At 39.3% G+C, this 121896-nt stretch overlaps 2 long non-coding RNA genes across 3 annotated transcripts; one reads left to right on the top strand and one right to left on the bottom strand.

Moving 5' to 3' along the window:
* Positions 1–1736: 1736 nt before the first annotated feature.
* Positions 1737–118233, bottom strand: LOC126272101 (uncharacterized). Of its 2 annotated transcripts, XR_007549179.1 has the most exons (6): positions 118114–118233; positions 99168–99302; positions 17275–17549; positions 15358–15475; positions 13821–13974; positions 1737–13172 (listed from the first exon to the last, which is right to left on the bottom strand). It is a non-coding gene; the product is annotated as an uncharacterized LOC126272101 (long non-coding RNA). The 2 variants fall into 2 exon arrangements; XR_007549180.1 differs by lacking the exon at positions 17275–17549.
* Positions 62245–62546, top strand: LOC126272102 (uncharacterized). Its single transcript, XR_007549181.1, has 2 exons — positions 62245–62349; positions 62445–62546. It is a non-coding gene; the product is annotated as an uncharacterized LOC126272102 (long non-coding RNA).
* Positions 118234–121896: the final 3663 nt, after the last annotated feature.

Genomic DNA, 121896 nt, shown 5'->3' on the forward strand with positions numbered 1-121896 from the left:
GAGCAACTATCTATTAGATGCTAATTATCAATTCTAGTGAGAAGTTTGAAACTGATCTTAAATAACAGGAGTTACATAGCACAAATGGCTCTGAGCACTATGCGACTTAACTTCTGAAGTCATCAGTCACCTAGAACTAATTAAACCTAACTAACCTAAGGACATCACACACATCCATGCCCAAGGCAGGATTCGAACCTGCAACCGTAGCAGTCGCTCGGCTCCAGACTGCAGCGTCTAGAACCGCACGGCCACTCCGGCCGGCAATTACATAGCATTCCTCATTATCTTATTTTGTTATTTGCCGCCTCCACATAGGAAGTACCTCCTTGTATGTACATGCTGCTCCTGTTTTACGCATACATAGTTTATAGTTGTGAACTTCATTTGCACTGCAAGTTATTCATATTGTTATGTTCCTGTAGCAACTTACTTCTAATTTGTAATCCTCTACACTGGCAAACTGTATTCAGATATTAATATTGTGTTTGGACAGCCATATGTGATATGATTTTATAGATCTTAGGTAATATACAAAGTTAAGAAGATTGTTCCTATTGTTTATCCCATATAAAGTTTATATTTGCTGTGTCCTGACAAAAATTGGTGTACAAATTAAATTGTGCCATCAGACCTTCACACTATGCTACAATGAATTCAGAACAATGTTCTTATACTGTATTTTATCCTAACAAATTATTTTCAAAGCATCTGGCTGCATTATTTATATCCAGCACTATCCAACCACAGTCAACATCACAATAACTTCGAGTGAGAAGAAATATCAGCTTTAGTATTTGTCTGTGAACATCTACATATTTGCCTGTACAAACACATTATTGGTAGCTGCACCTCCATCGAATCTGGCAGAAAATTGTTTGCCTATAGTGGGCTAATTTAAATGATGCCTGCACCAGGTCTGCAGTCCAGATCACTTCAACTGCACTTTGATATTAAATAACCAACTGTTTATGGCTCTTATTACTGTGTCAGTGAAATTCAGTGTTTAATATTCATATACATGATCACAACTTACTTCACATCACTCTTATTGTAAACGAATGTTGGGGGGATAGTTCTCATAAAATGTAAAATGGGTTAAAGGACCACTCACTGAAAGGCAGAAGTGTTCAGTTGTCAACAGGCAGAGTTAAAAAGAATGTAAACTTGCTAGCTTTCCAAATTACCCTTCGTAGACCTAGAGTACAATACATACATGCCTATACCCCTGTAGCAGTATGGACGGCCGGTCTCCCTCTCGCGCGCACGCTCTCTCTCTCTCTCTCTCTCTCTCACACACACACACACACACACACACACACACACACACAGAGAGAGAGAGAGAGAGAGAGAGAGAGAGAGAGAGAGAGAGAGAGAGAGTCTAGCTCACAAAAGGATAACTCTGCTACCAAGTTTTCTTTTGTGTATGCCTTTCAGCAACTCAGGGCTTCTGATTTTCAGTTCTTGTAAACTAAGAAACACTGACATGAGAGCTTGAAGCTAAACTAACTGTGAGAGGAAGGAATAAATGAAGTACACTTAAGAAAACTGGATCTATCATCACTAGAGAGGGAGTAATGCATTAAATGTTCTCTCACTATGTTCCTTTGACACAGTATTTGAGTGTGTATGTATGTATGGCTCTTTCAACTATGTGATAAGGTAATGGTGCTAAAACTACAGTATTACAGCTTGTTTGTGCCTTTTATTTGTGGGTTAGTAATTAAAACAAACAGTTGTAAATCTTTTATAGTATTTTATTTCATTATTATCTTGACCCATGCTTCTTGGATAACATGGTATTTTACAGCTTTCTTCAAAATAAACAAGTTTAATAGATCCCAAAAAGACACACAGATTAAAGTAAATAATGACTACATAAACAATTAGATTACAGTATCTTACTAATAAATAGTGATTATTGAGAGCACTAGTCCTCAACTTTGAGCCTTGAACATAGGTACTGCAAAAACAAATACAATACCAGAAACTGACATTAAGTACAATTGTAAAAGTAAAATAGAAGCATATTAGACATACAAGAAATCAGTCCACAAAAAATATAAATAACCTCTAGATCCTTTACTAATTACACAGTAATCAAAGCAATGGCTAACAAATGGATTATGTAACAATCCACAATAGAGCAAAAGATGAGATCCCCAGTGGTGAATATACACTTAAAAATTACTGATAACTGTGAGCCTTTCCAACAAACTCTTGAGGGCATGTAAATTAAACAACTTTCAGTGAGTCCTTTCAACAACCATTCAGGTTCTGTACAAGCTTTTGCAGTAGCAAAAAAACAGTCATGTAACATGAAGTCTTGTTTTGTTGGTCAGTGTTTCCATAAAACAATGTGGGATTCTGGGTCCACCTTGACGCAAACACTTTTTGTTTCATTTAATTCCACAGATATGTTTAACATAAAACATTTGCAATTTATAAATGATCTACAATTATTTTAGATTACTTTTTATGAACTAATGTACAACTTAAGTTAGAATAAAGAAAATAATTGCTTCACTTCTTCCTCGTTTGTGCTTTGGTTAATGAATAATAGCTTTTAATTAACAAAATAAAAAGCAGGTCTGTTGCTTTGCAGACTTTAAAAATCTTTAATTATACGTTTTAAACTAGAAAATGTTGAATTATGAAGAAGTGTTGCAAAAACATACAAAACATTTAGCATAGAATAATTGATGTATCTTCTTTCTAACAATCTAAAAGCTTATACAACATATATTTCATTTAACATATTGAACAGACTGTAGTTGTAGCTGTGTCAACACAGAATTTATTCATAAAATCTATTTATTGGTATAAACATAAATAAACACACAATCAGTGTGTTGGAAGTATTAATGGCATCAATTCTCCTCTACAGAAAAAAAAACCTGTTTGCACCGCATATTAGGTACAAACATAAAATATTCTTTTCAGTAAATATACATACAAAGTATACAGAAAATACTCAGTGGGGTCACAAATATGTCTAACTTCAAATTAGCCAAGTGAGAACATACAAAAATACTTGAAGATAATATTTAATTTCACTCTTCTGTCTACCAAATTTGCAGTTCACTGTGGGGAAATTTTGGATTTCACGTTGGCTGCAACCTCATTATTAGATCACATACGCGAGCACAAGACACAGATAAATGTCAATTCATGTTGGTTCAACACACAGTCATCAGCCTTCCAAGGTAAAACTGGCCAACAAGGCAGATGGTAACACATCCTTGTATGTACTTATTTGATACAGTGTTGAAGAAGACTGCAGACTATCTATCCCACACTCACCGTACACTGTCAGCATCCTCTTTCTTATGTACATCTGTGTACACATGAATTGCTTGCAGAAAAGGTCAAACAGAAATGTCGATTAGTGAAATAGCCAGACACTGATGTCAATCAAGTGTGAAACTACATGTGTTGTTTTTCCTTTGAGGCAAATGACATGGTAATCAAGCATAAATATTTAATACAAGGTGTGAATTCAACAAGTTAATTTTATTTCTTCCAAGCTGAATGCACCCACAGACAAAAAAAGAATGGTTCACATGTGATCACAGCTGATGATGAATGGGTCAAACCAGTAACTCAGTGAGAAACCACAATACCATGAAGTGGTACAAGATGGTGGAATACCAAACAAACAAAGGCAGGCACTTGCAAAGCACTGCTGTAACTTTGCTCCTTCTTCTTCTACTTTTAGAATGGTTGTTATGTGTTGGTTGTTGAAAGTTGCCAATACTGCATCTCTCAGGTTGTTCCACATTAGTAATGCCATAACTTGGTGCTGCTAAATGATGTTTGCATCTTAATTCTGATGTTGCTTGTGGGTGGAGGGTGACTCCACTTAAGACAATCACTGCAAGTGTAGATGATGGAATGATCACTACATGTGCTCAAACCATTAGTGCATTCCAGAAGGCAGGAATAGTCTTCACTACTGTTACCGTATTAAAAGTTAGTGACAGTATGACAGTCAGTGGTGAAAGCCAGCCTTAGATTAGTGGTCTGACATGCTGTATCTTCCCTGGTTTCAATAATTTCTGCAGATAGCAAAATCCGGCAAACTTATCATGGTGTCAAAAACATATCTTCCACTATTTAGAGGTGAGAAGTGTAAGCTGACTTCCGTCACCAGTATACACTCTGCTCCAGTTGCACTTTGTGGTAATTCTGTTCTAACACTTGCTGCTCGGAAGTAGTCAAATTTGTCGCAGTGGGGCATGTGTGTGCTGGATGGTCCAGTAAAATTGGTTCTTGTAAATATGTTACCTGTTTACAATATCCAAACTAATAGTTTGGAAATGATGGGTTATTCAGATGGAGGATTTGGAGCAGCTTCTGAACACACATTATGCAGCAAGCATCAGGACATTTTTTTCATGCCCAAGGCCTGTGAGCCTCTGCTTTGTCCAGCCTACTTCAGATCTGATGTTCACTGTTGATGGTTGTGGTTGTATTGGTGATAGCACCAAGAAACAGATTCACCATAAATGAACATACATACTCAAAATACTGTCCATGTGAGATCTTAATTGGGGTTGTTTGTCTGCCTGAGAACTGAAAAAGCAATCACCGACCAAACCATCTCCTGTGGAGTGATATGTAACAGTCTCCATCGTTTTTGTCAAATATGCAGCTCACAGCATTGTGAGCATGTCCAAAACTTGGCTTTTTATGGAATGACATAACAAAATCAGTTTACAGAATGAACAAAATAAAATGTAAATGACACAAGTTACATTAAAATTGGTATGGCTGATGTGGCTGTACATTCTACAGAGTTATTAAAAAAAAAAAAACAACATTAAGTACTTAGAAAGCAAATGACCAATTTAAAGATCGGCTGTATTTTTCTTGACTTTAATGAAATTCTGTAGCAAACCCTTAAACACACAGGGTAGAAACTATTTACAAACTTTTTCTCTGTTATCAAACCAACATTTCCCAATTTCCTGCTTCTGTTACATTTCCTCTGGCTGAATGAACAACAATTATTCCAAGAAGCATAATATTTCATCTGGTAATAACGTTAACAAACAAAGCAAGACACTATTTTATACTTAGAAAAGGTCATCACTAGCACAGCATTGCTAGTTTATGAGAAATGGTTGGTTGGTTGATTTGGTGGAGTGGCCCAAATAGTGAGGTCATCAGTCCCATCAGAGCAAGGAAGGATGGGGAAGGAGGTCAGCCGTGTCCTTTCAAAGGGACCATCCCGGAATGTGATACAGGGAAATCACGGAAAACAAATCAGGATGGACAGAAAAACTAAACAAAGGGGATGCTGTAATGTGCAACTGCTCCGTTTCTTGTAAAAGCAATGAGAAATTGGTTGGGAGAGAAAGAAGAACAATTTGAGTGTGTGTATATCATCTCTTGCAGCTCAAACAGCATATATACAAGCAGCCCCTTCACCACTATACCTCTAATGAATGACAATGGTTCAAGAACCGTCTATATTCATTTCAGTGGTAAAATGTATTTTACAGTAGCCTGCATTCAGGTTACCTAAACATGGTGCTGTAAAAAATCTGTCAGTACCTTCTGAAGTAACAGAAGACAAACAGATACAAGTAACTATCTAGTATTCACTTGCCAATAAAAATAATGATTTGCACCAATGACAATGTTACATTCTCAATATATGCATTCCACACATTTTCATTAAACACTGCCACATTAACTCTATGCAATAACTTAACCTATGCTACATAGTAACTTACAACTGCTGGTATTACCAGTGGTGTTCATGTTTTTAGTTTTAACATTATGTCTACAAATACACTGCCTGGAAAAAAAATGTCAAGCATCCAGAAGAGGATGAGGAACCAGACAAATTTCATGAGCAGATGTGATATTTCTGTGATTACAAAATAGTCATATCCCATTAAACCAGCAGAATGACATTTCAGTCCACTAGGCTAATCAGCTAATCTGATTGGGAAGGGTGTCATAGATCTGTTTATTCTCCCCTGAGGCAATCTGGTCCTCAGTTGTCGTAATTGGTCCTCGATACCCTGAATAATTGTACTGGTGTGGAGCTGACATCCGAACTGGTCTCACACATGTTCAACTGGGGATGGATTTCGTGACCTTGCTAGCCACATAAGTACCTCAGTGTCCCACTGTCATTTCATATATGCACATTCAATGTGTAGACGAGCACTGTTCTGTTGAAAAATGGCATCACAATAATGTCACACGAGAGTTAACACACGAAGATGAAGTAGGTCCGTGACGTACTGTTGTACCCTGAGAGTTCCTTGCATCACTACCAGCCATGACCTCAAGCCATAACCGATGGGTCCCCGCACCACGACTGGCGAAATGTCACTGCGGATCACCAAAACATTAAGAGGATGGGACTGCTCCCCAAGTCACCTCTGTACGCACCGACGACAGTCATATGGGATAGTGCAGGAGCACAATTCATCTCTGAGCACAATGTGACACTATTCACCAGCAGTCCGTGCTTCTCGGTCAAGGCAACACTCCAATAGCAACCATTTGTGTTGTTGTGTTAATGGCACCCTACGCACAGGTTGGTAATTCCATAGTCCAATTGCCACTACTCTCCAACAAATGGTGCAGGACGGCGCACAATGCTGCACAGAGTCCATCACTTATTCTCTGATGGCACGCACAGCCGCAAAGGCGTCGCTGCAAAACATGGTGATCCTCCCTTGCGGTCATAAGATGTGGTCGCCCAGAAGCTTGGCGATGAGTTATTTCTGCTCTCACATTTCCATATTGTCCTATATCAGGCCAATGTCACATTTAATGCCCCACAAATCTGGATATGCACGATTCAACCAGCCTGCCAAATGGAATCCCTGAATGATGCCTCTTTCAAATAGTTAGGTGCTATTAATATTGTCTCACATGTCATGTCAGTGGCCTTTGGAGTCATCACTCAAAATCTGACACACTTCATGCCCCCTTATATATCTTAACAGGCCTGCTAACAACACTAAACATTAACAACAGTAATGAACCCTGTTAGCTGTCCTAACTTTTTCACAGAACTGTAACTCTAATCGTCTATATACTTGCCACTGGTGTGTAGATGTACAAAGTTACATTCACATCTGACCATGTCTCGCGGTTGCTTCACTTTTTTTTTGTCAGGCAGTGTAAAAAAAAAGTGATCCACCATTGTGAGCTATACATATATCAGTGTCTTGATGCTTACACTGTACCAATAAGACAGAGCAAGCAAGATTACAGGAAAGGTGCACTGATAATTATATTACATAGGTAACTTTTGATGAATTCACATCTTCTTTGTTAAATGGATACTTACTGGCAAATTATGTGCCTTTTTAATGGACACTACTCAGCAATATGCACTCTCAAAATAGTTACAACAAATGGAAGTGAATAAAGTAAAATTATCAAGTATCACATCTGTAATTCCTGTCTACAGACAAAAATTACACCTATATGATGGATAACAATTCTGATTGTTCAAAACCACATCTCACTTAATAACTAAACTTTTCTGTTAAAATCAGCTATATGTGTCACTTATTAAATTCTGGGAAAAGATTGAAATATACATATACATTCTAATGCTACAGTTGTAGAGTTACAGTACCCACTGGTGATCCTCCTCTGTTCTGCTATTTGTATTCTGGTCAAAGAATTTAATTTTAAAAATTTTAGACAAAAGGAAAAAATAAATGCAGTTACATATAGCACAGGAAGTATAAAATCATCTTCCATAAACAATCCAGAGCTGATACACTCTCACTGTTTTGAAATATACTATGAACTGTATTATATAGTGTATGAAGAATTTTATATCACTATTTACACTGAAATAGGCAATAACCAAAACCCTTTACATGCCTAGTACTTTTTAGTCAATATAAATAGTGTAATTTGTTATACAATATTATGAAAATCATGAACTGCTACTCACCATGTAGAGGGGATGCTGCATCACAGGCAGGCACAATAAAAAGACTGCCTCAAACATGAGTTTTCAGGTAAAAGGCCTTCTTCTGAAGTATACGTACGTACGTACGTACGTGTGTGTGTGTGTGTGTGTGTGTGTGTGTGTGTGTGTGTGTACACTTTAGTAGAGGGCCTATTGGCTGAAAGGTCATGTTTAGCAGTCTATTTGTTGCGCCTGCTGTTCCTCAGTATCTACTCTATATGGCGAATAGCACTATCCTTTTTCTTAATTCCACTATTCCATTCTGGTTTTTCTATTGTTTGATACTTTATCATACTGATTTTGTACAGCTGAAATGTTAGATACAATGTAATTTCAGTACAAGTTACTGATGTGACAAGTCTGCACAATGAAATGCCTAATGATTGAAAATATTTTGCACAAAATGCATTATTTAACAACTTACAGAACTTTACAGAAACAACAATTTCAGTCAGAGCACTTCGGCTATTTCTCAAACTTTTTCATTCCATTACATACATCTTAGGAACAGTACTCTTGCAGAAACAATCATAAATTACATATTTGAACACTTCTAGAAGTAATTTAGTATTTCAGTTTTCAAACTTCCACGCTCTGCTTAATAAACTGAGATTTCACATATCTGTTTCCAAATTCTTGTACGTACTTCATTTTGTTCCAGAGATTATAATCTATGAAGAGCAGAAGAATGTTTTCATACTCTAATGTAACAAGAATCACTCATTAATACAGCATTCATACTTTAGCTGTTTGTGGACAGTAATCTTCAACAAAACAAAATAAAAAACTGGAAAAGATCTGTCATATTAATTATTGTGTAGATACAGTATCGTCATATATTCTTCTTCGCCTGGTTCTCATTATTCATTTTTCACACTTTTACAGTAACAGAAAGAAACTGATTTTAATAAGCATGTTTCAGTCCAGCTATGTGGTGCTAAAGGATCTCCACATAGTCGAGGTAGGGCACTTCATAATATCCCGAAGCTCACAAGCTTGGAGAAATGAAGTCTCGGAGCAGACTCAGGTGCTAAAATTATCCATCGGAAATCATTTCAGGATCTGTCCCCCATATGATCTGCATCAGTTTTCAAAAGACCATGTAGGAAGACAAGAGCCAGCAATGGTAGAAACCTTTCATTTTCAATATTTTTGCCAATTGGTCAGCAAGAGACTGTCAAGCTGGCCACTGGGCTTATTAAATGTATTTTTAAATGTTGTAGAAAAGTTGTGGCAGGATGTAAATACTTTTGGATTACAGGCGACTACTCACAAAAAAGAAGAAGCTTAAGTCATCCATTGGCATACACACAGAAAATAAGAAAACTTGCTAGCTTTCGGAGTAATCCTTTACCTTCACCTTTACCACCACCACCACCACCACCACCACCACCTAAGGCTGATTATGCCTTTCAGCGTTCAGTCTGGAGCATAGTCCCCCTTATAAAATTCCTCCATGATCCCCTATTCAGTGCTAACATTGGCGCCTCTTCTGAAGTTAAGCCTATAACTTCAAAATCATTCTTAACCGAATCCAGGTACCTTCTCCTTGGTCTGCCCCGACTCCTCACACCCTCTATACTGCTGAACTCACGAGTCTCTTGGGTAACCTTGCTTCTCCCATGCGTTTAACATGACCCCACCATCTAAGCCTGTTCGCCCTGACTGCTACATGTATGGAGTTCATTCCCAGTTTTTCTTTGATTTCCTCATTGTGGACACCCTCCTGCCATTGTTCCCATCTACTAGCACCTGCAATCATCCTAGCTACTTTCATATCCGTAACCTCAACCTTATTGATAAGGTAACCTGAATCCACCCAGCTTTCACTCCCATACAACAAAGTAGGTTGAAAGATTGAACAGTACACAGATAACTTAGTCTTGGTACTGACTTCCTTCTTGCAGAAGAGAGTAGATCATAGCTGAGCACTCACTGCATTAGCTTTGCTACACCTCGCTTCCAGTTCTTTCACTATGTTGCCATCCTGCGAGAATATGCATCCTAAGTACTTGAAACCGTCCACCTGTTCTAACTTTGTTCCTCCTATTTAGCACTCAATCCGTTCATCTCTCTTTCCCACTGACATTACTTTCGTTTTGGGGATGCTAACCTTTGTACCATAGTCCTTACATTTCTGATCTAGCTCTGAAATATTACTTTGCAAACTTTCAATCAAATCTGCCATCACAACGAAGTCATCCGCGTATGCAAGACTGCTTATTTTGTGTTCACATATCTTAATCTCGCCCAGGCAGTCTATTGTTTTCAACATATGATCCATAAATAATATTAACAACAGTGGAGACAGGTTGCAGCCTTGTCTTACCCCTGAAACTACTCCGAACCATGAACTCAATTTACCGTCTAACTGCTGCCTGACTATCCATGTAAAGACCTTTAATTGCTTGCAAAAGTTTTCCTCCTATTACATAATCTCGTAGAACAGACAATAACTTCCTCCTAGGAACCCGGTCATATGCCTTTTCTAGATCTATAAAGCATAGATACAATTCCCTGTTCCACTCATAACACTTCTCCATTATTTGCTGTAAGCTAAAGATCTGGTCCTGACAACCTCTAAGAGGCCTAAACCCACAGTAATTTTCATCCAATTGGTCCTCAGCTGATACTAGCACTTTCCTTTCGACAATACCTGAGAAGATTTTACCCACAACGCTGATTAAAGAGATACCTCTGTAGTTGTTACAATCTTTTCTGTTTCCATGTTCAAAGATTGGTGTGATTACTGCTTTTTTCCAGTCTGATGGAACCTGTCCCGACTCCCAGGCCATTTCAATTATCCTGTGTAGCCATTTAAGACCTGACATTCCACCTCAGCTGCTTTACTGCCCTGCAATCTACTGACTATTTTCTCCACTTCCTCAAATGTGATCCTATTTCCATCATCATTCCTATCCCATTGTACATCGAAATCTGACATATTACTGATCATATTTTCATCTACATTGAGCAACTCTTCAAAAGATTCCCTCCATCTGCCCAAGGAATCCACAGGATTCACCAGCAGTTTTACTGACCTGTCCAAAATACTTGACATTTCCTTCTTACCTCCCTTTCGAAGACTGCTAATTACACTCCAGAATGGTTTTCCAGTAGCTTGACCTAAAATCTCCAACCTGTTCCCAAAGACTTCCCAAGATTTATTCTTGGATGCTGCAATTATCTGTTTGGCTTTGTTTCTTTCTTCAACATAACTTTCTCTGTCTACCTGATTTTTAGTATGTAGCCATTTTTGATACGCCTTCTTTTTCGTTTTACAGGCTGCCTTGACTGAGTCATTCCACCAAGCTGTTTGCTTCATACTACCTTTACACACTACTGTTCCAAGACATTCTTTAGCTACTTGTAGTACTGTGTCCCTGTACCTTGTCCATTCCTTTTCCAATGACTATAATTGACTACATTCAACTAACTGGTACCTTTCTGAGATCACTTTTATGTACTTGTGCCTGATTTCCTTATCCTGAAGTTTCTCCAGTCTTATCCTCCTACATATTGACCTGACCTCCTGCACCTTCGGCCCTACAATCCCAATTTCGCTGCAGATTAAATAATGATCAGTGTCATCAAAGAATCCCCGGAATACATGTGTGTCCCTCACAGCCTTCCTGAATTCCTGATCTGTTATTATATAGTCAATGACAGATCTGGTTCCCCTGCCTTCCCAAGTATACCTGTGAATGTTCTTATGTTTAAAAAAGGAGTTTGTGATTACTAAGCCCATACTGGCACAGAAATCTAAGAGTTGTTTATCGTTCTGGTTGGCGCCCATATCCTCTCCAAATTTACCCATAACCTTTTCGTACCCTTCTGTTTGATTTCCAATCCTGGCATTAAAATCACCCATGAGCAGAACACTGTCCTTGTCCTTTACGCTAACAACTACATCACTGAGTGCATCATAAAAACTATCCATCTTATCTTGATCTGTCCCTTCACAACGCGAATATAATGACACAATCCTAATTTTCTTGCTAGACACTGTCAAATCTATCCACATCAGTCATTTGTTGCACCTTATTGCAACTACACTGGGTTCCATTTCTTTCCTGATGTAAAGCCCTACACCCCATTGTGCTATTCCTGCTTTGACTCCTGACAGGTAGACCTTGTATTCTCCCACTTCCTCTTCTTTCTCACCCCTTACCCGAATGTCACTAATAGCTAAAACGTCTAACTCCATCTTACTTGCAGCCTCTGCCAGCTCTACCTTCTTTCCAGAGTAGTTGATGTTAATAGCACCCCATCTCATTACCATTTGTTTGCCAAGTTGTATCTTATGAGTTCCTGGTTTGTCAGCTAGAAGTGGGACTCCGTCACCTTCAAAGGTCCGAGTCATTTTGCTCTGATTGTTGCCAGCATCATATTTAAAATACCAGGGAAACAGGTTGCTAGCCTTACTTGCCCCTAGTACCATTGAGTTTTACCCCTTTACCGAGGCAGAAAAAGGCCAGCCAGTGGCTGCTGCTTCTGGCAGAAGGGTTCAAGGGGAAGGGAGAGTAGTGAATATAAAAGGACTGGTGAAGTTTAGGAAAAGTGGCAGAGTTCAGCAACGACACTCGCTCAGTCTTTCCCTCTTATCCCGTTTGATAAGTCTCCTCTGACCCAGGGTTCTTTGAAACTTTTCCGAACTCTACTCCTTTTTCTAAACCTCGCCAGTCCTATTTCTTCACCTCTCCTCCTTCCCCTTCAACCCCTCTGCTGCAAGGAGGAGCCACTGGCTCCAAAAGCTTACAACCTGTGATATCTGATAGATGTGTGTTCCTCTGCTCTCATTTGATGTTTTATCTATAGAATTACATTAAATTTTCCAAAAAAAAGATGTTATTTTCCTTGATGTACAAAGGAACCAAAGGCCAATTTTAAATATTTTTAATGGAAAAAATGAGGGAGCAAACGAGTGGACTTGCAAGCACAGGCAAAAAATAAGTCCAAGTCATCAGCTTTTGTTGCACTTCTTTTGGTGCTCTGTTATTCTTGCAAATAATTAATTAATTTGTCCATATGTTTGTGGTGATGGTAACGGGATTCAACTGGTGTTGACACATTAGTAGAGGGAAGGGGACTAGTCTCTTCATTCTCCCCTGTATCAGTAATGCTTTCATCTACTGGAGTGAGAGGACTGTCCCAGTCAGGGACTGTTCCCCCAACAACAATTTGGTCCATTGGAGGGATATTAGTGTCACACCTGCAACACACAAGAACAAAGACGTAGTACAACGGTGATATCACATGCAGAAACATATTTAATATCAATAATTAAAAGGAGAGCTAAATTTTAAAACTTAATGTGTATACATTTAACTATTAATTGCAATGTATGTAATAATTTATGTCTTGCAACTCTTATTTATAGGGTGGTAAATATATATACAAGACAATTGTGTTTGATCAATCCCATTGGTCATCATCAGGCCTAAGAATGGCAGAAATAAAACGACGTCATTGCTTAAATACTATTGGCTACCAGAAGTTCCGGATACAAATTATGATAGGTGCCACAGGGGTCAATTCTGTTATTTCTTGTTGTTAGTATTTAATCAGTATTGCCATACTGATTCAGCCATTCATGTGCCTCATGATGACCGATATGACTGGTTGAAATCGAATGCCTTTTATGTATGTTTACCATCTTGTATGTATGTGCAGAATAACTGTAAATATATTTTAATTGCTGTAAGACGTAAAGTTTGCATACGTTGTAACATCAACAACACTTCTCATGTTACTGAAACACTGTCACTTAGAAATGACAGCCACAGTCTTCCCTCATCCTCATCACTTTTAGATTGAAAAATATTTGCATATATACTTGACAATGTATAAAGGTCTTTACTTCCTATGTTCCACTGTTGTAACAAGGAACTCCATTTGTTGTTCGTATCTCCATGGCTTGCATTTTGTAGCTGATTGGCCTGACTTAGTCTTCCGGAAGAGAGCTTGGCGGTGGCGGTCACGTAATTTCCTCCATTCCTCTTTCAAATTTGCCTCTGTAAAAATAAAGACACTTAAAGTGTTGGCTATGTTTTTTCAGATTCTTGTCTACAGGACATATATTTACAACAATCAGCTTCAGCTACAGAATTGGTGTTAGTACCGTGTCAAAAATAATTTAAGAGGTGTGTCATGCTTTATGGAAGAACCTACAACCTCTATACATGCCAACTCCAGACGAAAACACGTGGCAAAACATTGCAGAGGGCTTCCGTTCCAGATGGGATTTCCCCCGGGAACCATTGATGGTAAACATGTACATGTACAAGCCCCCCTGAACTCTGGATCAAACTTTTTTAATTACAGAAAATACTACTATACTGTCCTTTTGGGACTGGTTGATTCAGAATACAAGTTCATCGCTATAGATTGTGGTGCCTATGGAAAATAATCTGACAGTACTATTTTTGTTGAGAGGGAATTGGGGAAAAGACTAAGCAACTATGCTATTGCAGTACCTTGTGATGAAGCATTATTTGAGGAAAACTTCAATGTTCCTTATGTGATTGTGAATGATTAAGGTTTTCCCCTTAAATATCTCTTGCTTTGTCCATTCCCAAAGAACTGATATCTTAATGATGAAAGAAGAATTTTGAACTAGAGTCTTTGTAGATGTAGAAGAGCGGTTGAAAATCTTTTGGCATTCTTGTACAAAAATGACGTATCTATTTCAGACCCTTAGACTGTAAGCTGCACATAGTAAACAAGATAGTCAAAGCAACAGCTGTCCTCCACAATTATCTTTGCTCAAAGGGATCATTATCTCCAGCAATAATGCCTGATGAAATTTTAGAAGCTTATCACAAAGCATGGAGACTTATTCCTCATTATGGTGCTCAAGCATCTAAAGAAGCTACCGAGGTATGAAATCACTTTGTTAAATACTCCATGTCCAAAGAAGGAAGTATGCCATGGCAGTGGAACTACATTTAATGATAACCAAAACAACATTTGTCCTAACAATTTGTATGTATTCTGCTGTTGTGTATGATTAATATTAACCAAAAAAAATTATTATGCTTACAGTTTGTGATGTGTAGTAAGAATGTTTATTCTACTGCCTGTATATGAACATTATTTGATATGTAATTTTTTGTTGATTCATTTTTATATAAACATAACGCCAATTTGTATTTAATATGCACGAGTTTCTTTTTGGTAAGTCGTGCTTTGTTACCCTTGCGAGATTTTGTACTAAATTCACTTTGGGCTGTTCATTAAAGAGTATAAATAATACAAATTTATGCTAATATTAAAGCCAGTGTAATAAATGTTAACACAACACATTTATGTTGTTAATATTATTAGACTATACCCAATTATGAATGGTTATTTTGAAAGGTTTTAAGCTTGAACTAATACAATTAAGAACTACTTACTATTTTGTCCCAGTTGCTCTGCTATTTCACCCCATGCTGTCTCCTTTAAATTGCTGTCTCTACACTCCTCCAAATCTGTATTCCACAGCAGTCGACGCGTTCTGATGGTTTCAGTTACCTGTTCCATAACAAATAACAAAAATAGCAATACAGCTTCTTGTAACGAGTTCAGCACGAAACTGCATGACAGATGTGGTCATGTGCGTGGCAGTGTACTACACACCACTGCGCATGCGCGAGGCCACAGACGTCGACAGATGGTTTGAAAAGATCACTCTTGGAGTGATCTCGCAGATTCATCTGTGGCGTCTGTGAGGCTATGCGAGGTAAGTGTGAATTGCACCATTCAAAGCTATTGAAAAATCTGTTAAATTACGTAATGTGACACAGTGTGACTGCGGTGTTAAACGGCCTTAATAAAAGCACTAATCTGAACTGATTTATTTTTTCAAGATCTGGCAGAGTTAAATTGATACTTATTGACAGCTCTCGCGAGCTGATATAAATTCCAGCTTATGATGAGCAAAGAGTCTGACAAAAAAGGTGGAGATAAAGAATGCCTGTGCTACTTGTGTGTTTTTAAAGTAATTAACTGCAAATATTTGTCAATATGATTTAGAATCAAGAACTGCATTACGATGCTGCAAGGAAAGACTCAGGAGTGAAAGACGATAACTGATGTCTTCCAAAAGTACAGAGATGCACTACGAATGAGAATCAATGACTTATTGCAAAAACTAAGTAGACACATACTCATAGAAAAGTGGAGTACAATGAGAAGTGCATTTAACACAGGTAAATTAATACTGCAATCAAAGACACACTCATGTTCTCATTGTATGTTCTAAGTGGCAACGCTATCCAGGAAAAAATCTACAGAATAAGTAAGTGTACTTACAAACAAAGAAACTGTTCTGATGCCAGCCAGCAAAAAGCCAGTGCAACACAAAGATATTGCTTATCAACCAACAAAAATAAAATAGCACAAGTAACTTTGTTCAAAGATACCAGAAGCATGTCACAATAAAAATCATCTAATCACGTTAAAAATGTTACAGGTCAAAAAATGTTATAGAAATACAAAGTGAGAGAGAGAGGCAAGGCAGATGCTGTAGTGACATCTGGAGAAAAAAATCAAATCATGAGATTCAGAGCTTTACTACGCAAAATGCTCCATACCATGAAGTTATTAGCACTATGTGTGGATAAAAAGTAGTGACAACACTCCCTTAACATGAAGGATGTGTGTCCAGTGGCATGCGTGCTATATGTAGCTGACAGCAGAAGGTCAGCTGAAGTGGTTCAGAGAGCAGTGATAGTTGTGTTTGAATGAGTTGCAGTGTGTATTGTCCAAAAGTGCGTGAGACCACCTCAAGTACCCTAACAAGAAATGTGAAAAATGTGTGTGGATTCAGATTACAGTGGCATTCGGTCTGTGTGTCCAAAAATGTTTTCAGGGACTCTGTGAGGCGTGTGGTGATGTAACATTGCCACATCATACAGCAATGGGATGGGTGACAGTATTTTGTGATGGCATGAATGTCCTCCAAGACTGATGTATTGACTGCAAATTCCCTGATTTTCCTTGCCTACAAGATATCTGCCGTGAACCAGTTGGTACCAAAGTGATAGTTATTGTGGGTTATGATATTCGTAGGTTAATCCTGCATCACACTGTACCGCTGGGGCAGACTGTCACTGCACCCTACTATTGTAATTTGTTTTACATCACCTTCATCCTGCACAGAGAAGAAAGCAATGGAATCTTCTGATATAGTGTTGAATCTGGCATAGTTATCAAATATGGAATGTCTAGAACACCTGCTTTCTTGGATCACTAGACAACAATTCAAGCACATCATATTAATGAGTTTTGTTACAAAAGCAAATGATTACAATACTTAACTTTATACTTACACAGATGTGTCGCAAGCAAGACAATAAGCAAGTTCTTCAGTATATAAAAAGCCTAATATGAATGAAGTAATATAGTTGACACTTCTAGTCGGCTTGCTGCTCTTGAGGCTTCTGTAGAAATGAGCTGTGGCTCTTATGGTATCTTTGCATAGAGGCCGCTGCGGTCGCATTGTTGTCCTGGAGAAGGGTCAGTCAGCATGCAACTGGCCGACGTCTTTTTCACAGCCCTCTCTGCTTGCTTGTTCCCGACTGGCAAGTCGGCACTTGACTTTACACTGCAACATATGGCATCCCACCATCTTTTATGACATGGCGAACCCTGTGCAGGAGTTCATGGATATGTCGGGATAGGAGGTACCAGAACATCACCGTATTCAACAGATATGAGTCCATGCGATTATGACTTCTTCACCAAAATGAAAGAACATTTTCATGGCACATACTAGAAGAGAAGATGTTGTTCGTGGCCTAGTGCAGTCCTTAACATCGCAAGAGACTGTTTTGCTTTGTTTTGTTTTGTTTTAGTGAGCAAAAACAACTAAGGTCATATGCACCCATATCAGAATTGTGGAACACGATGGTGAAAATGGAGTTAAAAGTGACTACACATTAAGCCTAATTGACACAAGGAGAGAAAAGTCCACAAAATATGCCACAGAGACAATGGGCAACATGAACTAAAGATCAAATGTCCTTTGTCATGTTGGTACAATGTATAAAAAGTAAAATTCAGTCGACAGCCCATGCATCATTCGATAAAATGGCTGATAATAACAGATGGTAAACATATATGAGAATGTACGTGGTTAAAAAAAAGGGCATACAATCAGGAAAAGGCAAACCATCAAAGGTTGATGACAATGGGCACTGTAGCATCTCCTGGCCAGCCGTCATAAAAAGCGCGTGACAGAATTTTTTCCGTGTGTGTAAGACCAGTTAACATGTATCGATATAGTGCCACGCACACGGCGAAAGAGAAATAATTTAAACACAAATAAACATGACCAAGTGAAGCAATAAAGCGAGACTGTGTAAACATTTCCTAAATTTATTATATGTGTATGCAGAACATTCATAATTATTTGGCGTTTTATGCATTTTTTAACTTTGAATCCATGACATATTATCATCTATGGAAATCGTATTCTTGTTAAATCAATTAGTGATTATGATCCGTGCCTCAGATAAAAAGGACAATTCAGTACATGTATAAATAGTAAAAAGTATTGTAATAATTTCTCTGTTCTCTTTGGGTTTCGTTACGCGTAACACTTGCATGTTAAGCAAATGTATATGCTGGCTGTGAGTCTTGTGTTCATGAAGCTTGAGAGTTGTTGTAAAAAGGTGTGTAAAAATAATGCATTTTTGTTTGAATATGTAGAGTTTGAGCAAATATGTTTTTAAAATAATTTGTAACATTGCCAGTTATTTGTTCCGTAAATAATTTAGACATTTTCAGCATTTAATTTAGCGGAAGCTGCTGTACCAATCTGTGAGGGTAACCTCCGCAGATGCGGCAAATTTAAAAAATATTTATTTCAGGAATCGCAGTCTTCTCGATGGTAAAGTGAGGTAACATAATAATATCTAACATTTTCTTACAGCTTCCAGCAGTGCCGGCAGACCATATTATATTATTCAGTGCACTTCTCAGTTTGATTTGGAAGGTACCGTGCGACATGGCCTATGCGATCACAAAAATATAACGAATAACTGTGTTATGACTATCATTTTCACATTTTGTGGCAAGGTCTGTTCTGTGAAACTAAAGCAATATTTTACATTTTTTCCCTGAGATTAAGAGAACGCGGGCTAGCTGCGTACCTGTTCTAATTAACAGTATTCAAAAATCCACTGCATAACGTAACCAACATTCAGTGCTGTGACGATCATTTGAATTTCATTACTGACTTTTCCGAATACGATGCAAGGTAGTGAGTTCAGATAAAGTTTTCTTTCTTTCTTGATTACGTTACAGTAGCAAGTGAATGTTTCCTACATGATTATCCAGAGCAGATGTGGAAAAGCAATAATTTGATCCACAGTGTGCCACATTTATGATAAAAGTGTTTATTCCCTCTCCCACTCCATTTCTGAACTTAACATGTGTGTGCTAGTTTGACTCATACAGCCAAAGTGAAGTATTTACTCAAAGTTACTAGCTTTTATGAAGAAAGAATTACCAAGTAAAGACAGTGTAATAACATTGAATCAAAACCATAGAAACTTGTTACAAATAATTTTGTGTACTGCCATCAGCTCTCAGTTTCAGTTTTATATCAGTCTGAACATTGCAAATCCAAACTTTAATATTGTAAAGCAAAGTTACTAGTTACCATGTACCAACTTACTTGCTGCTACACATACAGAATCATATCTATATAAATAAAACCACAAGCCGAATAAAATTAACTCCAGTAGTAAAAAAGTGAGAGGAGGAGTAAGGGAGACGAAATAGCACCAAGTTATGGGGGATCACCACTTAACAAATGGCAATAACTAAAATGACAGTGCCCTATATGCAACCTAGCTAAAATGATGATCTTGTGGCAAGAGCAGATCAGTCAAACCTCTGTAAAAGATTTAAGGCGGATAAGACCTGCGACCTAGTCCTGCCTTCAGAGCTTCTGTTCATCTCTATTCTCGGCGAGAATACCAGAGAAAGGTACGGCAGACAGCTTTCCTGGAGCAAGTTCCCATGAAGGGAAGACCAGTGGTGGTGACAAAAGGGCACCACCTGCTGACATACAGCAATACAGAGATCATCAGAGGGAACGGAAGAACTAACAGGCCAAGGTAAGAGGACTGCATCCTTGGTTGCAGTGTCAGCAGCCCTGTTTCCCAATAGACTGATGTGACCAGAGACCCACATAAACATCACAGTGGTCCCATCAAGAGTGAGCAAGTGGAAGTTTTCCTGGACCCGTTGCACAAAGGGATGGATTGTGTGCAGCACACACAGGTTCTGAAGGGCACAGAGTATCTGAGCAAATGACAACTGAAAAGCCCATGTTGTCAAGTGAGCTGCGTGGTCTGATATAGCGCGAAAAGCTCTTCTGTAAATACTGAGCAGTATTCCGGAAGCCAATACTGAAAATCGTTGGTGCCAATGACGAAAGCACACCTGACACCATGTCAGTCCGAGAGCCTTCGGTGTATGCAAAAATACTATCGTGAAGTTCTGCACAAAGGTCAAGAAAGTTATGGTGAGAGAGGAGAACATCACATTGGTATGACAGCAGGAGCTTAGCAGTTTCTGAATACAGACTCTCAACTGGGGTAGTTAAGATGTGCCAATGGCCAAACAAAAGCCACGATGGTGGATCGTATAGAGACGCTGTATGATGGACAGACATATGGATGCATTAACGAAGCACCCAAACTCTATTTTCGAACAGACAAGGGTTAGGTACAAATCGAGTAGGGTCGTCCGATCCACTCCCCAGGAAGAACCGCTGAGGACACACAGGACATTGATGGACCACGTATAGTGAGCAGCCAGATGAGACTCATTGTAAGACCTAGAAAGTTTCGTATCAAGAATGAGCTTCACGGATTTCGTAGTTTGCGCAAACAGAAGAGCAACAGGTCCAAGGTGTAAAGATGGTGGAAGAAGCCCACTCTGCTGCCACTGTCATACAAACAGTTTTGTCAGTGGAAAAGCGAAAGCCATTGTCTATGCTCCACAAGCAAGGATGATTGAGACATCTCTGAAGACACTGCTCAAGGAAAGAAGTCCATGGAGAACTAAAATAGATCACAAAATCATCAAAAGGGTGCTAGATATGCATGGAAGGAGACAGGCCATAATAGGGTTAATGGCAATAGCCAAGAGGACAACACTCAAGATGGAAGCCTGAGGCACACCGTTTTCCTGCATAAAGCTGTCCAACAACGCAGAATCCACACATACCTTGAAAACTCATCTTTTAAAAATTGAGGAGTTTGGCGCAAGGAGGAGGCAGCTCCACTTTTTGTCTCTATTGAGTTCAACATTCTCAAAAAATGTGCTTTGACTACCAACAATATATACCTCTCCCCTAAGTTCCTTCTGGGGATGCATTTTATAAATGCCAGTTGTGGCTCTACAACGTTGTGATTTTGTCTGGTAAGACTGGAAAACATTTTTATCTCTGATGAAACCATCAGAAAAAAGACGCCCAGTGAGCCAATAAGTTTTACACATGTGATTACGTAGGCTTTCCCGGCGTAATAAGTCTTGAAAGTCTCTTCGGGTTTGCTGCCGGATCCTAAAATCAACTTGACTCGATAGTTCGGTGATCCAACTGTTCGCCATCTTCAGGAAATGCTACTTCTGCTGATGAGTCCCACTGAGAACTGTCTCCCAGAATAGTAAAAAGAACAGCATATGAAAGATACATTGAAGGGGCTCCTAATAAGTGCAAAGCTGCATGGAATTTTGTTGCACAAGAGCACTGCAGGAATGGTGAACATGGCATAGCTCTTGACCCGGATAAAGTTAATTGTTGTTTTTTTTTTTTTTTTTTTTTCATGGACTCTGTAAGTGATATTAGGAACAAAATTGAAACAACAAACACTAACGCAAGTGATCTACTTAAGCAACAACAACCTGCAAACAATACCTTTAAATGGAGGACAATCGCACCCACTGAGATTACAAAGGTAGTGGTAAAGTTCTCAAACTCCAAGAGCATGGACTACGGTACTCTTGGTCGTCCAATTACATAACTTAAAAAAACAGTGCATATAATTAGTGAAACATTGGCCTTTCTGTTTAATAGGTGTCTAGAGTTTGGAGTCTATCCCACAATTCTAAAAATATCGAAAGTTATCCCAGTGTATAAAAAAGGGGACAAACATGATCTCAGAAATTACCGACCAGTTTCAATAGTTCCCATTTTCTCGAAAATATTTGGATCTCTTATTTATAACCAACTAAACTACTACTTTGAGTCGCATAACTTAGTCAATTTGGTTATCGCAAGGGAAGAAATGCCACCACTGCTGTTCTTTCAATTGTGAATGAAGCAATAGCAGCCTTCGAGAATAAAAATAAAGCCTCACTTCCTTTATGTGATTTAAATAAGGCATTTGACTGCATTTCTCATAATATCTTACTTGTTAAACTCAAATTCTATGGTGTAAAAGACTCTGCATTGGCAGTAATTGAATCATACCTAAACAATAGGAAGCAGTTCGCCTCTGTCAGAAACAAAGACTCACAATTTCTAGAAGTTAAGACAGGGGTCCCACAAGGTTCTGTCCTTTTTTATAATTGCAGTCAATGATTTACCCCATTTTATCCCCAATACTGTTATTTGTCATGCTGATGACACAACTTTGCTTGCTCAGCATGAGAACATATCAGTTCTGCAAGATATGATGCAAGATGGCCTCGAAGCAGCACTAAATTGGTTCTCATCAAATACACTGCTTTGCAATCCCGATAAAAACCAACAGATTATACTAGGATTGTCAAAAGAGGCAGAGGTGTAAGCAGTTAAAATTCTAGGAATTCATGTAGACTAAGTTAACGTGGGAAACACACATCAACCATGCCTGCACAAAATTGTCTTGAGTTACGTGTTTAATGAGGAAACTGAGAAGCCTGGTGATAAAAGAATATTTAAGAGTTATTTATTTTGGACTTTCAGTCACATACAGCGTATGGACTGCTGATATGGGGACACACTCTTCACATCACTGAAGTTCTAAAAAAAATCAGAAGAAAGTGATATGGGCAATGAGCAATTCTGGTAGATCAGAGCACTGCTGGTCACTGTTCATTTGGTTGAAAATGTTAACAGTTATTAATCTTTATATATACACCTCAGCATTGTATGCAAAAAACAATATAGCAGATCTTGATATGAGGGAAAACTTACACCGCCATAATACCAGAGGCAAAACAAAATTAGACATACCTAGGCACAGGCTGACAAGAACAGGGAACTCCCATATAATCAATAGTCTAAAAATATTTGATAAACTTCCATTTTCTTCTCGCTCGGCTCACATAAGTAGCTTCAGGAGCAAGCTGCTAAACTGGTTACTAATCAATCCTTTTTACAATATAACAGACTCTACGAATAAATTCACATTAATTTTTAAGGATTTCATTATGTGATGTCACTGAATGTATTTATCGTATCTTAGGTGTATGTTATCATCTATGGGCACTATTTGCAATGCTCATTTAGCTTTAAGGTACTATTCAAGGAAAATGTTATACAAGGGCTATCCACAAAGTACATTACGTTTTCGTTTGTGTCCGTTAGGGGCGGGGCTATTGCGGCCATCTTTGTGTCATGGCATTCCATCGCTCAGTCGGCATCCTGCCGTGCTAATGAGAGGTTCGTGCTGTACTCCGTTGAATTACTGTGACAGTTTGAAATGTCAGCGTTAATTGAAAATGCCGCAAAGTGTGAAGTGCGTGCTGTAACAAGGTTTCTGACTACAAAAAACTGTACACCGATAGAAATCTATCGGCAGCTTTGTGAAGTGTATGGTGTCAATGTAATCACTGAAGGTGGAGTGCGGCAATGGGTCATAAAATTTAAAAATGGCCGAACTAATGTTCATGACGAAGAGCGAAGTGGAAGACCCAGCATAGTGACTGCCAAACTTGTCAAAAAAGTCGATGCTGCGGTCTGTGAAAACTGTAATTTCACAATAACGGAACTCTCTATGAGTTTGCTGCATAAAATCATTAACGAAAAGCTTGGTTACCACAAGTTTTGTGCAAGATGGATACCAAAAATTTTGACAGAGATTCACAAAAATCAGCGAATGGCTGCCACGTTAACGTTTTTGGACACTTACGAGAAGGATGGCGACTCATTATTCGATCACATCTTTACTGGTGACGAAACACGGGTTAAGCATGTGAACAGAGACAAAATTGCAGTCAATGCAGTGGGGGCACACAAATTCCCCCCAGAAACCCAAGAAATGTATGTAGACAATGTTGGCAAGGAAGGTGATGGCGATTGTCTTTTGGTCCCAAAAAGGTGTTATTTTTGTGGATTTCCTGGAAAGAGGAACTAAATAAACTCTCAAAGGTATTGCCAAACTCTGCAGAACCTCAGAAGAACAATACAAAACAAGCGCAGGGGAATGTTGGGCTCAGAGATCTTGCTGATTCACGACAATGCCCGAGCCCACACGGCAAATGCCACTCGTGAAGTTCTCGAATCTTTTAAGTGGGAGTTGTTTCCTCATCCGCCATACAGTCCCGACCTGGCACCGAGCAACTTCCACTTATTCCCAGCAATGAAGAAGTGGTTGGCTATGCAGCGTTTTGATGACGAAGCACAGCTTCAAGAAGAGGTAACCACGTGGTTGAAGGTGCAGGCGGCCGAATTTTACGACGAAGGAATTTCCAAGCTCGTCCATCGCTACGATAAGTGCCTTAATTTAAATGGCAACGTCTCATACAGCAGCCAGTCAGTAGCATAAGTGAGATCTGAGTGAATGCAACAACTTTGCTACACACATTTCTCGTATTCACACTTGATGTGAGCAAATATCCTTGCACCTTGTGAGAGAGTTATTTCGTTGGAATGGCTGGTTCTGTTGCGTGTTATGTATGTGATAGAGAATATTCAGCAAGAAAGCATTTGAATGCTCATTTGAGAAATGTGCGTAGAATACAGCCAGGTGAAGAAGATACGATTAAGTGCTCAAAAAGTTGCTGCAGCTTTAAATGTAATTTTTTGGCTAAGTTGCGACTACATGTGGAGCAGGAGCATACTTGCCTGACCCGTGGCCATTAGCTCTTGTTTTTGTAGGTCAATAGTACATGTGCTTATTTGAAAGCCTGAAAAGACGCATTTCGCATAAACTGTAAACTTACTGTATGCTACATTAAGTATAGGTTAAATTGTTGCAAATTTAAATGATTAAAATCACACCAGTAACCGTATGGTGTCAGTAACTCTTGAGTGTATCTAACAGTGAAGAGGTTTTTTTTTTGTTTTTACTCCTGCTGTGTACTTTGCACTTATTGAATCTGAATGTAATTGTTTTTCATCTATGCTTTTGTTTTAGACTTTCTGAAGTGGAAGCCTCAGGAGGAGAGAAAAACAAAAAAATAGTTTTGTCTCTCGTTATGGCACTAAGCATTTAAAGGATGGCACTGCAAAAACCACTTTTGTGTGCCATAGAAACGGCACATTTTCTTCGAAGTCAGGTGGCAAAAGGTTGTGCAAGTCCCAGGGCACTTGCAAGATGGGGAACCACTGTGTTGTTGCCATAGAGCTTCACCAAGAAGAAAGTGGAATTTGTAGTGTCATCTACTACAGAACACATTTTGGCCACGACCAGAACATTGCTTTTCTGCATCTCAGTAGTTCTGATAGAGAAGCCATCGCTGGTGAGTATTACCTTAATTGTAGAATTTTGCTGCCTTTCAATGATCCCAAAGTAAATATGGCATGGGCACGAAAGTTTCAGAATCCATTGTCAGACTTGCTTTTAGTTATATGTATTTGACTTTTACTTTTTTGCAGTGAAGGAACGCTGCTTTTTACTGCTGAGAAATTAATATTGTTATAGATATGTGACCTGGACTAAAAAGTGTGAATATATCGACTGGCAGTTCATATGAATACAATTTGTATTTTGTTACATACTATCTGACATAATGTAATCAGCACATTACGTGCACTCTTGTTCCAATGCTTCTGACAGCTGTTGTCACTGTAAATTACAAGCATTCAATACTAGATGAAGCGATCCAAGGTGCCGACTTGCTATCAACAACGGCGCGTGTGCCTGTCAGTCTGATGCTGCTTACAGTGCCGGCCGCACACGCGACCCTTAGCGGCGCGACTTACTCAAGTTGTGCATTCCTAGAAAATTTTTAATTTTATAATGTAAAAATATATTTTTATCTTTAACGTGAGCACTGTTACTCTAATCATTTCATAACTATTTACTCTATGTAAGTATGCTTTCTTTGTCTACTGTACCGTAGCAGTTAGCTATAATGTAATTTTATTATATATGTTTAATTCAATAATTTTTATATTATTCCAAAACTCTGTTAAAGGTAATGTAAAATTTTTTTACTTCTGATGAAGGCTGCCTTAGAGCAGCTGAAACCTAGGTAAAGTTGAAAATTTTTTACCTGTGCAACTGAAGAGCTGTATTTTCAAGTAATATTATAAATTTTGTCTACGGTTGCTGCATTATCGGCCATGTTCAAAATTGTAATACAATTTGTGATGGTAGCGTGAATGCAGTTGTAAAAGACCAGATGTTGTGATCCATATTGACCACAATATTGGTGACTGTAATGCCATGTACTTGGATGTGTGAGAGCAGGTGTAATGCATTACAGTAATGCAAGTGTGGAAATAAGTTCTGAAAAACTTATGTATTGCCCTGTGTTATTGCTTGTCTCATAGTCATCTATTTAAGAATAGATCATTAATGCATCTGGGTAGACTAAAAGCAATACATTTATTGTTTCTTGTCCAGCATGTTAAACATGGTGGATCAGGGCATCTGCAACTACAATAATGGATTTGAGACTAGACAAAAACACCAGTTACAATGCTCTGACAAGTATTTGTAGACCCAGTAACCATTCGAAAATAGCCTTGGTAGCTGAAACTAGGAAATATCACATCGCAACAGGTGCTGTAATCAGGTCTCTGTTTATTCTCCCATCCCCAGTGTGTTAATAGCATTTTCAGTACTGTTGGAAGGGTACGCTGAATGTACTGTTAAGCCATTTGTTAAACTATCCAGTTTATAAGTATTTAGCAACCATTATATTGCATGAATTTATTTTATTGGGGGTGGTTAACTATAGTGTCCTTTCTGCATAGTGTTTTCATGTATATACTCAGAATTGGCCTCTTTGTAGGTCGAGTAATTTTAAAATGTTGCAGGTAAAATTGCTGAGGGGGTCACTTTCCAGAGAATTCTGGATGATGTGCGGGACTCAATTTATTCCAGCGGAGTGGAGAGGCTGCATCTCCTGACTCGACATGACCTTCATAACATTAAGAGAGACTTCGACATTGGTGATGATCGGCAGCATAACACTGGTGAAGTCAGTATTAGTACGTGGTTGGAGAAAATGAGAGACTGTGTTCTCCTCTATAAGAAAGAAGGTGAGGCCAGGGAAGATTTTGATAGCACTGACTCGGTGATAGTGGTAATGACTGACTACCAGAAGCAGTTATTACAGAGATTTGGACAAAATATTGTATGTGTAGACTTCACACATTGTACAAATGTTTATCAGCTGTTGTGACCACATTGTTAGTGGTAGACGATTTTGGTTCAAATTGGAAGACTACTTCCATGACGACTCATTTCTTTAATGCTGTGAAAGAGAGAGCTGACATCATAAAAACGTCTGTATTCATGTCCGACGACACTAATACTTTCTATAGTGCGTGGTCACGAGTCATGGGACCTGCAGAAAATAATCTACTGTGTGCTTGGCACATAGACCGCAGCTGGCAGAATAATTTGAAGAAAGTCCATGGCAATGAAGAAAAGAAAGCACTTGTGTACAAAGCTCTTCATAGATTGCTTGAAGAAGCAGACATAGACCATTTTAATGAGCTGCTGGAATCGTTCGTCAGGCAGCTTCAAGAAGATAAAGGTACAAGAGACCTCTGTGTATATTTCTTTTGAAATTACTTATTCCGGCCTCAGCAGTGAGCATACTGTCACCATCGCAATATGGGTATAAATACAAATATGCACCTCGAAGCAATGCATAGAGTTCTAAAATATTGTTATCTAGAGGGAAAAACAAACAATAGAGTTGACAAACTACTTGTTGTGTTGATGAAATTAGTGTGTGACAAACTGTGTGCTTGAATGGTTGAACTGTATAAGGGTGGCCATTGATATAGAATCAATGTTATTGAGGGGGTATAAAAGTAGATTGCCTCCAAATGGTACACCGCGGGCAAAGCCGAAAGATAGCTAAAAGTCTACTACTATCATGGTGAACTCATCTCGCAGCTTAAAAGCGCAAATGGAAGCAAACAATAAAATGAATGGATCTGACAAGATACTTCGGCACATTAGTCCGAGTACTGCAAATTAACATAGAAGGTATAAGTAAGACTAAATGTGATATCCTCTCAAGACTAGCACGGGATAATAATATACATGTCATACTGGTCCAAGAAACACATGTAAACCACGAGGCAGATCTCATGAAACACATGTAAACCACGAGGCAGATCTCATGAAAAGAGGTCTCATAAGTGGATGCGCTGTTGCTGGAGCTATTCACAATGAAAACTATGGATCTGCTACATACATGCATGATGACATTGATAACTGGGCTCCAATAAAAATAAGTTCTTCGGATAACATATTTTAATAGAAACACTAGTAAGTAACCTCACAATAGTCAATGTATACAGGCTGTTACAAAAAGGTATGGGCAAACTTCCAGGAAACATTCCTCACACACAAATAAAGAAAAGATGTTATGTGGACATGTGTAAGGAAACACTTACTTTCCATGTTAGAGCTCATTTTAGTTTCGTCAGTATGTACTGTACTTCCTCGATTCACCACCAGCTGGCCCAATTGAAGGAAGGTAATGCTGACTTCGGTGCTTGTGTTGACATGCGACTCATTGCTCTACAGTACTAGCATCAAGCACATCAGTACGTAGCATTAACAGGTTACTGTTCATCATGAACGTGGCTTTGCAGTCAGTGCAATGTTTACAAATGTGGAGTTGGCAGATGCCCGTTTGATATATGGATTAGCACGGGGCAATAGCTGTGGCGCAGTACGTTTGTATCGAGACAAATTTCTAGAACGAAGGTGTCCCGACAGGAAAACGTTTGAAGCAATTGATCGGCGTATTAGGGACCACGGAACATTTCAGCCTATGACTCGCGACTGGGGAAGACCTAGAACGACAAGGACACCTGCAAGGGACAAGGCAATTCTTTGTGCAGTTGACGATAACCATAATGTCAGCTTCATGGAAGTTGCTGCTGTACAAGGTAACGTTGACCACGTCACTATATGGAGAGTGCTACGGGAGAACCAGTTGTTTCTGTACCATGTACAGCGTATGAAGGCACTATCAGCAGTTGATTGGCCTCCACAGGTACACTTCTGCGAATGGTTCATCCAACAATGTGTCAATCCTCATTTCAGTGCAAATGTTCTCTATACGGATAAGGCTTCATTCCAATGTGATCAAATTGTAAATTTTCACAATCAACATGTGTGGGCTGACGAGAATCCGCACGCAATTGTGCAATCACGTCATTAACACAGATTTTCTGTGAACGTTTGGGCAGGCATTGTTGGTGAGGTCTTGATTGGGCCCCATGTTCTTCCACCTTCGCTCAATGGAGCACGTTATCACGATTTCATACGGGATACTCTACCTGTGCTGCTAGAACACGTGCCTTTACAAGTACGACACAACATGTGGTTCATGCACGATGGAGCTCCTGCACATTTCAGTCGAAGTGCTCGTACGCTTCTCAACAACAGATTCGGTGACGGATGGATTGGTAGAGGCGGACCAATACCATGGCCTCCACGCTCTCCTGACCTCAACCCTCTTGACTTTCATTTATGGGGGCATTTGAAAGCTCTTGTCTACGCAACTACGGCACCAAATGGAGAGACTCTTCATGCTCATATTGAGGACGGCTGTAATAATTATATGCCATTCTCCAGGGCTGCATCGATGCATCAGGGATTCCATGCGATGGAGGGTGGATGCATCTATCCTCACTAACGGAGGACATTTTGAACATTTCCTGTAACAAAGTGTTTGAAGAGAAGTAATAAAATAAGCTCTAACATGGAAAGTAAGCATTTCCGGACACATGTCTACGTGACATATTTTCTTTCTTTGTGTGTGAGGAATGTGTCCTGAAAGCTTGGCCGTACCTTTTTGTAACACCCTGTATAAGCTCAAATGGCTCTGAGCACCCTGTATAAGCCTCCTAAAATCCAAAGGCCAAAAGAAGCACTCCCTGAAACAAAATACCCTACCATCTTAATGGGCAATTTCAATAGCCACCACAGTTTATGGGGCTATAGTAAAAATGATGATAATGGTCATGCCCTACTTGAGTGGGCAGATATTGAAGACCTGCAACTAATATATGACGCTAAAGAGAGACACACCTTCTGGTCAGCTAGATGGCAACGCAGTTTCAACCCAGACCTATGCTTTGTTAGTAGAGACCACAAGGGTAAAGGTTACCCATCAAGCAGGAAAGTATTAAGTAACTTCCCACACAGCCAGATCTGTCATTGTCCACATTGGAATACAAGTCCCTCTTATAAAATCAGCTCCAAAACCAAGATGGAATTTTGAAAAGGCTGATTGGGAGTCATATGCAAAACGTGCTGATGCCACTGTACGGTGGATAAAGCCAATCATTAACAACTATGAACAATTTAGTAAAGCTCTTATTGCATCAGCTAAGAAAACTACACCACACGGTTTCAGGAAAGAATATAGACCTGCCTGGAATGAAATGACTGATCACCTCTATAACGAGTTCAAAGAATCTGGAGACAGGGAAGTGGCAGAGGAACTTATCGAGTCACTTGACAGCGCCCGAAGATAAAAGTGGAAAAAAAACGTGGAAGGTATAGACTTTAGCAAGTCCAGTCGAAAAGCGTGGGCCCTACTCAGGAAACTAGGATCTGGTGCATACCATCCCTGTGAAAGAGCAAACACCACCCCCAATGCAATTGCAGGCCATGTAGCCAATATGTCTGGGGCACCTCTTGACAAAGAAACCACCAGAAACATTAAGAAACTAATTAAAACACAGTGGAGACAAGCTACTGAAAGATCACATCCTACAGCACCTTTCACAGTGGCAGAACTGAAAACGGCTATCTCAAACATCAAAACTAGGAAGGCAGCTGAGCCAGATGAGTTATACCCAGAATTTATTAAGTATAGTGGGAAAAATGTTATCAACTGGCTCGTGAACTTCTATAACAACATCCTTGAAGAAGGCCGAGTGCCTATGATTTTCAAGAGATCTAAAGTATTGCCAATATTAAAACCTGGGAAAACGCCAGACAAGCCTGAACGTCTTAGACCTTAGCACCTGCTTCAAACTCTTGGAGAGACTCTTGTATAATCGTATTGGGATGACTTTGAATGAAAGAATCCCCATCAAGCAGGCGCCAAAGTTGTGTTACGCAGATGACATGGCCCTGGCTATGGAACTTGAAAGTTTTGAACAGTGTGAAAACTCCCTTAACCAAGACCTCGGAGTAATGGGTAAATATTTCAGATCTTGGATATTAATTCCTAACTCAATAAAGTCATAAGTTACAGTGTTTCATTTAAACAACCAACAGGCAACCCGATCTCTTGACGTTACCTTTGCTGGTAGGAAGTTAAAGCATAACCCAAACCCAAAATATCTTGGCATTAAATTGGATAGATCGCTTACATTCAAACCACACCTAATAGATACTCTTGTTAAGATACGTACAAGAAATAATATTATTCAAAAGCTCGCCAATACTAGCTGGGGAGCTGATGTACATACTCTGAAGATTTCTTCTGTAGCACTGGTATACTCTGTTGCGGAATATTGCAGCCCTGCTCGGCTTAACAGCAGCCACACGTCTAAAGTGGATACTCAACTAAACAATACCATGAGAACCGTAACTGGGACCACTAAATCCAGCCCACTACCTTGGCTTCCTGTTCTCTGCAGTGTAGCTCCACCACATTTTAAGCAACAAACCGCCTTAGTTAATGAATGGCGTAAAATTTCCTCCAATACCAACCTTCCAATCCATCAGGACATCGGCCCAAATCTTTGCCGACTAGGATCTAGAACATGACCATGGAGAACAGCTCAAAACCTTATGGCTACGTCACGATGCTATGGATTCATGGAAAAATGAATGGTCTCAGACTGGACTATCCAAGAACTTATAACAATACAGCCCGACCCGTGGGTTAACTGAAATGACTGATACCAACTGTTTTTTGATATGTAACTGTGTAGTTATTGGACAATTCAGTGCCCTAGGGATTTGTATGTGTACCTATGTGTATTTATATATTAGTCTGTCGCATTTACTAGTAATATTCTGTATTCGTTGTGAAAAGACTTTTATTGTCGTCATTGTTGTCATTAACGGAATTACATAATAAATGCCAAATTAAATGATTCATCAGCAGGGTGAGCTAAGAAATGTAAAGTAACGGATAATAAGATACTGTAGAAGTATTGGTATAAGTGGTCAGAGCCACTAATTACGATCATTTGGAACAAGAAATGTATTAGTATAGAAAAAGCTTCATTATCTTGAGAAACAGCTTTTTAAGTGATTACCAAGCAATGTATTCGTACTTGTTATTCATTTTATATCCTATTTTGAAATTAATGTACTTTGTAAACACATTTTGATTAACTCTCCAATTGTTTGCATCACACAATGTTCAGATTTTTCGTATTTCATGGCGTATTTGTAACTTCCTTGTATACAGTCTGATAGAAAGCAGAATTTGTGATGTCATTAAATGTTAGTATCTGAAACCGAACTGTAATTAATTAAATAACTCAAAATTCACAAAAGACATTATTGTAATTAGAACCATATCGATTTTTAATATTTAAACCTAGTGATGACACTACAAAAATTACGTCAATTAATATTGTTAATTTTTCCTTATTCGGATGTAATGTCTGTTCGCAAACATTTTGTACATTTTAATTGTAACTTTGAAATTCTTCAGAATTAATAATGCAATATTTTGTGAGTGATTGTTAAAATTCTATATAAGCAGAGATGATGCGAGGTCAGAGTCAGTCAGTTGTTTGTGATGATTTCGGCTGGAGAGTCTGTACAAGTGACGCCTGTAAATAAATAATGTGAAGTGTGAAGAATTCTCCGATTTCTTCATCTAAAAATGAACCCCCAAAAGTTAAGTTTATAAATATAAAGCTGCTCGACGAACAAGTAGCTTTATAAACTGCAATGAAATATCACCTGGTGGAAACCTACCTGGTACAGACCTGCCAAGGAGAACTTGGGTTATACTCAATAGACTCAGAACTGGTCATAGCAGAAGTGGCGAGATGCTCTGTAGATGGCGCATACAAGATTCGCCACAGTGCAATTGTGGACATCCAGAGCAAACGATCCAACATCATTCAGGAATGCCCTAAACATGTGTTTAAAGGATCCATTCTAGAATTTAATGCAGCCTCCCCTGCAGCCATCGAGTGGATGGAAAACCTAGACATAGAACTTGAAAGAGACTTTATAGATTCCATATACGTGATTGCTGAATGACCTAATAGCAACAATTTCTATATGATAATTTTATCTTATCTATGACAACATACCTTATTGTAACAACCTGTGTATGCCTACTTTATCCTTAATTGAATGTCCATAAGACGAGACATTGTGTGTTATAATGTACATTGATTTTACCTTTATCTGTTTGTATGTATTTAAACATGGAACCATTTATACTTGAAAATCACATACGCTAAATAAATAAATAATGTTATTGAGGCTCGTCATAAGGCTTCATGTAGTGTTAAGGAGAATGACATTACAGCCAATACTGATGGCACGAAGTTTCATGTGAAATCCCAAACACATTGTGGCGTAACACATACTGTGATTTTAAATAACATTGAATGTAAATTGGTGTGCAAGTTGAAGTGTTCCAAATGTAATATATGTATACATGCTTTCAGTTGTTCCTGTGCGGACAGTTTAATTCATTTGAACATATGCAAACACATTCATGCAGTGTCAATGACGTATGCATTACATTCAAGTGCCACATTTACACCAAGTGACGCAACGGTAACAGAAGAGGCTACTGCCATTTTGTGTTCACTGCAAACAAATACTAATGAACACGAGAACACATCTCTGGCCCAAGAACTAGTGACCACATACCAAATTTTGATTAACTGTGTCAGTTCAGGAAAAGTGTCCACAGAAATTCTGAAGTCACTACAGAAAGATGCACCTCATTCGCTGTCACTTTTTCAGTCAGACTGCAGGGAAGCTCCTCGACACCTCAGCAACCAGAGGGTAAAAGTGCAACGAAGACCTGGTAAATGTAATAAACAGCCAAAGGGCAGTTTGAAGAAACCAACCCTTGCTGAAAAAGCAAATACTGTTTCGGCAATGAGGCAGCCTGAAAGTCAAATATTAAATGTTCACATTGATTCTGACCATAATTACTGTCAGTACTAAGTTTTAGATGTGTATGTGCTTCTGTACATTCCATGGTTTGTAGGTCTACTGGGGAAACTCGCCGTGTACAACAAAGAGTAACGCATTGTGCTTGGTACCCCTGTTGGTGATGTGGAAACCCAAGCGATATTAATAAAGAACATAAGAACTTTTTTGCATTGTCATCTTTCAATTGATACCTTTACCCTTTTATTTACCTGTGAAATTAAAACCTATATTTGTAATTCCACTTGATTACATTCAAATGAATTGCAGTAACTAGTGGAGAAAATTGACGCCTGCACAGCAGTGTGTGTGATACTAAAATGTAGACTTTCACGGCTGGAAATGTAATGTCCATTATAATTATCCAGACTGTTATGCCATGGTCGGTTGATGAATTCTGTCAATTCCCCATGTTTCGTCCCCGTAAGCGGAGGGCACCTTCAAGGGGGTCTGTAGCTTGATGGAAGGTCCAACACACCCACTGGCTCACTACTGACTGCCACTAAATTCCATGTCCATGCGCTCCCGCACTGAGGCGTGACGTCACGTGTTTTGAAAACGTCAGTGGAATTGGCCGTTATCCGCTGCCGTTGAACGCCGTTGCCATCACCCACTAGCGGTATCCTCTTCAACACAGCATCCATATACCGTTTAATTTCACGCCCTCCTCCTTTCAATTGAAATTTTAGGGTGTTTGGTGATTTCGATTGCCTCCCTGTAGAGCCTTTCGTAATATCCGCTTGTGGTAGCTAGTACTTGCCTCTCCTCGAAACGAATTTGGTGGTTACCTGGCTGGAAAGCATGCTCCACAACAGCTGATCGTTCCGTTTCTCCTCTTCTGCAATTGCCCTTGTGCTCTTCCAAACATTTTGAAACAGTTCTTTTAGTTGTACAACATAAACATATCAACAGTTGCATGGGATCCAAAACACTCCAGCATTTTACAATGGTTTGCGAGTGTCCTTGGCAGGCTTAAGGTATTCCTGTATCTTCCTGTTGGGCATGTAAATTATGGTAATATTCCACTTTATCAAGATCCTCCCTATTCTTTCCGTTACATTTTTAACAAACGGAAGGAAAACCTTAGATTTTGCAGTAGCCTGTATGTCACTGATTTCTGCATGGCTGTCTCAATGCATGTTTTATTTGGGCGGACAAATATCAGTTCTTCATTAGTGCATTGTGGAGATGTTCCATCTCAGCGTCAAGCAACCCAGGTTCACAAATATTTCTAGCTGTGTCCACTAATGTCTTGATAACACCCCGCTTCTGTGGTGGGTGGTGGTTTGAATCCCTGTGCAAATAACGGTCCCTTATCACATGATGGACTGAAGTCTGTTGTAACAATATATTACAAACTAAAAATTGCTTGCATAACAATTACAAGGTATTTTTCACTTTTGAATCACATTTCAATTTGGTTCATTACTAAGAGTTCAACAGAATAAAATTCAGTGAACTTAAGCTAAGTATCTGATGCTCCCTTATATTTATTTAAAGGCTCTGAATGTAGCAACTTCCTGAAAATTTTTGTACGTGTATTTCTACAGTAATAATTGACGAAGGAAATTTGTGGTAAAGAATTTCACACAGTGTTCAGTCTGAGGACACAAGGTTTCTACATCATCCAAGGTGCAATTACTGAGCAGGGTGGTGCAGTGAGTATGACTTACAGAATACTGAGAATTGTAAAGACAAGTGGGACACAATTTTCTTTACTGCAATTAATCATTTCCTTTTCAGTATCATTCCAAGCTGCCTTAAAAATTATTTTTAGACTTTACAGTCTCATGTGCTTTACATCTAGCAATTATATTTTTAGATTTATATACATTTCCTTGTCTTCAGTAGATTTTGAGATTCATCATTCAGAATAGGAGTTTTTATGTAGATTGATACTGTGCAATGCTTGGTTGGCAGAATTTACCAACCAGTAGATAGCAAAGAGGAAATCTGTAAACAAAAGTAAAGGGAAAAATAATGTTAGTATATTTCATCAAAATATTGGGGGATTGAAAAACAAAACTGATGAGCTTTTGCTTTCTTTAGAAGATATAGAAACTGAGAATGTAGTAGATGTACTATGCCTGTCTGAGCATCACATTGTCACTGATATGCAAAAGGTTAGCATCAATGGGTACAAATTAGCTGCACAAGTAAGTAGAGATAATATGTCAAAAGCTTCCAAAGTGTAAAAAAATTTGTGTAGAGCAACATATGGAAGCATGTGTCACTGAACTTAAACTAAATGATGGCACTTTCATAATTGTAACAGTGTATAGGTCTCCATCAGGGAATTTCCATCTATTTCTAGAAAACTTGGATGCTTTGTTGTGCTATCTGTCAGACAGGGGGAAGCAAATTATCATTTGTGGGGATTTCAATGTTGATTCCCTGAAAGAGTGTAACAGGAAGAATGACCTTATAGTATTACTCAGTTTTTTTCAATTTGAGCTATGTCATTGATTTTCCTACTTGGATAACAAAGAACAGCAGTACATTGATAGATAACTTTTTTATAGATCAAGATAAGTTTAAGGACATAAATGCTTATCCTGTTGAGAATGGTCTTTCAGATCATGGTACACAGCTAGTTACAGTACATGACATAGCACCATGCAGTATATCAAATCAGACTTTCAAAGCAGTGCGTTCAATTAACAATATAAACATTGCAAACTTTAGGAAAAGCCTACAGCAGCTAGACTGGGACGAAGTGTATAAGGAACCCGATGCAAACTTGAAATATAACCTATTTCACGATATGTTTTTAAGGGTATTTGAAAATTGTTTTCCTAAGAAAATAGTTAAACATAATTCCAAGAAAACATCTTGGCTAACTAAAGGAATAAGAATATCTTGCAACCGTAAAAGAGAGCTGTATCTAACAGCAAGAGGGAGTACTGCCCCCGAAATTGTTCAATATTATAAAAACTATTGTGCGGTACTAAGAAAAGTTATTAAAAAGACCAGAAGCACGTGTATCATGTCTGAGATCAGTAACTCTGATAATAAAATTAAAGCAATTTGGAATATTATTGAAAAGGAAACAGGGAAACCAAGAGCACAGGAAGACTTTAGTGCCATAAAACTGAATGACAAGTGTACTAACAAACAATCAGAAATTTAAAATATTTGCAATAATCATTTTTTAAATGTTGTGGAGAAAATAGGATCTAGATCTTCACCAGAAGAGGCAAGGCTACTAATAGAAGAGGCCATATCTGTGCAGTTTGAAACAACTGTAATTCCACCAACCTCTCCCTCTGAAATCAGTAAAATAATAAAGTCACTGAAAAGTAAAGGCTCTTATGGAATTGATGGCATTTCCAGCAAGGTACTTAAAGCTTGTTCCCCACAGATAAGTAGGATTCTCAGCCACGTATGTAATAGCTCTTTGGAGCAGGGTGTTTTCCCCGATAGACTGAAATATGCCTTTGTAAAACCATTGCATAAAAAGGTGGATACGTCGGATGTCAACTACCAGCCAATCTCTCTTCTGACAGCTCTATAAAAATTTTTTGAGAAAGTAATATATTCAAGAGTAGCCTCCCATATTTGTAAAAACAAAGTACTAACAAAATGTCAGTTTGGTTTCCAGAAAGGCTTTTCAACAGAAAGTGCTATATACGCTTTCACTGATCAAATATTAAATGCTCTGAATAACCGGACATCACACATTGGTATTTTTTGTGCTCTCAAAGGCCTTTGATTGTGTAAGTCATGAAATTCTTTTAGATAAGCTAAATCATTATGGTTTGAGGGGGGCACTGCACAAATCGTTTAACTCATACTTAACTGGAAGAATGCAGAAAGTTGAAATAAGTGGTTCATGTAATGTTAAAACAACAGCTGATTCCTCAAACTGGGGAGGCTATCAAGTACGGGGTCCCACAGGGTTCGGTCTTAGGTCCTTTACCGTTCTTGATATACATTAATGACTTACCATTCCACATTGATGAAGATGCAAAGTTAGTTCTTTTTGCTGATGATACTAGTATAGTAATAACATCCAAAAACCAAGAACTAAGTGATGTAATCATAAATGATGTTTTTCACAAAATTATTAAGTGGTTCTCAGATACAAATATTTTTGCTCAATACGATTAAAGCGTAAAAATGCTGATAACTGGTCGTTACCACGAGACCACTACCAGTCACAGCCAACCTGTTACTACACAGAACTTGGCCCCTAGTTCTCTGTGGTTGAAGCAACTAAAATAAAATTTCTGAGGTATGTTTGAACTATGTTGTTAGTATATTGCCCAGCGTGATCTAAAATGTTCACACTGAGGAATGTGGGAATACATTTTATGAAACCCTTCAGAATCAAACAAGGCAACTGTATTGATACACAAGCAAACCCATTTGAGTGGCACACTAGGTTATGCACTCATTGGCTGTAGGTAAAGAATATTCAGAGAACTCTTTGTACAAATTTTATTGCAAAGCATACTATAATTAAGGAAAAGATGCAGTGCATAGATGAGATAAACTTGGGCATGCCAGAATGGTTTTGCTCAAATACTTGGAAACTGAACTGTGGAATTATATTTGCATATTTGGTGCAGTTTACTGTGTTCCCAACACGTCTGTGGTACGAATTTCTGGGAGAGGAGAGCTTACATTGAACCTGTCATGTGTATGGTGTACTTTTTGTTCCACTGCTGGCATGGTGAGCTTGTCTAGTTTTCAAAATTAGGGACCTAGGAATGTAAATCTTATTAGTTTTAATATTTCAAAAAGAACATACCTGAAAAGGAAGTTGAATTAGGATTTCCCAATAAGTAACATTTTTTAAAAATAATAATTTTTTTCCACAGTTCACAGCAGGCGACTCTTGAAAGCACAGGGTTGGTGGTTTGTGTTGACCACAGTGAACTTGGTGAAGATTTTAAAGTAACAAAGTGGTTGTTGACATTCTGATATTAATGGATAACAGTAGGAACCATTACAATGAAATAATGCAAATTACTTAAAACAGGAATTAAATTTACATAGTTTCAAACAGTCATTACAGACACTTCCTAGCCACTGTTTATTTGTGTGCTATAACTAATACACCAACCTTTTCTTTTCCCTATCTGTGATGTATAACACATGCCATGTCTTACTTGTTTTGTTAAATCAACTCTAGGTTTACAAGATCCAAATTTCAGAATTCTGGTAATTGGTAGTTGTACCTCATATGGAAAGTGCAGGTTGATAGCTGTCTCTTCAGATATGGTCTGATCAACTGACATTATAGGGACTTTAAGCAAAAATGAGACTCAATTTTTTGTCAATGATGAATATATCACTGATGTATTTACCACAAAGATATTCAGGACGGTATAGAACTGTGAGAGGCCATCTTTTGGAATGCCTGCTGGTAGAATAAATTGTGCACTTCACACCCAGTGCATCAATTTCCTTTTAGGTAATATCACAGTACTGTTATCTCAGGCTTGTTTGTTGCTATGATCAACGAAGCAGAGTTATACCTTGAAGACACAAAACTAACAGCATTCATAAATATTACTTAAAATCTCCTAAAACAATAGTTTTACACTCAGCTGCCAGGAACTGCTTTGAAATGCCATTATTATTATCATTATTATTATTATCATCATCTTTTTACATGTGTGGCCTCTTACCAGTTTGACAAGTATATCTGCTTTGCTTAATGAGGATACTTATGGCTTCAAACAAAGAAAAGAAAAAGGTAGTGACAATGCAGCCTGTAAACTTAGGTAATATACAGTCCGGAGTTAAATCTGCAGATATGATCCACAAATCCAAGTAGTTTCAAGATTATCAACCAAAATTTTACAAGCCTTGGAAGTATGCACAATGATTAGGACATCACAACATATGTTAATGAGATGTTTCAGTTATTACTGAGCACTGGTATACCAAAGAAGAACCTTATTATGCATCCATTAACAAAGAATCTCTCCTCATCTTTCAGAAGGAAGCTCAGGCCTTATGATGGTGTATCAATATTTGCAAAAAGTTGGAATAATTGCTGCCCCATACTGTAAGTTCTTTACCTGTTGAATATGTCATTTCTGTGATGAACTATAGATGGAAAAGGAAACACACAATTGTGGGTACAGACAGTCCTCAATCTGCAAAGATACACATTTTTCTAACTAATCTCCATCACATGCTTGTAGAGAGAGATGGTAAATACTCTGGGAAAATGTCTGGGTAAATAGGCTGATAATTGTTCATGGTAATGGTCTCATACAATCTTATCTAACAGGAATCAATTTTTACTGTTAAGAATGATGAGTGACACACACACACACACACACACACACACACACACACACACACACACACCCCTAACATTACTGAGATGTAATACAGGGTAGCCAGGGCTATGTACTGGGATGTCTTCTTTTCTTGATTTAGGTAAATGAAATAAAATACTGCTCCACAAATTCAAAGATTAGTTCCGTATGCAGGTGCTACATCTATTGTGCACAAGCATAGAGATCATGAGCAGCTACAAATACTGTGGAACTGTATTACAAATGAAGTAATTCATAACTTCAGCAAAAGAAGATAACTGCAGTAACGGATTTTAACCCCACAACACAGATTCTGAAATTCAGTTGTGCACTGGAACTGATATTGTCATCAAGGAAAAGTATCAGCTGGTTACAATTACACTTTCTATATTTAACATGTTATAACATGGAAACTGATTACCATACAAGAACATAACTTGGCAGCATTAATGCCAAGGACATGGGAAAGAGAAATAATGCAGAATCAATTCAATTGAAACACTTTTAATGTGCTGCTACAGTACATCATACCATTACTGGTTATGGTGATGGAGGCTGTTATGAAAATCTTAGGATTTTATACAAATTTGATGTGTCAAGTTAACAGAACTTTTTATCCGTGTGAGTAAAATTATTGCGTAAAATCAATAGCTCAGCCTCTTACAGAAGTCTCTTCAGGGCAGTTTTACAGCAGGCCTCATCATTTTGGAACTGTGTTCTGAAGGAGGCGATTGATAACTACTGTTATAATCTCTATTTTTTTTCCTTTAACATTAATACTGTATAACACGTTATATGTCCTTAATGTTCTGTAGAAACTGTAACTCATTCAATCTGAGTATGCCTGGTTAGGTGTAAGAGAGGGCCTGAAGGCTCTAATCTTGCCAGGTAAAATAAATGCATAAATAAATAAATACGTGTAGCTAATGGGCTGATCAACAGAGACGCCAGGTTCAATCTCAGCAAAGCCTGGGACTCAGCACTGACCCAAAGTGACTTCTGTGATGACAGAGGCCACAGGACATCTGATGGTCCACAGTTCAGTCACCGCTCCACACAGCGCCGCATACGGCAAGAGGCAGGGGAAGGGGTGGGGAGCGATCAGGGTATAAAGGGGAGGAGATTCAGCGAAGATGCTTAAGACCCTGAGCCGCGACGCCGACCTGCTCGGACGCACATGCACTAACGAACGCTGCTGACGTTCCTGCCTTTGTTAAGACTGCGGTCTAGAACGAAGACGGAGAGCTTTCACCATTGTATTTAGGTGTTTTGTTGTGCGCTCTTTTACGAGCGTGGAACAAAAGCAAAACTTGTCTGTGTTCATGAGGTTGTTCAAGATGCTAGCACTTGGCTAGCTCACAAAGTTGTCATGTTGTTCCTGTCCCAAGAATAGGGATTACTCCAAGCCAGGGCCCGTGGTGCTGACCGGTGTCCCGCACTTGTGTAGGCTACAATCAGCACTGCACTGGCTACCTTGCGGTGTTAACGAAGGTGTAATTGACATACCCCGCGTGGAGGCTGGTTGACCTTCCCAAGGCCAAACTTCTGAGCTTACCGCCTTTGGGCAGGACACTAACCCACACCACTGTGGCAGCCCTTTAGGCTACCACAGCCAGGACAAGTCGACAAAACAGAGAAACCCATGAAAACAGATGTGAAAACTAAACAAGCCAGGTTAAACATCAGGCCATAGAGGACCTAACAGCAGCTGCTGAAACCCCCCTACCTCAAGATGTGAGGACCTGAACATGGAGGTTAATATACCTACTGCCAACTGATTAGAGACTCTTACTCATGATGCGGAAGACGCTCCCTGCCCCACCACCTCAAAACCGCAGGAAAAGAAATACAAAGTACCCCCCCCCCCCCCCCCCCCCATCATCTGCTACATGACGAGTGGGTACTTAGTCCTAGTATCAGAACTAAAGCCAGGACTAAAAAGCGAAATCCTGTGTTCATACAGGAAGGACAATATCAGAATCCAGCTAGATAACGTAGACGACTACCAATATGTCGAAAAATGTCTCAACATAAGAAACATCCAGCATCATACCTACAACCTGGATCCAAAACAGTTCGTAAAAGTAATTGTAAGAGATATCCCAATTGAAGCAGAAAAAGTTCAAGTCAAAGATGTGATACAGAACTTAAATTACAAAGTCCACAACACTGTCGCATACAAAAAGGAAGAGGATGCGATGGGACACAGCAGACTGGAAAAATGCCCATCTTCTGCGTCACCATTTCCATGAGGCCAAACAGATTCCATATACAAAGTCAAATGCTTCCTAGACTTTAAGTATAGGATCGAATCCTACAGAAAATCAGACAGCCCTACCCAGTGCTTCAGATGCCAGAGATTTAATCATGGTTTGAGAAATTGTCATGCAAGCCCCTGCTGCGTTAAGTGCGCCAGAGATCACTTTAGCAACCTATGCACAAAACCACGTACGACACTGGCAAAGTGCGTCCACTGCCAGGGGCTGCACCCAGCCAACTATAGGAAATGCACAGCATGGGTAACCATGACGCAACAAATGAGAGCAAATACCACACACAAAGTCGAAACTGTACCACCTAAGCCTACCCCTGCTCTCACACCTAACCAATTCCCTGCTCTACATCAAAACCATCGACAGCAGACACAACTGTACAATTCCGTGTACGTATCAGTACAAAAAGGAAACTAACCGCTGGCAGGCCTATCGTGATCCGATCGATCAGCGAATAATGTACAACTTAGCTGAAGAGCTCAGAATCAAACTAGCGGAGTGCAGGAGTACCTGCTGGGAAAACATGCTATGAGATACGAAAGACAACCCCCAGAAGTTCTGGTGGATTGTTACATCCGGACGTGAGAAACCAAGGAGTATGCAACCACTCCACGGAGAAAATGGCCTAGTATACGACCCACAAGATAAGGCAGAGGCCATGGCAAACTCAGTGGAGCTCCAGTTCCAGAAACACATCGTCGACGATGAAGAGGCGGACAACCAAGAAGACACAGTCAAGAGAGAGGTCCCAAGAATCCTGCGGAGATAGCCGACGATGTCTTTCGTACCTGTCACCTGCCAAACAGTCTGCTCAGCTATAAAAGGGCTCGGCAATGCTATGTCACCCGGTACTGATGGCGTAAAGCCCCTACAGCTTAAAAACTTACCTCCCTCAGCTCTCCTCTTCCTCACAACGATATACAACTCCTGTCTGAAATTTATGTACTTCCCATCCCCTGGAAAACAGCTAAGGTCATCACCATTCCTAAACCAAACAAAAATCCCCTCTTCCCTCAAAACTATTACCCTATCTCACTCCTAAGTTTCCACGCCAAAATCCTTGAACGCTTAATCCTACAAACACTCCATTCCTTCCTCACTGATAAAAACATCACCATTCCCAAGCAATTTGGTTTTCATGCTGGGCATGGCACCATAACACAAGCCACCCGAGTAAGCAGGTCTGCAAGGCAAGGGCAGACAGAGACAGCATGGGAGCAGTGTTTCTTGACATTGAAAAAGCCTTTGATCGAGACTTGCATAACAGGCTCATCTATAAGCTCCACCAGTACAAATGCCCACTTCACATCACTAAAATCCTAGCTTCCTTTCTAGTAGACAGAAAATTCTTTGTAAGCTTAGTAAAATGTAAAAGTAGGCTTAAGACTATAGAAGCAAGTGTCCCCAAAGGCTCAGTGTTGGGACCAATCCTCTATAGTATTTATACAAACAATATCCCCAAGCATCCCAACACACAACTAGCATTATTTGTAGATGACACTGCCATCCATTCCACTCACCCGAACCTAAATTACATAACGATGAACATAAATAGGCACCTAGAGCAGATAACTTAATGGTGCAACATTTGGAAAATTAAAATCAACACAGACAAATACAACGCAATCATGTTTACAACCAGGGGGAGACCACCAAACTGCCAAGTCTCCATAGATGGGAGAAACCTTCCCTGGTGTAATGATGTAAAATATCTCGGCCTAAAATTTGACTACTGTGGAACACCCACATAACAGACATGTGTAATCGAGGTTCGGGTAGTATTCATAATTTATACCCATTACTAAAAGGTAATGGATTGACCACCAAAGGTAAGTTACTTATATGGAAGATGGTATTTCTTCCTTCATTACTATATGGTTGTGAGATCTGGGGTATGACAGCAGACACCCACTTAAAAAACGACTCAGATCCTGCAGAACAAGGCTCTCAGGATTATCACTGCCGCTCCATGGTTCGCCTCTGAGTCATCCACCATAACACAAACATGCCCACCATAACACAAATCATACAGCAAAAAACTCAATCCTCCTATGCTTCTTCTGAAGCTTCACCCCACTTACTCATCTCTGCTCTGGGCTCTGACCCACTAGATGTAAATTACGAACATCCAAAGAACATTTTAACTCATCATTTCAGAGTATAACCACATGCACACAACAACAAACACAGATCACACAGAATATAACACAAGCATTACCAACATCACTTCAAACCACTCTAGCACAGACAGAAGGTATAATGGGAAAGTCCACTGACCCTTAAAAAAATACATGGGCAATTGCCACCATGATAACGGCAATGGGAACCGAAACGCTCAAGAGCGGCCAGAGCTAGCAAAGCAAGCGCAATGGTGACATTGCGCTCTACCCTTACTCGACGTTGAGAGCTTATGAAGGTTTCTGTGTTATGGGCGCTGCGGGAAGCAAATTGTCGTGTGTTGTTTTCACACCGCCTACAGATTGTCGTGTTTTGCGCCCCGAAGCATGGGAAAGAAGTATGCACAGAGGAAACCAGCTGCTACAAAGCGTCTGTCAGTTGTGCAACTCACTGAGTCTGCCAATCAAACAAGGAAGCCCCAAGAAGACAAGTCGCGGCCTGTCCCCCATTTGCACGCCAAGTGCAAAGGCAGGTGGACAGTGCTGTTCGACATTATGACGAAATGCGCTAAGAATGAGATGGTCTATGAGTCTGTCGATACAGACAGAGTCAATGCTCTGCGTTAGAGATGTAAACGTGGCCGACCACAGAGCGATCAAGGACACATTGGCCGACAACACTGTCGATGCGCAGCCAAGAAGGCGTCTTCCGTAGGAAGGATGAAGACAACCAAGGCACTCCTCAGAGAGTTACCTAGGTGCTGTGATGAGGCAGTGGTCTGGGAAGAGCTGCTGCGAGCCGGGTTTGGTAATGCAACCGCGAGGTAGTACAACCGGACCAACAAGAAGCGGGCGCCGCTCTATGCCGTGACCATGCAAACAGCCAACGGTGGGAGCGACATCTTCAACTTGCAGAAGTCGATGGGCTTCCCGGTTACGATGGAAGCTCTTCTGACCGCCATGGACCCCCAGCCCCAGTGCTTCAGGTGCCAGGGCGAGGGCGACGTCATAAAGTATTGCCTCAACGTGGCGCGGTGCGGTGCGTGAAGTTCTCAGGCGAGCACGACAGATGCACCTGCGAACATGGTAGTAACATTATGACGACTTAGGTCGGGTGTGGTGGCCCGCACGTTGCCAGTTGGCGCAGTTGCCCAGCTTTCTCAAACTGCAGCTGTGCTGAAGGCGGCAAGGTGGCTATGGCCGAACCAACACAGCGGAAGAAGAGAAGATGACGTTGGTAACGACGTAGGGTGCAGACAAGCCTGACAGTGCAGAAGCAGCTCCACCTGCCAGGAGTGGGGACGACCGCCAGGAGACAGGCAGTCGGGATGCAGCTTGCACCCCTGAGAAGAACTGTGGCCTCGATCTCGGCACTGCTGTGAAGGAGGGCACTGCAGCTTTCAAATCCGTCAAGGTGGCAGAGAGGGCTGCCTTCGCAGCTACCGTGGTTGCAGAGAAGGAAGAGGCCTTGAGGCAACTGCACGCAGTTTTCACCCAAGGCCTCCGTGCAGTAGTACCTGTGAACACTCCTGCGACCTCGCAGAAGGATGTTTGCGTGCCTATCCCAGCAGCACCGCAGATGAAAGGTCCAAAGAAGACAACAGCTGCTCCAGTGGCGATGCCAACCGCCGCAGGGGTGGCCCCCGAAAACAACCAAGAAGACAAAAGGGTAACCCTCATTGCAGAAATGTGACCAAACGGCGTGCACATCTCCGCTGCTGACGCGGCGCAGTTCACTGACCAAATGCAGCTGCTCGAGGTCCAGGTACAGAAGGGCTGTGCCGTACAGTAGAGGAGGATGCTGCACGGCGACCGGCTGCCACTGTTCTGCACCAGCCTGATGAAGCTGAACGAAGTCACTGACGACACGGCGCAGTAGAGAGTGTAATGGCAACGCATACACTGCCACACTGATTTCCTTGTTACAGGGAGGAAGCCACTGCAGCGGGCCCAGGAGAATCCCCATGTGCCCAACCACAGCACCCGGATTGACCCAGCTTTAACAAACATGCAGCAACATAGGTAACGATGCACGATACCTCACACTAACCTTTCCTCACCTATCATGGTCTGTCACAGCTAGCAAGCCGCTACTGCCCGTACTACCTGTCCTACTGATATTTTTTCCCCTTGGCACTTGCCTTGGCACTTTTTTCCTCTGTCCTTACAACCGCTACCCTTCGATCGTTTTCGACCACTTCTATCTCCTGATGGACTATGTAAATGAGTAATCTTACCCAGACGCATGGATAACATCACAGCCCGCATACTGTGACTCCTGATTCAAAAACTAACATGTTATACGGAGGTGACAGTAAAACTTTTGGTTTGGTCACCACATTGGTGTGGGCGTGGAGGGGGTGGGGGGGGGCATCCTTTCCAAAAACGGAGATGCTCAGTCTGCAGGTATCACCTGAAGATGACAGCAAGGAATGCTGTCGAAATATCGTGGTTTGAAAACGACTGCACCCAGCTGGAGACCGGAGAACAGTACAAACTATTATCAAGATGCCTGGCAAACTCATGTGAGAATTACTGGAGAGAAGGAAATGTTCTTTTTGTAGAACACTATTGAGAAAATTTAGAAGGCATGAGAAAATTCAGCTCTTTTCATCATAAGATCTCATAAAAATAAGCTGGATTTTGAGAAACTACATACAGGAAGATGTGATTGGCGTATAGCTGTTTGTTAACAGAACAACAACGATCAGAATTTACGTATATCAGTAACGCACATTGGACAAGAGCACATATCTGGGCTACAGTACTATACGGAAAAGGGGGTGAAATCCAGCAGAAACCTTGGCTGAAGTAACAAATTTATTTGTAGCAGTCTGAAGTATACATTAGGTTGAAAAGTGATAATTTTGGTGACAGTTGTGGAACACAGCGAATAAAAATAACTATCGTGGTAACAGAAAGTTGTGGCACTTTGCCTAATATTTTGTTTGCGGCATATTTAAATGCGCTTTCCCATATTTAACGCATTTTTCATAATGCAAAATAAAACTGCTAGGTCATCCCTAAAAACATGTATTAGAAAATGAACAAAAGCATCCAACGTGTTTTGATGCATATTACATACAGATGTCGTACACAAACTGGAAAAATGCAGGGCATTCCATTACATATCCTTTACCATACTTGATCTGTTTTTCCGCATTTGCTACTGCTCGTATAATCTCAAAGACAAATTTGTGCTGCAAGCGTCTGAATGGTAGTTACATTAGTAAGCTGCAGTTAATGCGTTAAAAACATTCAAACATTGTCCTGAATGCGTAATATGTGTTATGCTATAAATCACACTGCCGTTCAACTAATAATTTGTAATTAGTTGGCAACAATCCATCACGTAAGACTCTGACTATGCTGTAGATTATTATGTCACTTTAATCGAGATTATTCGCATTTGAACGTTGTTTCTACATTTAATTCTGTTAACTGAAACTTCATTGAAACAATTTGGATTGACGACGTTGCAAAGCAACAGCTGAAGGTAACTCTGTATAATTACTGTGGGCAACATGTGACGTCACATACGTCAACACAGCTGCTTACAGGTCTAGTCACAAGGCAGCGCTGTGACGCTTTTGGCCTTTCTGATGACATCATGAAGAGATTCCTCGGGGCCCGCGAGACACACGTTTCATGATGGCGAGACTTGTGTCTACAGGGTGGCAAGCAACGAGTTAAAATTTCAGTGTGGCTGAGACACTAGTTACAGCGCTCCTAGCAGCAACCGACGCTAACTCTTATGGTGTAACTCTGTTATAAGCTTATGATGTAACTGTGTTCTTTTAGTGCCTATTGGACCCCCATCTGTTTCTGCTGACCACAATTACTGTCTACCAAGCCATAAGAAGTTGAAAACACGATACGACAGAGTACAAGAAGAGAATGTGCGACTAACAAAGCGGATAAAGCAAATGAAGCAACTTAGTGTATGACACAAAAGAAGAATAGTGCAGTTACAGACTTTAGTTGGTGGTTTGAGAAGGAGGCTATGTAGTTCAGTTTCTGATATGTTAAACAGTGAACATGTAGTTGGTTAGTTGAAGGAGCTATTGGAACTTCAATGCAGTGGTAAAGTACGCCATTATTCTCAGCAAATAATGACATTTGCCCTGACCCTACACTTTTATTCTGCCAAGGCATATAGCTACTTACGAAAATTTGTGAAATTACCCCACTCAAGAACGCTTCGCCGTTGGGCAATGTCAGTGGGTGGCCATCCAGGTTTTACTGAGGAGGGTTTCACTGAAACTGCCTCTGAAATTAAGAATAGCACAACCCAAATTTTTGCAACATTGATGTTTGATGAGATGGCTATTAAGAAGGACTTTGTTTGGGATGTGGAAAAAATAATAGGCTATGTTGATTTTGGGGAGGGTGGCATAGAAAGTGATGACAGCGAAGCAGCAAAAGAGGCTCTTGTGTTCATGGTCAGAGTGCTAAACAGGATAATTCCTGTGGGTTATTGTTTAGTTCACTCCCTATCTTCTACTGTAAAGCTGAATTTGGTACAACAGTATGCTCGAAAACTTGAAGACACTGGTGTTACTAAAGTAGCTGTGGTTTGCGATGGTACTGCCACAAATAGATCTTTAATGGCAAATTTAGGGATCAGATGTGATGAACAGGGAGCACAGTGTTGGTTTCCCCGCCCTTCAAATAATGATACGAGGGTATTTTGCATGTTCAACACAGCTCACATGCTAAAGCTGGCATGTAATTTACTTGCAGAAAATATTTTTTTGTTAGATGGTATCATTTCAGGCAGTGATAACATGATTAAATGGGAATATTTTAAAAAGTTAGTGGACTTGCATGAGAGGGAAGGTTTGCATGGTGCAAACAAACTTAGGTGGCAGCACATTCTTACCATACTCAAAAAATGAAAGTGGCTTTGGCAGCACAACACTTAGCAATTCTGCTGCAAATGCCATGTTGTTCTGCAAAGATTTAGGCATTAAAGAATTTTATGAGTGTGAGGCAACAGTTAAATATATCAAAATGTTAGACAGTGCCTTTGATTTATTAAATTCTTGTCACACAATGGGCAAGGGCACTAAAGCACTAAATTTCTGAGGGAACAGAGACAGTGTCTGTAAAAGGATCAATGAATAAATTAATTATTTCAAGTCTTTAAAGCTTTCTGATGGAAGTCCTGTTATTCCATCTAACAGAAAAATGCCTTTGTATGGACTTGTGCTGAATTTAATTAGCATAAGGCAAATTGCAGAATTGTATGTTTGGAAAGAAAATGCAGAGCTCAATTATATTTTGACCCGTAGAACAAGTCAAGGTAACGGAATTATTTTTCTCCAGCATATGTAGTAGAGGAGGAAACAGAAATAACCCAATTGCTGTGCAGTTTAGATCAGCATACAGGAAATGCTTAATTGCACAGATAGAAGGTTCTCAAAATGGAAATTGCCAAGAATCAAATACTAGTATGCTACCTCCTGCTACCGTTCCATCACTTCCATTTGCTAAGGTAAGCCCTGCAGCTGTAGACCATGAGTATGTGCCAGATTATGCCGCACCGAGTATGTACTCTGAATGTGTCATTGAGAACATAGCTGGAAGTATAGTGAGACAGGTGACAAAATTAACTGTACTGATTGCTTAGAAGTTATTTTTGCTTATATTGAGGCTAAAAGAACTGGACTGATTGCAATGAAAGATGTAAAAACCAGTTTAATCAATCCAGCTAATGATGATGTTAAACTTTGTAATGTTGGTGAGAAGGTTTTAAGAAATAATGAGGACATAATCCTAAAATGTCAGAAGAACGTTTTGTTGAGGTTCCTGACAGAAGTATTGCAATTGGCGAGAGGCTCCTTAATTATAAACAATGAACATCTTTTTACAGAAACTGAATTTGGTGAAGAAGCCCATTATGTTAAACTGATAAAAATGCTGCTCAAATGTTATTTATTTTATGTCGAATAAATCACTTATGCAAACCAAAATCTTCTGAGCAGAGAGGTAAAGTTGTGAGACAACTATACAACAAGCTTACTTTATTTAAAGGTCAGTGAAAAGACTGAAAAAATTCGAATGTCAGTTAAAACATTGTAAAAATTAAATGTAAATAAATTATTTTACTATTCTTGTCAATTATTATTGAAGTTTCACCATAATATTCTGGTGGTACCTGCTCTAATTGCATTAATTTATGGGCAACAAGTGACGTTATAGTGGATGGGCGGGCTTATTTGAATTGTCTTTTAGTGTTACATACATCGAAAAGTTCAGCCATATTTCGACAAAAACATCCCTTTGGATGCGAACATCAAACGCCAAGACTCAAGTCGAGAAAAAGTTTTCTCCAGACAACGCGACCAACCCAGACATCACCTGCAGACCATAGGATACAACTCTGGCGTAGCTCATCATCAGAGAAATATTGGGACAACCCCAAGGAAGAACTTGCTATAGGTCATCATCTCCCATACACAACATGGAAGGTACTCAATAGACTTAGAACTGGCGTATCTCGATGTAAGGAGAACATGAAGAAATGGGGATACATCTCAGGGGACGAACTATGTGAATGTGGTGAACCTCAAGACCATCAGCACCTACTCAACTGCAGGAAACTGTCGGAACCTGTGTCCATGGACGATCTGATTATCGTCAATGATAAGGCAGTCTGTGCAGCGGAATACTGGGCAGCACATGGAATATAAAGACGCACATATTCTCTGTAATACGTGTAATATATATGCTAAGTATGACATGCTATGTATGACATATATTAAATATGTTATGTTCTGGACACGTATAAATAAATAAATAAAATCCCTTTTCGCTGTCAGTGTACACGGATATCACTGCTGTATATTGCTTGTTTTAGAAAAAATAAAGCTATTATGAGCTATTTCAAGTAAGTCAAACGCAGTTACAAGGGGGCGGGACACAGCAGACAAAGGCCTTGACTAAAGAAAACATGGCGGACAGAACTTCAATTTGCTGCAAACATGGCGGACCTATAGCCACTATGAAATTTTAATTCGGTGGCAAGCAACCATGGAGGTAAGAATATAGGGAGATGCCGTGACGTCACAGCTGCGAAGCTATGTGAAACCGAGGGTAGTCATCTCAACCCAACCAAAATATTGCTGCTGCAAGCTTTTGTGCATAGGCATGTCGCTCGCTTTAGGAAGGATTTTGCGCTATTATGGTGACTTGTGTGGTGTTCGGGTGTACGAATCATTCTGATTGTGATGCAAAATCGAAGGGAATAACATTTCATGTATAAGATCTCTCGCTAAGTGTGGTTTTACAACTTCATTGTGACCAAAAGTGTACTACATCTGTACCTGTACTATAGTGTATTTTTCTCCTTTATGATTTTAGCGTGTGTCTAAATGGAGCACTATATGTTCTCAGCATTTTCGAGAAGAGGACATTGACCGAACTTCCCTTTCAACAGTACGGCTCCGAAAAATGCAGTACCATGTTTTCCCTACACACCCAAAACATTTGCAAATGGTATGTTAATTCAAAGAATTAAATACTTAGTTTTCACGTTCATGTTTCAGTATAATACGTACGTATCGTCAATAATCAAAGTGTTGAGTAACTCACTTTGTCCTCATCATGTACCAAATTAAAAGCTAACACTACATTAACTGGCATAAAGTATAGGCCTAGAAAGGACACTGTGTAGATTTGCCATTCTATGTACCATATTTCAGTAAATATTGGTGGTAATGAACAGTGTTTCCCAGTAGTGTAACGTAACTGAAATGTTCCAGTACGTATTACAAACAAGATGTATTTATGGGGCTTTGGAGGGAGGGTATAACTAACTTAGTTTTCAGTTTCTATTATTTAGCTCTAACTCTGAAAGTAATTGAATACACATGTGAAGTAAATGTTATCAGTTATGAGAATATTTAAGGCAGTAGTTTGTGAACATCTCACTTTGTCTGGTCTACTCTGTTTTACTGCACTGTCTTTGCTAGTTAATGGCAGTTATGTTCTCGAAGTCATTGATACAGCTATAGTTTTACTTATATATGTTGAGTTTGGGAGGATTCCTTCAGGTCACTTGAATACATTAATTTCACTTTCCACCTCATTAGTCCCTTACACACAGCTTTTGCCTAGGAATGATTCCATGCTGTTTATAGAATTTAAGAGGGGAAGTGCTGGAACACTGAAGTGTTTCTGCATCTACACAGTACGTTATACAGAGATAATCTGGTTCTCCACACTGTCATGTAGAAACAAATTTATGAAACTCCTTTTTGATGAACATCAGCCTTTGCACACAAGAGAATATTTGAGAAGAAAATTCAGGTTCCCTGTTTAGAGTATGAGACTACTTAAGCTGACAAGTTTGTCTGGTATAATTGGAGGGTCCTATGCCAGAGTGAACCAACTACAAATTTTGACATTTTAGGTTAGCTATTGGTAATGGTGCAGAAAATTACAAAGATTCATATGGCAAAACGAACCAGGACTCTTGAGGGACACTGAGCGATTTTTTTATGTTGGCACTTCTGGAGTGGCTCAGATCTACATTTATCTCTGGCGCCAGAGTGAACTAAATCCAATACAAGATAGCAGACAAAGTTGTATACAGGAGTTAAGAAGAGTCAAATTACAGTAATGTTGACACTGAGTGTGGTTCCAGCGATGAATATGTGCCATCCTCACGTCAATCAAGTAGTGAAGGCATGTTTTATACTTAAAACTGGATAAATTTGGCTAAGAATGGTGTACAACATTACTTCGTTGCGATTATCGAAGGCTACTGTCATATGCAAAAGTGAACTAACTACATGATGATGTGCTGTGCTACCATTTAGAGAGTAAACTGTGAACTACGTAGTGGAACACTCACAACTACCGATAGGGACATGTTCCTGATCTATTATTACAGTCGCTGAACATCGAGAATGCCGTCAGTGTTAGGAGCGTAGTTGGTACACTTTGGCGAATGAAATATACGAAAACGCATCGTTTTGACTGCACATCTGTTGTCAACTTTGGTAAACTATTTTACTTGCTAAATTGTATTCGTAATGATGTAAGTGGAGAACATGTACACCATAGTTTTACATTAAGAAACTTGAATCTAAAGAACCAATTAGGGTGAAGCACAAGAAAAGCAATCCAGGTAACTAAAAAAAAATGTTCGGAAGACACGCGAAAGCAGCGGAAGCACATTTACATCATCGACCGGACAAACAGTAATGGGAAAAACGTTAAAGGACTACCGCTGTACGTGTTGTCGCAAATGTTATGAAAAAGTCTCACTGCAGGATCGACAGTTATTTTTTGATATGTATTACAGTGATGGACGGTATGAAACACAAACAGCTTTGATGGGACGATCTGTAAAGTCCTTCATTGTGAAGGACAGAAGATCAAATGCTGAAGATCCCCTAAGAACATTTACTCGACATTACTTTATTCCTACCGCATCAGGTGATGTGAAGTTTTGCAAAAATATGTTCCTAAACACACACTGTGTTAACAGTCCAAAGATTCACAGAGCTCTTCTGAAAGTGAAGTCTGGCCAACTACAAGACAGAAGAGGAAAACATGAGCCGCATAATAAATTTCCTGAAGAAAGAATTCATCGCATCAGAGATCATATTAATTCATTCCATGCTATAGGAGCCACTATTGTCGGAAGGATAGTCCTGATAGGAAGTATCTCTCCTGTCACCTCAATTTGAGCTTGATGTACAGGCTGTATAAAGAGCAACTGATAGCAGAAAATGCAGAGTCTGACATTGTGTCACAATCATCATACGAAAAAGTTTTCAAAACTAAGTTCAACCTCTCATTTAAATTGCCACACAAAGACACATGCGAGAAATGTGATATCTTTCAAATTAAAACCAACTCTCTAAAAGCACTAGAGAACACTTCTGACAATGTGAGAGCTCTTGAAGATGTAAACATGGAAAGAGCTACATCGACAGGTTGACCTTGCAAGGGCAACACTACGAAAAGACAAAGAGAAAGCAATAAATGGTGAGTGCGCAGTCCTTGCGTTTGATCTACAAAAGACAATTTTGCTCCCTAAAGTTCCCACTGGTGTTGTGTATCACAAACGTCAACTTTCTTGCTTCAATTTGGGTATCCATGATATGGGTACCTCCAAAGAAACTATGCACCTTTAGCATGAGGGAATAGCAGGTCAAGGACCAGATGAGGCAGGATCGTGTCTTATGAAACACCTAAATGCTAATCCTACGAAAGAAACTTTTTGTGTTTTGGTCAGTCTCATGTGGTGGCCAAAATAGAAATTTCAAACTGGTAACAATACTAATGTTTATCATTCAAGATCCTGCTCAGCATGTCAAAGAAATCATTCAAAAATTTGTAATCCCCCCAGGCCACAGTTATCTGCCCAATGACACTGATTTCAGTTATATTGAGAACAAGATGAGATGCAACCAAAACATTTACCATATGCATGAAATCCAGAACATAATGAAAACATGAAGAGTCAAGAAACAAAAGTTCGGTGTGGTGGAAATGAAACGTGATGATTTCTTCAGCTTTGACAGCTTAACATCAGTTTTAAGAAACAGGAAACAAGTTGATGGACTAACTGTAGCTTGGATGAAAATAAGATGCATCAGAATAAGCAAAGAGAAGCCCAACATAATGCAGTTCAAGTACACACACAATGATGATGTGGAGTACTATGAAGTTAGTTTCTCTAAACGAGCTGGAGGTTGGACACCAAATCTTCACCACATAGCACTGAATCTCAAGTATCCTGGAGGAAGACCACTTACGAGTGCAAAGAAGAAAGATTTTGAGTCAATGCTGTGCTTCATTCCCCCTATCTACCATGATTTTTACAAGAACTTGCAAAGTGCTGCAGAGATAGCTGGAAATTCTAGTGAAGATGGGTTATCAGAAGATGAGACTCCCGAAAATTCTGTATAAAATGTACCAGACACAGTTTCCTTATAGTATATGACGTTTTCTGTTGAACAATGAAACAAGACTGCTATAAACATAACGTGTGACGAAACAAAAGTGCTTTCATAATTACATCTGTGCTGAGACAATGTACTTATTCAAACTTTACTTCACTTCCTTATAATAACCATCATTTTTTCAGACCTGTAATACGTGCATTTTGATTATAAAGCCAACAAACAAGATTCGGTATATTTTAGCAATCTGTTGATCATTTACTGCCCTCAATATCTCATCAGATTTTTTTTCTGTAGTTGAACTTCAGAGCTGAATATCTCGAAACATGTAATTTATAGTTGGTTCACTCTGGCATAGGACCCTCCAATTATTTAGTGAAGTCACAAGAAATTAACACTTGAGCTGTTTTAAGTATAACTCTGTATTTGGGTTAAGCACAGCAAATGAACATTTCTATTGTGGAACACTGAACATGCACCAACCACTAATGCAAAATTAGATATAACACACAATTTTATATCATTAACTGTTGGACCAGTTGTATTAAGAGCTTGTTAACTGACAGCATCCATAGTGATACAGTGTGATAGTTAAACGAGACACCCCAGCAGAAATATTTTACATGTTCAGAGTTTATATTTTTTCAATCAGTGTGTATTAATTGTAGCTTTGTACATGGGAGGCATTTCAAGTTGTCTGCTGAGCACAATGGTTTTTGTTAGAGTAATGAGTATTTTATGAACAAGATAAATAGTTGCTGGAAAAATAGAATTTATATTTCTGGAAAGGACTAAGAATAGGAGTAATTAGTGGGCTGTAACATGCTGTTCATGACAAAAGTCTAACACCTTCAACCATCTGTTAAAAACAGTTCTTAATGTTTTCCATCGGTTTATTTCATTTAGGGAGACAAGAAGAGAAAACCACCATTGCAGAAGGGGAGCTCGTCCTTTCCACCTTCAGTTTTGGCTACCATCAGCAGAGTGCAGGATGAAGTAGTTCCTGCTGTTGTTCCTGGGTACACTGCAGGATCACCAGGACATAGTCAGACATCCTCCGAAAGTGATGAACTGAAGATGAAGTGTGAACACCTCATAACAAAAACTGATCAGTAAAAAAACCCCTCTCTTCAGCAACTAAGGAAGAAGGTGGTTTTTTGAGTGCTGTCATTAAGGTACTAAAAGACAAGTATCTTGTGGATGAAAGCTCACTAAATATACTGGAAAGCATACCTGGAATGCAGAGAGACTTGCTGCAGCGACAAACTGCAAAAGCTAGGGCACAGGCTGTACCTAGGTCATACAGCCCGGAACTGCAATCCTTTGCCGCAACATTGCATTTTTATTCCCACAGGGCATATAATTATGTTAGGCGCTGTTTTAATACATGTTTGCCACACCCCAGAACATTAACAAAGTGGTACCAGAGTGTGGATGGAGCACCTGGCTTGACATCAGAGACGTTTAAGGTAATTACGGCAGAAGCTTGTCACCCTGAAACAAAGTTTCCAACTCTATGTAGCTTGGTAGTTGATCAAATTGCCATCAGGCAACATGTAGAATTTGATGGCACATGCTATTACGGTTATGTTGACATGGGGTCATCTGTACACAAAGATAATTTGCCCATTGCCAAAGAAGCATTTGTGCTCATGCTTGTGACTATTAATGATTCTTGGAAGCTCCCAGTTGGGTATTTCCTGACTGCTGGTATAACTGGTGAGCAAAAAGCCGAGATAGTTAAACAGTGCATTGATCTTGCCATTTCAAGTGGTGTGAAAGTAGTTTCACTGACGTGTGATGGTTCAGCTAGCTTTGTCAATGGCTACATGTTTAGGCTGTAATCTCAATTGTGAAACTTTTAGAAGTACTTTCATCAGTTGAAGGGAATTATCATGAAATGTCATTTTTCCTAGACCCTCCACATATGTTGAAACTTGTGCGCAACACTTTAGGAGATAAAAAAATTTCTTTGGGATGAGCAAGGTGGTATCATTTCTTGGCACTTTTTGGAACTGTTACATAAATTGCAGGTAAAGGAAGGGCTCCACACAGGCAACAAGATCACTGCAAGTCACCTTAATTTTATTTTAAAAAAATAAAATGTAGGTGAAACTGGCTACTCAGCTGCTTAGCAATTCCGTGGCAGATGCCATACAGTACTGTTGATATGAAACTTCCAGGTTTTGAACAGACATCTGCAACAGTAAGATTTATACGTGTTTTCAATTGTCTCTTTGATATCTGCAATTCCAGAGCACTTTTACAAAGTGGTTTAAAGCAGGCATTAAATACAGCAAATTTTAGTGCTGTAGATGGATTTCTTTTAAAGGCATAGAGGTACATCAAGGAACTCGCTGTTGATCCAAATCCTCAAGCAATGAGAGTTGTTGACTCAAATAGAAAGCCAGGGTTTATTGGATTCCTGGTGTGTATATCCAGTGTTTGACACATGTATAGCAAAGTAGTGGGGGGACAAACTCATGCTCCTCTATTGAAGTTTCTACCTCTGTACAAATGTTCTCAGGACCATTTGGAAATTGAATTTTATCCATAATGGATGCAGATGAACTACGTGACTGTTCCTTTCAGGGTGTTGAATGAAAACCGCTACCAGTCACAATTGAAGGTATTTATTTACAGCACGACCGGTTTCAGGCTTTTGCCCATCTTCAGGTGCTTACATTCAGAAACATGTGACGTTCAATGATGGAGTTCACTGTTTAAATAAAAAGAGAATATGATAACTAATAAAATCGAGCGAAACAAATGCAAATGAGAAGTGGTTTATCCGAAAACTATTCCTGTACTTACATACAGATGGATTATCCATATTGTTGTCACGCTAATCTTGCAGTTTTTGGTCTTGTGTTCGTTCTTCTTCACATAAAACTTTTCAATTTCACTAATTGTTTTGATATTTGCACCACTATAAGCATGAACTCATGAAATGAAAGTAGCGTCTGTAAATCAAAGAGTTCATGCTTATAGTGGTGCAAATATCAAAACAATAAGTGAAATTGAAAAGTTTTATGTGAAGAAGAACGAACACAAGACCAAAAACTGCAAGATTAGCGTGACAACAATATGGATAATCCATCTGTATTGAACTCCATCACTGAACGTCACATGTTTCTGAATGTAAGCACCTGAAGATGGGCAAAAGCCTGAAACCGGTCGTGCTGTAAATAAATACCTTCAATTGTGACTGGTAGCGGTTTTCATTCAACACCCTGAAAGGAACAGTCACGTAGTTCATCTGCATCCATTATGGATAAAATTCAATTAATGCTGCCTAGTCAGGCATCACGAACTGTCAATGCATTCAGAACATGTAAAATCAAGTTGTTGAAGACTACTCAAGCCATCAAATTTAACAAAAATTGCCTTTTGTCTAAAGTTATTCCAAATTACATTAAAGTCAATGTTAAGAGCAACAGTCAATCAGCTAAAATCGCGAAGTCTAAGTGTGAAATTATCTGGTTAAAATCTGAAATCAAATCACTATACAAACGCAAAGACACCCTTAACAAGCAAATCCTTAAACTGCACTTGACATTAACCAACTCCTTGACTGCCATGCAATTCATGTACATTTTAGATACAATTAGAGACCAAGTGAGCAAAGAACAACTAGCTGTGTCAACTAGGCATAATCAGAAATTACTTGCACTCAATTCTGTTAATAGACAACACCTAGAATCTACTCCCACATCAGAACAAATGTTTTATGACAGAGTGATAAACTCCACCACCATCACATTTCACGGAGCTGAAACTAAGCTACTTGAGAAAGGTCTCAAGCATAATATTCCACCAGTGCTCAATAATAACAATATCAAGGATCTAATTGTCCACTCTAAAATAGCATGTGACTCAGCCAAAATGAACAGTAATGAACAGATTAGCATTGGTCTCAAAGTTAAGATCATCATAAACAAAAACCTGCAAAACCAAAAGACAAACAACTGTGAATCCAAAGTGTTAAGAAATATTAATAGAAAACTGTCTGTAAACAAAGCCCTTGTAGTGAAGTCTGACAAAGGTAATTCAGCTGTTGTTATCTATGAATCTGAATATATCAACAAAACTCTAGAATTTTTCCATAAGAACAACATAAATGAAATACAGAAAGACCCCACTTCCAAATTTCAAACCAAGCTAAGGAAATTGATGAAATCCTCTGACTTCCTGTTGTCAGACTCTGATGTCCTAAAATGCCTTGTCATGAATCCATCAGCACCAAAACTACGGTCACAACCAAAAGTCCATAAGGCAAATTGTCCTATACGCCCAATCGTCAATTCCAGAAACAGTCCAGCATACTTCATCAGCAAGAAGCTTAAAGACATTCTCAGTAATTTCTATACTTTTGAAAATAACTTCTCAATCAAAAATAGTTATGAACTTGTAGAGCACATCAAAAACATACCAATACCAGAAGGTGCCATATTTGCTTCAATGGACATAGTAAACCTTTACACCAACATCCCTATACAAGACACAATTATGATAATTAAAAACAACCTACTGAAGCACCAAAAGCTATCCAAAGCTGAGATATATGAACTAATTGAACTACTAGAACTAATTCTTTCACATAACTATTTCACCTTTAATAATAAAATTTATAAGCAAGAAGATGGTCTTGCAATGGGTAGCAGTTTGGCAGGAATCCTAGCAGACATTTACATTAATCACATAGAAAATCAGTTCTTCAACTCAAACTGTTTATTTAAAGATAAAATAATTTACTACAAAAGGTATGTAGATGATACCATCATCCTGTACAATGGTACGAGTGAGGAAATTGAAAAACTTGCAGATGGCCTCAGTAGCATGCACAACAACATTAACTTCACCGTAGAACACCAAATAGACAAAGGAATTAATTTTCTTGATCTTAATATTTCAAATATAAATAAGAAACATGTTTTCCAAATTTACAGAAAACCCACCACCACTGATGTTGTTATAAATAACTCTTCCTGTCACCCAGTACAACATAAAATGGCATTTTTCAGATCTACACTTAATCGTGTACACAAAATCCAACTCAGTCCTCTTGATGAACAAAAAGAAATTAACATTATAAAAGGAATTGCAGACAGAAATGGATACAGCCCAGATATAATTGATAAACTTAACAATAAGATCAAAAAGAAACATTGCACACCTCCTAAACCAGATTCACAAGCTGAAACACAAACATTTGCCTGCATCCCCTTTTTTTGAAAAATTTCATACCAAATCGCCAACCTTTTTCGTAACAGTGGCATCCAAATATCCTTCAGCACCAACAATAAGCTACAGCAGCATATCATTCACAGTAGCAAAACCAACAGCCAGTGTCATCACAAGTCAGGTGTTTACAAACTCTTATGTGACAACTGTCCACAATACTACATAGGGCAGACAGGAAGAAGTTTCACAGTAAGATACCGAGAGCATATGGATGCATTCCGCCTAAACAACTTTGACAAATGAACCTTTGCAGCACATCTAAAAGAACATGGCCACTCAGCCACAGCCATTACAGACAACTTACAAATATTACACACTGTCAGCAAAGGAAAGAAAATGAACCTCCTTGAAGAACTTTAAATTTACATCTACAGCTCAAACTCACCACACCTCATTCTAAATGAACAAGTCGACCTTGCAAACAAATCATTCCTAAACATCTTTCATGAAATATTTCAAAACAGAAACTAATCCCTTTCTCATGACCACTGAATTTGTAACAGCTCTACAGTAATTCACATTGAAAACAGATCAGCTTGTATTCACTCTAAAAACTTTTTGAACCCAACATCATTTACCTACAACCATTTTGTATATTATAAATGTCAGTGTAGTCCCACAATCATACAACAGTTCTCAATTTCATAATTTGTAATAGCTGTTTATTTCTATGTAACATATTTGTGCCTATAATTCATAATTTGTAATACCTTTCTGTTTCTGTATGAGTAACATATTTGTACCTATATTTCGTAATTTGTAATACGTTTTCTGGTTCTGTAAGTGTAACGTCTTTACACTTCTTACATCTAAGCTCTTTGACCAAAACAGCTGTATCTAAATGTAAAGACGTTCAATGTCGCGAGTTCACGCTTATAAAAGTGTAAAAATGAAAGTAGCGTCTGTAAATCAAAGAGTTCATGTTTATAGTGGTGCAAATATCAAAACAATAAGTGAAATTGAAAAGTTTTATGTGAAGAAGAACGAACACAAGACCAAAAACTGCAAGATTAGCGTGACAACAATATGGATAATCCATCTGTATGTAAGTACAGGAATAGTTTTCGGATAAACCACTTCTCATTTGCATTTGTTTCGCTCGATTTTATTAGTTATCATATTCTCTTTTTATTTAAACAGTGAACTCCATCATTGAACGTCACATGTTTCTGAATGTAAGCACCTGAAGATGGGCAAAAGCCTGAAACCGGTCGTGCTGTAAATAAATACCTTCAATTGTGACTGGTAGCGGTTTTCATTCAACACCCATTTGGAAATGTCTTTTAGGGCCGTCCGAAGTCGTGGTGGTTGGAATAATAGCCCCACTGCTCACCAGTTTGTTGCAGCATACAAGAGGCTACTAATTCATAGTGAGATCCGTGGATCAGAAAGAGGGAATTGTATAACTTTGGAAGATATTCCCATTCTTACTTTGAGCAGTTCCAATGTTGAAGATCACATAAATAACACTTTGGAACAGTGGCAGTTACTAAGTATGGAAAATAGTGCAGCGACAACTGACCACGACCATGATTACTTTGCTACTGGAACTTATCTCTCTGAAGTAGCAGTCCATATTGTAGTATATATAGCTGGATTTGTGGTGCGTCACTTAGAAAAAAAAAACTTAAAATGTGAGCTATGTTTATCCATGTTCAGAGGGGATGGTAGCCATGTTGCTTATTCTCTCATTCATAGAAAGAGTAAAGGATGGTTGGTTTTACCATCGAATGATGTTGACATCTTGTGTGCGCAGAAAAAGTGTTCAGGTGCTATACTACAGGTAATTCAAAAGTTTCTTTGAAAAATCAGTTTTCCAAATGTTTATCTGAGGTGCTTAGTGAATTCATATTCAAGCCAGTGTTTAAGGAGTTAGCAGACCATATGAAAAATCAGCATCCCTTGGACAATCATATGATACTGCTGATTAAAGCAATTGCCACACAATACCTCCTGACACGGCAAAAACATGCAGCCAAGAGAATAAGTGATGCATTTCATGAAAATATAATCAGGACAACCTATACAAAACTGGTACTCTTTGAAGTTCAGTAACTGATATTTGTACATAGAGGTCTAGTGTGTGAGGCATCTAGTATCAAGCAGTCATTATATTGGGGCAAACTGGGAATGTAGCTTTATTGTAATTAAAAAAGGGTGCACATTCTTCCTTTTCTGTTATGTCTACGTTGTTATAACCAGCTACAAAATGTCTGTGATGTCTGTATCTTAAAACTAATAATACTAGCATATTCAGTGTATCTATAAAAATTTGTTCCTAGTGTGTTATGGAGTCAGACAATTATAATTTTGGGTGTGTGTGTGTGTGTGTGTGTGTGTGTGTGTGTGTGTGTGTGTGTTTTAGGAAGATATATTTGTAAGGTATTACAAACATTTGGAACTATATTATATGTAGGGTGTTTCCAAGTTATTGATACTCCACCATACCAGTATGCAGCACTAGTTCTGCAATAGCTTGTGATCTTCGAAATGGGACATACATTTCTTTTTGAAATATTTAGCCACTGTCTGGTGGAGTATGCTATAGTACGTTCTAGCCATTGTTCTTAATTAAGTTTCCACCATGAGTGACAATATTAATGAGAAATAGAATTGCCTCATTTTTGGCACATTGAAATACATTCCCATCATTGTGTGGTATGTTATGGTTTTTGCTTGTGTGTCATTACAAATTTATTTTTTGAGATCTAGTCCGACAGTGGTTTACCCTCAAAAAATAAGAGAGAGTAGTGTTCGCAGGTGAGTGTTATTGGTTTTTCACTACTACATTGGGCACTAAATTTTCTAGCAGTCTCTCCCCTAATTCATTGAAATGTAACCCATGTGTTGTACAGAAACTACAGCCCACAACATTTATATCTGTAGTAAGACATATTTTATAAATGACTGCATATTTTCTTATGTTTGTTTGCTTGACTACTTTCCTGTTATATGTGGGACCACTGTGATAAATCATATATATGTGGAATGGTAAATAGTATATTACATTTGTATCAGTCTGGAGACACATTTCTTTCATTCTCAACAAGCAATGATGTGGACTTCGTTACAATTTCATATAATAATATATTTTTTACATAGAACTGTGTTATTTTTAAATTCCACTGTCTTGTGAAAAAGGCAGTTAACTGAAAACAGTCACACTGTAATAATTTTTCTGTATACCAGTAACAAGCAATTCAACAAAGTGGATAACAGATCAAGAAAAGCTTTTTTGCTGGAATAAAATTCTGAATATAGTACCTAATATTTATGCTTTATTTCATTTGCAGTTACCATACTTTTATGGATGAATAAGGAATTTATAGCCTATATTTTTATTAGGACAATGATTTCAAAAGCAAATCCTAGTTTCAATGTTAGGAAAACTTTGTCATTCGCAAGCAATGAAGCTTCTGCTTATTGACTGAGACATTCCACACTTCTCAAACTATGACATAAGGATTTGCTCCATGATCTGTCTTAATCCCTTCATCATTTCATTTTGTAACACTGTAAATACCTGTCAGCTTGACAAGAAAGGCTTGCATTTAAAAGAATGAAAATTATAAAATAGGGAATGACGTAAACAAAGCTCAATGTAAAATGGTTTATACCTAAGCTACCTAAAAACATTGGGACATTGTTGCCCTGTTAAGAAATCTCTTTCATACCAAATTTATTTATTAGGACAAATAAATAAATAAATTCATACCAAAATAAGAAATTGGAACCTAAGGTAACTAAGCAATAAGTAGAACTCGTTAATAATATTAAAATGACTCTCATAACAGATGAAAATTGGAACACTGTTATACTGCCTTGGCTAACAGACATGTCATGTAAGAGCTGCTGCCGCACTTGATTTGTTAGTTACTAAAAAAAGTGCCCTTGTCTCATATTAGAGCTGCTGAGTACCACTTAAGAGAAGAAATGTGGGTATGTGTTGAAGTGTGTATGAACTGTATCGCAAAGAGTTTTGTTTTCTTCCTCAGGGTCAATGTTATCCAAACAAAGTACCTTTTGTGTGTATAACAAACACCTAATTTATATTTCTTGGGATTCTCCACAGTTCTATTCCACTTGACAACAGAATGCAGTTGTGCACAATGTGACAGGTTCTTGGCTAAACATTAACTCACATTGATTTATTTTATCACATTTATTTATCTGCCGCTTCATTGTTTAAATAATTGACAACAAAGACAGATCATTTGGTTACCTCTTCAGATATGTGTGGGGGTCAGAACCCCAATCAGTCTGTTACACATTAGTAAGTAGCTGCCACAATACATCATTCTGAACTCAAACAACTGAAAATTTTGGTTTGTATGTCACGAAAAATCGGAAAAGACGTCGTCACTTTTCGTAAATCTGGCATTGTTTCGTCCAATCAGATGGTTGTATCAGATAATCGTAAGAATAAGTAAAGAAAGAGTAAGTAAAGAAAGAGTAAGTAAAGAAAGAGTAAGTAAAGAAAGAGTAAGTAAAGAAAGAGTAAGTAAAGAAAGAGTAAGTAAAGAAAGAGTAAGTAAAGAAAGAGTAAGTAAAGAAAGAGTAAGTAAAGAAAGAGTAAGTAAAGAAAGAGTAAGTAAAGAAAGAGTAAGTAAAGAAAGAGTAAGTAAAGAAAGAGTAAGTAAAGAAAGAGTAAGTAAAGAAAGAATAAGTAAAGAAAGAATAAGTAAAGAAAGAATAAGTAAAGAAAGAATAAGTAAAGAAAGAATAAGTAAAGAAAGAATAAGTAAAGAAAGAATAAGTAAAGAAAGAATAAGTAAAGAAAGAATAAGTAAAGAAAGAATAAGTAAAGAAAGAATAAGTAAAGAAAGAATAAGTAAAGAAAGAATAAGTAAAGAAAGAATAAGTAAAGAAAGAATAAGTAAAGAAAGAATAAGTAAAGAAAGAATAAGTAAAGAAAGAACCAGAGTTTGTGATACACGTTTATTACTGAATTAACAAAATGGTATCGTTTACATTGAAAACCGGCATATACTACTAGCTATTCGTAATAATACATTAAAAACTATTTTTAATCAGAAGAAATGTTGAATTTCACCTTTACGAGATTTTATTTTAAACAAAAACTTTGAAGCAATCAATTTGATGATGTTACATGCGTATATGGTGCAATTAGCGACTTTAATACACACAGCGCTATAGCACACTGGCAATGTTTTGGTCAGAGTGGCATGGCAGCGAGCCACACCCCCAGGGCATCAAAACGTAGTACGGCTGGGATACGTAGCGCCATCTCCCCTTATTCTTACCTCCATGCAAGCAACTGCGGCATCGGAGCCGAGCGTTCGCGAAAAGAGCCGACGCAGCAGACGACACGGAAAATGGTATGTTCGTCGAATAGCGGCCTGATGCTAGTAGCCTATGTGGTCTATTGTGTACATGTCGCGTGTGTAGTTTTCGTTGACATCGTGTAATTGTGAAGGTTTTGTCCTCCTTGAACTAGGACAGCACCATCAGAAATATGATGAATCCAGAAAAAGAGATACACATGTTCAGAGTGTGGAAAAAGCTATATCTTTAATATATTTTTCCCATGTGGAAGTTTCTTTCTATGGGGAAAAATACATCTAAAAACAAAGATGTGACTTACCAAACAGAAGTGCTGGCAGGTCGATAGACACACAAAAAAACAAATTTTTGTGTTTGTTTGTGTGTGTGTATCGACCTGCCAGCGCTTCTGTTTGGTAAGTCACATCATCTTTGTTTTATATATACACACGTTTACGAACATCATTTTAAGTGAGTTTTACTTCCAAGCCTTTTGTCTGCTTTTGTGTAAGCATGACGCGCAATTTGTAGTGCCAGCACTGCCACTGGCTCCTCTCCCCGCACCAGCCAGTGCTTGCTTCCTCCTCTCCCCACACTCCCCTCAACTCTGCCATCTTACAGTTAACACACTGTAAAGCATCCCACTGTTTTGTCAATTTTGTAATGTGTAGCAATAATATTTGTTGTATGCTTGTACGGGTATTGGATTTGATTGGTTCAGAATTTTCTTGTAAATAAACTAAAATTCCTTGAAATATTGCTATGTTTTGTTGCTGTATAATCAGATGTGCAATTGACCCAAAACTATGAAAAGGGCTATTAATTAGGAAAAAAAATTATTGGGACAAAGTAGCCCCACTTTGGTACAAAATTGGCCCACTTTTTGAAAAGATAAAATCAGTTACCAAAGAGGTCTGCAGAAGCTGTTAATGTTGTGTACCGTAATAGTTGAGTAAACATCTGTTAAATAAAACAATTTTTTTGGGAAATTATTGTTACAGATTTATTTGAAATATTACAGAATTAACTCAGATATTGCAAATAACTGGGCCAATGTGGTCCCAGTTGACGGTATCTCTTACCTTCGAGATAGCTGCTTCGACCAAAGGTAGTATCTATGGCCAAAGCACAGCTGTGATTGTCTACATGCTGTTTGTTTTTGTGTGACACATGTGTGTTTAACGAACTTGTTGATCATTCAGCTGCATCTTTACTTGCCGTATTCATCTTATTGGGTAAGTTTCATGAATTTCAAAATATAGCTTATGGCACAGAATTATAGTTAAGTTTCGTAAGTGGAGACTTTTTCATGGTTTAGCTGCACAATACGTTTTGACCATTCTTTGTTTAACTTTTGTTTAAGATAATTTCTCATGATGCCAAAGAGGAAGTGTGCATTTACACATAAACTTCGAGAAAAATACCAGAGCTTTCGTCCTGGAAGAGTTCAATGGGAAGCAGAACATATGGTTTGTTGCCCAGGGACCTATGTATCTATAGCAAATCACAGCACCAGCAATCTGGTAGTGCACATGAAAACAGAAAAAAAAAGACAAAAAACATATGAAGTGTGTTAGAGGCACAAGTTCGTGAGGTAAAGAGAGGTTTTTTTTTAAGACCCTGTGCTGAACTGGGCACCAAAGTAAGGGCTGCTGAAGGAACTCTTGCTTACCATACGGTGTTTCACCACAGCAATTACAAATCTATGGACTGTACCAGCAGACTGTTGAGAGAGATTGTCCATGTCATCAAAAATCTAGTGTGGATGTGCCAAAACTGAAGCAATAGTGAATTCAGTTCTAGCACCTCATTCACTAGAATGCATTGTTAAAGATCTGGAGTGCATTCCTTTTGTTGATGTCTAGACAGATTCCAGCAACCATGGGAATATTAAAATGATCCCCATTATAGTTCATTACTTTGATCACAGGAATGGAGGACTGCAAATTAAACTTCTAAATATAGAAAGTAGACCAAATGAAACTGCAGAAACTATTTCAACATATTTCGGTATACACTGGCCGTGTAGAGACACTAAAGAAATTTTGTGATTTTGTCGAAACAGAGTACCAACAACTTCTCAGCCATAGCAAGACTCGATGGCTGTCACTATTTCCAGACATTCAGAGACTTACAGAGATGTTTACCCACTCTGAAATCCTTTCTGTCACAAAACAAACCTCCAACAGTCCTAAAGAATTTTTTTATGGACCCTATCAATGAGCTATATCTATGGCATATCCAATCTTTAGTTGGCATTTTTCATAATTATATTAGCATCTTAGAAAAGAAAGAAAACTCTCTTATTGATGTCATGAATGTACTGTATTCCCTCATGGTGTTCTTCAGCACAGAAAAGATGGAAAATTTTATATCTTTGAGTGTGAAAGAAAGATTGTTTCAAATGGAAAATGATGGTTATGCTTTGAAGGTGAAGTATTTTAAGTGCCATGTTGGTACCCTCTTTGAAGGATGTTTGAAGTAACTGAATATGTGGATGGAACCATTTTGTGATTTTGCTTGTTTTAAGTGGCTCGATTTTTCAGATACTGTATATCGTGGTCTTACGTGGAAGAATCAATCACATTTTTGTTGAATAAATGTATTAAAATTGACGAAAAAACTGCTTTGATCAGTTTTCCAGTTTAAAAAAATTCATAGCCATATATGATGGAAAATCAGAACCGGCCCGTAAGTAGTGGTGCAAGTACGTTGAGTTGTGTAGCAACCTATTCAGTTACTATAATTACTATCTTCAAGAATGTATTCTAAACAGATAATATTGTAAATCATGTACCGTCCAGAGCGATGTTCATCATTAATAAGTATGAAACTAATTACGTCCACTTTCTGAATTATCATTCCTTGACATGTTCCAGACCTCACATCAGTATAGTTCTTCCCTCCTCACGCCAGCCTGCATGAGCTAAAACGCATGCATTTCGGCCTCCACTCTTAACACGGTGTTGGCTCTTCTGCTAACACAAAAATTAATGTGCGAAAGTGTAGCACAAGAGGCATAAAGAGGAGAATTGCAGAATCTGTGCCAGCTTCTCTGATGAATTATATTCTAACCAACATAGCCAAAGGAAAAATCATACTGACAGTTTTCTTTCAGGGATAAGTGTCAGTATAAAAACATTGTCCCCAACACGACAGATAAAAGCTAAAAATGAAATTTATGGAATAGTGCCCTAGAAACGGAGCCAGTACTGGAAGGTATAAATGGTAATTCACATGTTTGTTACAACATGTAATGTTGATTGTATGTATAAATTGAATTAAATAAAAAGTCTTTTGAAAATATAATTCTGTCTTACCAACCAAATTTTTCGCATGGTCACCTATTTTCTGTTGTGTTTGTGACTTATTTATGCTGATGACTAGTATTTTAGAGAACGAAAATGCCAAGTCAATAGTGACTTACCATATTAAAAAGGGATTTTCTTTCAAGTTAGGTTAGGCTCTTTTTTTTTGATGGATAGAGTTTGGGGAGGGTGGAATAACTTGAGAGATGAAGACATACTTATTAATCATGTTAACACCTTACAGTGACAAAATTTTTTTTTTCGTGTGATATGAATTCCTTTCCATAGTGAGAATGTATAAGATGGCGGCCACTAAGTAACATGCATTTCTTCGGCTTGCGAGTTTTTCCCCTCATTGAAGGTGTTACAGAGCAGTGCGGCAGTCCACAACGTGTGCATCCGACTAAACAGGTGTTACTTGCCATGGTGTATTGTTCTCCGTTGATTACCACAAGCGATAAGTGAGTGAAAAATGAGAAGAGCACGAGTAACGGCAGCAGGCGAAGCTACAGGGGTGCAGGCAGCGTGGGTGCCCGATCTCTGGTGGCAGGTGAGGCCTTACTTCTCAACATCGGGGAGCAAGTCCGGTCCCAGGTGAGTGTGGAGCTGCACAGTAAAGACACGCTAAGTGTAATCGTGCAATCCATCATGGACTCTGTGACAGCCACCGCCATGAACAAACTTGAAGAGTCTGTCGGGTGCAACAGCGCCGAAACCCAGTCTCTTATAAAGTCCCTGGCCGCACAAGAGACAAAAGCCACCGACCTAGAAGCTAAACTGTTTGCAGCCACCGATGAAACTGAGCAGTATCAAAAAAAGAACAGCTTGCGCTTGTTCGGGGTAGCCGAAAACGATCGTGAAAACACCAAGACCTGGTCATTAGCCTCTTGAGTGAGAAACTTTGTTTGCAGGTCAACGTAGCCGACATTGACAGAAGCCACCGTGTTGGGCACAGGATACCAGGTGCCATGAAACCCAGGCCCATAATAATTAAATTTGTGTCCTACTGGAAAAGGGCTGAAGTGTTTGCTCAGAAAAGAAAACTCACCAAGAGTGGGTTTACCCTTAGGGAAGATCTGACACATTAAAGACTAAAAGTTTTGAATGCTGCGATCACACAGTTCGGCCTTCAAAAAATATGGACCCAGGATGGCAGGATCGTAGTCAAGATGGAAGGAAGGAGGAAAACAGTGATGACAATGTTCGAACTGAAAGACTGAACAAAATCTCATATTGTACTCTGCCTAATATAAGTTAATTTTTTTTTTCCATTTTTTAATGTAAATATTGCTTCGTTATTTCTCTAAGTATCATAAGTGCTCTGTTAACATAAGTCAACTGTCTCACATAAATATTGCTTCTTTATTTCTCTATCATAAGAGCTCATGTACATTCATATTGTCAGTCAAATAGGAATTACCATTGCCCATTAACAGGAATCTCTTTAAATCCACCTTTCTACATCTATTATTTTCATCCTCATCACTACCACTACCTATCATCTTTTTCGTAACCACTACTGCCACTTTCCATCTTTCTTTTCGCTCCCTTCTACAATACTTCCAGCCTGTTTTTCACCTTTTAGCCCACAGACGCTTGAGTCAGCCACGACCTTGGGCACACCTGCAAATATGTCTTCCCCCACGAATTCCAGCTTTTGTCGCTCTCCTGCCAGCAAGTAAACGGAGCGTGCTCAGTCCTACAGGCAGCCACAATGGGACGGACCGCTTCCAGTGGTGGGCTCTTTGTGGCCCATGCGAACATGCAGTCACTAATGGCTCACTTCAACGAGTTCTATGACCTGTTCTGCCAGTCGCTGTTCCATATTATCCTCACTCTTAAACTTGGTTGAAACCAAACATTTCTTCAGACACTATCCGAATCACTGGTTGCTCTCTCCTAAGGGCAGATCATGAAACACGAAGGGGGGGTGGTGTGGGTGCCTATGTTTGCTCTGATCTGAAACCCATTATACTATGCACATCGGGTGCAAAGGGCGGAGGAGAAGCAGAGTTCTAGTTTTCCGAAATAAATACATCAAATCAGAAACTGCTAATTGGAGTAATCTGTAAACCTCCAAATGTCGGTGCTATGTCCTCCTTTCAGTCTGCCCTGTCCTTGCTCGTGTCACAGTATGAAGACATAATCATGATGGCGACACAAACATTGACTTACAGTTAAAATCTCCCTCTGCAGAAAAACTAAGGAGACTGTTCCACTCCAATGATATGAGTATAACACTGCTGGACCCAACCCATCACATGCTACACAGCCATACACTCACGGATATAATAGCAACAAAGCGACCAGATAAAATAATTCACACCAATCAGACATCCACTCCAGGCCTCTCTGCTTATGACGTGATATTCTTAGATTACTCAGTGCATACTACCAAAGAAAAATCTCACTTAGTAACCTACAGAAACCCAACAAATGTTAACCATGACACTCTTCAAACGGATTGCTCAGACATCCCTTGGCATGATATAAGCTATGAACCGACTTTAGATGGAAAAATTCGGGAATTATGTCGCATAATTAGTGCACTGTATGAAAAACATGCTCCTCAACGCACTGTCAAGGTGAAGAGAGCTCCTGCTCCGTGGCCCACCACTGAATTACGCCAGTTAATGAATAAAGGTGATACTGCACATAGGGCCTTCAAGCTTAACCCAACTCCCGAGGCGTACGAAGCTTACAGAAAACTCCGAAACAGAACCAAGCAAAGTAGGAGGAACGCCAAAATCAGACACGCCCACTCTGTAGTATGCGGCATATCGAAATCTGCTGCACTGTGGAAAAAGCTGCACAGTTTCGGTATAGGGAAGCGAAGATCTGACACTGTTTATCAAGCATCTGCAGAAGAATTAAACAATTTCTTCTCAACAGCTGTAAACTGTCACGCAGCGACAAATTACCAGCCCCAAGATATCAATATCTCAAGAGACATGTCACTACAGGCACAGTACACAAGACAATTATGAGAATCTCTTCAGAGGCAGTAGGAAATGATGGAGTGAGCATTGGCATGATTAAGAACATTGTAGACACTATTATTCCAGTTATCACAGACATCTTCGACCTGTCTCTTGTCAGCAGCACATATCCTATTGAGTGGAAGCAAAGTTTAATTCAACCTATACCCAAGACTGACAACCCAAAGTCGCCAGGTGACTACAGGCTGATCAGCATACTACCTGCTATATCTGAAGCCCTAGAATACATTGTTCATGAACAGCTAACGGATTACCTCAAAACTCATAACACCCATGATAAATATCAGTCAGGCTTCCGAAAGCACCTTAGTACAGCAACTGCATTAATCAAAGTAACTGAGGACATTAAACATGCTACGGATAGACGTGAAGCTACCATCCTAACACTGATGGATAGACGTGAAGCTACCACCCTAACACTGCTTGACTTTAGCAAGGCTTTTGATACAGTTGACGTTGATATATTACTAATTAAAATGAAACAGCTGAATTTCTCCAACAGCGCAATACACTGGTTCGACAGCTACTTCAAAAACAGAAGTCAACACGTCATTTGTGGGTCAAAGAATTCATCACGGAAAAACGTGCGCTCTGGAGTTCCCCAAGGCTCCGTCCTTGGTCCATTACTCTTCTCACTGTACATTAATGATATTTCTTCAGTGATTCACTACTCCAACTACCATCTATATGCCAAAGACATCCAACTGTACAGAAGTGCAAGACCCAAGAACATTGCTGACGCAGTAGCGAGTATGAACGTAGATCTTTGCTCTGTTTTTCGATCAGCACAGAACCTAGGTCTGAAACTAAACCCCAAGAAATCCTAGATCATTCTTATATCTCATCCAAAGTTAATCAGCCAGTTCTTTTGCGAAAACAATCCCTCAAACATTCCTCAATGGTACCCAACTACCACACCAAGAAACAGTAAAAGACCTTGGAATAATCTTGGATGAACACCTAAACTGGGAAGAACAGTCACAGCTTGCCAGAAATCTCTCTCCTCCCTACACGCAATCCAAAAATTTAGAAAAATACTTCCAACCCATGTTAAACAAAAATTAGTCCAAACACTAGTCTTGCCTAATCTTTACTACTGTGATGTAGTTCAACAAGGCACAAATAGTGAAAATTTGAGATGCCTCGAGCTAGTGATGAATGCTTGCATTAGATAAGTGTGCAATATATGGTTGTATGATCATATCAGTCCTTCATATTCCCAGCTAGGTTGGGTATGCCCACATAAGGTACGCAATCTACACACGATGTGCTTACTTCATCGATTTCTTAGTCATTGGTATCCCAATACATATCTTCTCACATTAAACACTTATCATTTCACAACCGCAATACCAGATCGGATACGTCTAGCATCTTGGCTGTACTTTTACATAACACAAAATCTTTCTCCGTGTCAGTCTCCATCTCAGCCATACTACTATGGAATGCGCTCTCCTGTGATCTGCGTCTTATCCAGAACCACTCAACATTCAAGAGGGAACTCAAAACTTACATATTACGGATGGTATAGCCACCATTGCTGTGCCCCTCTCATCTCTTTTCTTTCTCCTCTCCATCATAGCTTTGAATTTTACCATACTATTTCTCTTCCTCTAACCTAGCTACCTCTTCGATATCTCCTTCACCCGATTCTATCGTCTTATGTCTCTGCTTGATGTGAATAAGTCACAAGCTGCAAGAACGTAACGAGAAAATTCCCGACTAGCAATAGGACTGACATTCATAAAAGAAAAATATGTTTACTTCCATATACATAGTCTTTATTATTATTATTATTATTATTATTATTATTCTTGATTGATATAATTTTTGATTGTTATAATTATCCCTGTACAACAGTTATAATCTCTATTTTTCCTTTAACATTAATACTGTATAACGTGGTATGTCCATAATGTTCTGTACAAACTGAAATTCGTTCAATCTGAGTATGCCTGATAAGGTGTACGAGAGGGCCTGAAGGCGCTAATCTTGCCAGGTAAAATATATAAATAAATAAATAAATAAATAAATATATGCCCCTACTGGGTGTACATCTTCTGTCTTTGACCATAGTGTTTATCCGTGGTGTCTTAGGACTGTGTTTACATCGTCCGCCATTTTTTAGTTAGGTAGAAAGTTTCTCTTGCTGTTAACGAAGTGTATGTTGTGAGTGTAAAACAGTTATTTCTTGCTCTGCATACAACTGTATGAACCGGTGGAGCAAGGACAGTTATTTAACTTTCCACAGGTAATAACTGGATGTCAAGAAATGACAATCTCTTTAATATCTTGGTCGTTGCCTTGCATACTACAATGTGTCTTCTGTTTTTGACAAATTTCCTCTGCAGAAAGGTGATTTGTTGAAACTAAACGCAAGGGTTTCACGCCTACAAGGGCTAGTTTCTTGTATGGAAGAAGATTATTTAGTAAGGACTGGTACTTCGAGAAGGCATTTCAAGCCTGATGCAGTGCCATCACAGTTTACGTTTCCGAGGCATTTAATGTCCAAGAAAAAACAACCAAGACGACAGATTAGAATAACAACTGAGCAGTATACTGCAGAAACTCGTGATTATATTGAACAGAGTCACTTCACAAACATTGTTTCTGTTTTCAAACAAACACGTTTTCTCAAAAGTACTTGCCAAACTTTTTTTCATGCTTGTACTACTTTTATTCTAGTCTTGTTTCAGTTTTCTCAGAATTGCGAGACATCTAAAGAATGCGGATTTCAAACACAGACAGAAATGATTGACAAGGCCACTGGCACATACAAGTTTTTACGAGATGTTGTGGGGGTACTGAGAAAAAAAATCAAGAGCCTGCAGGAAAAAATTAGGAGAAGAGAGAAGAAAAACTATTCAATGAAAGACATAATAATTATTCTGAAAGAGAAGGGTCATCTGACAGAGATGCTGCATAAATTCCTGAATCAACAAACAGGGGCTCAGGTGGAATTAGTGTGCAATTTGTTGAATAATAGTGTGGCATCCAAGGGAAACAGGTACAAAACAGACATTAAAATGTTTGAAATGACAGTGTATTTTTACTCTCCATGAATATTTACAGATATTAATGCATCTGCCTCACAAATCACTATTTCCTCATTCAGCAGGGACTGTGAATTGTGATCCTGGCTTTTTAAGTGATGTGTTCAGGTACTTTGAGTTTAACCATCAAGTGAGGACTGAATTTAAAGATTCTAGCCTCATAGACAGTATGGTAATTAGAAAACAGGTAGTGTGGGACCAGGAAACTAAGAGCTATACAGGTTTAGTAGATTTTGGAGAAGAAGTTGATCAGAAGAAGCTTCAGAGGCATTAGTTTGTATGCTTGTGTCCATAAAAGGTAAATTTAAGTGTCTTGTACCATATTTTTTAGTGAATGGCTTTGATGGTAGTGTGCAGGCAAAGTTAATAAACTATATACACCGGAGAGGCTAAGCAATTCAGGCATCAGAAATTGGGCAGTCACTTGTGATGGCAGAAGGACAAATATAAGTATTGACATCTTAAACTTTTGTAGTTCTGTCTTTCTCAGTTGCGTGTAATATTATGGTGTATTGATAATTTTTACTTGTGGACCATCTGACAGCAGCTGAATAAAACACAATTTCAGTGCCATGCGCATTTCACCTTTATTTTATGCAAGGCATCATCAGTGGCCTGGAATATGTACATATGTTTGCTATTTAATTTACATTTTTGTCACTGTACCTATAGGTTATAAACAGTTCTGGTGGTTAGTATTTCCTATTAAGTAGTAATGTTTTGAACTGTACTTACAGGTTGTGTGGACAATTTCTTACATTTTATGCTCCTGTTGCATTTTTGGTGTTGTTCTTCTTCTTATGAATGCCAATTTGCAGTTTTTTTGCCACATTCTACAGGACTATGAACTGAACGCTTGTTTCAATGCAATGTTTTGGTTTCTGTTGCCAACTGTCAAATGTTTTTGCCAAACTTTTGAGTGTAATTAGTGAAGTATCTTGTGTGTGTGTGTGTGTGTGTGTGTGTGTGTGTGTGTGTGTCCAGAAAGTGAAGGGGGAAGAGTTTTTTTTGTTTTATCTTATTTTCTTTATTAAAGTGTAGTAGGCAGCCTGTGCTGATGTGTGTTTGTTCATTTCTCACGTTTGTTTGCTGCTATGGCTTTCTGGATGTTGAAGTTTTTTTTTGTGTTGGTGTAAGATGTTTGTCATGGTTGCTTATTCTCATTATTTTCATTTCTTGTTCCATGTTTGTAGGATTATGGTTATGGTGTTTTAAATGTTCTGCAAATGTGGAATGGTTTGTTTCATACTTCCAACATCTGATATGTTCTTTGTATTGTGTTTCAAAATTCTTGCATGGCATGCCTATGTATACTGCATCACAACTTTGACATTCAAGTTTATATATTCCTGTGATTGGAGGGTTTGCCCAAGCTTATATGCAATTTTGAAGCCCGGTCTCTCTAGGATGTTTGCAACTCTGTGTGTTACTTTATGTGTGTGTAGATCATGGTGTACCATCTAGTTCTTTTCTGTGTGGTGTTGCCATTGTGTGTGTTTGTAAGTTTTCAACTTGTGAGTTCTCTTGTATTCTAGAAATGTTGTGTTTGTTTTGTATTTGTGTTTTTATTTTTTTGATTGAGCCTGTGTACCACATGTGTATCATACCCGCTGTTCCTAGCTATTTGTACGATTGCACTCAGAAAGGTTTGAAACACTGCACCAATAGTGAAGTGAACAATCAACACATAGAAAATCTCATAGTAGGAACTGAACACATCCTTACATGTGAAGAACAACAAAATAATTGTGAAATAAACATAGGACTGACAAGAGAACTAGTAAAAGAAGAAATAAAAGGCATAATAAAACAAACATAGCAAACACACAATAAGAACAACCAAACAGAGGCAGCCACTTTGAAAAGGTTAAAACAAAAGTTTTAAAACAATAACATATTAATAACAAGAGCAGATACAGGAAATTTAGCAGTACTCATCATAAAGAGCAATACCAATGCCATACAAAAACTGAAGTCAGATCAAACTACACAATTCCAGGCAAACGTGAAATGAACACTGAAAAACATTGAATGCACACTCACAGACAAACAGAAATATTACATAAACAGAAAAACCCACAAGCACGAACACTCCGCAGTCAACCGAAAGTACATAAAGACAGAATGCCAATGAGAGCTGTTATCAACTTCAAGAAAGCCCCAACATACCACATAGCCAAACACCTCCAAAAGTTAGTTACAAAACACTACAAAGTAGAAAACAGAACAGTGATAGACACAGGAAACCTAATAGAAAACAAAGAACATACAGGTATCACACACAGTACCGCTGAATTCATTCGACATAGAAAATATGTATACCTCCCTCCCTATCACAGAAACAATAGAAATCATAGAACAAACTCTCTCATCCCACAGCAACCTCACAACAGACGCAATAAAAGAAATAATAGATATGCTCAGACTGAAAACTGAACAAAACTTTCAGTTCCAGAAAGAATATCATCTACAAAGTGATGGACTGCCCTTGAGATCCCCAGTATCAGGAACAGTAGCAAACATTTTAATCAGTCGTCTAGAAAAAATTACCACTAATGAAAGTTTCAGAATCCTATATTGGTACAGATAAGTGGATGACATTATTTGTCTGGTAGATGAGCCAAGTGAAAAAATAGATTAACTCCATTCGGAAATAAACAAAGCTCATCAGAACATAAAATTCAAACTTGAAAAAGAAAATCAAATAAATTTTCTTAACATTACAATAAAAAAAAAGAAAATGGCAAGCATACATTTAACATCTATAGAAAACCAACAGTCACAGACACAATAATACCTTCCACATACAACCACCCCACAGCCAGAAACTTGCAGCACTAAGACACATGTTACATAGATTAAACAGAATCCCACTCAACAAGAGAAACAATGAACAAGAAATGAGTACACTTCTCAGTATGTATCACTCAGTTGCACATAAACTAAAACATTGTTAAATTGAAATAAACTGGCAAGTTTAAATAAGAAGTGAAATGGACAGCGAGTAGTGTGAAAAAAGCTCTTCAGTTGAAATTTGCATGTGGTAGCAAAGGGTTTGATTTTTTAATTTGTTCAGATTTTTCACTGCCATCTCAGCGCACACTAAAGAGGTGACTTCAACATTTAAACTTCAGTTATGGTATTCTAGAACAATTTCACACTTATCAGAGAAAACGTTGAGAGTATAAGCAAAAATGAACCTGACTGTTCTGCTTGACAAAATGTCAATTACTCCAAGCAGGGAATTTGATGAGGTGGGTTTACTGGCCATGTTATCCTTCCAAAACATGAAGGTGTTGCACGCAAGCTTGTATTTTTCCTTTGGATGGAATCTCTTCCAGATGGAAGCAAGTAGTGGCATATTTTACTGGAAGTATTGTACGTGGTAAAGTTTTGTGGGACATTATTTTACAAATAATTATATGCAGTGAACATATACGACTATGTGTACTGTGTGTGGCATCACATATGCATGCTGCAAATCAAAGTATGTGGTGACCTTCTGGAATTGTTTCTAGAAAAAATTCTGTCATTCAGAATTACATTTTAAATCCTGAAGATTCAGCTAGAAGAAATATGTTATTGCTGATGTGCCATAACTTTCAAAAAACATTAGATAATGTTTACTGTCTAACTCTGTTATAAACATACCTGAGAGGATAAGGAACAAGTATAAGTTGCAATACACAGTTGTTGACTGTAATCATATTAAGGAACTATGTTATTTTGATCAGGATAATGATTAGAAACTTGTTCCCATGCTAAAAGCAGATGCAATAGAACCAAATAAGTTTAGCAAAATTAAAGTTTCTGGGACACATACTTTTCTCAGTTGTGAAACCAGTTGTGCGTTGAAGTTTATGTCCTCTGAAACTGATATTACTGACTATAGAATAATAGCATGGTTTGTTGAGATAGTTGACAAGTGGTTTTCAACGACTTCTGCCCTCAGCACCTTCAATCAAGATACAAGGAGGCTATCATGTTACAAATGAAGTTATGGTGATATTTGAGCACATTGAAGTTGGAAAATTTGGTCACCGGAAACCTGTTCAAAGTGGTGTGAGACTGTCCACACAATGTGTACTTGATCAACAGGAAATCTTTTTTTTACAAGGAAAATTACAAATTTCTGCTGACAGCTAGATTAACACAAGATTGTCTAGAAAATTCATTCTCCCGTGTTGGAAGTATTCATAAGGTTCCCATAGCACTGTAGTTCAAAAAACAATTTGAAAACTATTTGTGTTGCTCAGTATTTCACGGATGTAGGGAAAGGATGCCATGAAAAGAATGAGTGTGTGTATCTTTCAAGCTTTATTGACCAACATTCCATTACACACCCCATATCATCTGTAACTCAGCCTGTATTTAAGCTTCCAAAAGATTAGAAAGAGCACGAGATCAGTCGTGAGGACGAATTAGGTAACATTTAAAGAAATTCGTTATATGATATTGTTGGGTATGTTATAGGAAGGGCAATAAAATTTGATAAGCTGTGAGAAGTGCCTGAATATAGTTGCTTCATATACCAGACAAACAAAAGATTAAGGAGTATTGCTCCTACACTTGAAAACACACAGAATTTGAACTGTTTTCAGTTCATCATTGATAAATTTCATAGTGATTGTAAAATTGAAGGAGTTCAGTCTTCTGACTGCCACAAAATTCAGCTGAAATTAGAGAAATGAGGTCAGATTTTGCTTTAAGATGTTCTGCCTGAAAATAAAGAAGAATATGTGCTTGAAATTTGGCCATGCTACGGCCAGCAAAACCTCTGCTATGCATGCACTGGTTCAAAATGTTAGGTAATTGTTGTGAATCTGAACTGTGTTATGTGACAGTTATAACAAATTATTTCTTGTGCTGGGGCCACAGCAGAAGCGTCCACGTCGTGGCCCTGGGAGGACTACTTTTTGTCCTGCTGATTCTGCTACCACCAAGCCATTACAAGAAAGAACAAAATGCATGACGACTCATAATCGGTCCTTCTTAAGACCACGTTTGACTATCATCTCCATATATGTGGAGGGATTATCACCTGCCAAACAGGATATACTGGCTGATTTGTGCAGATAAAATGAACGTCACGTGCTATGCCTACAGGAAACACATCGAGGCCCAAACAGCAATAGACCTAAAATTGCGGGCATGAAACTGACAATCGAACGGCCTGACGATCAATACGGAAGTGCAATTTCATTCGAGAGGGAGTAGCCTACGATGGGTTTCAACTTTCAGACAAAAACAACATTGAACTTATCAGAGTTGAGACTAATTATATGACAATAACGTCAATATATAAGCCTTCAAATACGCCATTTGAGTATAACCTGCCGCGCAATAATCCCCTTCCCAAGGACAGTATTGTAATGGGTGACTTCACTAGTCACCATACACGCTGGGGATACAATGAATCTAATGAAGACGGACTCAAGGTGGAGACATGGGCAGATGCTGAATCACTGCCTCATACACGACGCCTAACTCCCCCCATCTTTTAACAGCGGCAGGTGGCAAAGGGGATACAGCCCTGACCTCGTCTTCGTCAGCCAGAACTTGGTAACCGAGTGCGTGAAAGATGTCCTGGGTCCTATTACACACTCCCAACATAGACCCATCAAACTCTCAGTTACTTCAGTAGTGGTGCCAGTGCGGATTCCATTTTGACGAAGATTTAATTTCAAGAGGGCAAACTGGGAAGGTTTCGCAATTGGAATCGACGAAAAACTGCAAACTCTAGAACCAACACCCAGCAACTACGATAAGTTCGTAGAAGTCGTCCAGAATGTATCAAGAAAGTCTATCCCTAGGGGCTGCAGAACGGAATTTGTACCGGGCCTAACGAAAGACAGCCGGCAACTATATGATGTATATAAGGAAAAGTATGAGGAGAACCCATTCTCTGAAGAAACTCTTTAACTTGCAAACCGACCAGCTAATCGAGAAGTGCTGAGAAGAATGGCAATATCTAATTGAAAGTGTAGACATGGAACATTCTAGCCGGATTGCCTGGAAGACAATTAAGAAGCTAAATAATGACCCCAAGCAGCAAACGGAAGCACCAAGAGTAACAGCCAACCAAATAGCGCACCAACTCGTTCTTAATGGGAAAATTAAGACTCCAGCAAAAACCATCCCAATAAGAAGTGGCGAAAGTGACATGAACTACTACAGCCGCCCATTTACCATCGAAGAGCTAGAGTCCGCACTTAAATCTCTGAAACCTGGCAAAGCAGCAGGGCTAGACGACCTTAGGAATGAATGGATCCTTAAATTTGGGGAGTACACGAAAAACTGGCTGCTCCTACTTTTCAATACCTGTATCCAGCTAAACAACATCCTGAAAATCTAGAGAAAGGGCAAGGTCATGGCCATTCCAAAACCCGGCAAACCATTGGACGAGCCAAAAAATTTCAGACCGGTAACATTACTTTGCTGCTTGTACAAGGTGTTCGAGTGCATGCTGCTGAATCGATTTGTACCTAATACTGATCATCAGATAGTTCCGGGACAGGTGGGGTTTCGCCCTGGGAAAACTTGCACTGGACAAGTATTTAATCTTACCCAGTTCATAGAGCATGGGTATGAGAACCGTCTAATTACTGGAGCCGTGCTTCTCGACCTCTCATCCGCATTCGACACTGTAAATCACAAACTGCTGCTCACTAAAATATACGCTATGACTAATGATTTCGGGCTGATACAAATTATATCAACTCTTCTCAGCAACAGACAGTTCATCGTAAGCCTAGGAGGGAAGTGAAGATGGAGTTTCCAGAAAAATTTACTACCCCACGGCAGTGTCCTCGCACCCACTTTTTTCAACATATATGTGAATGATCAACCAGTCGCACCAGGGACTAGAAGCTTTGCTTACACGGACGATCTCGCAATAGCCGTGCAGGGTCGGAACTTTAACGACATAGAAATTAGCCTTACGAATGCCCTCAATGGTCTAACACCATACTACGAAGCCAACTGCCTACACCCGAATGCAGCAAAAACATTATCCTGCCTATTCCATCTTCGAAACTGAGATGCCAAACATACCCTAAACATCACATGGAACAACCAATGGATCACGTTCAGCATCACTACTTGTTATTTAGGTGTCACCCTCGATCGCACACTTACTTACAGACATCATGCAGACAAGGTCAGGGGCAAACTATCAACAAGAAACAACCTCCACAAAATGGGGTGCCGACCCACATACTTTACGTACGTCGGCACTTGCACTCTGCTACTTGGTTGCTGCATACGCTGCCCCAGTTTGGGAAAGATCAGCGCATGTGTAACAATTGGATCCTCTGCTGAATGATGCCTGTCGTGTAATCACGGGATGCCTAAGACCCACCCCGGTTAGCCAACTTTATCTGCTTAGTGGCATAGCTCCACCCAACATCAGACGAGCTATAGCAAGCGAAGCAGAGCGCCTCAAGCAGCTGCGCGACCAGTGCCATCCTCTCTTCGGACAAAACCCTCCACACACACGTCTAAAATCAAGACGGCGTTTCCTCACCTCAGTTCAACTGCTCGAAACCTCAAAACAAAAGGCCAGATTGTCAAAATGGCAAGCAACACTGCCTACAGGAGACCAGGCACCTCTAATCTCACCCAACGAACAACTGGCCTCTGGAAATGAACTAAAATGGCCGTTATGGAGAACCCTCAACTGCCTACGAACTGGGGTGGGCAGATGCAACAAACATATGTAAATGGGGATACCGAGACGGGACGGACACGTGCCAGTGCGGACAGACCCAAACAATGGACCACCACCTGGAATGCAACAACATGGGGGAAGTGTGCATGAAAGATCTGGCAAATGCTACAGCAGTGGCAGTTAAATGGGCTGAATTTTGGCGGGACGTGATATGATATATATACTATGTTTGTCTTTATATTGTAATGTGACTCCCCATTTTGGGTTTGTTTTATTCATACATATGTGTACTGTATTGGATTTGTATTTGTGTGTATATGTAATATGTGGGTTGCCTATGGCTTGGACACGATTTTTAAAAAAAAATCTTGTGCTTCAGTTCTGAAATTTTTCTGTGGCATAGGACTGTGTTTCAGATGTATCTAATCACTAGTGGAGTTTCATGTCACATCAGACCTCAGAATAACAACACCATTTCCACCAAACAAGTAAAATGTTCTAACCATGAGCAGTTATGTAGATGGTCTGGTATTTGTAGTGTGTACATTATATTTTAAAAGTATTTGATGTGCTTGTCCTATATCAGGTGCTCTTCAGCATACACAGCGAAGATTTTAATGTTTGGGACTCAGATAATGTTAAGATTTACAAGGTCAGGTTTCTCCGTTATGCAGAAGTTCATTGTTTTCAGTGTATCTATGTACCTCTGCTACATATTGCCTATGTCTGTACTACCATATGTACAATTATGACCTCAATATTTCTGGCGACTCAGCAGCAATTAAGAAGTTGCTGACATCTGAACAGTATTGTTTCTGCCAGTGTGGTACATTTTACTCGGAGTAAGTTATTTTAGTAAAAAGGACTTTATCACTAGTGATAATCTCTGGTTACATTAGACACTACTTGGCTTTGATGTATGTACTGTTACACTCACTTTAGAACCAACAAACATTTGTTGAACACAAAATTAAATTTCTAACAGATTAAATTCTTTATTAGTCCAAAAAACCGAACGAAAATAGCTCCTGATTACAACGAAGACTAATTCAGCTGCTGCTGTTCATGCATATTGCTTTATAATATTAAGCACAGTGGTCAAACGCAAACTCATCAAATAAAACTACATGAAAATGATAAAGCAGCCTATGAAATGCAGACAACAAGTCCAATACTGTCCACGTAAACAGCAGTGGCAGTTATAATTCATGTCATAGAGCCTTGTCCAATAATGGAACAATAGCTCAAAATGGAAAAGCTGACTCAGCTGCTGTGTTGTCTCATATTCGTCCACTATAGTATTTCATGTGTGTTGCTTGTGATATTGGAGGCTTTCACATCTGCTATGCCCTTGTCAGACATAAGTGATCTTTAAGATATTGTTGTTGTTGTTGTTGTTGTCTTCAGTCGTGAGACTGGTTTGATGCAGCTCTCCATGCTACTCTATCCTGTGCAAGCTGCTTCATCTCCCAGTACCTACTGCATCCTACATCCTTCTGAATCTGCTTAGTGTACTCATCTCTCAGCCTCCCTCTACGATTTTTACCCTCCACGCTGCCCTCCAATGCTAAATTTGTGATCCCTTGGTGTCTCAAAACATGTCCTACCAACCGATCCCTTCTTCTAGTCAAGTTGTGCCACAAACTTCTCTTCTCCCCAATCCTATTCAATACCTCCTCATTAGTTACGTGATCTATCCACCTTATCTTCAGTATTCTTCTGTAGCACCACATTTCGAAAGCTTCTATTCTCTTCTTGTCCAAACTAGTTATCGTCCATGTTTCACTTCCATACATGGCTACACTCCAAACAAATACTTTCAGAAACGACTTCCTGATACATAAATCTATATTCGATGTTAGCAAATTTCTCTTCTTCAGAAACGCTTTGCTTGCCATTGCCAGTCTACATCTTATATCCTCTCTACTTCGACCATCATCAGTTATTTTACTTCCTAAATAGCAAAACTCCTTTACTACTTTAGGTGTCTCATTTCCTAATCTAATTCCCTCAGCATCACCCGATTTAATTTGACTACATTCCATTATCCTCGTTTTGCTTTTGTTAATGTTCATCTTATATCCCCCTTTCAAGACACTGTCCATTCCGTTCAACTGCACTTCCAAGTCCTTTGCCGTCTCTGAGAGAATTACAATGTCATCGGCGAACCTCAAAGTTTTTACTTCGTCTCCATGAATTTTAATACCTACTCCAAATTTTTCTTTTGTTTCCTTTACTGCTTGCTCAATATACAGATTGAATAACATCGGGGAGAGGCTACAACCCTGTCTCACTCCTTTCCCAACCACTGCTTCCCTTTCATGCCCCTCGACTCTTATTACTGCCATCTGGTTTCTGTACAAATTATAAATAGCCTTTCGCTCCCTGTATTTTACCCCTGCCACCTTTAGAATTTGAAAAAGAGTATTCCAATCAACATTGTCAAAAGCTTTCTCTAAGTCTACAAATGCTAGAAACATAGGTTTGCCTTTTCTTAATCTTTCTTCTAAGATAAGTTGTAAGGTCAGTATTGCCTCATGTGTTCCAACATTTCGACGGAATCCAAACTGATCCTCCCCGAGGTCTGCATCTACCAGTTTTTCCATTCGTCTGTAAAGAATTCGCGTTAGTATTTTGCAGCCGTGGCTTATTAAACTGATAGTTCGGTAATTTTCACATCTGTCAGCACCTGCTTTCTTTGGGATTGGAATTATTATATTCTTCTTGAAGTCTGAGGGTATTTCGCCTGTCTCATACATCTTGCTCACCAGCTGGTAGAGTTTTGTCATGACTGGCTCTCCCAAAGCCGTCAGTAGTTCTAATGGAATGTTGTCTACTCCGGGGGCCTTGTTTCGACTCAGGTCTTTCAGTGCTCTGTCAAACTCTTCACGCAGTATCGTATCTCCCATTTCGTCTTCATCTACATCCTCTTCTATTTCCATAATATTGTCCTCAAGTACATCGCCCTTGTATAAACCTTCTATATACTCCTTCCACCTTTCTGCCTTCCCTTCTTTGCTTAGAACTGGGCTGCCATCTGAGCTCTTGATATTCATACACGTGGTTCTCTTCTCTCCAAAGGTCTCTTTAATTTTCCTGTAGGCAGTATCTATCTTACCCCTAGTGAGATAAGCTTCTACATCCTTACATTTGTCCTCTAGCCATCCCTGTTTAGCCATTTTGCACTTCCTGTCGATCTCATTTTTGAGACGTTTGTATTCCTTTTTGCCTGCTTCATTTACTGCATTTTTATATTTTCTCCTTTCATCAATTAAATTCAATATTTCTTCTGTTACCCAAGGATTTCTAGCAGCCCTCGTCTTAGTACCTACTTTATCCTCTGCTGCCTTCACTACTACATCCCTCAGAGCTACCCATTCTTCTTCTACTGTATTTCTTTCCCCTATTCCTGTCAATTGTTCCCTTATGCTCTCTCTGAAACTCTGTACAACCTCTGGTTCTTTCAGTTTATCCAGGTCCCATCTCCTTAATTTCCCACATTTTTGCAGTTCCTTCAGTTTTAATCTACAGGTCATAACCAATAGATTGTGGTCAGAGTCCACATCTGCCCCTGGAAATGTCTTACAACTTAAAACCTGGTTCCTAAATCTCTGTCTTACCATTATATAATCTATCTGATACCTTTTAGTATCTCCAGGGTTCTTCCACGTATACAACCTTCTTTCATGATTCTTAAACCAGGTGTTAGCTATGATTAAGTTGTGCTCTGTGCAAAATTCTACTAGGCGGCTTCCTCTTTCATTTCTTAGCCCCAATCCATATTCACCTACTATGTTTCCTTCTCTCCCTTTTCCTACACTCGAATTCCAGTCACCCATTACTATTAAATTTTCGTCTCCCTTCACTATCTGAATAATTTCTTTTATTTCATCGTACATTTCTTCAATTTCTTCATCATCTGCAGAGCTAGTTGGCATATAAACTTGTACTACTGTAGTAGGTGTGGGCTTCGTATCTATCTTGGCCACAATAATGCGTTCACTATGCTGTTTGTAGTAGCTTACCCGCATTCCTATTTTCCTATTCATTATTAAACCTACTCCTGCATTACCCCTATTTGATTTTGTGTTTATAACCTTGTAGTCACCTGACCAGAAGTCTTGTTCCTCCTGCCACCGAACTTCACTAATTCCCACTATATCTAACTTTAACCTATCCATTTCCCTTTTTAAATTTTCTAACCTACCTGCCCGATTAAGGGATCTGACATTCCACGCTCCGATCCGTAGAACGCCAGTTTTCTTTCTCCTGATAACGACATCCTCCTGAGTAGTCCCCGCCCGGAGATCCGAATGGGGGACTATTTTACCTCCGGAATATTTTACCCAAGAGGATGCCATCATCATTTAATCATACAGTAAAGCTGCATGTCCTCGGGAAAAATTACGGCTGTAGTTTCCCCTTGCTTTCAGCCGTTCGCAGTACCAGCACAGCAAGGCCGTTTTGGTTAATGTTGCAAGGCCAGATCAGTCAATCATCCAGACTGTTGCCCCTGCAACTACTGAAAAGGCTGCTGCCCCTCTTCAGGAACCACACGTTTGTCTGGCCTCTCAACAGATACCCCTCCGTTGTGGTTGCACCTACGGTACGGCCATCTGTATCGCTGAGGCACGCAAGCCTCCCCACCAACGGCAAGGTCCATGGTTCATGGGGGGAGGAAGATATTGTTATATCTTCCATATGTGTGTGTCCAGCGAGGTTATTAATGTATGAATTATATTTATCTTGTCTTCTGTGCACACAGTAAAAGTTTCTTTGGGCAGTTGCTTATTGAGATGTTTTATATTTTCCCACCTCTGCGTTGCAAATGTTTTGAGTGAAATGCCCAGTCGATGCGCTGTTGTTTTCACGTCAATTCTACCAACATTGAGAGTTGTTTAGTTTTCGGGGTTTTGTAAAATTCATGTCTCGTCACTGTGCAGCCTATGAAAAGGACTGCGGAAGACTCCCAAATAAATTCCAAAGTGCAGTGCAGTTTTAACACCAATATATTTCCAGGACTCTTGTGTCCGAGCCTGGTGAACTGTACCGGTTACATCACATGTACCCAAAGTTGACATCAAACGACACAGAGTTCACAACAATCAACAAAAGAGCGAGCCTACAATACATTTGCTCGCAACCCTAGCCAAATAACGAGTGCCCCAAGGTGCCTGTGTGACCTCTATTTATACTTTTGTTAACAATTACCTACAATGAAAATTACAATTTTATGTAAAATCACAATTAAAAGTATGAGATGCACATTGCTAAAAATTTACAATCTCAGTGCTGAACAAGGTGAACCTATTTTCAACTTAGTTACGAGTTAATATAACATTTTCTGACTATTATGTTACAGGTAACAATTACATTTCTAAATTTGTTTATAACAAATCAACTAGTGGCTGAATTTTAGTGCTAACATATCGGAGATTCAATTAACACGCTTTATTTACATGTTCTATTTAATTTGCACTAGTAATTTTATACTGATAGGTTTACTGGTACATCCTGACCATGTGCTACATTTCTTTTGATTAGTTACAGTATTAATTTCACATTTATATTATGTTTCTCACATAAGAACAATGTTAATCAGCAAAGGATCGTTTTCGAGTTATATGTTTACTGAAATAGAAGTTATTTTGGTATGTAATCTGGAAACAGGTCACTTTACAACTGGACAATTAGGACTGGTGTTTATCTTTAATGCTCTCAAAGGGGTTCTGATAGGTAGCAAGGAGATAGTGATATTTCATTATAGTATCAGTTTTTCAGTAATAAGAGTATGTTTTCCACATTCCCACATTGCATTAATTCCAAGTGGTGATAACAACTTAGATCCACTGAAGTTATTAAGTATTTAAAATGCATGCTTGTTGTACTGATATCTTTTCCCTATTAACTGATACCTGTTTTGACTGATCCCCACATCCCAATGACCAAGTTGTGGTAGTTGGTGTGTTAGCCCACTTTCACAGGAATGGAAAGAAAGTCATCAGACAGCTGCCTCTACACACTGGATGTGAGCCGCCTCAAGTTCCTCCTGTTTGTGTTGCAACTTTTAAATGCAAATACATTTAATCAAATTTGAGTTGTGAATGTTAACCCATTTTTGCCCAGTATTCCCAATTGGGAACAATATTTTTATAGTCCGTTTATTTATTATGAGCTATGTAATGGTTATTAAAATGCAAGTTTCTTTTCAGATGGCTGGTTTGGAGTCTTTGAACCTCATTGTTGTCTGATAATTCCTGAGTGTTCACACAGTTAGTAGTCATTTTAGTCTGCAACAGGTCTACCAAAAAGTAAGTATGGCACAGTAATGTAGTTTTTTCCTCAATCTCTTTTTATTGGTCTTAATATCTTAGGACTATAAGGAAGTGTTCTCTATAAAATTAATTATAATAACTTTATTTTTTATTAGTAAGCATCGTAAATATTTGCGTGTTCTCAAATGGGAACACCAGGCACTTATGATCTTTGTTAGTCATACATTCACAAACTTGATATTTCTTTCACATCTCTCACTGCTGCTGAAATTTTAGCCATTTTGGAGAAAGGTGAAGATTTTTCTGAGGAAGATGTATAAAATGATGCTCTGGAATATCGATGGGAGACAGAAGAAGATAGTGGATATGAAGAAACATGTGGTACTGTTGATAATTTGTCTGGTTGACAACTTGCAGCTATAGCTGAAGCAAAAGTCATCAGACAGGACAGAACAGGGTATATGGGCAGAAGTGCTTCACCCAAATTAGAATCTCATTCTAGTAATAATGGAAGCAGTATTCAGCGAAAGTCAGCAGATCGCTCATCTTCTTATGATTGAGACATTATTCCCAATTTCAATCAGTTTACTCCACAGCAAGGAAAAGATATCACCTCTAGTCCTGTTGATTCCTTTGAACTGTTTTTTCACGATGGTGTACTTCGGGAAATGACTACCCCATATGCACACCAGAAAGGTGACCACGGTTTTGCAATTCACACCAGAGAGGTGACCACGGTTTTGCAATTTAGTGTGATGAACTGAGAGGTTTTTTAGCAATCTTAATTATGTCAGGCTACCTAACCATACCTAGATGGAGAATGCTCTGGGAAGTCAACACAGAGACATACAATGCATTTGTCAGTTTAGCAATGAAATGCAACAGATTTAAAACAATAAAACAGTTTGTTCACTTTGGTGATAACTCAAAAATACACTCAGATGACAGATTTGGTAGAATATCACCCCTAATCAAGCTTCTCAATGATCACTTTTTGCCTCATGCTCAATTAGCAGAGCATCTTTCAACTGACGAGAGTATGGTACCATACCAGGCATGGAGAAAAGCAGTTCCTGAAGGGTACGCCCATAAGATTTGGTGCCTCTGTAAGATTGGCTATCTTTTACAATTTTTTCCTTACAGCAGAAAAGATACTGACCAGCTGAAAAACGTTACCTTAGGTGAGCATGTGGTTCTCAAACTAGTCAAAGACTTGACACCAGCTCCATACAAAATCTATGCCAACTGCTTTTTTTCCTCAATTAATTTGGGCAAAACACTGAGAGAAAATGGAATAGGACTCACAGGTACGATAATGAGTAATAGAATATGTAAGTGCCCTATATATGATCCAAAAGAAATAGCAAAGTCCCCTTGCAGTAGCTTTGACTACAGAAGAGAACAATGTTTTGGATCAGTGACAGCTGTAGAAATTTGTGTGTCACGCTTCCCTTTACAGTATACCAGATAACTGGGCATGTCCTACTTCCATCTTCTTCTTCTGGTATGATATTTAATTTGCATAATGTGAGTTACCTTTATTTATGTAACACGAGTTAACATTTTTTTGTTACATAGTTAGAATTGTGAGCTGTCAGTATGTTTCCAAACTACAAGAAAGATAATTAACATTGCATTTCAATATATTTAATGTATATTTATCTCCATATGCCAGATAAAACCCCATAGGGAACAAGCTATTTCTAACAATCTGCATTACTACAATTGTTACAACAGTATTTTGCAATTTATTACAGAATGGCTTTAACTGCAGCTCAAAAGATGAGAAGACAGACAAAAACTGAAAGATGAAGGCAAATATGGAGAGCATAAAATCAAACACAAGGAAACTATAAAAAATTCAGGAAAAAAGGAAGAAGAAAAAAGTTTGTTTAAAGGAGAACAAGAAAGGACTGCTGCCGAAAGGAAACAGAATTAAGAGAAAGAACAACCAAGTGCAAGAAGCAACAAAGGCAAGCATCTTTGTCTACACCAAGTAGTTCTATCTCTCCACAATATAAATGCAGGTCTTCATTGGAAAGCGCCATATACAAAGCGAAATGTGTACTGCCAACATCATCAAGGAAACAAAAAAAAAATTATTATTAGAAGGTTGTATCATACATTTGTTGGACCTCTAGCAGTAGAAAGAATCTCCAGACCAAAAATAAGTTCCAGATCAATAACTGCAATCAACAACTTTTATGAAAGAGATAACATTAGCAGACAGGCTCCTGGATGCAAAGATGTTGGGGCTGTAAAAGATGAGAAAGGTATGAATAAGTTGCAAGTACAAAACTTTACTTTTTCTTTGAAAGAAACCCGTACCATGTTTTGTGAAGAAAATGGCAAAGTGATTGGAAAAAGAAAATTTGCAGAGTTAAGACCCAACCGTTTCATGCTTGCCAATAAAGTTCCACACAACTTGTGCCTCTGCAAATATAACGAGAATTTCATCTGTGCTGTTAACTGTCATTATAGTACAATGTCTCAAATACCTGAGTACACCAGCAACTTGCCCGAATTTTTTCAGTGAGTAGGGCCTAAAGCTGATGGTTGGTTGGGAAAGCGCATAAAATGTAAAGATTTAATGTCAGTTAAACATCTTTATTTATGTATTGACATACAAGAGTACAATGTGAAATGATAATGTATGGAAAGAGAGCGACTGCAGGATTTTGGAAGTAGTAGAGGAAGAAGGTACTATCCACGGTCTCATTGATTATATTCTTATCGTGGCACATAAATTTTTAGAACACTGCTACTTCAACAGAGAACAGTGAAAGATATGTCAAAGAGACGGGGCATACAATCTGTTGTGTTGGCTGAAGAGCCAACACCGTGTTACTAGAGGAGGCAGAAAAGCATGCGATTTAGCTCACGAAGGCTGGCGTGAGGAGGGAAGGACTATACTGACGTGAGGTTTGGAACATGACAAGAAATTAGAATTCAGATAGCACACATAATTACTTTGATACTTAACTTTAATTCATTAATGATGAACGTCTCTCTTTAAGGTACATGATTCACAATATCAATAGCAACTGAACATGGCGCCTTGCTAGGTCGTAGCAAATGATGTAGCTGAAGGCTATGATAAACTGTCATCTCTGCAAATGAGAATGTATGCAGACAGTGAACCATCGCTAGCAAAGTCGGCTGCACAACTGGGGCGAGTGCTAGGGAGTCTCTCTAGACTAGACCTGCCATGTGGCGTCGCTCGGTGTGACACCACACTATCATCTTTGATGCTAACTGCAGTGATCAAAATTGATTTTTCTGAAAACTTTACATGTGTAAGTCAAGATGGAATTCAAAGTGCACATTGGCACAATGTAAATTAGTATTTTTACCACCATGATTTGGCATTCAGGTCTTCTCACTCCTACATGTTGGTATCTGATAATCTGGAGCACACAAAAAATGCTGCCATTTCCGGTGTTGATAGACTTCTTGAAGAACGACCAAATAATATCAGAGAATTTACAATCTGGTCAGACGATCCTGCTTCCCAGTTTAAAAATAGATATACTGCGGAGGCTCTAAAAAGTTCTAAGTAAGAGTCATGGCAAAAGAACTATGTAGAAGTACTTTGCCACTTATTATGGGAAGGGTCAGCTGGTGGAAGGACACACCACCTCATCAGTTGCAAATGAAAACTCTAACAGAATAGAAAAATCACTAAATTTACAAGTAGATGACTGGGTGATGGTGAAATACAACAATTCACATTTTCCAGGTAATGCTTAAAATTGAAAATGGTGAGTTTAAGGTAGATGGTACGACGAAAGATGGGAAGTGTTGGAAGTGGCCTGAGATTCTGCACTAAAGAGTAACTAATCAGAAAAGTGAACCCTCCAAGAGTGGTAAATTTCCATGGTTCTTTCAAGTTTGATTGTGATCTGTGACAATGTAACGCGAGTTACCTGTTCATTACTTCTTTGTATTTGTCTTATTAGAGATAGAATGCTTATAATTGTGTGAAAATGCTTTTGAGACATTCTGGTACTGTTTGCAAAACTTCTAAGAAATGTTCACATAAAACAGAGCAGATTTTTGTGTTTCTTTAGTCATATGCAAGATCCCTTACTTGGTGATGATTACAAGTTACCAAGAATAATTACAAGATTTGGTTTTATAAATAAAATAATGTGACAATCTGATCCCTGTTTGTACAGCATTCTGTATGAAGTATGTTTTGATTTATAAAAAAAATATTTAATACAAACATTTCCTTCTGTTAATTGTTCAAGGCACATATTGTGAACATCACTTCACAACATGAGTACCTTGGAATGTCCCAGCTAAGCCAATACTTATAAAATTTAAAATAAAAAAAAACATGGGACATGTGCAATAGATAATAGTAAGGAGTGCAGATAGTAGCTGTCAAAAAGATCACAAAACAGTTCTTTTAATTTACAGTGGAATAAAAAATCTGATCTATTCATACATTAATGCAGGCATACCATGTTATTTGTTTAAAATTTTATAAGCATTGTTCTTCTTCTTTTAGTGTTCACCCCTGAGGTTGGTTTGCAGCAAAGCACCATTCCTCTCTTCTGTCTGCCTTCCTCTTCATTTCCACGTATGTTTTACATCCAACGTCATTCATGATCTGTTGCATGTCCTTGGTCACCCCTGCCGATTCCTTCCCTCAATAGCTCCTTCTGCTATTGTTTCAATAATGATGATGTGTCATAGGATGTGCCCTACAAATTTGTCTCTTCTTATTTGGATATGCCTCCACAGAGATCTGGTTTTCTGTACTCTGCTTTGTTACTTTGTCTCTCGAGCTGATCATCATCCTTCTATAGCACCACATCTCCAGGGCCTCTAGCCATCTTCTCTCTTCTCTTCCAATTGTCCAAGTTTCACATCCATATATGGCCACACTCCAAACGAAACCTTTCACGATACATTTCCTTATTTCCAGGCTGATTTTGTTGCTGGTGAGTAAGTTCCTTCTCTGATTAAATGCAATTTTGGCCTTTTGTATTCTGCTTGCAATTTATTTCTGGCTTCTACCATCTCTTGTGATTTTGCTTCCCAGGTAAGTAAATTCCTCTATCACTTCCAGCTCCTCTCTTCCAATTCTCATTCCCTGAAGTTAATATTCTGCTCCTTTACTGCATACCATCACTTTATTTTTTTCTTGTTTATTCTCATTCCACACTGACTGCATAGAATTTTTTCCGTTGTTCTGAGGACTTCCTCTAGATCATCTTTTGTCTCCGTGACTACAGCAATATCATCTGCATAACGTAGCATGTCTATCTTCTGCCCATTAATTTTGATCCCCACCTCCGTAGCTTCTTTAACTTTTGTCTATAGCTTCCTGGATTAAGCATTGAATATAAGAGGAGAGAGCACATGCTTGTCTTACCCCTTTTCTAATATTTGCTTCTTGTTCATGGTGACAGTTCCTAATCACTGTCACAGCTTACACTACACTCGTTCGTCCTCTGTTAGAATATTGCTGCGCGGTGTGAGATCCTTACCAGGTGGGATTGACGGAGGACATCGAGAGGGTGCAAAGAAGGGCAGCTCGTTTTGTTTTTTTACGAAATTTCAGTCACCAACTTTCTCTTCCGAATGCGAAAATATTTTGTTGAGCCCAACCTACATAGGTAGGAATGATCATCAAAATAAAATAAGAGAAATCAGAGCTCGAACAGAAAGGTTTAGGTGTTCGTTTTTCCCGCTCGCTGTTCGGGAGTGGAATAGTAGAGAGATAGTATGATTGTGGTTCGATGAACCCTCTGCCAAGCACTTAAATGTGAATTGCAGAGTAGTCATGTAGATGTAGACCTCATTCTTATAGAAACTGAGTATCAAACAGATGTCTTTGTACTTTATTCCACTTTTCCTATGCACTCTGTACATCTCTTGCCAGATAACGTTATCAAATGCCTTTTCCATGTCTACAAAGGCAATATATAAGTTGGTTCATTTTTCTGTAATAGCTTTTCAATAACAAGTCTCAGTGCCAGAGTCGCTTCTCTTGTTCCCAATCCCTTTGTGAAACCAAACTGGTTTTCACCCAGCATATCCTCCACCTTCTCTTCAGAACTATTTTTATGAGAATTTTTGAAGCATGTGATATTAGGCTTAGAGTTCGGTACTGTTCGCATTTTGTAGCTGCTGCCTTCTTTGGTATAGGAACAATGATATATTTCTGGAAGTCTGTCGGTATCTCTCCTGTGTTATAGATGGGCCTAATAAGTTTAAGCAACATCATTTTCATGCTGTCACCAGCATTCTTTATTAGTTCTGCAGGGATGTCATCAATACCTGTTGCTTTGTTGTCTGGTAGTTCTTTTAGTGCTCTGTCAAATTCTTCTTGCAGAATGTCATCTCCCTTGTCATTTTTGTCTACTTGCTCTTCTCTTCCTATTACTTCCTCCGAAAGAGGTGTTCCGGCATACAACTCCTCTATGTATTCTTTCCATCTCTTCGCCATGTCTTCACCAAACAGCATTTTTCCCCTCTTTATTTTCTATCGTGCCTGAGAGTGTCGTTTTAAGTTTGTTAAAAAATTGATTTGCTGTTCTGTAGGCTAAATCAGTTCTTCCATTTAGCATATTTTCTTCCACTTCTCTGCACATTTCTTCAAGAAAATTTTCTTTTACTTTCCTAGCTTCTCTATTAACTAAATTCCTTAGTCTTCTGCATTCGGCTTTTCCTTATTCATCAGTTGCATTCTTGTATAATCTCCTGTTTTCTATAAGCTCAATAATATCTGCTGTAATCCATTTCCTATTGTTTTTGGGTTCAGTTCTTCCAACTATCTTTTCTGCTGCTTTGTATGTACCAGATTTAATTTGATCCCAGTCTTCATTTACTCCACCATGTTGAAAATTGTTAGCTAATTTATCTGTTTCATGAGTATAGCACTTTGCCAGTCCCTCAGTTTTCATTTTTTCTAGTTCCCATTTAAGTTTTACTGGCTGCTTCTTCAAACGTTTGAATCTCAGTGAACTTTTCATCAAGACCAGGTTATGATCACTGCCTATGTCTGCAAATAGATAGCTCCTGCAATCTTTTATCTGGTTCCTAAAACGTGCTTTCACTAGAATGTAATCAATCTGTTGTCTCCTCAGTGCTCCAGGGGCCTTCCATGTGTATCTTCTTCAGCTGTGATGTTGGAAAAGTGTGTTTGCAACAACTAATTGGTTCCTCAAGCAGAACTCAATAATTCTATCTCCTCTTTCATATCCTCCTTCCACGTCCATATTTGCCAACAATTCCTTCCTCCGGTTCTTCACCCACAATCGCATTCCAGTCCCCCATGGCAATCAGGTTTTCATCTCCCTTGACATTTCTCATCATATTACTTATTTCTTCGTATATTTCATCAATGGCTGCATCTTCTTCTTTGGATGTTGGCATGTATATTTGTATTATCACAGTGTCCTTTGGTTTAGTTTCAAGTTTGACTAGCATTATTCGAGAGCTATATTGCACATATTCCTTGACACGTGAGCCATAGTTTTTCCTCAGAATTATTCTAACTCTTTCCATCCCTGGTCTATCTTTGTTAGTTCCAGTGTGAATGACTCCGTATTCTCCAGGCCAGAAATCACCTGGCTGGGGCCACCTCATCTCCAATATGCCTAGGGTATCTACTTCCAGTCGTTCCATTTTAAATTTTACATTTTCTAGTTTGCTACACTGAAGCAGTGTTCTCACGTTCCAAGTGGCTATGTTAAAATTGGAATTCTTTTCCTTCACATTGTCCCACCCGGAGATCCGATTGGGGGGACTATTTTATCTCCGGAAAATTTTACAGAAGATACTGACATGGCTTACTGCATTGTTATAGCTATTAAATTTCACAAGCACAAATTTTCAGCAGTAACTGTATGGAGTTAGGAATCTGTATGGGGCTAAGAGACATTTAGTCTAATTACTGTCTTACATTAGCCCATTGCCACACAAAACCTCCAACTCCTTACAGTTGTCTCACTAGTTTCGTTTCAGTGCTAGAGTTAAATATTTCACATCATTTCTTTCATCGTTCACGGATATATTTAGTGGCATTGTGTTTGTGCTTGAAGCAGGGGTATCCACCATCTTGATCATGCCACGGATCAAAGCAGATGGATGGAATCTGTACTTTCGGTACTGTCACTATATTTTACTAAAATTATATTTAGCCCAACACCATTTGAAGGCCAGAGAAAGAGAGTTTCTGTCTCAATATAAATTAGCCCTGAGTTGCACAGTGTCTACTACAGTGGACAGCTGTTAACAGTCACTTCTCTGGTACTTTCAATCAGTCCTGAGATGGTTCAAATGGCTCTGATCACTTTGGGACTTAACATCTATGGTCATCAGTCCCCTAGAACTTAGAACTACTTAAACCTAACTAACCTAATGACATCACACAGCACCTAGCCATCATGAGGCAGAGAAAATCCCTGACCCCGCCGGGAATCGAACCCGGGAACCCGGGCGTGGGAAGCGAGAACGCTACCGCACGACCACGAGATGCGGGCATCAGTCCTGAGAAAGCAAATGCATACAGTCCACTGCCGTGGACCCTCCCTACTGACATTGTGCCCTCCATGCATTAACAGCACGAAGATTGATTGAAAACATCAGAGAAATAATCATTAAAAGCTGTCCACTGCAGTGAAAATCATGCACCATAGGATTCAATTTTGGAAAGTGAGACATGTTAAAATGTTATACGAAAGTCCCACTTCATCACACAGAATGACCCTCATCCTGTAAGTTGACTACTATTAAAGGTAAGCAACAAGCAAACTCTTAACTGGGCATAATATAGAAGATAATGCAAAAATTCTGTTGGAAATGTTTACTGTTAGTGTCAACAGACTGTAAACAAGTAAGCATATTATGTATAACATTAGAAACAATGCTGGCAGCATGGTCTAACAATTTTGTAACCATGTGTGAATGTTGTGGAAGAGCTATAATGCAAGACCTTTTAACTGGATGCCTACTGTGAACACTTTCTTTGCATGTAGTGCTTTGCTCTCCTCTGCTTTCACAGCACTGATTTTTCTTTTACTGAGAATTTTCTATTATGCAATTAAATCAGTAGCATTTGTACGTTAGAGCAAGATACAGTTAACTCAAGAGTTTCTTGATGATTGAGAAAGAAATAGTCTCTGATGCAAGAAAGATTACATAATGAAACAGACTGCATGTGTGTCCATCATCATGTCACAAACTCCAACGAGATTGTGAAAATTAATTGCTGGTCAAATCTTTGCTGTTATAAAGCCAAAATTTGTAGGGTAATACCTGAGGTGCTCCACAAGCACTTACTGCACAGATGAATGCTTAGTGTCGTAGTTGTTGGGACTGACGACTGTGCCAGCATGATATTTCCGAATCCAAGTAGAGTAATATGTCCAACACTGGAACAACCTGTAACAACTGAGGCCATGCAGCACACTTATAATGAAAGCAAGTTAAGAGTAGCTGGATTCTAAAGCTGTACTACCTAATTACTATTTTGTATTTAATGGGTAACCACACTAGTCTTTTGCACTTCCAAAGTTTCAGACACCTTTAACTTTTTTCATCACGTTAGTTCTTGTTCCATGTAAGTGAAAAAAAAAGCAATATCAAGTTGCAAGAAACCATAAGCACACACACACACACACACACACACACACACACACACACACACACACACACACACACACACACAGAGAGAGAGAGAGAGAGAGAGAGAGAGAGAGAGAGAGAGAGAGAGAGAGAGATAGAGAGATAGAGAGATAGAGAGATAGAGAGATAGAGAGATAGAGAGATAGAGAGATAGAGAGAGATAGAGAGATATAGAGAGAGAGAGAGAGAGAGAGATATAGAGAGAGAGAGATATAGAGAGAGAGAGAGGGGGGGGGGGCTCCATTTTTGGCCACTACCCCACTAATGGTCACTTTGATGTAATTAGTGAATTTTTAAGCTTCTTTTGCATAGCAGCTAGTCTTACAAAAGCTTATTATTAACAATATGAAATGTGCTATTCAGGTAGATATAGAAGCATTTCTTTGTAAGTTCTTATTTGGAGCCACATTCCTGTGAAAAGGTCTGTGTTGAAAATGTCGAGCTTTGTAGAGTTTTTCTTCAAGCAGCGTATAATTAGTTTTCATATTTTACATGTTTAAATAAAACATCAGAAAAAACTTAATGTGTTGGGAGGTACAGCTATGTATTACAGTTTCATTTCTTACGTTTTAAATATAGTGCAACCCAAAAATAAACCATTAAACTTCTACGGCCGTACACTGATCCATATTTTGTCTTGGTTCCCTGTTCTGGCCATACTTGTGACAGTAAGTAGACACATTTGTGCCCTGTTTTGGCTGTGGTATCAATGTTTGATAGCACACTTGCTAGGGGTTTCAGTTACCAACCGCGGACCGTAATACTATCGCTGGACCCGCAAGTAGTCAAGTGCCGCTAGTGCCACTCTGCGGTTTGCAACAAGCCTCTAGAGTATGCTCGGCCACTCTTGCTTGGGACGTCAAGTAAGAAAGTAATAGAGCCTTCAGCTGATAGGAAGCAACCTCTAACAAAGCGCTTAGTTGAAGTATGGCCTATGTGATGCCTCTATAGCTCTCTGAAATTTTATTTCTTTTGACTATGAAGACTCCTGTACTACCAGTTAAGTACAATATATTATTTTTTACTAACAATTTCTAATTATTTTAGTCACTGTAGACCCAGACCATGCCGCCAGCTTCTTATCGACTTCACTGACAAATCTGCTGTATATATAAAGAAGAGTCATATGTTTTTATTTAGCATTGGCCAGCAGTCCTCCACATTGGTAACCATTCGTTCGTCGTCATAATAATTGGCGACGAGGGTAGAAGTATTTCGTCATTATTTAACAGTGTCAGCAACGCACAGTGTAAATCTGTTGTTCGTTTCTTTCATCGTTATTTGGAAGTGGCGACGCAGATTTTTTGGAAAGCAGAGCAGTGAAAGCAGAGCCGATTCAACGATACACTGGATACAAGACATTTATTTCGTTTGTGTTTACACTATCTCTATTTATGTGTGTTTACAGATTATATACCCGGCTGCACCACCCATCCTCTCCGCACTGTGCGAGTGAAGAGTGAAAGACGTTTTTCCTATTCCCATTTGTGATTATTTGATTTATTTGTGATGGCAAATCTGGAGGAACAAAATGTACTGGCAGACCTGTTACGATTACAGAATGAGCAGTTTAACACACTACTGCAAGCCTTGGGAAAAGCTTGTCCAGGGACAACATGCTGTGCCACATGTACTGGCTGCACAGGAGCCGACCGTACAGCGGGCCACAGCCTCGCCGTTTCGAGTGTTCAGTGCCAGCGTGGAAAGGTGGTGGAAGTGGTAGGCACAATTTTCACACCACCTTTCTGCATATGACATATGACATCCAAGGTACAACAAAGCTGCATGCGCTTTTATCGTGTGTCGGTGCGGCATCATACAGTATCCTCCTCAAACTCTTCCCGAGAAGTTCTCCAGATCAGTACAGTTTCGAAGAACTTTTTCAGGCATTAACCAGTTATTACAAGGAAAACATAAATATTGTGGCTAAGCGGTAAACATTTTTCTGCATAACACATGCCCTTTAGCAGAATTACCGCGAGTGGGTAGCCACTAAGCAAGACCTCACTCGCAACTGAATTTTCATGATCTTGTGGAATATCATATTCTGACATAATGGTACGGGTTGCTACTGCGCAAAACGTGTCAGACACATGCATTAGAGACCAAATTCTTAAATTATTCAACCCCTCTTTAGAAGAAGTGTTGCACATTTTTGGACAGACAGGACACTTTGGACTTTGCTGAAAATTCTTTCAAATTGCCTCCCACTGTCTGTCAGGTTAGAAAGCCAGCTGCACGCACTTCTCATGCACAGGGTGCTTTTTTAGCTCATTGAGCTCCTGCCCAATTCACTTTCGGGAAACAGACATCTATTATGAGCTGGCAGCAGCTGCCTGCTTTGCGCTCATGCCTGTAACGTAATTCAAAGCACTCGCACCAGAACTGCCCATCACGCAAGGTCTTGTGCCATTTTTGCAACAAGAAGGGACATATCAAGGCAGTGTGCCTCAAACAAAAATCCGACACTCTGTAACACGTTTCCAGACGAAGTAGCTTCCGCCGGAATGGTTCCCGATGTAAGACTTCCTATCACAACGAGCCCCAAGCAATGGAAATAAATGTTGTAAATTCACCCCAGTAACTGTGCCTTTACCCGATTGTGAAAACTGCTTGTAAGGCTAGTGCACGCCGACTAAAGACGTCTCGCTATGCCTGATTTGCCCGTCCACATTTGCCAGTGAACATGGCTTCTCCGACTGCCATTTTACACAGACGTCAGAACAAACTTTTTGTCAACTTGAACATTCAGAATCATATGATTCCTTTTCAGTTAGCCACTGACGCGTCTGTATCACTAATGAAATGTAAAACTTACGAATTGCTTGGTTGGTAACACAAATATTTCTTTAGCTACCTACAGTGGTCAAAGTATCCCAGTATTAGGACTGTATAGTTTGCCAGCGACATATCGTGGAAAAACTCAAGTGGTTGCTTTTCATGTACTGTGTTCACCCTCACCTGTAAATATTTTTGGTTTTGATTTATTTGATGTATTCTCCTTAACTGTGCAGTACGATGTACTACCCGTCACTACAATCCAAGGGTTTGCTGACATTTTTCGCCAGGTTTAGGCTGTGCGAAAAATTTTCAGACGCATATTGAACTGCAGGACAACGCTGTGGGTTATCTTAATGAAACCATTGGGCAAACTGTGACTGCACGTGGATTTTAAAGCCACCATCAGTCCGCAACTTGTTGCAACATTTCCTTTGCCATGTCCAGAAGACTTCTTTGACAAATTGTGTTCAGGCAAATATTTTTCTAAGTTAGATTTGCAAGAAGCATATCTTCATACTCCTGTGGATGACGAATCCCAGAAGATTCTAGTCGTGAATACCCATTTAGGTCTCTACAAATTTAAGACTTCCATATGAATGTGCCTCTGCCCTGGCACTTTTTCAGCAGTACTCACAGACACTCTGTGCGGCAATTCCTTCGGTGTGTAATTACCTAGATGACATTGCAGTTCCTGATTCTACCCAGCATGAACAACTGCATAATTTGAGACAGTTATTTGAAGTGCTACGTGAGAATGGACTTAGACTCAATAGGGACAAGTGTAATTTTTTTTCTGAACCGTTATCTTACTTGGGACACATAATCAACTCTCAAGGCACCCATCCAAGTCCGGATCATTTAAGAGCAATATCAGGGATACCAGCACCCAAGACAGTTAAAGAATAATAATTTGTCCTTGGAATGCTCAATTATTATCACAAGTTTTTGCCTAACACATCATCTCTTGCAGCACCATTTCAATGACTACGTCGGAAGAACGTTCCATTCATTTGATCGCCTGAATGCGAACATGCCTTTCAGCAGCTTAAATCGGCGTTGTTATCTAGTACATGTCTTACACACTTCGATCCTACAAAACCTCTTGTCCTCATGGTTGACGGATCTGATTTCGGGATCAGAGCTGTTCTTGCTCATAAATTTGGTTTGCGCAATCCCCCTATCGCATTTGCATCGAAGCTACTCTCCTCTGTGCAGTGTAACTACTCACGGATCGAGAAGGAATCTCTCGCTTTGATTTTTGGAGTTATGAAATTCCATGACTTCTTACATGCTCGAAAGTTTACAGTTCTCACCGACCATAAGACTTTGCTGTCCAATTTTCACCCATCAAAGCCCGTGCCTCCGCGTATGGCTCAAAAATTTAATCATTGGTCACTGTCGCAGAACTGTTACGACATCTTGTGTCGGCCTACTGCCCAGCATGGTAAGGCCGACACGTTGTACTGATTGCCAATAGCTGAAGACATACTGTTCGACTCTTCCGAACAGGCTTGTATGTTCAGAAATGGGCAAAATGATTATGTGGAAAGTTTTCCTGTCAATTTTCGTTGTATAGTAACAGCAGCAGCTAACGACCCAGTATTAATTGTTATTTTGCATTATGCCACTACGCAATGGCCTTTGTCTAAAAATTGGATTGAAGATCGTTGGTTCATTTTTTTTTCTTTCTTTTTCTTTGTGCACGGACTGTGCATGACTTAAGTATCCAATGTGGTGTCATCTTTTTGCGCACGGAGAATGATCAGTCTCGTGTTGTTTCCAAGTTCTTTGCAGTCAGCTGTGCTACGACTTCTTTACCAAGGTCACTGGGGTATCGCACAGACAAAACAGTTAGCTTGCCGTCACTGTACCTGGTTTGGAACTGATATTGACAGAACCAAGATTTGTTGTTCTTGTTCTGTGTGTGCAGAAAACCAATTCGCACCACCGCAAAAAAAATTTCTCGGCCTAAGGCAACTTTGCCATGGAATCATTTGCATTTAGATTTTACTGGTCCTTTTTGGGATGCGCGATGGTTAATTCTTGTTGATTCTTTTAGCGATTTTCCATTTGTTGTTCGCATGTCACAGGAAGGTCCACTGGACCTGACGGGATACCAGTTCAATTCTATACAGAGTACGCAAAAGAGCTTGCCCCCCTTCTAACAGCCATGTACCGCAAGTCTGTAGAGGAACGGAAGGTTCCAAATGATTGGAAAAGAGCACAGGTAGTCCCAGTCTTCAAGAAGGGTCGTCGAGCAGATGCGCAAAGCTATAGACCTATATCTCTGATGTCGATCTGTCGTAGAATTTTAGAACATGTTTTTTGCTCGAGTATCATGTCGTTTTTGGAAACCCAGAATATACTCTGTATGAATCAACATGGATTCTGGAAACAGTGATCGTGTGAGACCTAACTCGCTTTATTTGTTCAAGAGACCCAGAAAATATCAGATACAGGCTCCCAGGTAGGTGCTATTTTTCTTGACTTCCGGAAGGCGTTTGATACAGTTCCGCACTGTCGCCTGATAAACAAAGTAAGAGCCTACGGAATATCAGACCAGCTGTGTGGCTGGATTGAAGAGTTTTTAGCAAACAGAACACAGCATGTTGTTATCAATGGAGAGACGTCTACAGACGTTAAAGTAACCTCTGGTGTGCCACAGGGGAATGTTATGGGACCATTGCTTTTCACAATATATATAAATGACCTAGTAGATAGTGTCGGAAGTTCCATGCGGCTTTTCGCGGATGATGCTGTAGTATACAGAGAAGTTGCAGCATTAGAAAACTGTAGCGAAATGCAGGAAGATCTGCAGCGGATAGGCATTTGGTGCAGGGAGTGGCAACTGACCCTTAACATAGACAAATGTAATGTATTGCGAATACATAGAAAGAAGGATCCTTTATTGTATGATTATATGATAGCGGAACAAACACTAGTAGCTGTTACTTCTGTAAAATATGTGGGAGTATGCGTGCGGAACGATTTGAAGTGGAATGATCATATAAAATTAATTGTTGATAAGGCGGGTACCAGGTTGAGATTCATTGGGAGAGTTCTTAGAAAATGTAGTCCATCAACAAAGGAGGTGGCTTACAAAACACTCGTTTGACCTATACTTGAGTATTGCTCATCAGTGTGGGATCCGTACCAGATCGGGTTGACGTAGGAGATAGAGAAGATCCAAAGAAGAGCGGCGTGTTTCGTCACAGGGTTATATGGAAACTGTGATAGCGTTACAGAGATGTTTAACAAACTCAAGTGGCAGACTCTGCAAGATAGGCGCTCTGCATCGCAGTGTAGCTTGCTCGCCAGGTTTCGAGAGGGTGCGTTTCTGGATGAGGTATTGAATATATTGCTTCCCCCTACTTACACCTCCCGAGGAGATCACGAATGTAAAATTAGATAGATTCAAGCGTGCACGGAGGCTTTCAGACAGTCGTTCTTCCCGCGAACCATATGTGACTGGAACAGGAAAGGGAGGTAATGACAGTGGCACGTAAAGTGCCCTCCGCCACGCACCGTTGGGTGGCTTGCCGAGTATAAATGTAGATGTAGAATGATATAGTCAGCTACCATTAAAGCCTTTTCTTCTATATTTTGCATCGAAGGATTGCCACAAGTGATTGTGACAGACAATGGACCACAATTTGTGTCTGCAGAGTTCAAAGTTTTGCGAATCTAATGGTATTCAGCATTTAACTTCCGCACCATTCTCTCCTCAATCTAACGGAGCCGCTCAAAGATTCGTTCGGATGTTAAGTCACAAATATCTAAATTGCACGCCTCTCACTATCGCGTGGACACTCTTTTGTTGTTTTTATATTCATACTGATCACAGCCCCGCGACAGTGCTTCGCCAGCTGAATTGTTGCATGGTCGTCTTCACAGAAGTCTGATGAATTTGTTGCATCCTCCAAACTGTGTTTCTTTGCCATGGCAGACCCACAAATTCTGCCCCGATGATATTGTCTATTATTGTAATTTCCACGGCAATCGCCGATGGCTGAAAGGGCGCTTTCTTCACCGTCTTGGCTGCACTGTGTCATCTCAGGCCCGTCTGGTGATGCATCTCTTTCGTCGTGGGGTTTCTGCCGCTTGCTCTATGTTCCCAGTGTAGATGCCGCCGGCGCTGCCCCCGCGGGGACCTCTTCCTTGCTCTCCTCGCCCTGGGGTGCCGGCACCCGTAGCTTCACCTTTGCCACGTGACAAAGTGCCAGTGCAGATGTCATGTCTCGTGCCGGAGTCATCCGCAGTGCCAGCATTGCCGCAGCAACCAGATGACCATATGGACCAGGTGCCTTCCAGTGTGATAGTGCACAGTGAACTTCCGATTACGACGCCGTCCACAGCCGTAGAACAGTCTGCACTTCCGAGTTTCCAGTCCTTGTTGCCTGTCTGGTGCCCCAACCCAATGGAGGTCAGCCCTTTGGTTCCTCCCATAGTTGTATATGTGCAGGCACCTCATGTTTACATTCATCCTGGAATAGGTTTCCAGGTGTTTCCTGTCTCCCCTCCGTCCGAATGGCATTAGCCATATTCAACGGCCGTTCGCAGATTTGCAGGTGAGGACTGTGGTATCAACGTTCAATAGCACACTTGGTAGGACTTGCAGTTATTGACCGCACTCCATGCTGGTATTGATGAACCCATGAGTTGAGACTAGCGCCACTCCGCAGTTTGCAACAAGTCTGTAGCATGCACTCAGCCACTCTTGCTCGGGATGCCAAGTACAAAAATAGTACAGCCTTCAGCTGAAAGGAAGCAACCTCTAACAAGGCACTTAGTTAAAGTATGGTCTATGTGATGCCTCTATAGCTCTCTGTTAGTAATTATATCCCTCCTAACTATAAAGACTCCTGTACCACCCAGAATGAGATTTTCACTCTGCAGAGGAGTGTGCGCTGATATTAAACTTCCTAGCAGATTAAAACTGTGTGCCCGACAGACTCGAACTCAGGACATTTGCCTTTCGCGGGCAAGTGCTCTACCATCTGAGCTACCGAAGCACGACTCACGCCCAGTCCTCACAGCTTTACTTCTGCCAGTATCTCGTCCCCTGTCTTCCAGACTTTACAGAAGCTCTCCTGTGAACCTTGCAGAAGTTTCCTGTACCACCCGTTACGTACAATATACTATTTTTACAAAAGACTTCTAATTATTTTAATCTTTGTAGACCAGGACCATGCAGCCAGCTCCTTATTGACTACACTGACAAATCTGCTGTATATGCAAAGAAGAGTTTTGTAGGTTTCTATTTAGCATTGGCCACCAGACATTCACATTGGTGACGATTCGATCATCGTCATTATAACAATGGCAACTTTTAAAAATTTATACAAAACATCCATAATACAGATTTGGCTTGCATTCTAATTATGCTAATTTTCTTTAAGTGGGCTTTTTTGAAATATTTCTGGTTTTTTATATCAAGATAGACCTAATGAAGTCTCACCTGAGAATCTCATAAATTTACCTACCCTTGTAACATTGTAAAATATGCTACACAAATTATAAAAATAACATTTTTGTATCTCAAGGTTTTTGAGTCAACCACAGAATAAAGGATTTCAGTATTCTCCCAGCGCAGTTAAAAATGGACTGAAGGCTACTGCTGAAGAAAGTTACTACTGCAAGCCATATTGTATGATCCTACAAGAACATTATGAATTAAAATTTCTGGTCTATGTCCATAAAAATCTACTGGGCACTGTCTTAAGAGAAATGGGATGGGAGATGGAGGCATAGAAAATGTTGATGGATTTAATTCTTTACTGTTCCAACATGGAGTTTCCAGTTACTAGGGAAAATCACTGAGTCTATGCAAAAACTTATTGAAAAGGTGGATTTGAGATGTTCTAAGGCTGCATATGGCTTTCTCGAGAGAGGCAAAATTTTGTCACAAAAAGATACTGAACAGTAGTGAAGCTAGTAAGCTCCACTACATAGGAGAAAAATACGAAACTGGTTCTGGGATGTATCTGAATGATAAGGGTGTGTTAAATGACCTAAATTGAGCTTTTAACATGGATGACATCTCTTTTTCTAACTTTTGAGTAATTAACTTTAGATTGTTTTTACACCAGCTATTACAATGAACTGAACTGTCATGTGACGAGGGCCTCCTGTCAGGTAGATCGTTCCCCTGGTGCAAGTCATTCGATTTGACGCCACTTCGGCGACTTGCGTGTCGATGGGGATGAAATGATGGTGATTAGGAGAACACAACACCCAGTCCCTGAGTGGAGAAAATCTCCGACCCAGCTGGGAATCGAACCCGGGCCCTTTGGACTGACTGTCTGTCGCGCTGACCACTCAGCTACCGGGGCGGACAGCCATTACAATAATGTAGGTTAATTATTTTTCTGTTCCACTCGGCTGCTACAAGTTTTATCTATGCACTGTATATTTGTTTCCTTATGTTTCTGTATAAAGAATAAATTTCTACAATTACTTAAAGCCCCATATTTATTATAAGATGGCACCAGTCTAAGTACTGGGTAGTGATTCAGTTCCCTTAAAACAGGTTGACCGTAATATTAAATATGTAAAATCTAATAGAAATTTAAGAAATGGTATCATGTATGATCACTGGAATCGCTTTACTTGCGCAAATATTAGCGAAAAGAAAGTGCTGAGTGGATTTGTCCAAGGAATGGGGAAATGATCGGTAGCATTGTAAAACCTAAGTCATTATCTGATGAAGATAAAAATTCCGTATTATCAATTATTGCTAAGCTACAAAAGGACTTAAAAATACTAAGTGATGAAAACAGAAGCCTCAAGCATACCTTGGAAAAGAGTGATCATCAGTATGTCTCAATATTTCTAAACTGGAAGGATTGCCAGGAACTGAGGTTAGGACTGTAACGGATCACAATAACAGGTCCAGCTGAGGATGGGAAACTGTGAAATCGATAAGGAGCTGTTACAAACCCACCAAATCTAAATATGGGCATAATTTTGTTCTACCAATTAATAAATATAATTCATTGCGAAACACGGGTGGTGTGGAAATTTATCAACATACTCATCTGATAGGGCAATGCAAGGTACTCAAAACAGTAAACAGCAAACTAATACATCAGAAGAAACATAAAATCAAGATTTACACAATTATGTGCAAGGATTATCAGTTATGTTAATGGATAGTAGAGCTTCTGTGTAAAGTTTGAAATGGAAGGAATCATCAAACCAGGGGCTGGTTTAAGAGATGTTTCAACATTAATCAAGAAAGACAGCACAACCCTTGCAGTCAAAGACTTTGTAATGGTATCGGCCGGAGCAAACAGCATCAGCAGAAATGAGAGTTAGATAGCTGTATTGACACTGAAGAACAGTAAGTGTTAACCCACACCAACATGATTGTCATCAAAGTGCCTCATCAGCATGATTTGCCTTAGTGGTCATGTGTGAAGAACAAAGTGAAGAAAACCAACAAAGAGTACAAAGCTATCTGTAAGCTCTTTAATAATGTTTCTGTTGTTAACACCTGTAGTTACAGCAGAGATTGGTGTACCAAGCATGGCCAACATCTCAACAAACTGTGTGAAAATGTTTTACGTGATGCAATTCTCAGAATAGTATTGGATAAGCTTAGAAAGGAAGAAGGATTAGTACTCTTCTTGGTTTCTGTTTCAACTGAGATAACAAAAAACTTACAAGATTAGATCAGGTTAGATGTTCCAGTACCACTAGGACACAACCTGGTCAACTTGTATGTGCTAACATTAGCCTACTTCAACTGAGTAAATGGGGGGGGGGGGGGAAACAATAATTCTAAAATACATTTTAAAACAGGTTTCCTCAACATTCAGGGTATGGCGGATAAAAACCTGATAACTAATGAATTTTTAAATGAAAGTTGGACATTTTATGTTTAAAAGGAAGAGCTTAGGTAAAAAGTACTGAATGATTACACATCGCTTAGTTGCTGTAGTAGAGGACACCACTAACCCGGGGGGAGGGGGGGGGGGGCGGCGATACCTCTTGTGCCACACTTTGGTAGGCTAGATCTCTACACTGTTGTAGTAATAGCATACAGGCTACATAGTGATGATCCCCCAAATCTTTCTTTAGAAACTGACATCATAATGTGTATCTGCACTATACTAAAATAGAAAAAATATGATATGCTCATTGGTGAAGATGTCAATTAAAAATTTTAAGGAACTGCAGGACAAAAGGAACCATAACTGCTCAAAGTGTGCTTCAACAATTTCACCTGACTCGGGCTGTCAGAAACTGTGGTTACAGTGTAGGAGCTGTGTTTGCGTGAGCGTGTGTATGTCGTCTAATTTTTGACAGAGGCCTTATTGGCTGAAAGCTAATTGTGCGACAGTCTTGTTCTTGTTCCTTTCTGCAACTCAGCATCTCCGCTATATGGTAAGTAGCAACTATCCTTTTCATTATATTGAAACCTTTACTAAGCTAACTGTAAACCTACAAGAGCCCCGGCCATTTTAAATTATTTACAAATATTAACAGAATGTGGTTCATGGTGTGGGTTCCTGTAGTCATGTCCTAGTTCATGAACCACGGGCAACGTATGAGTGACCAAGTAAGTGGTCCCGACAGTCGGGATACCAGTTACTTTGGAATAAGGCTGGGCATCTCGGGCATATTCTGAGTCGTGGTCACCTTTGTGCTCATACGGCAAAGACTACCAAATCCACCAGTTAGTCCCTCAACCGTTAGGAGTAAAACCCAAAGGGACTCGGGGCAAATAAAGCTAGCAACCTGCTTCCCCAGTACTTTACATATGATGCTGGCAACAATCAGAGCACAATGCCTCGGACCTTTGGAGGTAACGAGTCCCACCTCTAACTGACAAACCAGGAACTCCTAAGATACAACTTAGCAAACAAATGGTAATGAGATGGGAAGCTATTAATATCAATGGGGGCTACTCTGGGAAGAAGGTAGAGCTGGCAGAGGCTGCAAGTAAGATGGGGCTGGATGTTTTAGCTGTTAGTGACATTCGGGGAATGGGTGAGAAAGAAGAGGAAGTGGGAGAATACAAGGTCTACCTGTCAGGAGACAAAGCAGGAATAGCACAATGGGGTGTAGGGCTTTACATCAGAAAAGAAATGGAACCCAGCATAGTTGCAATAAGGTATGTAAACGAACGACTGATGTGGAAAGATTTGACAGTGTCTAGCAAGAAAATTAGGATTGTGTCAGTATATTCGCATTGTGAAGGGACAGATCAAGATAAGATGGATAGTTTTTAGGAGGCACTCAGTGATGTAGTTGTTAGAGTAAAGGACAAGGGCAGTGTTCTACTCATGGGCGATTTCAATGCCAGGATTGGAAATCGAACAGAAGGGTATGAAAAGGTTATGGGTAAATTTGGAGAGGATATGGAGGCCAACAGCAATGGGAAACAACTCTTGGATTTCTGTGCCAGTATGGGCTTAGTAATCACAAACTCCTTTTTTAAACATAAGAACATTCACAGGTATACTTGGGAAGGCAGGGGAACCAGATCTGTCATTGACTATATAACAACAGATCAGGAATTCAGGAAGGCTGTGAGGGACACACATGTATTCCGGGGATTCTTTGATGACACTGATCATTATTTAATCTGTAGTGAAATTGGGATTGTGAGGCCGAAAGTGCAGGAGGTCAGGTCCATATGTAGGAGGATAAGACTGGAGAAACTTCAGGATAAGGAAATCAGGCACAAGTACATAAAAGTGATCTCAGAAAGGTACCAGTTAGTTGAATGTAGTCAATTACAGTCATTGGAAAAGGAATGGACAAGGTACAGGGACACGGTACTACAAGTAGCTAAAGAATGTCTTGGAACAGTAGTGTGAAAAGGTAGGATGAAGCAAACAGCTTGGTGGAATGACTCAGTCAAGGCAGCCTGTAAAACGAAGAAGAAGGCGTATCAAAAATGGCTACATACTAAAAATCAGGTAGACAGAGAAAGTTATGTTGAAGAAAGAAACAAAGCCAAACAGATAATTGCAGCATCCAAGAAGAAATCTTGGGAAGACTTTGGGAACAGGTTGGAGACTTTGGGTCAAGCTGCTGGAAAACCATTCTGGAGTGTAATTAGCAGTCTTTGAAAGGGAGGTAAGAAGGAAATGACTAGTATTTTGGACAGGTCAGGAAAACTGCTGGTGAATCCTGTGGATTCCTTGGGCAGATGGAAGGAATCTTTTGAAGAGTTGCTCAATGTAGATGAAAATATGATCAGTAATATGTCAGATTTCGATGTACAATGGGATAATGATGATGATGGAAACAGGATCCATTTGAGAAAGTGGAGAAAATAGTCAGTAGATTGCAGGGCAATAAAGCAGCTGAGGTGGATGAAATTAGTCGGAAGTCATCAATAATAGTGGAATGTCTGGTTTTAAATGGCTACACAGGATAAGTGAAATGGCCTGGGAGTCAGGATAGCTTCCATCAGACTGGACAATAGCAGTAATCACACCAATCTTTAAACATGGAAACAGAAAAGATTGTAACAACTACAGAGGTATCTCTTTAATCAGCATTGTGGGTAAAATCTTCTCAGGTGTTATTGAAAGGAAAGTGCGAGTGTTAGTTGAGGACCAATTGGATGAAAATTACTGTGGGTTTAGGCCTCTTAGAGGTTGTCAGGACCAGATCTTTAGCTTACAGCAAATAATGGAGAAGTGTTATGAGTGGAACAGGGAATTGTATCTATGCTTTATAGATCTAGAAAAGGCATATGACCGGGTTCCTAGGAGGAAGTTATTGTCTGTTCTACGAGATTATGGAATAGGAGGAAAACTTTTGCAAGCAATTCAAGGTCTTTACATAGATGGTCAGGCAGCAGTTAGACGGTAAATTGAGTTCATGGTTCAGAGTAGTTTCAGGGGTAAGACAAGGCTGCAACCTGTCTCCACTGTTGTTCATATTATTTATGGATCATATGTTGAAAACAATTGACTGGCTGGGTGAGATTAAGATATGTGAAGCAGTCTTGCATATGCTGATGACTTAGTAGTGATGGCAGATTCGATTGTAAGTTTGCAGAGTAATATTTCAGAGATAGATCAAAAATTTAAGGACTATGGTATGAAGATTAGCATCTCCAAAACGAAAGTAATGTCAGTGGGAAAGAAATATAAACGGATTGAGTGCCAAATAGGAGGAACAAAGAACAGGTGGACGATTTCAAGTACTTAGGATGCATATTCTCACAGGATGGCAACATAGTGAAAGAACTGGAAGTGAGGTGTAGCAAAAATAATGCAGTGAGTGCTCAGCTACGATTTACTCTCTTCTGCAACAAGGAAGTCAGTACCAAGACTAAGTTATCTGTGAACCGTTCAATCTTTCGACCAACTTTGTTGTATGGGAGCGAAAGCTGGGTGGATTCGGGTTACCTTATCAATAAGGTTGAGGTTACGGATATGAAAGTAGCTAATGATTGCAGGTACTAGTAGATGGGAACAATGGCAGGAGGGTGTCCACAACAAGGAAATCAAAGAAAAACTGGGAATGAACTCTATAGATGTAGCAGTCAGGGTGAACAGGCTTAGATGGTGGCGTCATGTAACACGCATGGGAGAAGCAAGGTTACCCAAGAGACTCATGGGTTCAGCAGTAGAGGGTAGGAGGAGTCGGGGCAGACCAAGGAGAAGGTACCTGGATTCGGTTAAGAATGATTTTGAAGTAATAGGTTTAACATCAGAAGAGGCACCAATGTTACCACTGAATAGGGGATCGTGGAGGAATTTTATAAGGGGGCTATGCTCCAGACTTAACGCTGAAAGGCATAATCAGTCTTAACGCTGAAAGGATTAATCAGTCTTAACTGATGATGATGATATTAATAGAATTTGTATGTTCTCTAATGTATTTAGTTTCCCTTTTTCAGATCATGATGCAGTATTTATTTGTCTTAGTATACTGCTCCAAACCAAAATCTAAAACTGTGACTGTTACACTGATTAGAAAAGAGACGGACAGGTTTAGACATGCCCTTGCTTTTTACAGCTGGGACTCCCTTTTCAATAGATTTCAATGTTGTTCCTCTCATAATGTTTTCACTGAGTCTTTCTCTGCATTTTTCAATATATTTGAAACCAACATCCCTCTGAAAAACTGCAGTAAATATTAGTAACTACAAAAAGAAAGAAAGAGAACTAAGGAACAAACCGAAAATACCCCCGCCCAGTCTTCACTGTGGTTTAGAGTAAACACATTCGTAACCATCACGAATCACAAACTATTAAATTTCTAGACATTCTTACTGACAATCAACTAACCTGGGAACACACATTAAAAATAGGAATTTAAACATACGTTCCAAATAACTATGTAAGATCACCATATTTTGCTTTCTTCCAAAGTATCATGATATCATAGGGGTAATAGTTGTCATGTAAATGACATTTTACTCTTGCAAAAGAAAGTAATAAGAATAACTGATTCCAATAAAACAGACCATTGTAAACCTCTGTTCATTAAACTGGAATGTCAGACAGTAGCAAATGTTTGTAATTCGTATTGAGAAGTGATGCACAAAGTTGTAACACTAGAAATAGAACATACGTGTAGGCATGCCGTATGACAGGTTGTCATCAGTCTTCTGACTGGTCTAATGTGGCCTGCCATGAATTCCTCTCTTGTGCCAACCATTTCATCTCAAGTAGCACTTGCAACCTACATTCTCAATTATCTGCTGGGTGTATTGCAATCTCTGCCTTCCTCTACGGTTTTTGCCCTCTACAGCATCCTCCGGTACCATGGAAGACGTTCCCTCATGTCTTAACAGATGTCTTACCATCCTGTCCCTTCTGCATGGCAGTGTTTTCCATATATTCCTTTCCTCTCCAATTCTGCCCAGAACCACCTGATTCCTTACTTTATCAGCCATCTAATTTTCAACATTCATCTGCAGAATCACATCTCAAATGCTTCGATGTTGTTCTACTCTGGTTTTCCCACAGTCCGTGTTTCACTACCATACAATGCTTCTTCCTCAAATTAAGGCCTATGTTTGATACCAGTAGATTGATACCAGTAGACTTATCTTGGGCTGGAATGCCCATTTCGCCAGTGCTAGGCTGCTTTTGATGACCACCTTGTTCCGTCCATCACTGGTTATTCTGCTGCCTAGGCAGCTGAATTCCTTAACTTCACCTACGCTGTGACCATCAACCCTGATGTTAAGTTCCTCGCTGTTCCCACTTCTACTACTTTCATCTTTCTTTGATATACTCTCAATCCACACACTGTACTCATCAGAATGTTCATTTCATCCAGATCATGTAATTTTACTTCACTTTCACCAAGGATAGCAATGCCATCAGCGAATCACATCACTGATATCCTTTCACCTTGAATTTTAATTCCACTCCTGAACTGTTCATTTTCCATCATTGCTTCCTCGAAGTACAGATGGAAAAGTAGGGTGAAAGACTACATACCTGTCTTACACGCTTTTTAATTCGAGCACTTCGTTCTTCATCATCCACTATTATTACTCCCTCTCGGCTCTGGTATATATTACCTGTTTCTCTCTCAATACCTTATCCCCATTTTTCTTAGGGTTTCAAAACTCTTGCACCATTTTACATTGTCACGATTTTTCAGGTCCAAAAATCAAATGAATTTGTCTTCTTGGCTCCATTATAAACCATAACATCAGAATTGCCTCTACTGCCTTTACCTATCCTAAAGCCAAATTGATTGCCATCTAACAGTTCCTCAATTTTCTTTTCCATTCTTCTGTATATTATTTTTCTCATCAACTTTGATGCATGATCTGTTGGGCCGATTGTGCAGTAATTCTCACACTTGTCAGCTCTTGGAGTCTTGGGAACTGTGTGGATGATACTTTCCCAAGAGTCGGATGATATGTCACTAGACTCATATTCTACATACCAATGTTAATAGTTGCCACTCCCCCAATGATTTTAGAAATTCTGATGGAATATTATCTATCCCTTCCATCTTATTTGATCTAAGTCCTCCAAAGCTCTCTTAAAATCTGATTCTAATACTGGATCCCCTATCTTTTCTAAATCGACACCTGTTTCTTCTTCTGTCCCATCAGACACATTTTCCCCCTCATAGAGGCCTTCAACGTACTATTTCCATCAGTCCACTCTCCTCTGCATTTAACAGAGGAATTCCCATCGTACTCTTAACACAACAATTTGATTTTAACAAAAGTTGTTTCTACTTTCCTATATATTTTGTCAGTCCTTCCAAGAATCATTTCTTTTTCAACTTCACATTTCTCATGCAGCCATTTTGCCTTAGCTTCCCTGTACTTCCTGTTTATTTCATTCCTCAGCAACTTGTATTTTTGTATTCCTGAATTTCTTTTTGTATTTCCTTCTGTCACCTATCAGCTGAAGCTTTCTAACATGTAGTTTCTAGTTGTACCTATTTCTTGTAAAATAAATTATACTGATACATTAGTTAAAGTAGAAATGTATGCTTTTGACTATGTCTATTGCTGTAGGAGCTAAATGACAATAAAATTTTGTTAGTGGAAATAAATGGCCATAGCTGGAGTCACATTTATAAGCATTACACAGTAAGTCCCTCTTGCACTACTCTTAGTTCATACACCACAAACACACACAATATGAAGCCAAATGCTCACTGGAAGTTTGCCACTATCTGAAACACGTTTTCTAAATTTTTCTTGCAGTTTAAGTTTATGATGATCAACATTCGTCATCTTTGTCAACTAGATCCAAATTGTCATCTTTCAACATACCTGGATCTTGGACTATGCTACAGACTCGTCATCTCAATCAAGATTTCACTGGGGGTGGGGTGGGGGGTGTTCACATTACACTGTTGCCTATTATTTTGCACAAACCACGAGTTAAGATAGCCATAACATGACAGGATACATGCAGGGTGGGTGATTGGGGTGCTGAGGGTGGAGGGTGTCAACCATCAACAAAGTACTTGCAGAGATGAAGTAATAATATCTTATTCCACATACAATCTACATCTCACATAATTTAAGCAACCTGCTACTGCCTAAAAACAAATTAATACAATACTTTTAGTTTTTGTTTAGCAAAACCTGCACTCATCTAAACAATAGCTTGATGTACACATATATTAAAGAATTCATGTACAGTAAGAACTCTTTATTTGCCATTAACTTTGTTGGTGTCAATGCTCACTACATCTGCATTCCACCGCTTGTCTACTACTAAGCAGGGACCAGCATTAAACAGTGGAGATTATATTTATGGAGAAAGGATTGAAATGTGTAGCTGAAAGCAACAGGAAAATGGTAAATACGCCTTCGAAGAAAGTAAACACCGAACTTGCGCTTTTGCCAATGTGGACGTTTTCAACTTATCGAACCTTAATATTTTTGGTAACAGTTTAACCACGACTAATGTTTCTTCATAAAATTTCACTGCTATAATACTTTACGCTACTGTCTACAAATACATTGCTTTCAAAAAGACAATAGTAACTTTCATAACTTCATAGAAACCGCGAAACAGATATCAGCATTTAAAATTGGACCTTCTTGTTAATTTTTCGGATAGTTTAGTGAATTGGTTTATGCAATATCAGTTCTGTATGATGTGCCAGTGGCCGAATACAGCATGATCAAGTCAACGTTAAAGCCAAAGCATCCCTAAATAATAACAAAACAACGACAAACTCACCAGACAAGATAAAATGCAGTTGCTTCAAAACGGTTACAAAACATATTGCACTTTCCACATAGAACCTACAATTCTAACGAAACAACGATAAACTTATGACGAAAATGTAGTTGCCTCAAAACGTTTAAACAAGGCATCGGACTTACCCCATGGCCCATACACTCCGGCGCTCCTTCCACAATTTAACATAACCGCCGTGAACAAAACCATAGAGTATCAATATCTATCTACTATCTAGTAAACAACTTCGACCATAGTGTCCAACTGTCTATGGTCGAACGTAAACAACGACTACTGCGCCAAAGATTCTACATCAACCGAGCCAAAGTGATCTTTGTTTACGTAGGATAAAAATTATTTCCCAAAATTGTTCATGTATCCCCCCACCACACCACTGTTAGAGGAGGTCAACAATACTTTCGACTTGCAAAATCTGATTTTCTGCTGGCTCCTGTTGAGTTGGAATGAATTGTGGAGACGTATATATAATTGTGCAGCTTTTGGCTCAAGAGATCCCACAAACGTTAATAAAAAGAACACGATGCCACATTTATTGTCTGCCAAAATTTATGTCTTATGAGATGTGTTTGGGGTTGTCAAACATGTTAATAAAAGCATTGTTGAAAGAGAAAGAAATGTAGTTCGAAAAGTAAATGAAGGAGTAGAAGTACCTTTGAACTTCCTTTGAGCTATGTTTCTTGCTGTATATGATAGTTAAATACACGTATGCGGTATCATGTAGTATTATAGGCTGTTTCTATCATTTCAGCCATGGATATACAGAAACACAAACTCTGGTTTACAAGATTTATTCACTTGATTAATAATCAGATTCTCACTTGTCAACCAAATGTAAACAGTGAACTGTCAGAACTAGAGGTAGGGGTAAACATACAGCAAATCTGGCAGGTCGACCAAAGAATAATCCACGCGTTTTCAGTCACTGTCCGAATTCGGCGCCTCTCATACAGCCTAGTGGGGTATACATATGGGGGGCGCTCTCCCCTCTTGCAGGGCCGCCAGCATTGTCCCCTGCGCCACCCCCACCAGTCGACCAGCTCTTTATTTGTCCGTTTCTTTCGTCAGTGGATCGACTGAATCGAGTTATCGAGTAGTTGTACTTTCCTGTGAAGCACGTGCGTCCAAGTCACCGTATTTTATACCTTTCTATCTGGCATATACACAGGCTCAGCCACGTCCTTCACCTTCCATCAGCTGTAAAGTCTGTGGCCGCCTGTTCCACGCTAGGATTGGATTGCTAAGCCATCAATGACACTTCCACGCCTGAACCGTGACAAAGAAAATCTCAGGAGAGAAATGAAAACTCAGATACGAGTATCAGCCGACGACGATACACATACCTACGAGAAAAGTCGCGGCCATTCTAGTTATCTCGACACGTTATTCTGACTGGGATTCGATCGAGAAAAGTCGCGAATGTTCTACTGTTTTCTCGTACAGAGAACCTTCGGTATGTAGCGTTATAAATACGGACTATTCGCCAAATATCCTTAAACTTTCCGTGTTTTTATTAAGGTAAAAGTAAAGGTAGCTCAAGATATCTTTAGCACCCCTTCTTTGAGGTTTTTCTGTATCCGCCACTGATACAGCCCCCTTGCAGTAGAGTGGAGCTCCTGAGATATGTGGGCATTCATCTCATACCTGTCAACTCGCCCTTATATAAGTTACCACTGTCTTTGGCTTGTTCACTGAGTCGACGGTGACATTGGTGTTGGTAGACCAGTAGCCCTATCTGGATGACTACACGTTGCAAGATATCTTGGTGTTGTGCCGGTAAATCTGGAGTTAGTAAATACGCCAGTTTTATCAGTTCCCAAGACACCATCATTAGCTTGTCATTGTGCGTTATTTGCACTGTATGTTTCTCTGGAAAGGTCCAGAGTATGGTCGTTGCGATATACCATATCTGTATGCAACATAATATGTGAGCATGTTTGAATGTTCTTCTGAGTGAACTCTCTCCGATCTCCACAATGGGCTGCTTGTGAAGGGAACAGCTTAGCTATTTGGAGTATTAGTTGTTGCAGCATATATAGTAGCTCTGTCTCCATTTGCGTCACTGACACAGAAAAAAAATCCAATGGCAGTCACATAGTCTCTTCATATGCCGTCTCTGCGGTATGGTAGCTACTTGTATGATGATGCTGGAACCCAAACAATCGAGACAGTTTCAGAAATAGTGTTGACTCATATTGCCATCTGTGTTCTGTAGTGGCATGAGCTGGCAGACAAAATGGGGAAGCCACATTTTTAGGAATGCCTTAGCTGACGCTGTCACTTCTGATAAATTGCCAATTGGCTTTACCTCCACTCAATGTGTATATCTGCCTATACCTGTAAACATATAATGATATCCCTTTGAAGGCAGAAGTGGGCCACCGAGGTCTATGTGAAAATGAGAGACAGGACTTCTTGTTTAAAGATATTCTCCCATATCCTGATGAGGGTCTTTTTTAATACTAGGCCACACATATTTATGCATCATCAGGTTAGTGGTGGCTTTTGCACTGAGATGAGCAAGGTTTTGAACACTGTCAAAAACTGCTCTTTGTAGCATCTAAACATGTCATACCAAACTAGGTATTTCGTGCCTAGCAAACGGGCTGGTCGCTGTGGCCGAGCGGTTGTAGGCGCTTTAGTCCAGAACCACGCTGCTGCTACGGTCACAGGTTCGAATCCTGCCTCAGGCATGGATGTGTGTGATGTCCTTAGGTTAGTTAGGTTTAAGTAGTTCTAAGTCTAGGGGACTGATGACCCCAGATATTAAGTCCCATAGTGCTTACAGCCAGTTGAACCATTTGCCTAGCAACCACAGTTGTTTGAGCTGAAGAGCTGTTGAGCAATTGTGCAAATATTGTTGCAGTGGCTTGTCTGTAGCTTGGACTGCCCAAAGTTGATGGTAATTTACTGCAAACTCAATTGTGTTGACTCTAGAAAAAAACAGTCAGCTAATACATTTTCTGCCCCTGTTATGCATCTTACATCTATTGTGAACTGCCCAATAAACCCCAGTCAGCAGAACTGCTGGGACAAACAATCTTCCTTGTTCTTGTTGAAAGCAAAAGCAGCTGGCTTACGATCTGTGTAGATTGAAACGGTCTAGCTTCAACATAAGGGTGGAAGCGTCATACGCCTTCACAAACAGCCAGCAGCTCTTAATCACAAGCACTCAAATTAACCCGGACATCCACCAGCTTTTGGGAGAAAAACCCCAAAGGTTTCCAAATACTCTTGACACGTTGATGGAGAGCAGCCCCAATAGCATGATGGTTGGGATCCACCACTCTCGCTAATGGTGAATTATGGACCTAGTGTAACAAGGCAATTGGTTTTTGCAAACTAGCCTCCACCTTTCCAAAGTTGTGCTGCGTCCTGGGCATAATTGGTGGGGGATGCCTTCCCATAGCGTTTTTGACTGCCAGTGCATTTGCTGTTCTGGGTAGGTGACTTCAATAAAATTGGTGAGTCCCAGAATCTTCTTAATTACTGGTAATATGATGGCCAATGAATGTCCTTAATGACCTCTATCTTTTCTCTGAAAATGTGAATATCAGTAGCTGAACCGCATGACCGACAAATGTCACCTGATTTTGACGCAGAACACATTTTGCCTCATTTATCACCAGACCATACTTAAGTATCCTATTGAGCACTATTTTTAGGTGCTCATCATGTAATCCAGCCGTCTTTGAAAATAGCAAAAGATCATCAAGGTAGATGGAGTAGCCTCTGTGAATGTTGAGAGATCAGCTCGCCAGATGTTGTCCCAGTGTATCGTAAGCAATACCTTCTGAAGAGGCCAACAACCTCTTATCTAGCTCCTGGCCTTACAAGCTGCTGGGTAACATCATTGCTACCATTTATGCCTACAGTGTCCATTATAGCTTCACTGTCCAACATAATTTGTA

The sequence above is a fragment of the Schistocerca gregaria genome, chromosome 5 (assembly GCF_023897955.1).
Source record: "Schistocerca gregaria isolate iqSchGreg1 chromosome 5, iqSchGreg1.2, whole genome shotgun sequence".
Taxonomy (NCBI): Eukaryota; Metazoa; Arthropoda; class Insecta; order Orthoptera; family Acrididae; genus Schistocerca; species Schistocerca gregaria.